This window comes from Lupinus angustifolius, chromosome LG11 (genome assembly GCF_001865875.1).
Source record: "Lupinus angustifolius cultivar Tanjil chromosome LG11, LupAngTanjil_v1.0, whole genome shotgun sequence".
Lineage (NCBI taxonomy): Eukaryota > Viridiplantae > Streptophyta > Magnoliopsida > Fabales > Fabaceae > Lupinus > Lupinus angustifolius.
In genome coordinates, this window is record NC_032019.1 from 1,994,421 (window position 1) to 2,126,983 (window position 132,563).

Below are 132,563 nucleotides of genomic sequence, written 5' to 3' on the forward strand. Positions count from 1 at the left end.
CATACTTCATCGGTTTACAACAACAACAATATGGGTTTTCAAATTATGATTCCCCATACAATTATTTCTCATCAAGTTCTCAAAACCCAATACCAACAATGTTTGCTACTAGTTCAACTACACCATTCTCGGCATATGATCCTCAACAATATTATCGTCCTACTATGCCGTCTACAAATATTTTTGGTATACAACATACTGATGATGAGGTTGTCGTTGAAGATGTTGATGAAGATGATTCAAACGAGGAGGAGCCACAATTGGTGACACGTGGAAGAGCAAGAATCTCACAGCGGAATGAACAACAATTAAGAGTTCAACCACCAAGAAGGAGAAAACCACCTCCATGTGGCACTTCATCACACAGACGTCATTAAATTTTTAAATTTTTATGGGATTAATAAATTCAAGTGTAATACATTTTTGTCTTAGTAAATTAAATTTCTACGTTATTAATTTTGATGGTTTGTGTTAGTTATAATTTTAAAATATTTTAAACAAATAAATATTATAAAAAAATAGAGTTTGGAAAACTCCTCCCCCATTGCCGAGTTAGGGGGAGGATAATTAAAAATTTAATCCTTTTGAAAAACTCCTCCCCCATTGCCGAGTTAGGAGAGAAAAATTAAAAAAAAATTATTACAAAACTCCCCCCATTGGCGATTTAGGGGGGAGATTTAAAAAAAAATTATTGAAAAACTCCTCCCCCATTGTCGAGTTAGGGGAGGAGGTTAAAAAACAAATTATTTGACAAAAACTCCTCCCCCATTGCCGATTTAGGGGGAGGAGAATAAAAAAATAATAAATTTGCTAAAAACTCCCCCCATTGCCGAGTTAGGGGTTAGGGGGGAGTACATTAAAAAAATATTTATTTTCTGTAAATCGGCAATGGGGTTGCCGATTTACCCTAAAACTACACTACTTTGGTAATTTTTTCAAAAGGTGCACCAAGACCGTAATTTTTCGGTCAAGGTGCACCAACAAAGTAAATTTTCCTGATCAAGATAGTAAATATACGTGGAAAGGTTGTCAGAAAAATCAATGATTAAGGTATCATCTCTGTATAGAGTTTGTTTCTAAGTCAGTAATGTATCTTTATTTTTTATACTAGATTTTAGTTGAAGCTAAACAATTCAGGTTATTAATTAGATTTGATGAATATAATTTACATATATGCATATAAGTGGGAGGATATTGGAAAATTTAAGTGGGTAGTGTAGTTTGACTACATTATCCCATCTTTGGTGTAGGTTTTGAATTAATTATGGGAATGATATAGTTTTTATGGATCTCGTGTATGGCGTCCACAATTTCATCAAAGTCGTAGATGTGAAATGCAATTTCCCATCAATCTCGTGGACCTGAGCCACGACTTTCTTACACCGTATCAGCCTTCATATAAGTCGTGCACCTGGGACACGACTTTCATGGCAATGTCGTGGACCAGGTACACGAGTTTCATGCAATTCTCTTGGACCTAGGATACGAGATCCAAGTTGTATCTTGGATCCATGATATCCAAACAACATATATACATCCCACGCTCTGACTCAAACCACACTGAAGGAAGAAAACGTATGAGAAATATTTAGGGCAATTCATAATTGAAGAAGTGTGATTATTAAAGGTAACTAAAACTACTTTATATTTTTCAGTTCATTTACTTGTATTAATTTTATTTAATGTTATTGTATGTTTATATGTAAATACTGTATGTTTATATGTATATATATGACAATTATTAGAGATATTGTTAATGATTTTAGTGACGAGGAGGACATTGCCATGAAAGTCGTGTCCCATGTGCACGACTTATATGAAGGCTGATACGGTGTAAGAAAGTCGTGGCTCAGGTCCACGAGATTGGTAAGAAATCGCATTTCTCATCCACGACTTTGGTGAAATCGCATTTTCCATCTACGACTTTGGTGAAATCGTGGACCCTATCCACGAGATCTATAAAAACTATAATATTTTTATAACTAATTCAAAATCTACACCAAATGTGAGATAGTGTAGTCAAACTATACTATCCACGTAAATTTTCCGGAGGATATTCTAGTAATTTTGTTCTTTTTATTTATGGAAGATAAAATTTTCTTTGCTTCATCACTTTATAATGAAAAGTGATATAACTGTTGGTGCATCGCATGCAGGGAGGATTGAAGCACTAGGCTTATTTGTAATTGTAATATATGGGCTTGGAGTCATTGACTTTTAACACCAGTATCCCAGATTCTTAGCTGCAAATATATGAGCTTGGGAACTATAGCTTTGGGAGAATAGCCCAGCACAGATAAAAGTGCAATTATCTTTTGCTAACCAAAGTTCATTTTTTGGGGTCCAAAATTGGTTTTTCAACTCACCCTAAACAAAATTGAGAGTTCCTACTATGTGACATTCAATGTGGAATAGTCATCCAAACATTTTCACAAGCTTGTGATTTCTAAATGGCCCATTTACCCAATCCCTTAAAATTAAGGTGATCAAAGAGGTTGAAGACTTGAAGTGTTACATTTGACACTACTGATTGTCCTTTTGCCTTGTTAGGAGCAGAGAAAATATTAACGATAAAAGCGAAGCAATCTTTTTATATTGACATTTTTTACTAATCTATAGTTGAGTGAAGATTATCTCATTTGCCCTTTCTCATCAATAATACGTTCCAGTGTTCCATACATTTGCAACTCTACATTAGTCATGGAAAAAAGGGGAGGGACCTAGTTAGATGACGTTATGGGTGACATTATCTAATGTAATTTTCAACCAAGTTTTCACATCCTATTAACAAGACTGTTAAGATTTGTTAATTCTAGTAGCTTTTAACTTTTATACAAAAATACCATTACTTGATAATGAAACTTAATTACATTGAAATGGAACATACTATATATAAAGTGAAATACAACTACAAAGAGTTACATTACTTTAATTTAACAAATCTTTAGCCATTCTTTTGACAGCGCCAAAATACTCTTTCTGGAAAAAAAAGCTTTGGCCTTATGCAAAGTCATTCGTTAGGGGGGAGTACATTAAAAAAATATTTATTTTCTGTAAATCGGCAATGGGGTTGCCGATTTACCCTAAAACTACACTACTTTGGTAATTTTTTCAAAAGGTGCACCAAGACCGTAATTTTTCGGTCAAGGTGCACCAACAAAGTAAATTTTCCTGATCAAGATAGTAAATATACGTGGAAAGGTTGTCAGAAAAATCAATGATTAAGGTATCATCTCTGTATAGAGTTTGTTTCTAAGTCAGTAATGTATCTTTATTTTTTATACTAGATTTTAGTTGAAGCTAAACAATTCAGGTTATTAATTAGATTTGATGAATATAATTTACATATATGCATATAAGTGGGAGGATATTGGAAAATTTAAGTGGGTAGTGTAGTTTGACTACATTATCCCATCTTTGGTGTAGGTTTTGAATTAATTATGGGAATGATATAGTTTTTATGGATCTCGTGTATGGCGTCCACAATTTCATCAAAGTCGTAGATGTGAAATGCAATTTCCCATCAATCTCGTGGACCTGAGCCACGACTTTCTTACACCGTATCAGCCTTCATATAAGTCGTGCACCTGGGACACGACTTTCATGGCAATGTCGTGGACCAGGTACACGAGTTTCATGCAATTCTCTTGGACCTAGGATACGAGATCCAAGTTGTATCTTGGATCCATGATATCCAAACAACATATATACATCCCACGCTCTGACTCAAACCACACTGAAGGAAGAAAACGTATGAGAAATATTTAGGGCAATTCATAATTGAAGAAGTGTGATTATTAAAGGTAACTAAAACTACTTTATATTTTTCAGTTCATTTACTTGTATTAATTTTATTTAATGTTATTGTATGTTTATATGTAAATACTGTATGTTTATATGTATATATATGACAATTATTAGAGATATTGTTAATGATTTTAGTGACGAGGAGGACATTGCCATGAAAGTCGTGTCCCATGTGCACGACTTATATGAAGGCTGATACGGTGTAAGAAAGTCGTGGCTCAGGTCCACGAGATTGGTAAGAAATCGCATTTCTCATCCACGACTTTGGTGAAATCGCATTTTCCATCTACGACTTTGGTGAAATCGTGGACCCTATCCACGAGATCTATAAAAACTATAATATTTTTATAACTAATTCAAAATCTACACCAAATGTGAGATAGTGTAGTCAAACTATACTATCCACGTAAATTTTCCGGAGGATATTCTAGTAATTTTGTTCTTTTTATTTATGGAAGATAAAATTTTCTTTGCTTCATCACTTTATAATGAAAAGTGATATAACTGTTGGTGCATCGCATGCAGGGAGGATTGAAGCACTAGGCTTATTTGTAATTGTAATATATGGGCTTGGAGTCATTGACTTTTAACACCAGTATCCCAGATTCTTAGCTGCAAATATATGAGCTTGGGAACTATAGCTTTGGGAGAATAGCCCAGCACAGATAAAAGTGCAATTATCTTTTGCTAACCAAAGTTCATTTTTTGGGGTCCAAAATTGGTTTTTCAACTCACCCTAAACAAAATTGAGAGTTCCTACTATGTGACATTCAATGTGGAATAGTCATCCAAACATTTTCACAAGCTTGTGATTTCTAAATGGCCCATTTACCCAATCCCTTAAAATTAAGGTGATCAAAGAGGTTGAAGACTTGAAGTGTTACATTTGACACTACTGATTGTCCTTTTGCCTTGTTAGGAGCAGAGAAAATATTAACGATAAAAGCGAAGCAATCTTTTTATATTGACATTTTTTACTAATCTATAGTTGAGTGAAGATTATCTCATTTGCCCTTTCTCATCAATAATACGTTCCAGTGTTCCATACATTTGCAACTCTACATTAGTCATGGAAAAAAGGGGAGGGACCTAGTTAGATGACGTTATGGGTGACATTATCTAATGTAATTTTCAACCAAGTTTTCACATCCTATTAACAAGACTGTTAAGATTTGTTAATTCTAGTAGCTTTTAACTTTTATACAAAAATACCATTACTTGATAATGAAACTTAATTACATTGAAATGGAACATACTATATATAAAGTGAAATACAACTACAAAGAGTTACATTACTTTAATTTAACAAATCTTTAGCCATTCTTTTGACAGCGCCAAAATACTCTTTCTGGAAAAAAAAGCTTTGGCCTTATGCAAAGTCATTCAAAATGTTTGAAATTTTATTGAAGGCAAGCTTAAATTGCACGTATAATTGATTGCCAAATAGATTAAGTTTCTTGACGCTACAGCACATGTTTTTATTTTATTTTATGAAAATGATGAATAGATGGTTACAGACCAAAACATAATGTCTGGCTCTCATATTCTATGACTCAAAATGGCACACATTGGCACGTCTTAGAACAATGTAGAAGCCATAGGTGGCTACAGAAGATAAGGTTTTCTGAAATTTGGAAATGAATGGATCATTATGCCACTTCCATGAAAGAACCGAATCCGCATAAAAGCTTAGAATAATGCTCATCATTATAATCACTATCATGATCATTAGATGATGTCATAAAAATAAATGGAATATTATTAGATATAAATAAATTTTGAGAAAGCTCCTCCCAAAAATAATGCGACTCTAAGTTTATTTTTATTCCCCATTGTGGGTTTAATAGAATATTGCCCTCTAAACAATTCTTACCTTTTGCTTTAGTTTTTGTTGTGTTGGAAAGCAGCCTTCTCAGCCAGAAAATTGAAACAGTAATCATGAACTTAGATATTGAACCCTAAATCTCATATTTAAGTGACCTAAAATGAAAAAATGATACTTTTATGCAAATACTAATTAAGCAACTCAACATCGTCTAGCTTGTAAAGTATGATATATTCCATTATTCATAAATTTTCCTACCTCCTCATTAAGAACATGGAACTCCATTTGTTTATAAGTCATTTAACAAAATAAAATTCTAAAGTTTCTTCTAAGATTCATTAGATTGAAAAAGAAAGGTACTAAAACATTTTTCCATTCGAAATTATAAGGCAAACACATTGTTTATTTGTTGCGTCAAGGTAGTGTATTGCTGAAGTCATTCTAGTATATGTTGCACTTGCAGAAGTAAATAATCTAGTTAATATGGTTAGCCATGCTAGTGCCATGGGTGAATGGCAAAAGCATTAGGAATTCCCATGCTACGTGTCAAACTAACATAAATCAATTTTAAGCTAAAATAAAAGCATAAAGGGTAATCATAAAAGGAACATACCATACTAGTATATTTCAGTGAATTTTTATCTTCTTTCATCTTTACTATAGTAAAAACATTACTGTATATATAATTAAAGAATACAAATCTTCTCAGAAGTCTTAAAGCATAAAATCTGACATGTGAAGATGCACTCATTAGAACATGGATTCATTTGAATCATTATGAAAAGCATGCAGGTAGAGAGAACAATGTTATAATACCTTAGAAGTTAGGAGGCTGAAACAAAGACTTTGGAGAGGTATATATGGGCCCCAATATCCACCAATGGAATTCATGCGCGTTTGGGTCGACCGTCCTATTCATTTTGGGAGACCATACCTCACCGCCCCATCTGTTTGTGCACTTTTTGTGCCACAGTGCCCCCATCTCACAACCCATTATCCTAAAAGGTGTAAAGCTACGGGTTATAATATTTTCATGTTCTTAAAGTACTTACTAATATAGGATGATTAAAATATATGTGTTTTTTTTGTTCTACCAATGTATCTCTTAACTTTTTGAATAATGAATTAATCTCTTTTGAGGTTCGTGATTACTTTCTCAATAAGTATTACTCTCAGGAATCGAACATTCGACCTTAGAATCTCGGTAGGATTTTATACCACTGGAACAACTCTTGTTGGTAAAATATTTAAGTTACTCAAGCATTTATGTATAATTTATTTTATGTTTGTACATTTTTAACAATTTACCAATAAGCCTCATTTAGGGAATGCACTACACTTTATGAATAATAACTTTTAAGGTTTTATCTCAAAATTAATTAAAAATGAGATAATTAGCTATTTAAGTGATTTTCTACAAAAACAATGAAGTAGATGATATGAAATTTATTTCCTAGCAATTATTTTTTTATAGAAATGTTTATATTTACATTCCCTCACTAAAAAACAAGCTCAAGAAAAAGTGACCCACTAAATTGGCAATTACCAATCATCTTTATCCCCTGATCTCCTTATCGGAGGATTAAACAAACATATTCACTACCAACTTCATTTCTTGAGTGCACCTTTTTCTTCTTAATAAAACATATCTACTTCCCTTGTTTCCCCAACACATCATTGTTTTTAAGTCCCACGCCTCTTTATCTTTCTATTTGTTCAAAACTGTTTGTATAAACAGGATTACATGAAAACCATGGTCCATCACTTTCTCACGCCTCTTTATATATTTGTTTTGCGTGACCTCATGTATGACATAACAATTGCGTTGACTCAAGGTTAGACACATTGTGGAGAAGTTGTAATGTTGGCATTTACTTAAATGTATGAGTCAGTTCTCTCTCTTTTCTCGACCGGTATATATATATACACATGATTTTGGGTGTGGTCCATATATAGTTATATACACATGGGTCGCAAATATTCCTCTATACAAATAAGAATAGACACCATGGCTGAGGAAAGGCAAATTCTAATCCACTTTCTTTTAAAAAAACCCAATTCACCAAGTCTTATGCTTCATCAAAATTCTCTTCGAAAAGAAGACGTTCAGCAAGAGTCAATAATTTTTCATTAATAACTTCAATTAGTTCAACATTGTATTATTTAAAATTTAGGATAAAAAAAGTAATTTTAAAATCTAAGTCGTTGAACTTGTTAAACTTATTTTTTAAGAATGGTCAACAATTGAGTGAACAACTTATTTGTTGGGAGATTTTCATCCATTGACTCTAACATTCTTTTGTGGGCTATGTAAAAGAAGTGTGAATTTGACACCGCATCTTGATTTAGAAACCTTAAAACATAAGTTTATATGTTCATTCACTTATATACTTTTTAAGTCATCTATTTTTTATACAATATGAAACTTTTTGATTTACACTTGAAATACCCAATGTTATTTTCACTAACTAAAAATGATAGCATATGGAGTATGATCATATCAATTGTTACCGAACCAATGATTTTTATTTCGAGTGCCAATTATATGAAAAGACACCAATGACTAACTATTTTATGACTTTTAGGAATGAAAGTTTTTAGTTGATTGTTTGGATGTGAAATGAATCCTAGAAAATGTGCATGATGGTACTATTATTCAAGACTTAACGTATTATTATTCAATAAGGCAAAAAGTAGAATAAGTTTATTTAATTAAGAATTAAACAGGAAACATCCCTTCCATTTGGAATTACATATCAATTGCAATAAACCCACCTATATATAAGTTTTGCTGAAGTGAGTGAAGCAATATTTTAGAAATAGATTAACATCAACCGCATGAAGTACAATTTTATTAAAAAGAACTTGAAACAACCAAAATAATAAAGATGCAAAAATTCTAAAACAAATAGAAAGGAACAAAATATTTATTACTTTTTATAGTTGGTGGGGCTCTAATTTGATAAACGAACTGAGAAGTTGACACTGAATTTAGAACTAGCAAATAGCTAAACAGCTGAGATTAGATGAATGTATATTTTTTTGCGAATAAGAATAAAATAGGAATTTAAATGTGGAAAAAAATTAAAATATAGCTGCACACAAATTTATGAGTTAAGCATCTACAACATTCAATATTTCTTCCATGCAATCAAGAAATAAAAAAATAAATGACAATAACTTTGCACCAATATTTCTTCTTCAAAATTTATTTAATGAATAGTATTTTTAAAAACTCAAATTGCAGACATCAAGTTGAAGTTAAAATAACTCTATCCACTACTTAATTCACACATTTGTTGATTATAAAGGGAATAAATATGACCTTAATAATTTTGTCCATAAATGACTTCAACAAAATAAAATACAACATATTTCCATTGACATAAATATGATTTTTCTTCCTAATTAACGATTTAGTGCTTTTGCTTTTTCTTGTTGTAAAAACTAACAAGCAAATTACAAGTAAGCAAGAAGGAGAGGTAAGAAACTTAAAATCAAAACAACCCAAATGCCCAAGATTCTGATTCCATGACCGTTTTCTGGTACTGACAATGAGAACCATCGGTTGCATCGAACACTTGTTTTTCATCATCACCAACATCATTAATCAGCATATTCAAACTGCTAATAAAATCATCATCATCCCATAAATCCATATTTTTGTTATCATTGGCATCACTATTATTGTAATTACAAGACCACTCAAAATCTGGAAGCTGAAGGTCTTCAAGGAAATTGGTTGAATTTGAAGAAGATGATATGGAGTTTGATGAAGAGGAAGGAATACATGGAACTAGAATCTCATGAGGTTCAATTATTGGAACTTCATCAGTGCAAAACCCATTCATTACATCATCCATTGTGTCAAATAGTGGTGTTATAATGTTGTCTTCTTCTTTAGCTTTAGTGATGGTTGATGAATCAATTGAAGTCTCTTGTATCTCTGGCTCCTTATTTTGTTCAATTTCAGGTTCAAATATGGGGTCAAAGTCAACTTGGAATGGTTCTTCTAGTGGCTGGTTTAGTTGTTGTTTAGTTTGATCAGTTGCACTATTAGAGAGTGGTTTGTGAGTGACAGGATCAATGCCAATTTTCTTGAGCTTTTTCTTTATATGTGTATTCCAATGGTTTTTGATCTCATTATCAGTTCTTCCAGGTAGATGAGAAGCAATCTTAGACCATCTGGATAAGAAAGAAAAGGAAGAGGACAAAAATAGCATTAACTAATCACTTTATGATAGTAATAAAAAAAATGAGAAAATAAGAAGAAGATTCCATCATAACAAAGGTCCATTACTCCATCCTATAATGTCATGCAAGTTATGAAATGGGAAAAATGCAACAAGACAAATATTGCCTCTAGTTACTTTTACTTCTCCATATTTAAGAAATGTCTGTATTGGAGTCAACTATAACTGCAAAGAAGTTCCTTTTCATTTTTTTTCCTGAAAAAAGTGAAGCAAACAGAAAGTAATAATAGAGACAAGACTAGGTTTTCAATTTACATACGTCTCCTTCTCTTAGCAGGTGAACCATGAGGGTCATTTTAGAAATAGCAATCAATTTAGTGGTCCAACCTAAATTAAAGTATCTTTTACTTTGGTTTAAATCATTTACTGAGATAAACATAATTTAATATGCCAAAAGTGAACTTAGACCAATGACATAATTTAACCATTATAAAAATTCAAGAAAGAGAACAAGAAATTAAACATGCAGAACAGGGGAAACAGGGGAAATAGTTGGTTGAGAAAGAACCTGTTTCCAAGTTTAGCATGGAGATCAATGACCATTTTCTCTTCATATTCTGATAGTAGCCCTCTCTTTAAGTCTGGCCTCAGATAATTTATCCACCTGAGTCTGCAACTCTTCCCACACCTTAACAAACCTGCACGGGTTCACACCCAAATTGTTAAACTCAAATTCACTGAGGTGATAATTTCTTCAGAGCATTTCAATTCAAAAATTCCAATGAACATGAGATCTACTCAGTGGGAATATAATGTAAAACAAATTACTAGGACAGAAAACCAAACATTAGGAAAAAAGACCAAAACTCATTGACCATTATGCAAATTTTTTATAAAACCATTAAAACATTTTGATAGCCAAATTGCAAAAGAAACATAAACTATAAACTATGTCCCTTCCAATGTTTAAGAAATGTTATAACAATAGGATCAATGAAAGCAAAACCTGCTAGCTTAGGAACAGCTCTCCAGCAACATTGGCCATTGGTAAGAATGAAGTTGATGAGCTTCTTGTCCTCATCTGCAGTCCATGGACCCTTCTTCAACCCAACTTTGTCACAACAAGGTTGCCTTCCCATTTTTTTGGATCAAAACATAAATGTCACAAAGGTTAGTTAGATGTGATCCTCAACACTAGAGGGTTCAAATTGATATTAAGAGAGAGAAAGGGGGATAGAGTTTAAGGGTGTTAAGAGTATTTCCTTTGAGAATATGTTCATAACAAGGTAGGATAGATAGAACACTACCACCTACTTATTTATACACATTATATAAATCAACCAGATAAGCCCTCTAAACTCCAAAGTTGCCAAAAACCCCACCACCTCAATTTATCACCTTTTTTGTCTTTGTTTTATTCATCACATTATTTGTTTTGCAAATCTCTTATTGTAAGCATAACATCTAATTTACTAGTTGACTTTTGAAGGAGAATGAAGAGAAATAAAAAGTTTTCATAGTTATTTCATTTGAATTTTTTATTTTTCTCCTCTAAAACCCAATTCACTTATTCATTTATGAGATATATTCTCATTTTACTGGATTACCCATGCAATTCATATACAAGTCATTTAAGATAACATTACACAATGTTATGCAAAGAGTAAAAGGGTTAAAAGTGCCCAATAAAATGTATCTTAATTTCATTAAACATAATATTTATTATTTTCCGTTGATCCAAACTTCCAGTGATGAGTTCGATATTCTTTAAGCAATATCTTAATTTGAATCCGGCTAATAATAAAAATCGGGCTCAATAGTTTTTTTACCTCTTTAAAGAAGTCGTTCAGAGTAAATTTGCATTCTCAAACTAATGAAGTTATATGATTAAAATTCTATTGGATTACAGGAGGTTATGGTTTAGGAGTCAGGAGTCCTCTCCATTACTACAGAGGCAAGTTAGTGAAAAATACATGAAAAACTTAAAAGATAATAACACTTTTATTTTCTTAATTTAATTGTTATTATATTTTTATCTTTAAAAATACACTGAAAAATCTAACTATCATCTTCAGAGAAGTATGACTCGTGGTTTAGTTTAGGAAAAAAAACAATGCACTTTATGTCAAAGTTGCACACGTGACATATCTTCGTCAGAAAGTGCCACCTCATCCACTAGGCTTGCTTGAGTTTGAAGTGAGATATTCCACTCTCTCACTCAAAACCTATGAGGATGTAAAATTGAAATAATACAATTAAATGTAAAATAAAATAGTTGGCCTAATAAAGTCGATGCAGTAGTATTAGGATTTATGTATATGAAGAAAATTTAATTCAAGAGAATTTATTAGGCAGAAATGAATGACTTTAAGTATATATTGAGTTTCTTGAATTACAAAAATGTGAGATTCAAGTGTTGATGTTCTGAAATTTACTATATTAATACTGACATGATGTTAGTGTTTCTTCTAATTCTCCATATATTCTATAAAAAGTATGTCAGCAGCAATCATGTTATTAGTGTGAACATGTAATTGGTAGGACTAGATTGTAAGTAGGTATACTTTTTAATGAAATTATTATATTCTATAAAATAAAAAATATTTTATACTAACATATGATAATTTTTTTATGTAATTTATCTAAACTTTAAATCACATACAAATGTTGAGTAAATAGGATAATCAAGTATGCAAATTAATTGGAAAAATTATTAAAAAAACATAAGCCTATGCCCAGCTATATATAGTCAAATAAGTATTTCCAAAAGCTCATTATTTGAGCAGCAACATATTAAGAGGACTTAAATCTAATTATGCAACTAATTATTCTCATAAAAAACTCATACATTATTTTCTTTTTCTGTAATCACGTTTAAACTGTGTTTAATGCTTCTTTACTTATTACTTCAACTTAAATCTAAGGGGCAGCACCTCTTGCTTTTAGCGAGCCCAACTCCTTTCCAGTACCGGACAGTCTAGTACTGAATTTTAAAGGGAAACAAAAATTATAATTTATCTTATTAAAAAATGAGTTAAAATTGGGATTGTTGGATTTTTATTTTTGTCACGTGTCATAATCTCAAACATGATAATGAAGAGGATCCAAATTTGTTTTTAGCGGGTTTTGGCCTGCTCCATTTATTTATTTATTTTCAAACACATTTGTTATTTCTTAAACATGTTTCCCTTATAAAATGAAAGTTTACATGGCTAGCCCCGCCACTGTCATCATATATATTATTCTCAAGATGAAATAACTGAAAGAGGTGTATGAAATGATTATAACAACACCTTTTCTGTGATACTAGAACTTATGCATCTTTTCTTCTCAACTTGTAGATGTTGCTTTATTTTGTGGACAATCATACTAAAATCTAAAGTTGAGGCAGTAAAGGTATAAAATAGATAGATTTTAGAGCCTAAGGCATTAATGAAAAGAAGGGAAATTTTGGTGCATAAGGCAATTATCATAAGAAGGGAATGTTAATAAGTATCATGATGTTTAAGGTAGAGAAAATAAATTCAATTCCAGATGCAATTGTGTGTATAAAATTATGTTTGTGGATAATTATGTATAATGTACAATTGCATCCGTAGTTGTATCTAATTAAATTAAAATTAGTAATACAAAAAACACTTTAAGTAGAACCACATTTATAACTAAGCAACAACAAGGACTTTTTCTGACTGTGAAGGATTAATGTAAGCTTAATTTCAATCGGAGAGAAATTGAAAGATTATTAAAAAAATGACTAATAAATTATTAAAATCACTTAAGATTTTTTGAAAAGATTCTTAAAGCTAGCTGTAAGATAATACAAATTCCCTTCAATTTTTATTCACGCAACAACTCTAATAACATATTGTATAAGGCAAAAATAACAAACTATTTAAAAAGCTACGAATACTAATTCTAATGCGAATCTAAAGCTAATCCTTTGTTTTGATTCAATAGACATAGAAATCAATCTCATAAAATTATAACATTATCAAAGTCATATATCTAACAAAAAGGAGTGTTGCTAGGGTGAACAAAAAGGAGCTGCATATATGCCTTAGATCCTGTAAAAAAAAAGGGTAAGCAATAAATACACATCATAATGGATGTGAGGTCATGCTATGAAGGCATGAACTACTCAAGCCCGATTATGAGGTGAGAAAACGAAAGAGCAACACCCGGCAACAATGTTTTTTTTGTTTCTTACATGTATTCTCGCACTAGAGATAATCTTATCCAAGTCAGGAACATTCACAAACATGTGGGGCTAACTCTCCCAGCGAATATTTTTTCATCCACAAGACTCAAACCTGAGACTTTGCTTAAGGAGAATCAAACATGTACCACTTAAATTAATATTAGTTCGTAACCTAAATGATGACAAAAACACATATGTATATCCCATTTTTTATTTTGATTGGTGTGTCACGATCATGAATCATGACAAAAACCGTTATAATATATAGTGATGGTGATCAGTGGACTCAGCTGTGTTGTTTTCACTCGCGAAAATAACTAATGTACCATAGTAAAACAATCAATAATCTTTGACTTATAACTACCAACAATTGACTTGCTTGCGTAGTAGCTATACTTCCAAAGAAATTTAACCAAGCAAAAGTGCAACTTATAAGTCATATATAGTACTAACTTTGGAATTTGAAGGCCATTTTTATATTCTTACATTTGATGTCATTCTAACGTATGGCTGGTGTATGCAAGCACTGAGATGTATTTTCTTTCTTTTTTTCCATTTCATTTGTCATGTGATGAAAAATAATAGTCGGATACAGTTGATGAGAGGGTAATGATGTCTGTGTTAGTACGTTAAAAGTATTAAAATCTTATTTCAATTAGGTGCAAGGTCTTTAGGTATATTGATTTTCAAAATCATCCATGATCCAACAAAGTAAATAATAAACTTATGACTAAAGCAAGAATTTTGAGGAATCGTGAAACGAGTTAGGTTTCTATATATGTTATACTTGGATTTTATTATGTGTAATGGGATGGAATATTAAAATTAAAGAATCATGCACGAAAATTAAAGAACATGATAAAATTTCCTTAGTTATTCCTCTCAATCAGTTAACACCTTTAGACCCCAAAAAAAACAAGTGCATATATAGGGCTCCAAACAAATGAAAAATCTGGATCATGATCCGCACAATTATTAGGTCGATTAACATATATATAATATGCATATTATCCTTCATTTATACAATTTAATTGCTCTCTACACGACTATTCGTGCTTTCAACATTGAGAAAGTGTCTGAGATGTGAAATTAAAATGTGGCCTAATAGTCAAAAAGTTTTCACAAAGGAAGGGATTTTTTCCTTCCTCCTCCTACCTTCCCACATCAACATCTGTTTTCATATTTCATCCTTTCACACTTCAGTTTTCATGTTGGACTGGTGTGTCTTATTAGGTCCTAGCCCAACATCTTATACATGGTCCACCACCTAAGACCCCAGTCCCCAAGGGTCTGCCCCTATATAAACACTCACTAAGATGTACCTCTCACTTTCTTTGCCTTTATCACTCTTTTCTCCTTTTGGGACATAAACATGATAATATATTTCTACTTTTATGATTTTTTTATTTAATTTAATGACACATCTTTATTCGTCTAAATATTGCGAAAATATTGCAAAATCGTAAAATGAATATTATGATAAATTCTCATTGAATTTGAATAATATAAGAGTGTTATTTATATACAATGTCTTGTAAAGCAAGCAATGTAACTAACCTAACTAACTCTCTAACAAGCTAATAAACACATGTTCTAAACAATTCAACATGTATTGAATGTGTAAAATAAGTAAAATGTGGTAGCTTTGTTCTCCAATACTAAAACACAGAGATATCTTAAGACCACCAACTCATGGGAAAGGAACGAGAATCAGCTGTCCCACTTTTTTGTCTCATTGTATCCCAATCTAATGAAAATTTGACACATACTTGAAAAAATAATTAAGAAAAATATAAAATAACATTTTTATGTGATTTGGTGGGACATCATTCGCTTGAGACATGGGGACGAAAAATTTTTGGGACAGAGGATCCTCGTTCATGGGAAGGACGGAACACATTGGGTTTTATAAAAGCATAGCCAATAGTTGACTTGACTTGACATTAGAATGGAAAATCTTAAAGTAGTTACAATTTCCATGTGTGAACACCCATTTTTGTCTGGCCCAAGAAAAAACCCAAGTCATTTAAAAAAAGTATAAGTGTTCCATTTCAAGAAAATCCAAATAAAGTCTAAGCCTTAAAAAAATAATTTTTCAAAAAATGTTGTTTGGGCCATCGAAGCATGTCATCTTCCAAAACAAAAAGGATAAAAAATAATAAAAAAATGTTTTTTTGTTCTTTTATTTCAAAATGGCTTTCCAAAAATAGAAGATGGTGAAAGATATTTTAAAAATATTTTTCAGAATTTTTAGCAATTAAATAAAATATCATACTTAAAATCATAATGGGATAAAAAAAATTATTATTATTATTTTTTGAATTTCAAAAAAATAAAAAAATAATTATCTTTCTCCTAAATATTTATTTTCGGATAAAACAAAAAAATAATAAAAAAATAAATAAAAGATTTTCTCAAAAAAAAAAAATTTAACTTCGAAATAATAAAGAATAATTTTTCAATTTTTTTAAAAAAAATTAAATTCGAAATTCAAAATTCAGATTTGAAATTCAAATTTCAGATTTGAAATTCAAATTTCAAATCAATTTTTAATAAGGAATCAGATCAGGCTGATTGAAATTATTAATTGTAATATTTGATTTGTAAAAAATTTAATTAGGCAGATTCGTGACATTTTTAGTGTGGAATTTTTTTTCCTATAAATAAAGGTTTAGGGAGAACAAGAGGGGACACTGAAACATTGCCAAAACAACCCCAAAATACTGCCCAACGTGTTCTGTGAGAGAAAAAATAATTTCTGCGAGAACCAATCTTGTGTGGGTGGATTCATTGTACATCCTTGCGTCCTTGATCCACAGCCGTCGGATCTGCATACCTTTTTTGCATCTGGGTTGACCGGGGAAGCCAACCAATCCGTGCACAAAACGTGGCACGCCCCTGGTGCACCTCACCGCACCGAATCACTGCCCCAGAAGAAGACAGGATCTAGTGTAGGCACGCGCATCACGCACCCTACACCTTCGCTCATCCAACGCTTCATAGTGCGCCACGTGGACTGGTCCCCTTCACGTCCAGATCCATCAATCACGGGACGAAACGCGTCCCGGACTCACTATACCTCGCCACACCAGATCCCACCCTAGAAGAACACGGAGTCCATGCACGCGTGTTCATTGTTCAAGCCGTGAGCTCACCCTCCCATCCAATCTTATCACGCCACGTGGCTGGACGTATCCAGGCGTCTAGATCCAGCACGGGTGTGTGCACGGTGCAACCGGTGCACCCTCTCTCTCCCCCAACTAGGCCCTGACACGTGTCCAAGCGCTGGGAAGTAAAAGAATTCCCCCCAATCTCTTCCTGCCACGTGGATTTCTTTGTTTTTGCTGGATTTTATTCCTTTGCATATCAAGTTTGCATTTTCTTGTCCCTTATTTGCACTGATATCATCATATTACATACGATAAATAACTATATCATAGAAATTGGAAATTATAATTATCATAAATAATTTAATTATGTGTATACAATTAGAACTTCATGAATATGATCTGTGATTATAAAAATTAACCGGACTTGTCAGTGGGATGAGATTCCATTGCTGTTTTATTTCGCTATTTTTACACCTGAACTTTAATTTTGATATTCAAAGGAGTATGAATGATAAATAAAATAATCCAATTCTATTATATGAAAAAATGTATTTCTTGGTGTACCACTTAATTAATTCCATTATGATGCTAATAAAATAAGTATTAAAAATAGAACCTGTTATTTCGATGTTATGTTACTTAGCATTTGTTTTTTTATTCTATTCATGTTAATGAATGTCCAAATTTTAAGATATGGTATATCGGATGAAGCCAAAGATAAAATATAATGTGTAAGTTTTTAAAAACTGTGGAATAAATCACATTTCTATTAGCATGTTATACCATTTTGAATGCTTATCAATGTCCCTAAAATAATTACTACATTTTTTATGATAACGTCATTATTAATTCTAAGACGACAATCACTCTAATTTTAAGATATGACGCGGTGTTGGACGTATGGGCTGCACTTCATCAATTTAATGATCACCATGACTAATTCACCAACGACTCAAAAAATCTTTTGTCCATAAACATGTTAGGATCTTAACTAACCTTTAGTACAAAATGCGGTATCGGACGTATGGGCTGTACTTCATTTGTATTAGTAAGATTGTTACTCGAGATCTAACACTTATATTTTCTAAAATCAATCCAACCAACAAACTTTTTTCTACTTAAAGAACTACATAAGCTTTGATTCTCTTAATAGGGATACGTAGGACCGGGGTCATTCTTGTCAGGCACAATAAAAAAAACAATTTTTTTCTTCATAAAAATTAATTAATTAACCACACAATTGCATAAAACAATAATAACAACAAATAAAAAAAATATAGTAATCCATGTAGTTTAGTATAGGGTACCGCTTAAGGCAGGCGGGTGGGGTGCTAATACTTTTCCTACCCTGTAACCGACTTCCGAACCTGAATATCAAAAATCCAAAAAGCCCAAGGTAATTGGGCTAAAAGAGATTTTTCTACATTTTTGACAGTAAAAAATGTAGTGGCGACTCGAGAGGTCGCGTAGCCGAAAATCGGGGCGCGACACCATGCATCTTGGAGAAGTAACTTTATTAGAGGATGCATGTGTGGTATAAAATCTGTATATTCATTAAGGTCCTAGAACTTCCCAAATCCCACATGTCTCCATATGATAAGCTAAATTTATATGTAAATAAATAAACTTGATGATTTATATGATTATGATAGAAGCCAAGATCACGAATAATGTACATACAACATTAGCAGAATAATCTAGATATGAAGTGCAACAACCAGGATGTAAATTTTCACCTGCTAGGGTTAATTTGAATTTGATGAAAAAACAGATAGAGGAGAATGTGAAGGAGTAGGACAAAGTAAAGAATAATATGCCAATCAAAACGTATCTCAATAGACTATTCTTTCCTCAGATTGGAGCAATCTAAATTCTAAAAAATTCATCCATTACAATTACTTATTCTAATCCCAAATCTGGCAATTGCAAACAATGGTATCACTTGATACCAAGAAACAATCTTATGAGGTGTCTATGCATTTTTGCTCGTGTGCTCATATATGCAAGGTCATTGAATGCTGATTGAAGCATCGCTTTGACTCAAGTTACGTTCTAAAATGTCTCAATCACAACGTTAAATAATGTGACAACTTCTTATTCAGATTTCGATGTGTCTGCATATGTTAATTAGTAGTTAGCCATGTCCCATGTTTGCTGAACTAATTAATTATACGAATTACTCAACAATCAAAAGTTAGAAGCAGATTATGGCTTAGAAATAATTTTTTTAGTGCGTGTTTGGGAACACATTAAAATAAACTAACACTAGTTGAGACTCTGTAAAAGTACTTTTGTATTTTTTTTTCATGTTAGACATCCTCAAAAGTTTGAAGGATGTAATTGAGTTTGAGTTTCAAACCACGGTTTAAATTAATTTTGGAGGTTTTGTTTAAGTGTGATTGAATAGATATATGTCAAGTTAGGATTCAATATATCTAACTATATATTATCCACTAGGTTAATAGGTATTTACCAATATAAAAAATAAGACCAAATTTTATTAAAATTTAAAATCTGAGATTGATATATATTTTCATAAAATCAAAGACTAAAATCACATTCCAAAACAATTTTTACAAATAATTTTTCTCTAAAGACCATATAAAAAGAGTATAGGAAAAAACAAGAAAGAAAGAAAATGTACATAAACATTCATAATTGATATCCTAGCCTAAACCTAACTATCATTTCACTTACAACACTCCCAACCTGTAAAAAATTTATATGATTCAATTAAGAGTAAATACTTTGTACCAATTTATTTTTTGAAAAGATAAAAATCCAGATCAATATTCAAAGAATCACATATGTCGAACTAGTCCATATATAGATAAAAAATGTAAACATAGTTCAGATTTTATATTTTATGGGAATATTTTAGGATTTTTAGATTAAATTGATACATACAAAAAAACTAGAGATAAAAATAGATTTTACTCATTAATCAAAGAGTGAATACCACTTTATTCCTTATAAATTTTATTATATACTATTTGATAAAAAATAAAAAAACCAAAATACTATTCAGAAATTACAAATGTGAATCAGAAATCAGAAAGAATGATAAAAGTAACCAATTTAATACACATTTGATATTTTTTGAATTATTTTAAACATTTTAAATTTTTAGGAACAAAATAAACTTTAAAGAATCAAAGTAATTAAATAAAAAAACTAAAGTTCTCTATTTGTTGCTTTGTTTAATTCCATCCAACTTATCCCAAACAATTTCTAGGAGCTGACCCCGAATCGGGGAACCCTAGATTTTCTTCAAATTAAATTAAATTAAATTTCCAAAAATAAAAAAAAAACACATGTGGCGACGATGAGACATCGGTTATAAGAGAAGGTGGGACAAGTATATATGTCGTATCGGCGGCATCAAGGTTTTAGATTCTCAATCCTTTCTTCACATTCCATTTTCCCTTTCCCTCTTTCGATATCTCATATTTTCTCTCTTCTCTGCTATTCTATTATTACTATCTATCTCTTTCTCCTCTCATAATATAGGACTCTGGGATTCCCTTCTAAACTGGCTTCGCAGGTAACCCCTCTTTTCATAACTGCTACAATAGTATAATAATAAGACCCTTCAATTATTCTGATTTCTTTCTATGTGTTTTTTCTGCCAGCTTGTTTTTTAAACAGGAGATGGAACTTTCTCTTGTAGGTCTTCAGAATGCTGGGAAGACCTCTATTGCCTTTTTGTTTTGGATGACATGTTGCATGTACTTAGACTAAGTTATTGCTTTTAGATACTTCATCATGTCGACTCTTTTATACAATTACAATTATTTTGACTTAAAATTGAGATTATCTATTTTATCTTATATATAATGTAAACATGTGCATTATACAATGTTATTGTTGACTTCTAAATAGAATGACTTCACCATTTTCTTTGTTAGGGTGTTTTTTGTTTATTTACTGGTTCCTTGGAGAAATCTATAAAGAATCAGCAATGCAAATGATGCCTTGCTTTCAGTAAGATATTTTATGTAGAAAAGTAAAAGTGAAGCTTACATTTATAATGGTCACCTATGATAAGATCCAACTACCCTTAGAGTTTAAGCTATTAAGAGAAGTCCTAGAAATGGTTGAGTTACATATCTAATATGCACCCTCATCCTAATAGGCTTCGCTGCTTCCGACTTTAAGTGCGGACAAAATATGTCCAGTACAGCATGTGCTGAAACATAATTTGAATTATTTGATATGAGAATGGGGTGCTGTAAGAACTGAATTCCTGACCAGTTCATGGAGAGGCTCTAATAATACCATGTGAAGTTTCAATTATCCTTGAAGTGTAGTCCATTAAGAAAGGCAAAGGAGTGGTTTTCAATTACATGTATGAGATCTCTAACAACCTACAATACATAGGACTGGCCTCATACTTCATTTTGTATATTGTTGTCTTCTTTCCCATTTAAGTATTAATGTTTTAGACATGAAGAACCAAAAATTAAATGCTTGTTTTTTTTAAATATCTCTGTTTTTTATTATCAAAAGCAAAGTTTGTCATGCACATTCTTCTCGCAGTGTGTATTAGCCTTTCCAATTATTTAGAGGGGCACTTCTCCATTGTTTTACAGTTTTGTTTGCGTTCATTGATGGATGCAAACACAGCTATGTTGTAGATGCTGCTGATAGAGACATCGTTCCAATATCACCAACTGAGTTACAAGAGCTCTTAACGAAACCTTCTTTGAATGGAATTCCCTTGCTTGTTATGGGAAACAAAATTGACAAGTCAGAAGCTCTTTCCAAGCAATCATTGGTAGATCAGCTGTGAGTTCAGAGAATTTAAGACAGTGTTTCAGAAATCAATAGTATCATTTTTTATTGAAATTTGTCTCAATGCATTGTTTAACTAATTAAACCTTTTGATTTTTCACCTTGGATGATTTCAGAGAACTTGAGTCAATTAAAGACAGAGAGGTCTACTGCTATATGATTTCATGCAAGGATTCTGTAAACATAAATGTGGTCATTGACTGGCTTATCAAACACTCAAAAACATCAAATTGATCCTTGGTTGGCCAATATTTTAGTTTTGGCCATAAATGCAAGGTGTTGAGGAAATTCCTCCCCAGTGGAATACATTTCCCTTAATTTTAATAGTGGTTAGTAAGTCTGTTCATACAGTAATAAAACTATGTTAAGCCATCCACAGAATGTTCTCCCATATTCTGTAAATTGGTTACTTGGTCCTGTCTTAATTCTTTTGTTGTTTCAATTTGTAGTATTATGATACAATTTCAGAAACTTTATTTGTTTAAAAATATTTCACACTTGGAGTTTGCAAATCTATAGGGTAGGTCAACCGTGATTTTTATGTGGGATTGAACTTATTAACTCAATTATTCAAATGATTCATAGCAATCAAATTATTTAACCTAGCATAGCTTGAAATACTTTTCCTACCATGAGTGACCACTGTTCTAGCGCTCAGATCAGTTAACTAGTTTACATACCTATTTTCTAAATTAGCTTCTCATTATTCAAGCTCAGAATCAAGTAGGAAGATTAATGTCACGATAATAAGAAAACTATTTTCAAAATAAGGGAAATCAATTATATGATTCAAATAACGATTCTATATTTTATTATAATGTAGTACACAAACGAGAATAGAAACCCCCCAAACAAGACTCAAAGGGAATAGCAGGACTGATGGGAGGGATGAGAAGACAAAGGATCATAAACATGCACTGTCACTCTAAATAATGGCTCAATGAATTAACAAACAACACTATAGTATGAATGCCAAAAACAGGGCAATGATGGAATAATGTAGGTGTCTGTTTAATTCAATAACTCAAGCTTGCAGTGCATCCAAGTCTACAGAATAGTACTGTTGGGAAACTCCCTCTTTTTCAATGCTGGAATTACAAATTTCCTCAATCCTTCTTGCCACCACATCCATGGAAGGTCTCTTGTCAGGATATTGAGCAGTACATTCAAGTGCAAGCTGCAAGACCTTCAGCATTTCCTCCTCAAAATTCTGGTATCTAAGAAGCTCCGCGTCGAATATTTCATTTTTCCATTCCTCCTCAACCACAGATTGTATCCATCTTGGGAGGTCTACCTCTTTTTCATTAAGTGGAGAATAATTAGGAGCCTTCCTGGTAAGTATCTCCAAAAGCATTACTCCAAAGCTATAGACGTCTGCTTTTTGGGAGATTTTGTTAGCATCAGTGACCTCAGGGGCATGGTAACCAGAGACATGGTTAGGTGTAGAGGTTGGGAGTGCAAGATAAGCAAGGCCGAAGTCGGAGACATGAGCTTCGCAAGATTCGGTGAGAAGTATATTTGATGACTTGATATTTCCATGGGCGAATGCCGGGCCATGTGAATGTAGGTATGCAATCCCACGAGCTGCACCAAGGGCAATGGCAGACCTTGTTTCCCAATTCAGGGGAATCCTGCCAGCTCCACTATTTGCTATAACACCACAATTGAAATATGTATAAGCAAACATGTCCAATAAGGTTTTGACTGTCTAGCATCCAAATTACAATCCTTTTTTTTTTGCATCCCCGAAAGGGATTAGTTTTTTACCCAAAAAGTTTAGGGGATACCCTTACTAGTACCAAAAAAATAATATTCAAATCAATTGCATGTTCATTCACCTAAGCAAGAATTTCAACAAATACAAGGCAGATAATCATGATGTAATTCTGCACATATGCAATTGCCTCCAAACAAAAATATAATGTCAATTTTGTCACTAAATACAAGCCTTTGATTCAGAGACATAAAGGTAACAGGTTGTTAGCCATAGTTGACACAAGAACAGCCACAACCATTAATTTGAGTTATAAACAAAACTAGTGTCACTCATGATACCTAGAAAAAAAGAGGAAACTAGGGTGAGGCTATGACCTAGTGGAGAATAAAAAGGGTAAATATATGCATTCTTATCCTTATACATAAAATGGTTATTTCTATATTTGAACTCATGATCTCCATGTCAAAGACAAACAACTTTATTATTGTCTCAAGGCTGATCCTCTAAAAGAGAGGAATACATCAGTCCAAAAATGACAACCAAACAAAAAGTATTAAAAAAATGCATACCATGTAAGAGGGTAAATAAGCTTCCCATTGGCATGTAATCATACACAAAAAGCTTTTCATCCCAGCTAAAATAATAACCCTTGAGTGGGACCAAGTTCTCATGAGCCATCTTACCCACTTGCTCAATTTTCTCTTTGAATTCATTTTCTGGTGCAGTAACATCTCTCAACCTCTTCACCACCACATTCATCCCTGTATCTACAGTAGCCTTATAAGTGGTTCCAAAAGTCCCCTTCCCTAACATTTCAGCTGAAGCCCTCAGCAATTCTTCTAGATCAAAGGGTTTACTCATGTTCCCATAAAACACCAAACTCTTACCATCAACTTTTGTTGCTGCAACAGCTAAGTTACTATCACTAGCATCATTCTCACTATCATTACCACTCTTCTCTAGCGGCGCCACAACTTCAACCGGCTTGGTAGGCGCAACATCATTGGAATCACTTATACCTCTCTTTTTTCTACATAATAACAACAAAATCAGCAGAACCAACAACACACCAAACAAAGAACCAATCACAATTCCCGCAATTGCGCCACCAGATAATTTCTTTTTTCCACCCTCAGTTCCAGGGCAAGGTTGCAAGGGCTTTCCACAAAGTGAATTCCTAGAAAAAGCACTTTTATCCAAACGTGAAAACCTCTCAGGAATAGACCCATTTAAGAGATTATTTGAAACATTGAAGTGCTGAAGAGGTGGAACATTAATGTCAGGAATTGACCCAATGAAATGATTATTCTCCAAAAAGAGCATACTCAAACGAGTGAGGTTATTGAACTTTGGTGATATCTCACCACTGAAATTGTTACTGCCCAAATTCAACGTCATCAAATTCTTCAAATTGAACACAAAATCAGGAATTTCACCGGAGAAGAAGTTATCATGAAGATAAAGGTTCCTCAAGTTAACAAGGTTGGCGAAATCCGAGGGGATTGTCCCATTTAGTGCGTTGAACCGGAGAGAGAGGGTTTTCAACTGAGTAAGGTTCCCTAAACCCAAAGGAAGGGTCCCAGAGAAACCCACACCTGGAAACCGCAACATTGTGACCCGGTTTCCCTTACAGAAGACACCGCTCCATGAACAAGGTGTTGTGTGGGTGAGGTTCCAGAGGAGTGAACGACCACCTACGGCGGAGCGTAGGGCTAATAGAGCGACTCTGTCGGAAGCTATATCTTCGCCGGCGGCAATGGCGAATAGGAAGAAAAGGAGAGAGAGAAAAGAGTTCATGTTAAGGAAGACAATGAGAGAGAAAAGAGAGAGAGATAGAGAGAGAGAAGAGTTAACGTTAAGGAAGAAAGGGTGAGTGATTTGAAGGGAAGAAGTGGAATGCTATATCTTGTGCTGTTTGTTTGATCGCTCAGAAAAATAAGAGAAGGTGGTGGTTGTCACGTAATTTAGTTAGCTTGACATAAAACTGAACAAACCGACACAACTAATAACTTTATAGAGTTCAATTTTTTTTAAATCTTCGAGAGAGATCAACATTGATATATGAGGGGGGAATATAATAACATTCATTTTTTACCTTTAAAAATAAATAAAAAATTCTTACCCAATTCAATTGAGTTTAAGTTTTTTTAAATTATAAATATTAGAATTTTAAATGAAGATATATTTTTTAAAGTCTTTTATCATTAATTATTGTTATATTAAATTAATAGTTTATCACAAAACTCTCAAATAAATTCAAATGCTTTAATTTAGTTAGTTTTAATAAAAAAATTAATTAAATATAGTTGCATTGGCTTTAGTTATTCTATTTAATAAATAAATAGTTACTTTTTAATTCCTTTTTTCCCGAGCTAAATGATTTAATGCTTGTTTGTCACGTAATATGTACATAGAAAATATTAAAACTTTGTTTTCTTCAATTTCGTTTTCAAATACCAATATTTATATAATATCATCAAATAATTATTAACTATATTATGCTATTTTATAATTTGTTTACTATTTCTTATAAGGATTCTTTTTGAAGGTGCAATTACACTTCGAAATATATTAGATAGAACGAAGATACATTAATGAGAGTTGAAACGATAACTAGGAAGGTGATTCCTATTACGTAAATATTCATGAACAATGAAATTAGGTGTAATGCTCCAAATAGAGCTAACTTTGGAGTTAATCCCATAATTTGCCAATTTATCCGCGCAAGAGTTGCATTCTCTATAGATATGGAAGACTCTAAAATCCATTTCGGCCATTGCTCTTTTGCATTTAATCCATTTGTTTAGGAGCTTCCAAGGAGGATTATGATGCCCTTTGAAAATATCAACAACCAATGTAGAATCACATTCAAGCCAAAGAGACATCCAACCCTTAGATTTAGCAAAACGGATTGTTGATAAAGCAGCATTGAATTCAGCATATAAAGCATCATGTATGTCGTAGTAATCCGCCAAGCAGTTAAGACACTGACCACTATGGTCTCTGAAAATTGCTCCTCCCAGCATGGCCAGAATATCCTCTAGCTGCACCATCTGTGTTCACCTTGATTGTATGTCTCGTAGGGGGGTGCCAAATAACTTCCAATATCGAGGGAGCCTTTGGATAGTTAGTAAGAGCCTTGAAAGCTTTTAGGATGCCAAGCTCAATTAATGAAGGCTTGCCTGTAGCTTTAGAATAGAAACCTGATAGAGAGGTTGCCATTTTGATTCTGTTGATGGCAGAGCCAAGGTTAAAACCTTTGTTTTCAAATCTCCACTGGTTCCTGCACCACCAAATGGTGCTGATTGTATGGATAATGCAAGCCGTGAATAGGTGTTTTACCTGATCACACCAATCCGAATTGCTGGCCAAGAGGATTAATTTGATGGAAGAAGTGTCCAGATGGATATGGAAGATACCATTAATCCAGTTCCATAGGTGAGAAGCCAGGGGGCAGGTGAAAAAAAGATGGGAGGAGGTCTCAGAATGAGCACTGCATAGGCTGCACATAGAAACCATGTTGTAACCTCTCCTTTGCAAGTTATCATCACAAGGCATTTTGTTGTTGAGCAGCCTCCAAGTCACAAATGATTGAGAAGGAGGAATGACACTTGACCAAATCTTGATGAACCAGTTTATAGGAATGGAAACCTGATCAAAATAGTTGTAGGCCTCTTTTAAGGTGAGCCTACCATCAGAAGAATTTTTCCAACAGAGCAAATCCTGCCCTCCAGAGAATTCAGTTTTGGCAATTTTATCCTTGAGAAAGGGGAAGTGATCAGTCAAGCCTTTTGGAATGTGCCAAGCAGATTTTTGAATGAAGTCTGAGATTTTAGCCTTTAATTGACCCTGCCAGATTTGAGGAATGTTTAGAAGGTCAACTAAAGGTGTTCCAATCCAATTGTCCTTCCAGAAGCTTATGTTGTCCCCCTTGCCTATCACCCAAATAGAATTATCAAATGCAGCATGCCAATTCATCCTGATACCTGGCCATATGGAGGATTTGTAGTATCTAGGAGAGGGGTTGGTTTGAAGACCAAATCTGATTCTGCAGAGGATTGCCCAATCTTTCCTAGAGTGTCTCAACTCCCAAGCTAGCTTAGTGAGAGCAGCCTTGTTAAGCTTAGAAAGGGATCTAATGCCCAGGCGACCAACCTTGGTAGGTGAGCAAACTTGAGACCAAGCAACAGTGACCATTTTCCTAGTGCATATGTCCCCTGACCAGATGAAGTTTCTGATACAAGAATCCAGATTCTTTATCAATTGACTAGGCCAAGAGTAAACATGGAAACTGAACACAAGCATGCTAAGAATAACTGATTTGACTAGCTCCACCCTGCCCATGATAGACAAAGATTGACCCTTCCACTTAGCAAGCTTGCCAAGAATTCTGTTAGGATTTTTAGGAATGACCAAAAATATATTTTAGACATATTATTAACTATATTAAGCTATTTCATGCTTGACATTTTTAAAATTTCATGAGTTACAATTGACTTCATGTTCCCAAAAAAATTTGAGAAAGAAAAAATATATTGCTATTTTTGTTTAACGATAACTATTTTGATTTTCAAATATTAATATGTATATAATAATGTCAAATAATTACTAAGGCTACTCTCCTATAACCTATTTTGTATATTGTTACTAATAATATATTATTATTCTTCACCACTTCAATAAAATTATAGAGGTGAAGATTTAAAATATATTTGATTTATTTTCCATTTTCATTTGGAAATTTAATTTTTGAGGATTAAAATAGTAATAATTTTTAATCAGAATATATTTTGTTTTAATTTTCCTCATTGAAAATGATATTATGCTTAGGAATAATCAATAAAATATTTTGAGATTCTAACAAAATTTCGTTCAGCCTTATTCATCATATTTGACATTTTCAAACTTCCATAGATTAAACTTGATTTTAAGTTCTAAAAAATATTTTGAGAAAGAACAAAAAATTAGGTATTTTTTATTATTTTATTTTTCAAATACTACTATTAATACCATCAAATAATTATTCATCCACTTTCCTATGAAATACTTTATTCACTAATATTAATAAAACATTATTATTTTTCATCAAATATAAATAATAGAGGTGCGAATTCTAATTATCTGGTTTATTTTCCTTTTTCATTTACAAATTACAATTTTAGGTATTAAAATAGTAGTAATTTTAAATAAAAAACAATTGGTGCCAATTTTCTTCATTGACAATGATAATATACTTAACAATTGTTAAAAGTATATTTTGAGAGAAAAAGTAAGTGGATCTTCACCTATGTTTTATTTATTTAATTAAAGAAGAAAGTTAAGAAAAAAAGAGCCCTCCCAATTGGACATTAAGCCATTAATTCACAAATGTACCAAAAACAAAAGGAATAGAATGGGCCGCTAAGTGGTAATACCACAGGACCGGGGGAACACAAATCAGACAACTTCTTGTATTTTAAGGTTTTATTTAGTTGCACAATAGAAAATAAGAAGTGAGAAAGAGAAAGAGGAAAAATATAGTGAATTTTAGTGATGTTTAGTATAAGAGAAGAATGAGAGAAAATGAATAGAGAGATATTTTAGTCACTTTCTCTTTTGTTTGGTTGGATAGAAAATGAGAAGATAGATAATGTTATGATTCAAATGACAAAAATATCCCTAATAATATTTAAAACTAAAAAGTAGAGAAAAATTGAAGGGTATTTATGTCATTGCATGCAAAAATTTCATCTCTTCTCACTTTCTTACCAAAGGAGGTGAGAAAGTTTTTTGAATGGGACTCACATACTTTTTAGTTTTTCTTCTCAAATTTGCATTTTCTCTTCAATCTCTCTCCCACCCTTTTCTCTCTACTCTAACTCTCCCCATATATACAAAAACAAGAGGGATACGAAATATCTAAGAGATTGGGTTACACATGCTTGTACAAGCTCTCGAGAAATCTCAAACTCATTATAACAACAATGACAATATGAGATCACACGAAGAATAGTTAAGAATTTATTCCGTTCAGCTTATCTTTATAATGTTGAACATTCAATGCAATAAACACAAATAGGAAAAATATAAGGCAAAAACACTAACATTTTTCAGAATTGTGCATTTGCATACCAAAAAAAGGTTTCAGAATTGTGCAATAAACAGAAAAAGCAAGCTAGGCTCCCTCGTATTTTATTCAATGATAATTATTTTTACAGAAATGATACTGTCAGCAATATCACTTTTCTTGTATAGTTCGAAGATATATATATAAGCTAATTTTGTAGGAATATATGTCATCATTAACTACCAAAATTACTGAGATTTGGACACTTACAAAAGTATCTTAACAATAATGTTATCTGCCCAAGAAACGTTGTCACCTGTTTCAGGAAAGAAAAAGGGAAATAATTGGACATCTATGTTTTTTTCTCTAAAAAGAATGTGTACATATAGTATTATCTTAATCATAGAAAAATAATTTTAGACTTAGCTTTGCTACCACCAACGGGTAATATTACTAGATATGCATGATTATCAATTCTTTAATTTAGTGCTTTGTAACTTTACAACTTATTTAATTTGGGGGATATAATAATATTTTAGGCTTTTCTCACACTTTAATTATTGTATCATGCTAATGGTTTTTTTGTGCAGGTTTCGTGATTCCTTAATCCCTAAGCTTCATTTGAATATACGGAATCCACATTGAGGGCAATCAATATACTGATTAATATCAACTAGTGTTGATTCAAGTGGTACATGTTTGATTTCTTTTAAACAAAGTTTTGGGTTCGAGTCCAGTAGATAAAAAAGAATACAAGTTGGGAGAGTTAGCCTTACATACTTATGAATGTTTCCAGCTCGGACAAAATTGTCTCAAGTGCGATAATACAAACCCAAAAAATATTCTGATTAATGATGAAATAACGTGATAGTTAGTAGTATGTATGTGAGTGATGTCATAAGGGTATGAAGAAGAAAACTTCACTAGTATGTCCATTTTTATTCGTATTCTGTTTATTCTTGACTTTAGCTCAATGTGATAAAAAATATATTAGGTCAATAGGATAGACCAACCAAAAAGCTCATATTAAATTGTTAACTCACAAAATTCTAGACAGACAAACTATTTCATCATGTATATCTTATTATGTCTATCAAACTAATCCATAAATTTCATCAAAATGTGTTTCTACTAAAAGAAGGAGAAAAAGTGTGTAATGAACCATTGTTTGGTTGTCCTTTAATTTATCTTTCCTTTTGTGTGTACCATTTTCCTTTATCTTTATATGATATTGAAATGATTAGTTTGATTAGAATTTCTTCTTTAACCACGTTATCATGTTGGATGGTATATACAAAGTGCATCTTAGCCGCTGAACATTGAAGTTTTTAGTTAGAGCGTAAATAAAAGTATAAAAGTTATACATTTGGTTCATTATTTGGTATGCTAATCCCGTGGGAGATTTGGTTAACTCAAGCAATGAAGAGGAGATTCTTATCAATATCAACATGAGAGCATGGTCACTCATTAAGGCATAATTAGGGTTAAGGAGTTTCACATCTCCCGAGTGCATCAATTTTTAAATAACTTGCATTCATATAAAAGTTCATGGCGCATATACCTATAATAAACAAAGCAAACATGTAATGCAACTTTACAGAAACAAAAGAATAATATAACTGCTTTTCCTGAAGCATAAGACATGAGATAACACAACTTTGTGAAGTGGGGAGGAAAGTAGAATCCCTAAGATATGTACTTAAATTCAAACATGATTGCTCCACTCATATGCATTGCCTTCTTCTTTTCCATATGGTCTCATCCTCAAAGGTTCAAACTCCTCTTTTGAATTGAATTGAATTTTAAATTGGAAATAAAAAGTGGTATGATATACCATTAAAGATAGAGAAAAAGGTAGCAAAGGAAGCACAAAGCAAACCAAATGGAGAGAGGGTGAGAATTGATCAGTGCCAATGCCACTTCTGAGTGTGGCAAAATTTAATTTATTTCCCTGCATTGGAATAGATAGAATAAAAAAAGGAATCCTGTTAATATATGACCAAATTAATCTGTAGTTTTCTTTCATTTTCAATATAAGAAATTAGTTTAAAATAAAGTACTAGAAAAACTGTGTATCCATTCACCTTGTCTTAGACAAATCTTGCTTAAGAAAGCTAGGAAAACAATAAGTATAGCTGCTCCTGCTAATAAACCAATAATTATCGCAAAAGTCTTTGCTCCTCTATTATTTGATTTACCTGCAAAAACATGAACCATTAATAAGTCAGGCAATAATAAAATTATTTATTGAATTTTTTTCTAACAGTTCCTTTTCTCTAAAACTTTGAAAGTGACTCAAACAGCATTAATTAATATTTTATCAGCAAAACAAACATACTTACTGAAATAAAGAATAAAGGGAGAACAAGTGGTACGTTCTAACATTAATTGTTTAAAAAAGGAACCTTACAAACTTCAAATTTTGCTGTAAGAGAAATTTAAACTTATTACTAACTAAGGTCCAAGATTTTAAGAAAACCATTTTCATCACTTTAGCAATCACTTCAAATACCATATCCAAATAAAAGAACCTTACACTAATTTGCATCAAAAGAAACACTGAAAATTTTGCTTCTTACATTTTGAAAAGAAAAAAAAAGAAGAGAAAACAAATTTTTATTCTTGACAATTTTACAATTTTGACCTCCAATCCAACTTAAGCCACCACCCCAGGTTTATTGCTCCCTCTTACAGGTTCTGTAGTTCAAAACTTATAAAGCACAAAGAGGAATGGAAGAAGAAAAGGCACCACCACACTAGTAATGAGAGAAGCACCATATGATGATCCTTACCGTGGGCCTTGGAGGTATCATGGGCCCCACCGGTAGAGTACCTAGCATAGCACTTTCCCAAGAACATGTCACCATAATCCGCCGTGCCACAATCGCTCTTCAACCGTGATATTGCTTCAGACAAACAATCCTGACACTCCCCAAAGCTCAGGTCTCCGGTACACTGTGCTATGCCACGTACTCCACCGGACCCTCCCTCACGGAAAGGCCCGCTGGAGCCCACAAGCCCGGCTAGCACAGCATCCCGGCTACCCATGGCCTCTGGGTTGTACCCCACAGAGGGTCCACATTTCTTCAGCACCACCGTCTTGTCTTCTACTCCTAAGAAAGTGGCATTGTCATACTTCACAAAACAGCCATCAAGCTGCATGGCGCCGCCACACGTCTGTCGGCATAAGTCCCCAGTGCGTGTGACGGCGCTCGCAACGCAAGTAGCACAATCCGGCATGGAGAGGTCACCGCGACATTGGTAGAGGCCGTATACCGCGTCCTGTTGGGTGGAACCTAGGATTGTGAAGTTGTTGTAGGAAGAGTATGTGGCTGAGTTGACCAGGGAGGTGAGGAGCGAGTCGAGGTTGGACTCATAGGGTGAGTTTGGAGTGTAACTTTGCTGAGTGCACCCACCATAGAGGTAAGTCTTTGTGTGTGATGATGACAGTGATTGGAAAGGGAAGAAGGCAAGAGAAAGAAGAAAGGTTATGAAGAATGATAGGGAGAGGAATTTCCTAGTTTTGGCCATGTTACTGATGGAGGGTTAGGGTTAATTGGACTATGAAACTTTGATTATTGAGAACGTATGCATGTGTTGGAGATATCAGGGTTATATGGTATTATAGTTGCTTGAAATGATAAGTTTGAATTATGGAGAAAGATCTGTGAGCATATGGAGTAGCTTTAAATAAGTAAATCATTAAGGCATTGCTGCATATCAGTCTGGTTCATTTGCTTTACAACTATGTGCTTGGTTTCCTTTACTTTTTGGACAAAATAATTTAAAGAAAATACTGACTCTTGATGCACTTTATGATTATGAATACATTTTGATTCATTCATTATGATAGGGTCAATTTTACTTTTTTGAAGAGTTTATTTATCTTATGAGAAAATGTTCTCATTTAATAAAGTGTTCTTATCTAAAAAAAATTATATTATATAAATAAACCCACGTTATTAATGGACTATTATCCCAGATCTAGATGTGGGAAGATACTTTATAAAAGCATTACATTGTTATATTATATATGTACACTCAGGAGTAACAGTTTTAAAGCTTAAATTATAGATATTTTGTGTTGAATATCACTCTCTTGTAAAAGTCGATAACTTTGTAATATAATATTGGTGATCTTATGGTATTCGCTACCTTTGTAATTAAGTAAGAAGTATAGTACTTGAATATCCCATGATTTCTGCATAATATATGGATTAGTCGCGAAGTAAAGCTCAAATGTACTATCTTATGAATTAAAGTAAAAGGCTTCTACACTTTCCCTGTCACACAGACAACACAAACATCATATTATATTAAAAGGATTTACATTTTTCCATGACCTAATCTCCACCCAGCCCAAACTTTTTTCTAAGCAAAATAATATATATATATATATATATATTATATAAATAGAAGACAAGAGGTGTTCAATCTGCCAATACAAAAAGATGGACTCAAAGAAGAGGAAAAAGGGAGATTATAACGTAATCCTTATACAACACTAATGATTATAACACCATTGAGAGATCTCATAATTAGAAGCCCATAATCTAATCAAAATCTACATTCAGGACCTTACATAAATTAATTCCGTAACCTATATAAAGTTATAAGGTCTACCACTAAAAACCTAAAGCCAGAAAAGAGAGAAAGGCTACTCGTCAAACAAGTCCCAATGGCAAAGACCGAGTATGTAAGTGTGCTACACAAGGAACCATGCGTCTTTTAAAATGAATTGATAGATAAATATTCTTTGGAAGGAAGAGATTTTACGTTGCAACAACATCCAAGTCAAATAATGAAACCAAATGAAGTAGCTTGAAAATGAGAAATAGCCATGTGAAGTAGCTTCAAAAGCTATCCAATAACCACTTTCAAACTATATGAATTCCTTCTCACTTCCTTCCCCTCATTCTCTCAACCTGAAGACTGTAGTAGCAACAATATACTCCCCCTAAAAAATTCAAAAGATCCTTAAAAAAAACCTGTGTCCTTGTCCTAAACCAGCTGAAATCTCTGCAAACTTACCTCACTTTATCCACAATAATCATAGCGAATGAACATTCCAATTCTCATTTGCTTGGAATAGAAGTTATAATTGGTAATTTGGTATATATACACTTGCATTCAGTTACATAGCTGCCAAATTACCTCAGAAACAATCTAAGTAACTCTATGTGCTGATATGAGCTTACATCAGAAAGAATCTACACACTGAACTGTACTTAGATAAACTTCTAATCAATTATATCCATCGCCAACAACTACTTACAGCCACGTCTTGAAGCTACTGCCAGCTCGCAATATCTCAATATATAACCAAATAATCTTCATCTCCAAGAAGGTTCTTCAACACACTCACATTTTGAAGCTACCTTCAGTGTGACTTTTGTGCTGCACAAAACCGTTGCCTAACGGGTAAGAGGATTGTTGTTGAGGTACATCTTTTGTTGTTTTGACAGAAGTAGCTTGCACAAATCAGTGCTTTCGCTGACAGCGCCCATTGATACTTCCAAACAGAGACAGAGAAAGTAGACAAGGGAAGATGCGTGATTTTAGGTTCAGCAAAGAGGAATTTGAATCTAATGAAAAATTGTTGTTTAATCATATTCTTTCTTTCTCCCTTAGCATCTTTCTGAGGGTCTGCCTCTAGGTCAAATCCCCCATTTGTGAATTTTGCTTTTTGCACTATGTATGTGAAATTATGGATATACTAGAATAGCTTCCAAAAGTCATCAATGTGAAGCCCTTACATGCCATCTACAAAACTTTATAAGTACGTTTAGTAACTTCAATATTTATTTTTTTATTTTATTATGGTCAGTTTGGGAATTGAATTTTGGAGGGGAATGGTTACAAGTGTATTTCATAGCTTTCACGCCTTTTTTTCCCCTTATTTTCACTCCAAAATTCAACTATCAAACTAACTCTTAAAAATTAAAATCAGTAGGACAATTCACTATCATTGTTTTTCATCTGAACTAAATTTTTAATGTTACAATTATTTTTTCATCCATCTAATGATATATAAACTAAGAGATTGTCTCAGGAAAACAAAATACACCATTTAATTGACTCAAACACGCCTTATTAGTAGCTACCATTGGCTGGTTGCTCGTGCAAGAATTTATCTTTTAGCAGTTTTGCCTTCCCCTCAATCACAAGTTACCAAAGTCTTAGTTGAAAACAAAAGCAACTTATTGTTTGTTTAACAATGAATTTCCAAGAGTCACACTTGCTAGACATGATTCAGTGAATTCACACACATGCTTTTCATATTTGTAATATAGGTGTGGGACATGAAATATGAGTCTGGAGTTCATATCCACTAAAGAACACTCTCTCCCTCCCCTTAAAAGAAAAGAATAGCTTATGATAGTTGTGCCCAATTATACATATAATTTTTTTCTAAGATAGGGTAATGTGTTAAGATTTCATCTCAAAACCATTTAGCAATAAGAAGAATAGTCCAACATGTATTTAAACCATTCTCCAAATAACGAGGTAGACGATGTAGGATTTACTTTCCAACAAAATATCAACACATATGTGATATACTAAGTTACTAACTATTATTTATCTTCAAACTCTACTACCAATTCCATCACATGTTAGGATTAATATACTATTCCTGAGTTCATGCCGTCCAAGAAAAAGCTAATTGAAAGATGAGTCCAATTTTCCCTGTCAATTTTCCATCATAGAAAGTGTCGTAGGTTTTGCTCTTGAAGCTCCACTTACCCAATTTTCCCTGTACCCAATAGAAGAAGAAAAACAACATTTAATATCCATTTGCTAATTGCTAACTATATTACAATAATTGGATCTAACTTTATTCCAAAAGTTAGTCCATCACATATTAGTCCATAAGGTTATCCAAGTTAATATATATGGTTTTATTCATCACATATTAAACTAATGTATTACTAAACAGAATCCTCAAATCGATAAATGAACATCGGGGAGTTGTCTATTATCATTATCTGCTATGACACTATAGTAGAATAATGAGAATAAAATAATATGTAACAAATTATTAAGAGTGTGAAATCTACATAATATAGTTTGTATAAAGATTTATACACACTCAATATATAATTTATCATTTGTTTATAGTATTTGTTGAAGAGAGTCAACAATGATTAAATATAAATAATAGATAATGTAATGACAGTGTATAAATCTATATACATTTTTTCTCGATTATTAATTATGCCTTATAATATGTTTGATGATCAAGTCCATTGAAATCACCTCAACAATGCCTCGCACACCTGCTTCCTCAATGGTTTCTCGCACAGCTGCCTCCTTTTTTGATTTTATCAAATACACAATAAAAATGTTCCCATTTTTTAATTTGTTTTCTGGATCGGAAGAACAACAAAATTCCTTAACTATTTTCTTCTATTAGCAATGCTGCACATTTTGGGCAAGACAAATACATATTTTCCTAATAACTTAATTCTCCTAATTAAATACTTGAACTTTTCGTTATTGCACTTAAATTTTGATGCTGTCTCTGATAGTCAAATACGTATTTTCATGTTTAGGTACTCTTTGTGGTCTTCATTTTGCTACTCTGTGGCTGGTGTGAAATTCAAATTTGTGTAACATGGGGTAAATTTGTGTAACTCTTTATTCTTGCCTCTTATCCATGATGATAAGAAAGCCCTTTATTATATAGGTGTGATTATGAGATTACTGATTCTGAAGGATTTGGATAATTTACAATTAGTGTATTAAATTATTCTCCTCCTTTATATTCCACTATGTGAGTTTTTTATTCGAGTGCGTGAGACATCCTGATGTATTATATGTGGGTGTGATATTAAACTCTGATAAACTATACAACTGAATCATTTTTACCAAATAATACAATGATCCCAACACATAAATGTAGCGAGACAAAACACACTGATTTATCTTAATTCTTGTGTTTTTTATTTTGTAAGTATTTAGTGTATTTATTTTAATATTTTTCATTCAAATTAATGATAGTGACAAAATTAGTGCCATCTCAAGTAAAGCGACTAAATATTTAAAAAAAAAGGTTAAATCAGCACAACACAAAACGCAAAAATATATTTAAGCAATTTCAGTAATGATGGGTCGTAGCAAATGGGCCACGTAACAAATATGAGTTGTATCAACTGAGATGCCCTGGCCTATAACGCTTTATGATGATCAGTCACAGTCATTCTCACTAATATGTTTTATTAGCAGGAACAACCACATCTTTGTTCCAAAATTAAAGCCTTCCTTTGTTAGTAGGTTGGCATCAGAATCGAGGAACTCTTGTACAAGGTTAAACATGTGTCATGTACTGAATTTTGCCCTTCTCATTACCTCTAATATTTGGAATCTTACAAAGCTGATAAGAACACATTAAACCAATTTTGTGTTTTTCAATAAATTTTAGCTACAAGACACCTACCGAAGCTTGAGTTACAACTGGCATGCAATATGATTCGGTCATCCCAGTACTTTGTATCTCAATCTGAAAATTTCTTTTTCATCAACAAATATTTCATCCACTTTTTCATATTTCATTGTGTCCCAACCTGAAATTGTCATCAATTTAAAAGAAAAAATCATAAAAATATAAAGCAATATTTTATGTTATTTAATGTGATCTGATTGACTTAGTATATAGACAGAATTTTTTTAAGGACATAAGATCCTCCTTCCAAGATCTCCTATGTGGAAGAGGAGAGTACATAAAAATAAAAAATAAAAAAAATAGTAGGATGTAACATTTTTATTTTTTAAATATCTGGATACTTTGGTCATTAAATACAAAAGTAAAGGCAATAAATTGCTTACTTTGGCCATTAAATACAAAAGTAAAGGTAACATCTTTGGCCATTAAAAGTATATTGTACCAAAAAAAGTATAGTGGTTTTTTAAAAGTGTGAAGTTCCAATATCTTAAATACGTACTTCACTAGCTCACTATAAAAACGAGAAAAGCTCAACAACTTATCTATGAAAGAAAGAAAAGAAACTCACTCTGGAGATTCTGTGTATTGAAGATGTCAATGCTCTCAGATTTAATCAACCTTGACTTCTACGACACTACTGAGAAGATCATTGCCGAGTACATATGGTTAGTCTCTTCTTTCTTTCTTTCTTTCTTTCTTTCTTCTCAAACTCTCATAAGCCATGACATTACAATATGGCAATGCATGGCGATATGTTCGAATATGCATCAACTTAATTTGAAGCAGCTCTTTTATGGAATGGTTCCCATAATGGGTTTTATTTATTTTTGTTCATCTCTCATTTCATCCATCACCTTTTCACTCTAGCTATCTTTTTGCTCAGGATCACTCTGATTCCCCGTTTTTGTTTTTATTTTGTTCCTTTTTATTCAGATAAACGTGTTCGCGGTGTCATTTAATAAACCTTCTTAATTCTGCTTGTTTGACCATAAATCTGACAACATTTGATCATGCTAGATTTTTAGTATTTTAATTTTCACGTCCTTGACTTGTTTTTCTGCTCTGCTTTTTCATTTAACTTAACTCTCGTGTTTACCTAAGTATCAATCTTTCTTTTCAGTAAAGAAATTCTAATAACATGATCTAAAGAGATTGTGCCAAAGATCATATAATAATTTTTTCTTCATGGTAGGGTCGGTGGATCTGGTGTGGACATGAGGAGCAAAGCAAGGGTAACTAGTTTTATCATTTTTAACCAAATTTTTATATTAAAAATATCATTTTTCAGACCTATACTTTTAAGAACTCTTTAACAGGGCCCATATTTTATAAGGTTTCTCAATTAAGTCAAAACCATGGAAACTAAGGATATTTTTAATGTTTTTCTTGCTTCTTTTTTATATTCGGCTTGAAAATAAAGCAAAATGTAAATGATTTTGGATATAGACTCTGTCAGGACCGGTTAATGAACCTTCAAAACTTCCCAAGTGGAGCTATGATGGCTCCAGTACTGGTCAGGCTTCAGGAAAAGATAGTGAAGTGATTTTATAGTAAGGCCCTTTTTCATTCCCACTTATCATTTCTTAGTGTAAACTTTTAAATGTGTTTTCATTTGCTAGTAAATTTAGATTGTTACATATTTACTATTTAGTGTTGATTCCATTTGTGTAGTTTTCTTATTAATGTTATGTATCTTCATCAAATGCAAACAGCCCACAAGCAATTTTCAAGGATCCTTTCAGGAAGGGTAACAACATCCTGGTATATTTCTTCATATGAATCATGTCTACAATGTTTTGTTATCTATATTCACTTATTCAGTAGAATCAGTACATGTTTGTTTCTTAAGTTGATGCAGTTAAAGTTAAACTTGTTTCATGATGTAAAACTCTCTTCTTTTTCAATTATAATTGATTGTAGGTTATGTGTGATGCTTACACTCCTGATGGAGAACCCATTCCCACAAACAAGAGACATGCTGCTGCAAAAATATTCAGCCATCCTAATGTTGCTGCTGAAGAACCCTGGTACTTATTGTTGCTTCTTTGATTGAAATTGTTATGAACATTTGCTATGATTTTCTTTTTTGTTACTTGACTAAACATTGCTGTATGATCTTCAAATAGGTTTGGTATTGAGCAGGAATACACCTTGTTGCAGAAAGATATACATTGGCCTATTGGATGGCCTCTTGGTGGTTTTCCTGGACCTCAGGTTAAAAATGACTTTCTTTAATCCTGTGTTTGGGACCTTAATAAAGAAATTATTGATATCATAGCAAATTTTATAGCTTGAAATTTGTTATGAAAGTCATTCATTTATTTATTCAGTATCTGTTCATGATTTGTAAGCATCTTGACAACATAACTTAGCAATGCTAACTAATAATCACATTCGAATATGTGATGAATGACATGACCACATGGCATGAGAAATGTGCAACAAACATTTTTCTATTAAGCTTGTACTCTTATTTGGCTTACATGTCAGTTTTTTTAAGGGGGAGTTATGTTCATTCACTTCTGTTTTGTTTTGTTTTGTTTTGCTATTGGTTTATTCACTACATGTTGTATTCTAATGTTTCCTTCCTCAACAGGGACCATACTATTGTGGTGCTGGTGCTGAAAAGACTTTTGGGCGTGATATTGTGGACTCACACTACAAAGCATGCCTTTATGCTGGCATTAACATTAGTGGCATTAATGCAGAAGTGATGCCCGGCCAGGTAAATTGAAATATTTCTGCTTCTAATATTAGTATTCATCATTCTTTACCCTTATCTTTATAATAAAAATATAACCATTAATTGTTGTCTTTCTTTTTCAATTCCTTGTGATTCAATCCATTATTCATGGTGTATGTAGTGGGAATTTCAAGTTGGTCCATCCGTTGGCATCTCTGCTAGCGATGAGTTGTGGATTGCTCGTTACATTTTGGAGGTAAGCAACATCACATGAGTACTCTTATTGTGTCACCTTACTTATTAGAGAGAAAGATTGTGCATTTTACTCTAAATGCTACAGCTAACATATCTGATCATGTGTTCCTAGAGGGTTACTGAGATTGCTGGAGTGGTACTTTCCCTTGACCCCAAACCAATTCCGGTAAATAATCCCATCCTTATCCAGTTTCAACTTATTTTGTCTTTGTACCATACTTGCACTCCCATGCAAAATTTGAGGCCATTTTTACTGTTAATTTGTTATTGAATTTGGTGTAATATTGATTCCTGCCATTTGGGTTGTGTTTTAATAATTATAACAAGGGTGATTGGAATGGTGCTGGTGCTCACACAAATTACAGGTAATCACGGTTACTTGAAAAAGCTTATTATCTTAGTGTGACAATTTTAAAGTGCTTGATAATGTCACAGTACCAAGTCCATGAGAAGTGATGGTGGCTATGAAGTAATAAAAAGATCAATTGAGAAGTTGGGGAAGAGACACAATGAGCACATTGCTGCATATGGTGAAGGTAACGAACGACGTTTGTCAGGAAGACATGAAACAGCTGACATTAGTACTTTCTTATGGGTAAGCTACAAAGTGGCCTAACTATCTCTTCAATTGTGAGGTTATTTTCATTGAGTAATTATCATTTGTGACACTAGTATGGAAGGGTAAGAAAGGGAAACATCAGGTTGCATGGCTCCCGAGTTTTTCACTTCCCCGATTACCTTTCAAAAACCAATTCGTGACCATATGGTTAGACTCTTAATTTAGTCTCTATGTCTGAGACAAGTTTCTTAGTTTTGTTATTGATTTAACAGGGTGTTGGAAACCGTGGAGCTTCTGTTAGGGTGGGTAGGGACACTGAGAAAGAAGGGAAGGGATATTTTGAGGACAGAAGGCCTGCTTCTAACATGGACCCATATGTGGTCACTTCTATGATTGCAGAGACAACCCTACTCTGGAAACCATGAGCATATTTGGCCACCCAAAAATATCTTATAACCCTTGAAGAATCATTGTTAGTACTTGTGTTTTTTTGTTAGGATTCACCATTTGTTTAGCTTTGCATCCTAGCTATCTCATGTATAAGGTCTTCTTTGTTGGTGGTGCTAACTGCCAAGTATCAAGGCTAGTTTATTGCTTCCTTCGCTACTAAAAAATGTGATGATCCTAAAGTAACTGATTATAAGTATAAGTTTAATTATGAGTATAAGTTTAAGGCTATTTCACACATCTACTAATTATGATTTTAAGTTTAACTTAATGACACTAACAAAACGTTGGTACAACGATGCAAAATTTTGTTAGATGTCTAGACTAAAATATCAAATGTTTGATTCCTGGGAAAAATATTTTATTGGGAAAGACAATCATATATCCCGAAGGAGATTGGTTCCTTATTAATAGATGAAAATATAGGATTGGTAATACGAAAAAAGTTTAATTTAATAATTTTGTAAAATCCTATAATCCAAAAGAAAAATGATATCAATTATAGTTGGATTTGAGTTTGAAGGTTAAAATTCTCCATTTCTTCAACAACATAAAAAGTTGGAATAATTACTATAATAGAATAATTAGATAACCTTAATTGAAGTACACAGCATTTTTATGCTCCGGTGAAGACCTTGAAAGAGAAAAACTGAGAAGAAGGGAAACATAAAAAAAGGGTTTAGGCAAAAAATTAGAAGACACGAGTGGTGAGAGTGTTATGGCCACCACCACCCTGAAACCAAAGCTCTGTTCTCAGCTTCTCCGTTCATCATCTAAGATTATTACCTTCTCCTTCTCCTCATGGTTCAAACCACCACCACCTTCACCTTCACCTTCTTCATCCCATAAACACAAACATAAAAACAAAGATTATGACATTCTCTATACAATCTCTGAAGCTATAATAAATTCTTCTCTCGATTCCTCTCTTAAACGTATTCTCCCATCTCTCACTCCCAATGACGTTATCAACCTTATCAATCTCAACCCACTTTCTCTCTCTCCTTCCTCTCTCTTCTCTTTCTTCAACTGGCTTTCTTCTCATCCTCCTTTTCGCCATTCTCTTCTCTCTTACTCCGCCATGGTCCACCACCTCGCCACTCACCAAATGCTACCTCAAGTTCATTCCTTATTCCTTTTCCTTATCTCTCGAAAAGGTCACAACTCTGCTTCTGATTTATTCTCTTCCATTCTCCAAACTATGCCTACCCAATACCCCATTCACCACTCAAGTCTCCTTTTTGATGCTTTGATTACCGCTTATGCTGATTCTGGGTTTATTTCTGATGCTGTTCATTGTTTTCGATTGGTTAAGAAGCACAATTTCTGTGTCTCGCTTCATGCTTGTTGGTATCTGTTTGATCACATGATGAAGCATAAATCCATTGAGGATTGCTGGGAGTTTTATTTGGAGATTTTGAATTCTGGGTATCCTCCAAAAGTTTATAATTTTAATGTTTTGATGCATAGGTTTTGTAAAGAAGGTGATGTTAAGAATGCACAGTGGGTGTTTGATGAAATTCCCAAGAGGGGTTTGCGTCCTACTGTTGTTAGTTTTAATACTTTGATTAATGGGTACTGTAAATCAGGGAGTTTGGAGGAGGGTTTTAGGTTGAAGAGTGTTATGGAGAGTGTAAGAGTTTTTCCTGATGTTTTCACTTTTAGTACTTTGATCAATGGGTTGTGTAAGGAGGGTAGGGTGGACGAGGCGGATCTTTTGTTCAATGAAATGTGCAACAGAGGCTTGGTCCCCAATGGTGTTACTTTCACCACTCTGATTGATGGGCAGTTGAAAAATGGGAAATTTGATTTAGCCTTGAGGAATTTTCAGATAATGGTGGCTAAAGGCATTAAACCTGACTTGGTTTTGTACAATGCTCTAATTAATGGCCTTTGCAAGGTTGGAAAGTTGAAGGAGGCTAGGAAAGTTATAGATGAGATGTATGCAGGTGGTTTAAAGCCTGACAAGATAACGTTCACTACGCTAATTGATGGGTTTTGCAAGGATGGAAATGTAGAATCAGCGATGGAGATAAAAAAGGGAATGATTGAAAAGGGGATTGAACTTGATGATGTAGCTTTCACTGCGCTTATCTCTGGGCTTTGTAAAGATGGAAGAGTTCATGATGCAGAAAGAATGTTGAGAGATATGTTGAATGCTGGCTTCATACCTGATGATCCAACATATAACATGGTTATTGATGGCTTTTGTAAGAGCGGCGATGTTAAGATGGGATTCAAGTTACTCAAGATGATGCAAAGCGATGGGCATGTACCAGGAGTTGTCACTTACAATGTGCTAATGAATGGGCTATGCAAACAAGGTCAGATGAAAAATGCTAAAATGTTGCTAAATGCAATGCTTAATTTGGGGGTGGTTCCTGATGATATTACATTTAATATTTTACTAGATGGTCATTGCAAGCATGGAAGCTCTGATGATTTTAACATATTTAATAGTGAGAAAGGACTAGTTACAGATTATGCTTCTTATACAGCGCTTGTTAATGAATCAAATAAAGCTTTGAAAGATAGGCTAAAGAGATGATTCGTGCTACAAGTCTTTTCAGCTGAACTGCTATATAACTATATTTGGTGGACTTGGCTTACAGTTAAAAAGCCTGCAGATTCAATCAAAAGCAATGTAATTGCTTTAAGCTAAATCGGTATTCAGCAGAGCTTGACAGACAAAATATGCTCTAGAAGGCTTGAGACAAAAATTAGAGAATGAATGATACTTTCGACCAAAAAATGTCATTACTCTGTATACATTTGAATAGAAATACATACAAGCATGCATGATGAGTGAGTGACTATGTAACGGAACATGTCGGGTCATACTTGGTCCCTACTCGACTCTAAATATTGAACGAGTATAATTTTTGAAACTGAAATCGGTCCTAGCCTCGGTGAAACCTAATCCTATTCGAACCTGATCATGATCGGGTCATATCGAGTGAATGAGTCGGGTTTTGCTCACCTCTACTTGTAGTAAAAGGGTCCAGGTAGAATTGCACATTGATTATGTTGTGATGACTAATTGACTAAACAAGCATAGAATGGGAATTGCCAAAGGCAATATATTGGTGGAGTGTAATAGTGTATATAGGGATGGCGCGGATAATAGTGTGGGCACAATTTCTAGTGTGAATATGGGATGTTCTCATAATCCAGATCTAGTTATTCTTGATAATCCTCCTCTATTTCCCACCCTCTCACCCTGCCTCATGCAATGTCCACGTTAGTTGTGACTTGTCACTTAACTCGATCTCTATTCTTGTTCCATGGCCCCACGTGATTTTATCTTTTTAATATCATTATTTACTCATCAACTTTTCTCAACTACTTTTACACAATTCTCGGTATACAAATTTTTAAAGGATGGTAACTTTTAAGGAGTTGATTCTCTATATGTTTAGTGTATAGAAAATTTTCTATGACAAAAGCAAAACTTATTGTAGCTATATCTAGATTAGGTTCACACTTTATGGAGAGAAAAAAAATCATAATATTCGTTTCATGTTTATGGAAAATAGTTCTCGGGTATCCTAGATAAATGGCAAAAAAATTTCTTTTTATCTTCTTATTGTGATAAATTTAAGCATAACCATCCACTACTTTGTTATGAGAACTAGTCTTTGAACGATTCTCTACTCTATACTTTCTCTTTGTTAATACTTGTATGTGCGTTTGCAGCGCACAAAGAAAAAGCTTTAGTCTCAACTATCCACCCTAAAATGTCGACATCTGATTCCTAATATGAATGAGATATTTCTTTACACTTAAAAGCAAAAAACAACAACTCTATAATTGAGAAAATAACATAAAAGAACATCGACGTAGCAAGCCTTAAAAGCTACTAAAAGAAAGAAAAAAGAGTGTAAAATGTGGAATTTATTTGCCTTTAATAATAAGAATGTAATATTTATGTATTGTGTACGAATTATATAAAAGAAACTAAGTACACTGTTCACCGTTCATTTCTATTATTATTTAAAGTTAACATTAACTAAATATAAATGATAGATAATGTAATGACAATATAAAAATATTTTATACCGAATTAATAATGATGTGAATTGTATGATTGTCGGGAATTATGTGGAAGTGGTTCGTGTCTTCTTCGGCGGTCTCAAAAATGCTGAGCTGTCCTTCTGTCTGAAGCTGGTCCATTTTGAGTGGTCCCACTTCATATCCTAGTAAAATCTATTTGCCACGAGTCTAATTATAACCACCGCTTCTGTTGACTTTGTTCCTACTTCAACTACAATAAAGCAATGTCTTCTGTCCATTCTTGGTAACAATTTTTCTTTTCTTTTCTTCATATATTTTGCATGACGAGGGCGTTGTGGTGAAGCTTTGTTTATAAGTCTATTCTGTTAAAGCTAAGTGAACCCTTTAATCATATCACTCTTATTCAACCCATCAACTATAGACTTCAACATTACTACTCTACAGCTTGGTTTAGTATCTGTCTTGATAAAGATACTTCTTCAAAGTTCCAATTCGTGTGCACTAATAAATAGTAGTAGCTACTTGTCACGATTCAATGCATCTGAAACATATATTATTAAATATATAAATATTGATTATTTATTATGACCCATGAGAATTGTAACCTAAACACTAAACAATCAAGTGGTTCACGGCATATTTTAGTTCCCAGCTACATCAAATTGTTTAGACCCAAGACTTCCAAAATAACAAGCACCAATGAGTATATGTTTACCCGAATGATAAGATTGATAGAAATGTTCTCTCACCATTAAGAATGATTGAAAATTTCAGAATGAAAGAAAGACACTATATCACGCCATATGTATTTATTTCATTTCAAGCTTATCTGAATTGCCATCATAAATAAATTACATAACAATCATAAGATAATAGTATATATACTTCCACTGTTACACAGATTATACACATCACACAAATAGGACATTGGTTGACATGTAATTTTCAAAGAAGCCAGTGGTTCACGACATTCAAAGAAAGAAGGAAAAAAAAAGAGTTTGCATAGTATTATTATTATTATTGTATTGTTGGTGATTGATATTCTCTAATCCTAATATGTACATCAATCTCACTAGGATTATAATATTATACATAACTTAATTATGAGCTTTGACCCATTGTCTTTTGCTAGAACACAAAACACAAACGAAGCCCCACATCAGCGTCGGTCCAAAACGATTGACGTTTACTCTATTCACATAATGGACCTCTTTTTTCTTCATCAATCGTGGACCGTACGATTATAATTTCATCACCTTTCTCATGATTCCCCATATATATATTTTCATCATTTGTACAGTAACAGTAACCACACATCGTAGCTAAATAAACGGGATCTGTCTACACATGATAGTTACATGCACCAGCACCCAGACAATCATTCCTTCCACTCTCTACTAACCTAATCTGCTACACTCAGCTTCACCGAAACCCACTCTATGATTGGCCAAATCAAACTCCACCCACAGATTCTGCTGGTGGAAGTTCCCTATAATGTTACCTGCCGCACCCAATCTTTCAGACCTCCCAATCCCCAAACAGTGGACCCCACCTTCCACGTCAGCAATCATCCTTTCCTTAGGAATCACTATCTCCACGCCTTTCTCGAATTCAAATACCATGTCCCCTAACAACCGTCCGATTTCAATCACATCACCATCAAAACACATATCAGCAACATCACCGTACACGTAATCCTTCTTCAATTTGGGTCCCACCAATCTTACTACCTCCTCCCGCACTCTATCATAAGCCTCATCAACTAGGAAAGTGAATTCGGATCCGGAATCAACCATGGTTTGACCCGACCCACCAGCGTTGGGTTTGAAAACATAGGGTGGGATGTTCAGCTTCTTTCCACCGATTCTTATACCTTGCATTGGAACAGTGTACGCTAATGGGTCTAGGTTAGGCATGCGTTGACTTTGAGTGAAGGTCAACATGTTTACATAACGGAACCGATTTGAAACCGGGTTATTTCCAAGGTAGAATGAACCGGTAGCTGAACCGGGTCGGGGTTGTCGAACCGGGACACAGTATGAGAATTTAGTGATTTTAGCTTGGGAAGGGAAAGACAAGCGACCAAGATTCATTCCCAAAATGCCCCTTGAGTCGCTGGACTCTGTAGCGCAACCGAGGGTGAGGGGAGGGGTAGTTTGGGAAGGGGAGAAGGTTAGTTTTTCTCTGACGAGATTGCCCTCAGCGTAGGTTCCGTCAGCGTAGAAGTAAGAGTAGTGGCAGAGGCGGTTCTGGTCGCAGGTGGTGGGAAGGGTAAAATCGGGAACGCGGGGTTTGCAGAGTGGGTGAGTGCATGGGATGATGGAGAAAGAAGAAGAGAGAGAAGGGTCAAACGACGTCGTAGGAGGTGTTTTTTTAGGAGCTTTGTTATGGCACTGAATCCAAGAGAGTTGGCTTCCTGTGTCCAAAACCATTTGTTGAATTTGTGGAGGAGTCCCAATGGGAAGAGAAACGATAAGAGCCATTGAATACTTGAAACTGGATTTCAGGTTGAAAGAAGATAATGATGTTGATGATAACAAGGTTTTGAGTTTTGGGTTGGTTTTGGAATTTGAAAGTGTTGTTGTTGAGAGAGGGAAAGAGAGTGAGAATGAGTTATTCTTATGGTTGATTGTAGCAGAGAAAGAGACATAGCAGGAATTGAATAAGAAGAAAAAGAAGAGAGCCATGCAGAGTGAAACAGAGGAAAACAGAGCCATTGCAAATAGTGTGTGAGTGAGTGAGTGAGTGAGTGAATGAGTGTTAAGGTATATTTATATAGAGCACAGAAGAAAGGGTGGATTTAAAAAAGGAATGGTGAAATCAAAGGTGAAGTGCAAAAAGAGGACGCGTTAACGTTTGTTGAGTAGGTGCATCTTATAATTTGTTTAGCAAAAACAGACTAGTCTTGCTTCATACCCAATTAAATTTGGACTAATCTATAATTCGCTTTCTCCTTCTCTGGCCAACCCTTTTTGAATATGGGAGATATGTTCATTCACTCAATTCACAATGCGTAATGAATTGAATTTTCTTTCATTTATGTGATGGGTGTTTGTCCAATATCTGTGACTAAGATAGTTCTTTGTTACACTATTACACTTGTTAATCAATGATATATTGACATGACTTGTAAACTCTTATTTTTGTATAGTCCAAAAAAACTCAAAATATTTTTCAAAAAATAAATAAATAAATAATATTAAATAGGAAAGTCAAATCAATGATGCTAAAGTTCCTAAGTCTAAGTGAAAATTCAAAAATAATAAAAATAAACATGTCATGTTAAGGTTCTTACATCTAAGTGATTACGTTAATCAAAATTTAAATCTAAAGTGATTTTATTTTATTTATTTTAGTATTTTCGAAATTATGATATTAAATTAATAAAAAATAATTAAAACTATTTTTATGGCTTTTTATAATTATTTTCGAATTTATTAAAATACATAAATAAAATATGCTTTAGAACCTTACATTTTATTTTCAGAAAAACAAAAATAAAAATAAAGTCAAGTAGTCGAATCTGCTACATGAGATTAAACTCCTAAAAGTGTGTTGAATTTGAAATTAAAGATGAAATGATTAACTTAATCGTATGGTTTAGTTTAATAATATTACTAAAAAAGATCCAAGAAAGTAATTCCAAAAAAAGATATACTGAATACACTAGAAACACTCCAAAAACGCAGAAGAAGATCTAGTGTGGGTGAGAGTACCATTGCATCGTACTCCCGTTTTGTGATTCAATGTTTACTTTCTTCATCTCCATGTTGACTTTAGATGAACCAATCAAACAACGAAACATGGTCTGGTTTTATTGTACCCTGCCACACCTAATCACTGCTCCAATGTAAGTGTGAGGTCACGTAAGAACGAGAGCATGGTTGAACCCATGCAGCCTTTCCTTTAGCGAACCATACTGCACTACATGTCCAGGTTCTTCAAGTCTTCAAGTGCTCACCCAACCGTGTTCTGCCATATTTCAAACAGCAACACAGGAACTCCAACTCTAATAGTGCAATTTCTACATCAAAGTGCAATCAAATATCACTTTTTTAATTCTTTTAGTTTTCCTTTTATTATTTTAACAATAATACATGTGTAATAAATAAAAGTCATTATTTTTTGTAATAATTTCATTAGTCATGTTTTACACTAATTAATATTAATAGTAACCAATTAATATTATAATGATTTATGGAATAAGTAACTAACAATAATTAAGACAACCTCTTTAGCATAACTAATAATCAACAATTTCTTTGAATTTTTAGCAATTAATTGGGTTTCTTTATTTTCTGTAATTAATTAAAAATTATCAATAATAAAAATAATCAGAACATTTTACTATGACAAAAATAATTACTAAAATTACATGAAGATTTTTATAATGAAATTATTTTGGAAATTAATCAAAGATGGAGAGACGGTCTCCTTGGAGACTTCTTTCTTCTCAACTCATCTTCGAAATGTGACGTTACGCCGTTTCTTTTCACTCGATTAATTCCCAAAATCAATAAAAATATATATCATTTTTAATTAAATTAACAATTAATTAAAACATTTTTGATAAATACACAAAAAATAAACATTTCATTAATAAAATTTGTCAACCACATAAATGATGGAGGGATGATCGCCCTGTGGGTCTCTTTCCTCTCAACTCATCCTTCACATAGTCACGCTACATCATTTTTGTCTTTAATTAAAATACTCAACCAACAAATGTTTTTTTACTAAAGAACTATGTAGCCTTGATTCTCTATTTAAAAGAGGTATACGTAGGATCAAAATTCATCTTGTCAGACACAAAAATAAAAATAAATAAATTTGCTCATTTTAATAATTAATTAAATAACCAAATTAAATTTGAAAAATATTAAAGACATATAATTTAATGAAGGGTAGGGTGTTAATACCTTCCCTACCATGTAATCATTTCTCGAATATGGATATAAAAATTCCAAAGCCTAATGTATTTGGATTTACAAAAATTTATATTTTCAACCATAAAATATAGTGGTAAATCTAATAAAGTTGTGCGCTTGAAATATGGAGGTGCACCAACAAAATAACCCAAAAATGATTGAATGCTTGTGTAATGATGATATGGTGAAGAAACTTTGACTAACACAGTAAAATTCAAAACCATGTCAAAAATGATGGGACAGAGTCATAGAACCATGAAATTACTCACTTTATATGCATGACAAGTTACTACGTCTCTAATTTGATTGGAAGATGCTATACAAATCTAAGATTCCTTGTTTTCCATTTTTGCCTTCTCAATCATTAACTATTGACCTAAGAGTAATCATTTTTAAAAAAAACTAATATAATGTTCACGAGACAAAAATCACATTATTTTAGATATTATCAAATTATTTGGTAAAGTTTCTTACATGTACAATTAATAATAAAAAAAACTAACAATTTTCTTGTCATAAGATAAAGTATTAAACATTATTTGGAAGTATATAAACCCGACCAATTAAGGGCATCCCTTGCATGGCTGGATTATATGAAATAAATATATGAAGATAACGATATCATGCCTTAAAAAGAAACATTTAAAATCATCTTTCTAATATTTTACTTTATATATGTTTTGAACATAACTTCAAACTCATTTTTATTTTGTCCTGTTAGCTAACCTAATGGAGTTTATGTGGAGAAGGTAGTGACCGATACTAAAATAATGATCAAAGTTGTAACTTTATAAGCTTAATAAGAGTAGAGATATTTTGTCTCATATGAATGATATTAAACAAAAGAATAATATTGACAAATGTTTAAAATTTTAATTAATATAATAATAACATATTTTTATTAATACGAGATAACGTATAAGATATAATCTAGATGTAGGTACTACTTGGTTTGGAGCAGTGAGATGTTGTAGTCATTGGTCAACCACTCAACCCCAGCTGGTTCCCAGTTCGTAAGTAGGAGCAGACTGCCACCATCTACTACTATATTTTGGTAACTGATTTTGATATTCATAACTCTATTCACACTTCAATTAAATCCGAACAAATTTCGTTTGTTTCTACATGATTTTTGTGGATAATAATATTTACTAAAACTGCATATTTTCTCTGTTTATAGCTACTTAAATATTGTCAAATTACTTAGCGTTTAACCATGTATAGGATTAATACTTTTTCTTTTAACGATATATATTAATACTTATGTAAATATAATTTCACGGTGATGCATAAATAAACTACCTACATCTAATTTAATTAAAACTAATATGTAAACTCAAATTATTTTAGAACAATAATACTTGCCCTCTAATGGAAAGCTACTTCTCTAGTTGTCTTCAACTAAGATAAGGATGACGTAAGTTGGTTGTACCAGCAATGATATCTATAACCCATTTCAATATTTAAGTTAAAGCTTAACTTATAGACTAATATAAAGGAATTAGATGCGTACTTGAATGAAGCTTAACCCAAATTTTTACCACGGGGTTGCGGTTTGGAAGGGAAGAGATCAGCTGTTTCAAACGTATCTCAAAGTCTGTCTCAAACCAATTATAGTAAAACAAAAATAAATAAAATTATAAATATTTAAATTGGTTTGAGACAGACTTTGGGACATGATGACAACATATCCTTATCAATTTGGAAGATGCTGACCGTGCTCAACCATTGGTTGGTCATATATGGAGGTTTGATCAAAATAATGACAACTTTAAGGTAAGAATATAAATAAAAACAAGTACTTTATTATAAATTATAAAAAAAAGTTAATTATAATAGCAAGTCAATTACAGTAAACATATCCATGCTCAGTAGTTGACTAGAGTAAGCATGTTAATGTAAAGAAACCAAGCATTCTTATGCAATTCATTGGATTCGGTTTTATCTAGAGAAATTCTATCTTTGAAATAATAATGAGTATAAAATAAAAGTCTCACAACAAGTTGACGCAGTGGTGACTGGTGAGACACTCTCAAGTCTCAAGTTTAGGGTACAATCAAAGTTTCATCCCCAGAGAAAACACTACTTGGCAGAGGAGGCCCAACTATGTCCAAAGAATTAGTCTTTTACTGTAATAATAAGATAAGAAGCGTGAGATACCTGGTAAAGAAATTTTAAGTTGCCATTTAGTTTTTTAAAAGAATTTTTAATATGTGTAGATATAAAAACTAATAGACCAACGTACATTGGTTTAAGTGGTACATACTTGATTCTCCTCAAGTAAGGTTTCAGGTTCGAGTCTTGTGGATAAAAAAATATCTACTGGGAGAGTTAGTTCCACATACATGTGGATGTTTCCGGATCAAATATGATTACATCCAAGTCCGAGAATAACTGGGGAAAAAAACTAATAGATATAGAAATAACTTTATCTGTTATGTGAGAAGAAGTAGTTTTAAGGTTCACATTATAATGATATAACCTTATCTATCTAAATTTAGTACATAAAATATAATTAATATAAAAATAAATATGTTACGAAATTTAAAATATTTGTATAATAAAGTAATATTTGCATTTAATTGGTATTTGACAACAGTTGAAGCATGAATGAAATAATATTTTCACCTGTTGAATTATTAGTTCGTTTTTCTGAACCTGGCAAGTCACATACTCACACTACAAGATTAAACAATCACGTATAACATTGTCTTGTTAGAGACAGGAAGAAACCATAACACTGAGAAAATCCATTTAAAGAATTACATGAAGAACCATATAATATAAATAGATTTAGCATTATAAAAATTTCAACGCCTTGTCTCATATACTTGAATTTGTTGCAAGAACACCAACTCTTTCGGCGAATTAAATTTATTCCTTCAATCAAGTTTTTTTTATTGAATTGTGTAAAGTGCACTGAACAGACACTGGATATTGTGTATTGTTTCTAGGGGGAATGTTTGTCATCATACATATTACATATGTATTTGTTTTATACTTATATATATATATATATATATATATCTTATATATATATATATATATCACAAACATCACAAACGGAATAAACAGAATATCAGACAACTTATGTTGGATCTCTCATCCGCAACAATCTAAATAAATAAGAAAAATCACGGGTCACATAACTCATTAAGTTTATGAGGAATTAGATCAAACAAAATATTGATAACCATGTTATATATATTACACACATGATACATTTCAGCATGAATTGGTATGGACAAATAATTATTGTCCTGTATTAAAGAAGGCAACATATTAAATGATAGTATAATGTCATTTCTACACAGTAGTTTTGTTTGGACTTTTCATTCATTTCCCTCTCTTATCTTTTTTTTTGCACAGCTCATTTCCCTCTCTTATCTAATAAGACTTTCAATCATGTATCCACACTTTTTATTGAACAATCATCATTTTACATGAAATGTGAATAGAGAAATAGAAATGATGATAACCTTACTCTTGCTTCAATTCCAAAAAAACTTGAATGAAATATGTTTGCATACCATCTTTCATAGAGTAGAAGGAACCATATAAATTTTATAAGAGTAATTTGTTGCATGTGAATTTTTTTTTAAACAAGGAAGAGACTCAATAATTCTCAAGTTATTTCAAAGAATGATTAAAATACTCTCTATATTCTCTTTTATAAATAAATTTAATTAACATTATACATATTAAGATAAAATTAGTTAAAATACAAATTAATTTTTTTGATTTAATAAAAATGTACAAATAATTTTAATTATCATTCAAAACATCTGACATTTGAAAAATTATTTCAATTATAAGTGGTATTAGAAACTGTGATGTTAATCAAGTTTACTTATATTTAAAACCAAAACATTTTTGATATTTTTTCTTATAAGTAATACCATATTATATTAACTTTAGGGTCACTTTGAGAGTTGAATTTTGAAGGGGAAGGAAGATAAATAAAAAACTTGAGAATCATAAAATACGCTTATGAGATTACTTCCAAACCTTCTATTTCTCTCCAAATTCAACTCACAAACAAAGTCTTAGGGTCCTTACTCATTATTGGTTAAATATAACCTTAAGGAAGATGTAACAACTCCCCCTTCCATTAAATTCACGTGTAAAAAAAAGAAAGAAAAGCAACCTATAAGAAATCCAACTCTGCACCAGGGAAAAGGTTCTCTAGTAATACTACTTATACAAACCAAAGTCAAGTTCAGCTTCTTTTAACACAGCAGTTACTCTACTGTTAAACTCTGGTTCCTTTTCCTTTATATCAACTTGTGGACTCATGCTCATCCACCTTAGTAAAAAGAAAGGACTAGCTGATGTTTTTTTATAGAAAAATAACTATTTCACCAAAAATTAGTGTCCTAATATACGAGACTCCTAATTAGAGAGATTTGAGAATAATATATATACAATTTTACCTCTGCAAATGAAGATAATGTTTATAGGATTTGAATTCTAACCTACAAGTCAATAAGTGACAAACATTTAGGCTCACCCTCTAAAAGGGTTGTATCATTATTATCTCACAAAGTAAAATTATCTACTTAAATAGTTTGTGGTAGTGGAGCCTAAAAAAGTCCAACATCATCTAAATGAATTTTATGTTCAAGGGAAGGATACTCATTCAATGATCATATGACAGTTAAATGTATATATCACATTACAGAACATACTGATTTCAAGAGAGTGATGATCAACCCTTAGCCAATATTTACTTTGACCGGGAGCCTCCAACCACGAGGGAGTTCCATCGTTACGTAGGTATGAAAAGAGTGAAGAGTCACAAGTAAGACACTTGAACCAAAACCTTAAGGCATTAATTCTATGGGCCTTTCCTTCTTATAAACTCTTTCACCCCTCCCCGCATATCCAATATGGGACTTCACACTTGAATAAACCCAACATTTTTTTGATAACAACCTCTTATGGTTGACAACAATTACAAATTTACAACATGTTGATTTTGAGAAGTATTATTGAAAAGAGTAAAAAGCATGGACTTTATGTTTATCAAAATGCAATCTTTTAAGCTATCACAACATAGGAGGCCATGGGTAGTCAAAATATCAGCATATATTCCCAACACATCATCCTATTAAAATACATGTTTATGTAAATAAACTAAAAACCTATAGGCTAACATAATTAATCCATAGGCTTATACGTTTAGTTGAAGGCTGATAAACTAAGTTATTGAATTTAATTTTTTTTGACAAGATTAACAAATAAGTGTAAAATTACATAAGTTGATAGCCCATAAGTTATATCAAGTTGTTTATCAAAACTATGTATAGTTACTAGCTAGTAGTTGGGTGGAAACTATTAACTCCATCATGTGTTGAATGTCTCAAGATTTGAGATTTTAAACATGATGAAAAATGAAAAACATGTTATAAAATCACAAGTTTTATTGAATTTTTTTAATGACATGTGATATTGTTATCGTTATTAGTATGTATTTTTAGTTCAATAAATTTATTCTTATAAGTTAATACAAACATAAATAAAGCTTACATACATATGAAATAAGAAATTTTAAAATAGAATATATAAACTTTATTATCGGTGATAATAATAGATTAATTTTAGAAATATCATTTAAGGTGAAAATATAAATTATTAATAGAGATAAAATATGGCAAGGCAAAATTATGATGTCTAATTATTAATCCTTTTATTATAATAGTAAGCATTGATATATTTATTTTTGAATTGGATATATTTTTTGGTTTCCCACAAGTATTCTTACACTAGAGATAATCATGTCCGAATTGAGAATATCCACCGGTATGTGGGGCTAACTCTCTCATTACTATTTTTTTTATTTACAAGACTCGATTTTGAATTGGATATATGATATTATTATTTACTCTTGAATCAGTGAACTCCAACATTAGTTGATTTGATAAGGGATGGAAGGTAGGAGTAGGGTGAGCAAAACCCGGTCCGATTGTAGATTCGTCTTAACCCGATGACTTAGGGATGAGTCTGAACCGTCCAAATAAATAAAAAAAAGCATACCCGATTAAAATTGACAGACCCGTCCTATGTCTGGGTCATCCAATCTGTCCTTTATAGTTATATATCAAGAATAGTTGTACATATCAATACCCATTATATTCAACACACATAACTCAAATACTTATAAGTTCACACAATATATTCACACCACTTATCATATGATCATTATTTCTTACCATTTTTTTCATTGTTTAACTCAAATATTTATTGCCTCTAATTGCCAATGCCCAGTAGCCTTTAATATATTCTATAATTTTCAGTCACTTGATTGTGATAGTTTTTAGTTTGAAGGACGCAATTTACGGTTTGTAATTTATATACTAATCTATGCGAGATGCATGTTTTAGACGAGTTTATATGTAGATTGTGATAATTTTGTTTGTGCATACTTAAATATTTGAGCAAAAATCTATGTTTGTTATTTGTCCTTTTCCAACCTGGACCAGTCTCTATCTTGATTCATCTTATTTTGGAACATCCCATCCTAATTAGGAACATGTTTAACTTTAAAAATTAATCCGATCAATACTTAAGAACAGGTGGGGGACATATTTAACGCGTATCAATCCGTCATATTTCCCTCTAGGTGGGACACTCATTGTTCTCTCTACAACTTTCTATTTTCTAAGTCAATTATACTTGACAAATAAATCATCAACAATGATGCTTATAATTTAAACAAAGCAATACACTAATAATTGACAACCAATTTGATTTGAGTATAATGCAATAAGTGTATCATTATATTAATTGTGTTTAAAAGTCAATGATGTTTAAAAAAATTATTACACCATCATATATATATATATATATATAATTTTTCTTCTTCTTATTATTATTTTATTTTGCCCTAATGGTTATTTTTTAGGACCCAATCGAATTTAACCAATGTTTTTCTTAAGTTCAATTGGTATTTGGGTTTTCCTTCCCGGGTCTGATTCTTCTTTGATTGTGTTACGGTCTGGGTCCATAACTATCGACTCGGGTTGGTTGCAATTCACGAACCCCTTTCGTTTTCCACACACACTATAGATCAATTCAACAAATTTTCTGGGTATCATTATTAACTCTACAATTTCCTCTTTCCCTCTATTGTTTCACTTAACGCTACCCTTTTCTCCCGAAGAAGAACGTGAAAATGGACGCTCAAGCTAAGAAAAAGGCGTTTCGTGCTAAATTGAATGCCCAGAAGAAGGAAAAACGCATTGAATCTCCCCTTGTTAGGTTCGTTCTCTTCAATTTGCTTAGCCCCTTTCAATTTTGCATACAGAGCTGTTAATTTCATACCCATTATTTTGATTACTTTTCGTTTTATGCATATTTCGCAACTATGTTTGAGTTTGTAACAGTGATAAATACCCACTGTTATGATTTGCATCCCATTATAATTTATTGTTTCTTACTTGGGTCGGAAAAAAATTATACCTTTTCAATATGATTTGTTTGTATATTGTTATTATTATTATCTTTAAATGTAAATGCTGGCAACTATGTTTGAGTTTTCAACAATGTAAATAATCACATCTACTCCTGTTACATTTTGCTTCTCGTTATAGCTACTTATATCCTTGTTTGTATAACCCCATTTCCTGAGTCAACTGAAAAGCTTTCTTTTTCAAGATGATTTGTTTGCATGTTTTTTCATTTTTTATTTGATCTTTCTGTCATTTTGTGCATACACGTATACAGGTACAATGAAGTTGATCAGCCTGTTTGCCGGGTTTGCGATGTTGTTCTTAAGTCTGAGTCTCTGTGGGATGCACACCAAGTTTCTCGTAAGCATCGTGAGGTGATGATTATAATCATGTTCATCTTATACATGTGTGGTTTACACATTTAAACATCTGTTGATGGTCTTTTTGTATTTTTTTCCTAGACTCTCTTTGCTTGTGTTTAGACTTTGAGATTTGAATAGTCTTATATTTTGGGAGCACAGAGGAGGATGCCTTATAATGGTTTCTTAAACAGCCCCATTTCTCCCACCCCAAGATGAGCTTAATGGAATTGGTCTGATAGGGTGGTTGTTTTGTGCAGGCAATAAGTAATCTTAAAGCTAATGCAGCTGGATTAACTCAGGATAGCAAGGCTAAGCCTGTTACTGATGCTAACTTTCCCAAGGTTAAACCTGGACAGCCCGCAGAATCAAGGTCCAAAAAGCCCGAAATTTCACAAGAAATGCCTAGACCTCAGTCTTCATCGGTGCTTCCACCAAATTTTTTTGATAACAATGACACGAGAAAGACAACATCTGGTGAGTATTTTGTTTCGAAAAATGAAGTTTACATTTATATACTCTCAGCCTTGCACATTCAAACATTCAAAGTTGGACCTCACAAGAATAGATAGTGTAATCTGTTCACAAGTTTTAGGTTTGTAGGTTATATAGGGCTTTTCTATGATATGTGTGTTATGTGTGGAGTTTGGTGCTGCTTATTCAACAGTGGCCACCGGTACTTACATTGTTTTTGCTGCTATTCCTTTATAGAATTCATTGTTAGGCCATTTCGGCGAATGCTGGGTAGTGGGTATGCCCTAGGTCCTTGTTTTAATTTCCAGCTTAAGTGGTTTTACTAGTTTACAGACTAAATTTGTATGGCATTGTGGAATTAGTGCTACTATTTGGTGCACTTGGCTTAACAACTGCGATTATATTAGTGAATGCTGATTAGTTTCTATTTGGTGTGAAACACACGGTGTTCTTATAAGAGGGTTTCCTTGGGGCCTGTTTGCTAGGTTTTTGAAGGGCGAAAGGAAAGGCTTGAGAGCCATGAAATACACTTATTAGATGGCTCTCAAACTTCCCTCGGCCTTCTTGACCCTAAAAAAATCAACGCGCAAACAAACCTATCATTGACGAAGAAGGATTGGACAGCTTTGTCAATTAATATTTTCTCATTTTCCTTGTATTATTTCCTCCTTTTTCACTATAGAGGATCCTCTTATCCTTCAGTTCAATTTAATTTTCTTCTCTTTATCGTAACGAATTTGTTCCTTCGTATGCAAATAATAATTGTTATTGTTAAGAGCAAGACATCTGTTTGGAATTCAAGAAGACTTTGATGTCTTAGTCATTAATCCAAGACAATTGTAGTATTATACACTAAATTTGGTAATATCCTGCTTGGAAATGGGTGCGACAACTTTGGATGCTTTCCTTTGTTGTGCCAAATTTTTATTTTGATAGATTACTAAAATAATCATCAGCTTCATAGTAGTAGATAAACCACGTACTTGGGTCTAGGAAGTGGTTTGGTGGGTTACATGTCAGTGGGAGGAGCATGCTTTTGTGTGTAATTTACTTTTTGTTTCCTTAACATATTTGCTCCCAGGAAAGGATTCTTCCAATTCAGTGGATTTAGGTAGAAAAGTGGGTACTTCTGCTCAAAGTCAGGTGGCGAACTTGGAAAATGAGAAAGGTCGTTCTCATGGCAATAATGTTGCCGGGTCAAAGCTTAGCCAAGCCACATCAGAGACTAGGCAGACATCACCCAAGACTACTGATGCAGAGATTAACCAAGCAAAAGGGGCTCTGCCCGAAGGCTTTTTTGATAATAAGGAAGCTGATTTGCGTGCACGTGGCATAAAGCTTGTTAAGCCAGATGTCAAGTAAGTTCCCACTTTATTTTCTCTGTACTTCTGTATCAACAGTTCAACGCCAGTACATCTAGCAGTCATGAATTTGGTTTGAATGGAAGTAAAGACAACATAAATATCAAACTGTTTTGTGCCAAAAAATATTAACCACGATGAATAAAAAGGTTGTCATTGAAATTCTCATTAGTTTTTTTTCATATCATTTTATCAAACCAGAGTTAGAGTTTTGAGTACTTTAAAAGAGAATGGAGAGAAAACTAATTCATAAAATCAGATGATATTTTTATCAATCTTGTTTCAAAATCACATTTAGTCTTGCTGTTATAACCACATTCTATAAATGGCCTTCCTCGGTTTCTTCTTATTCTTTTTAGTAAGATGAATAAAGGTATTATGGAAGGGTTCATCTTATTGCAGGTTATTTAGATTGTTAGTGCATTATTGTGAACTCCCTTGTATGGTTCTGTGAGAACCTTTGTTGTGTTCATTTCTATGGAAAAAATTCAGTATTCATTAAATAGATTGAAACATGGAATGATATTGATTTCCTTTAAATCCTCTATTAGAGACGAGTACAAAGAATTCGAGAAGTTGATTCAAGAAGACTTGAAGGAGGTGGATAACCGGTTGGAAGAAGATGAGGTGATTATCATTATTCCATTCTGCTATATGCACTACAAACTTGAGATATGATCTAATGTTTATCTTAATGAGCAGATTGATGCTGCTGAAATGATTGAAGAAGCTGAATCTGTAGAGCAAAAGTATGTTCAACTGTCTTATACTTCAATGATTTTTTCTCGTCGATTCTTTTATCACGCCTTTGCTAAAACTACTTATGCAACCACTTCTTGGTGTCTGTTTTATGCCTCTACAGGATCTTAAGGGAGAAAGTGGAAATGTTGAAGAGAAAGAGATTGGAGCTTAAGGCTGCTAGAGCTGCAAAGCGTAGTAAATCTTCTCCAGAGGAGGTTGTAACCAAGGCCTCTGGGCATGAAGACTCATCGAGTGATGATGAAAGTGGTGAGAATTTTGCTGTGGATTGGAGAGCACAACACTTGTGAATGCTTGCTTAATGTTGCTATACCTTGAATTCCAAAACCTGGAATATATTATGTACATTGATACTCATTTTGTATGTGCAACAGTTTTGTTTGTCGTCTTGTCTTATTATGGCCATAAAAAATGGAATCAAAAACCAAAAAAACAAATTTACTTAAGGAGAGATGAATCCAATTAGTTGAACACTTTCATTGGAAGCCATGTCTAAAGGAGGTTAAACCATAGCACTCGCTCAACTTGAACTTTGGGTCATCATCAAATCAAATTTGGTCAAGTTCTTTTACGAGTGTAAAGATTTATACACATGTATTTCATCATTGACCATTCATTTGAATTAATTTTTTTTTTGAAAAATCAACAATAATTAATCAACAAATACTTTTTTTAATTTGAATTATTTTTTGATAATTTTTTATCCCAAGTGTGTTAATCCTCAACCTGATTTGAGACTAATAATTGTTTTAAATTATGACTTTATGTTTTAACTTTAATATCAAAGCTTATGTTGTCAATTTATATCTTATAGTTTTTCCCTTTTCGGGTTACATTTTAATGATTTTGGCGAACTTGACTAAAATGTGATAGAAGTTTTAATTTGCAAAACATGAAAGAAAAAATTCTCAGGCTACCCATTGAGCCATCCAAACCAATCCGTTAGTGTTTGGATTGGTTTGGTTTAAACTTGAACCATTCTAAGTCAACCTATTTTGACAGTTTCATACAAAATTTTCCACATGCAATAACTGAACTTGATTACACACGTAGCAATCCTTTATCCTAGGATTATCCTTGTACAACATACTCTGAGTAATAATCTATCTACAAGGTTGTTACTTAGAAATAAAATAAAGGGAAATAGCAAGAATCGGAATTGGTCGACATGCCAATGTTTACAACTTTTCATTACTACTACATCATCATCCCTTCATCTTTATCTGTCCCAAAACCCATCATTTCAGAAACATACTCTCAAATCAATGATTATGTGATGTGCACGTTTAGGGTACTGCAATGCATTAAATAAAGTCTTCTATGAAATGATTATTTATAAATCTCGACTTGTTTTTTTATTTATTATTTCTTTTAGTTGAGACGTAAAAGAACTTTGCTCTACTAAAATATCTTCTTCTAATCAAATGTTTTATTTTATTTATTGTTTTTGTATATGTATTAGTGTTGTGGATAGCGACTAGTGGGTAGAATTTTACCCCATTCCCTCACCTAATTTGTCCTTTTCTTAAATGAATGCATATATAATCGAGTTTCATCATATCTAGGTTTTAGTTTAAAAATTAGATTCTACTTATATTTAAAGTAGGATAAGAGTTTCCAGCCCAACTTTTGTTTATCATTGATTTCTTCTTTTATATGTGCATTAATGATCTTTGTCCATAGTAATTTGATTTCAACAATTTATCTACTTGTATAATATCATATGTTGATAATATTTTAAAATTGTTTTTACGGGTAATTTAGGACATTTTGTATAAATGATTTATCATCACATTATCTATTTCATGTGATGACTTTAACATCCCAATTAATATCTGATATTGGTAAAGTTTTTCATGGATACAGTCTATTTTCTTTATTATCAACCTCTCTTATTACACTACGAAAACGTTAGTAACTATAACAAAACTAAAGCTTTCTTAATTTTGTGTGACATGAGAAAACTGATCTATATCCTTGTCATATTGTAACTAAAGTATTGAACTCCGAACTTTAATATACTAACCTACGAATATTTATATATTGACTACATCATTATCATTTTTTATCGGACCATACCATTAGTACTAGGAGATTATTAATTATGTGACCGATTATTTATGGTTAACTTTTTTCATGTAACTGCTGAGAATGATAAACAAAAGTGTGAAGGAAATCCGAAAATTAAGTAATAATTGGAGTAAAGAAGAAACGAGAGAACACTGTTGCCAGAACATACGTGACAGCAGAGATTCACTGATTCACCCACATTCCAAAACATACGAAAATGAACGTTGTTTGATATGAGAATATTTTTTGGGGAACAATATAGGAGAATATTAAAATTAGTTTATATGGAAACGTCTCTTTCTGGTAACAGTTATGTGTCATTGCCAAGTCACCCACTGTTTCTGCTATTATTTTTAATCAATGACCATATTGAGTGCCTAAAGTATTGGTGACTAATGAACAACTTATTCATCAGAGTTTTATGCCTTTTGAGTTTTGATTCTTGAATGGTGTATATATTTTAATCTTTCTATAAATGGTTAAGATGAGAATATATATGTATGTATGTGTGCGCAAATTGGTTTTGGTATATGTCTAATGGCCACAAACCAATAGTTGCATTTTAAATAGGATATGCTACTTTTTGTTTAAATGGGTTGCATTTTGTTTTGTACTAGGCTGGTCGGAATGTAAGATGTTATTTGTTACATTTTCCTTTCATAATAATGCTACTATTTGAATTATTCGAAAACACACACATATCTGTGTGTGAGAATGGATATATTTACCCATGAGTGAGCTTATATATTTTACTAAAAATATATTCATATAATTTAAGGAAGTCAATCTTTTTAAATAGATAAAAAATTTATAATAAAATTATGAATTATACAATGTAAACTTGTCAACATGAAATTGGTTTAGTAGTGGGTAAAGTTAGACAAATGTATTATTTAAGGTTAAAGACTGATGTTGGAATCCTAAAATCAACATTTATCAAAATGGTAGTTACAGTACATAAAAGAGGATTAAAAAATAAATATAAATCATTCCCATTAGTGTGTGTGAATTATTTGTTAAGTAGATCAATGTTATATAAACCAAACTAAAACGTTGTCCATGATAAGCATAAGCAACTTCACCATGATTTGATCGTAATAATTTAATTTCGTATGCTCATTGATTAACGTGATTATACAACCTCAATTTTATAAATTTAATGTTTATATGTGAATAGTGTAACAACTTTTTTTACAGCATATTATCCATTATTTATAGATTAATATTATTGATTTTAAAACAAAAATAATATAATTAAACAATAGATGTGACCACATGTCAGAAGTCAAATTATTATTCCAATTGATGAAGCGGCACGTAAATTAGAGAAAAAGATTATTTGTCCTAAAATAAAAACTTTGCTCTTTCATGTAGTTTTAGTTTTTCGTGTTTTAAAATAACTCAGTACTCATTTATAGTTTATTTTCAGCTATATTTTTTATTTATCACTTTTCCTTTTACTTTATTTCCATTTCTTTTTAATATAGTTTAAAATATGTATTAAATAAGGTTTTAGTCTAATTAAATTAATTTATTATATCATTTAATTATTTTTAAACTACATACATAACCTACTTATAAAAAGTATAATATAAAATGAGAGAATAATTTAATAAAGGACAAGCCGCACCCTACTAGAATAATTACAACTTTCAATTGTTAATTGTAAATCACAAACGCTAAATACTCTCATTTAAAAAGCTACAAACTCTCTATAGTTTTTTTTGTTAATCTCAATAGTAATATATTTATTAAATTAAAAAGTTATATAGTACCTAAATTAGGACAAGGATCCTATGTCCAAAAAAACTTTGTCTCTTTATCTCTAACCAATCATATTTCCTAAAATAATATAAAATATTAATTTATGTTTTTTATAAAAACAAATTCCAATAAAATAACTTATTTTGATTGATTTGGTACATTATTAGGAACACCAATAGGTACAGCTGATCCTCGTTCCCTAAATTAAAGCTTGCAGTATCTTGTGATAATATATTGTGGGCTATTAGCAGCCAAGAGAAACCTAATTGTGCAGTGGGGAAGGCACTAAGATAATGTAACTCTCTATAAACAACTCAAAGCAGTGATGGTGGTGGAAATGGTGGATGCCATAAACCCTCTTCCACGGCTATTAAACAGAAATGTGAAGGTGGTGGATGTACCTAAATTTCCTTATAATTAATGCAATTATCATTTATATTACTTTATTAGTTGGGTTCTGAACTAGTGGTTCTAACCTTCTTATGTTATTGATCAGTTATGAGTTAGTTTAATGTACTAGTTGTGTTTAGCAAAAGTGGATTGATTTGAATTATTTTTGCATCTCAGATGTGAAACACGATAGTAAATGAAATAAATCATTTACTTATTGCTTTTGGTGATAGACTATTACACGTGTAAATTTTAACATAATTATGATAAAAATTAATAGTAATATTTTAGCATTTCTTGTTCAATATATTGCTGATTTAGAAACAAAAGACTTAATTATTTTTTTAACTATGCTCTTATTTATTGCATTCAAACTTCTCATATTATATTATTCTTTCTAGCTCTCATAATTATAAGAAATAAATAACGATTAAATGAACATATTTTAGTCACAAAAAAAATATATTATTTAATCATTTCTTAATATATGGATAACTTTAAGAACAATCAACTATTTATTATAAATTGAATGAGGTGATGTTATTATAAAAATAGACATTTTCAAATTTTAACCCTGATCTAAAAGAATGAATTTGTGTAATATTTAGAGCTTACCACTCAATAGGTAACCCAAGAAAAACTATATGCATCCTTGTCACTTCTCATATTCTTCTCAAAAGTAAATTTATACACTCTCTTTCTCATTCTCTTTACACTATCTTTACTATTGAATGAGAAAATCAAATTCATTTCCTTTTTTCTCTAAATGTCATTATTTTTTAATCATCAATTGATTAAACTCACACATATTTTCTGTTCCATTAAGCATATATATGATTTTTCTTTCAAACTTAAATGATGTCTATTTTATTATTTATTTATTTGAAAAAATATAGGTTCAGCTTCATCTTTGTTCTTTTATGATTTTAGCTCAAGTCATATCTATTTTATTTTTATCTTAATTTTATATTTTATTTTTATCTTAATTTTATATTTTATTTAAAAATATTATTTCTCTTTATACTTTTATATGTTTTATGCAAATATTAAAAAATGAAATCTCTTTAATTCAAAATGGAATTATCTGCACAACTATTATTAAAAGAGAGTAAATTACACTGACGTCCTCTGAGTTTTAGTGAAATTACACAAACTACCCCTCACTTTTTTACACCTACACAAACCTCCCATAATTTTTATACTTTCATTATACTGACCACCCCTTCATAAGAAATAAGTGTAATCTTTTAAACAAAAAATGTGATAAATGCAATTAAGTTAAACAAAACATGATATATTGTGAAGACAAGTCCAAATAATATATGAGTCAATATTTCTTTATTATTTTTGGTTCGTTTTTATTATTTTTGGTTCGTTACACTACATTATAAGAGTGATTTTAGAATTGTTGATGCATTTTGAAACCAAAAATAATAAAGATACATTGATTTGTATATTATTTAGACTTGTCTACACAATATATCATATTTTGTTTAACTTAATTGCATTTATCACATTTTTTGTTTAAAAAATTACACTTATTTCTTATGAATGAGTGGTCAACATAATGAAAGTATGAAAATTAGGGGAGGTTTGTGTAGATATAGAAAAGTGAGGAGTGATTTGTGTATTTTCACAAAAGCTTAGGAGGTGTCAGTGTAATTTACTCTTACCAATTGTGTCTCCGAGAAACATTTCAATTAACTAATTCGCTAGATAAATGGTATGAATATAAACCCTAAAAATAATGAGTATTCTATGAGATAGAAAATAATTAGGCAATCATATACTCAAATAATAATAATAATATTATGTATTTTAAAACTAATATTATTTTATAATCAAATAATAATGAGTTATATCATTATTGTTAATAAAATTATCATTTCATTGGAATAAAAAATTGAGTGAAGTAATCATTTTATTTTGTAATCACCACTAATAAACATATTTTATTTTGTTACGAGCTATAACAACGTAAATTCAACAACTATAATTGTTTGAATTTGATGTTTATTTTAAATTCTCAATTGTATCTATTCAATTCTCAATTGTTTGTGTTAAAAGTAATTTTAGAATCAAATAATAACAATGATGTTTATTTTAAAATTGATCTTATTTTAAAGTCAAATAATAATGAGCTATAAATTGATAAAGTACATTAAAAATGGGAAGAAATATTTAATAATAGATATTTCATACATTGTGTTTTGTTTTTATTTTTCTTCCAATATTTGTAATTCTTTTAGCTATTTTAACATGATTTTATTATTAATATCTTTTATTTATTATTTCTTGTGATGGAGTTATAAGGTAGTCTGATGATGAAAAGGGAGGATGTAAAGAATGAAGTGTAGAAGATTGTGAGTTCGAATCCCATCATTAATAAAAAATGAGTTATAAGGTAGTTTGATAATGAAGATGAAGGAAGTTGAGGGTGAAATCTCACTCACAACAAAAATATTAACGTACTAACAACTAACAATTGCCTATAAAAAAAATATTGATGTGATTGATAAAGTAATAATAGTAGAAAAGAAAGTGATTCACGTAAAGGTTTTAACACTCAATCATATAAATTGATAACCTTTTTAAAATAATTTGTTACGTACATTTAGCAAATTTAATAATTAATACATATTTAATTTAACATTTTAAAATATTTTCTCAAAGTTTTGTAACTAATCTAATAAAATGTCTCAACCGGAAAACATTAAAAAATACATCATTAAATTATTAGTTATTTATACCATTACTCTAACTTTGATTTTTTGCATAATTAGTTCAAGGATTATTCACACTTTAATTTTGTATAGTTAAAATTTTCAGCATCTTACGTATAAGACCTTTTTAACATTTACAAGATACTTCAAATTCAACAAATCAATTTTACCATTAATAATGAGATTTAACATAAAAATGTTGATTATGTCATTCAAGTTTATTTAAAATTGTTTGATTTGAATTATTTTATGCATTTATATGTACTAATTAGAGTACGACCTAAGAAATATAAAGCATACTACTAGTACACAAGGAACATAATGAGTAATATATTATTTAATGGTATGATAATATATGATATCTGAATAACTTTTGTTAAAAAATATGTATATGATTTTTAGCAAATATATAATAGTTCTTCGCCTTATCTTACATGTTTATTGTAGCCTTCTTGTGGTATTTGTTTTAAGCACACTATATGTACTTCTTGGGTCGAGCACTTGTGTCTTATATCACAAAAGTTAACAATTTCATAAAATATATTTAATTATTAAAATTTGAACATCAATATATTTTTCTATTAATTCAGTGAAAAAGGTCTTAACATAAAATCTATTTCAGTCAACAACTTTTAGCAAAAAAAGACAGAGTAAAACGTGGTGTTTTCCCAGCCATTAAATCATTATTAATAATATCATACTTTTTTTATTTTAACTGATCTGGTATATTTCTGATGTCATTTCAGTGTGCAAGTGGAAGTATATGTCAAGCAAAGCCACACAGCTTTTCACTTTATACATGGCAAAAGCACTTTATAACTTTTTACTTTGTACTCTTTACTATATTTGAAAAAACAAGTACTAGTAATATACTATTAAAGTTTGAAGAAAAGGGTAGAAAATAGTTGCTGATGGCTTAGGATCTATTAGAGAATGCATTGAAGGAATCTCAGTTGAATGATTATTAGTTGTCTTGAAACCTATCTGTAAAATCCATCTGGATTTCGTATATTCACACGTGTTTATTATCACCGGCTTTCTTTGATAACCCGTCACCAAGTATATACTAAGTATAATAACATTAGATAAAACTAATTCTCTTATATAAAAAATTTCAATTTTACAATTTTCAAATTCATCTTAGTACTCACTAATGAGGAAAAAGAAACCAACACATTCTATGAGATACTCTTGTCACAAAATCTCCTTGTTTTTTATTTAGGTGTTAGTTCAATTAAAAAATATTATTTAATTAAAAAAATTATTACAATAAAAAATATATGATTTTTTTGGAAAGAGATCTATATTGTAAACCAAGATTCTCTATATCAAAAGTTTTATATACCTTTATATTAATATAATAAGATTTTGTTTAATAAAAATTAACATATCTTAATTAAATTTTTATTAATTATCATATTAATACATTTATATAATTCACAAAACATCATTAAATTAATATAGAAATATAGAAAACTTTTGTAATTTATTCTACTTCACTTCATGTGATGATGTTGTCATCATAAGATTAGGATAGGGCCCACTTTGGTCTTTTATAAAAGGGGAAATCCCCGCGATTAACGAGACCAGGATTCAACAATTGGCCCTTTTTTACAAACAAATCTTTTATTGCGCTTTCTCTTTCCTCATCCATGTTTGTGTCTTTTTTGTAAACCTTCATTTTTGCTTTCTTCATTTCCATTGTTCATAAACCCAACCCCAACCCTCCAGAATCCCCTATTCATTATTATAATTGTCACTATTCCAACATAGACTTTACACATTTATAGAAATCGAATCAAGAGAGAATTAACTAGTTTAAGTAAATGAGGGAAAGGAATAGGGAGGAGGAAGAGGAGGGTGAAGGGAAGCAAAAAACGACGCCGTCAACGAAATCCGGTGACCCTTCATCTTCTTCAACACCGTCGTCGTCTTCTTCTTCTTCCGATGAGAAAGAATACGAGGTTGAAGAACTGAGGGATCGGATAAAATCATCAAGAGGAAGCAGGTTCAATTTGATAGAGAAGGAGTTGAGTTGGCGAAGGAAGTTCAGTCGCGAATCCCTTATTGCTGGTTTCAAAGACTTCGTTATTCTTCCTCATAACTGGTTCGTTTCTCTCTTCTTCTTCTTCTATTCTTCTTTTTTGTTTTCCTTTAACTAATTAATTAAATATTATTATAATGGATTAGTTACTGAGTTAGATAAATTGAACGTGTTATAGTTGCGTAATTAGAGTCATATAGAATAATTAAAAATAGATAGTGGCTCCACAAAAACAGGGTTAGTGGTTGAAAATGGCGGTAAGTTTGAAACGGAGGACGTTACTGCATCCATATATATCATTACACGTAACATGTTTTCTCCTCTTAGCTGGCCTCACACATATAATGCATGCGAATCTCTAACACGTTCATTTGCTCCTTTCAACTGTCACGCTATCACTCTTAAATATTTCTCCTCCAATCGGATCAAACCACCATTTACTTGTTCTTCTTAACTTGTTCTAAGCCTAATATTATTCTTTTTGTTCAACCTATTTTTATTTTTGGAGAAAATTAATGTTATTTTCTAAGACCATTTTCTTGGCCGAAAAGTGAGGCAGTTGCTTTACGTATGATTAGGGTTTGGAGGAGAGAATAAATGATAATAGATTCTGGACTTAAATAAGGGTAGGAAGGAGGATGATTAAATAATTGATATATTTTTATGAGAAAATGTGATAAACATTTTCGGACACTGTATAAATTGCAGTTAATTATGTGATGATAAATGCTTTATTTGAAGTTTAAAACAATGGAAGAATATATTGTTTGATGTGATAGTGGTGATAACTTCAGGTGGTATCGGGTATGGTCACAATTCATCTTGTTATGGGCAGTGTACTCATCATTCTTCACTCCAATGGAGTTTGGATTTTTTCGTGGACTGCCTGAGAATCTCTTTGTACTGGATTTCATTGGACAAATATTCTTTCTTGTAGACATTGTTTTGCAGTTCTTTGTTGCTTATAGAGACAGTCAGACATATCGTATGGTCTACAAGCGTACCCCTATTGCTCTCAGGTAAATTTCTACTTCTTTTTGCATATTCTACTTCTAGCTAGCCATCATTAATTATGCTTATTTGGTGCCAAATTTTGGAGATTAATTAGGTGAGATTTTTTATGTTTTTTTGGAGGGCTAAATTGACTATTAATTTAAAAGTTAAAAAAATTAGGCCCAAATATTTTTTAGCTTTAAAAGTTTAACTAATTTTAATTTTAGTTTAGTCCCTAAAAAGATGATTGTATCTCGCCCAATATGAATTCTTGAGAGATTTAATGAGCTAATTGTATTTTCGTTTTACAATGGCTTGTCTCTATATATCATATTATATTATATAGCTTTTACTTTATTTCACAACGATGATGATGAAACTAGAAAAGAAAACGGATTCTTAAAATATATTCTATCTTTCAAATGAAATGTTAAGAAGTTTTTATGTTTATCTATATGGATGTATCCAGTTGTTTTATTTATAAAATAATGGTCAATTTATATCCTCGTCAAACTATATAGGCTTATATCACAGTGTTATGAAACCCGAGCCGGACGTCAAACCGGCAGAGGTCCCGTATTAAGTTTAAACGGTTAAACCGTCTGGTCTGACCGGGTGATTTTGTACATAATTAATAATTTTTATTTATAAATATACATTTATATATAAATGTAAAACTTTATATAATTAATAATTATGTATAATATATTGAAATAATACCTTTTTTATCTTTTTCTGGACCTAGTAAAACAAAATATTAGAACATTGTCCCATTTTTTTTATTTTTAAGTGAGCCGTCCGGTTTACTTCCCGGGTTAATCCGGTTTAACCGGGTTTAACATGGTCGGACCGGATTTTTTCCGGTTCAAAGCGGTCCAACTCTCATTCGGTTAAGACGGCAAACCAGAGCCGTTTTCAAGTCCGGTCAGCGGTCGGACCGGTCGGACCGTCCGGTTCCAACAACACTGCTTATATGTCTATTATAAGGCACTACATAACAAACAACACTACATCACTCCATAATTACCCACAACTAATTGAGCTGATATCTTAATCATCAGTTTTGGCTCACCAAGGTCTAGTATATACAGATGTAAATAAAGATTAGTCAATTACTAGAAAAGTCAAGATATGTACATAATTTGTCATCTTATTATTTTGTTATCAATCCAGTCATCCAACCAACAAGGTGTTGGTTTAGGAATAGAGATTATACGTCTTCAATGATGTCTTATTCATCAGACTATTATTTTTTGTTTTTTAAATTTTCTTCTTATAAATGTGGCAATATCTTACTGGCCAAGGACAATGAATGAGAATCGTTGAGGACATGTGATCTCTGTCCGTTGGTTTAGTAGTCTAATGCCTCATTATATCCTCAAATATATGAAAATGTCAAAATTTTGATTTATGTGAACAATTTGATAGGTGGAGACAATCACACATGATTAGTTTCTTATCCATGGAATGAGAGAGTTCTTTTGGTTAAATAAAAAAACTAGGTCATACAAAAATTACAATATCACTTAGTACTTCAATGAAATTTGTTGTTATATAAGTCTAACAAAGATTAAGTTTTCATTAAGTTAGCCTTTATGTTAAGAACATCTTAATTAAAGGACTAAGTCAATGACAAATTTAATTTTTAGGGACTAATGTGTTATCAAATTTGTAGGTGTCACTTCTATATTTGAAAGACAAAATTGACTACTATCTTTACTTAGTAACATTCAGTATACTTTTGTTTTAAGATATCATTATTGTAATTACACTCATAAGAGGGAGGTGAATGTAGGTTTTGAATGCATAGATAAATGCACCAAGTCCTTGTCTAGTTAAGTTATATTCCAACGTTGGTCAATGTAATTTTCCCTTTTTAGGATGCAGTCTCGCATGACTATGTTTTTCCTATTTGGGTAAAGTCTGTGGTTGGTTTTGGTTACCTTACAAATATATGTTTCTGTGCTGAATTGGCTTGGTATGTAGCATTGTAGCTTATATCGGGTGTCGATATTTTTATTTGTTTAAAATTGATTTAAGGCTTACTTGTTTCTGTTCTTGCAGGTATCTAAGATCTAGCTTTGTCCTTGATTTTCTTGGATGTATGCCTTGGGATATCATCTACAAGGTTCTACCCCCTCCAGATAAACCTAAAACTCTTCAATACCTATATTGCTTACCTTGAAGAATTAAATTTAACTAGTGATTAAACCCAAAAATATATACATGGATAAAAGCTTAAGTCAAAATTCTTACTTGAATATTTGATCCAAAAGTCTATTATGCAACTTCATATGAGGGTTGAATGCTGGTCATCATATTTACATTATCCTTTTATTTATCTAATCAGAATGCAAGTCAATTACATTGATAAAAGAGTGCAATATATATCTATAATATATATATATAGTGTAAAAATTTATAACTCAGTAGACTATCGACCATTCATTATCGTGATGACTTGATAGAATGCTTCTTGGTTTACAAGTTTTGAAACTTTAGTGTATTATTAACAAAGTATGTTTAAAGCACTTCATTCACAACAATTTTTTAAGCCTGTTATTAAATGCCAGAAATTTGTTCTTGTGACTCACTGCAATTAATTTAACTAGAGGATTTAAGTCTTGATGTGGCCGGCCTGTGGTTTTTAGATGTAATACTAAGTAATAACTTGTCATCAGCTTTTGTTATGATATGTGGTTTTGTAGCAGTTTCCTTATTATAAAGGTTTTCACTTCATGGCTCTTGGTCTAATCACTAGGATAACCTTTTCTGAACAGGCTTGTGGACGAAAAGAGGAAGTGAGATACCTTCTGTGGATCAGACTATATCGAGCGCGGAAAGTACATGAATTTTTATACAATTTGGAGAAGGATATACGTATCAATTACATTATTACTCGGATTGTGAAACTTCTAGTAGTTGAGCTCTACTGCACACATACAGCAGCCTGCATTTTCTACTATTTGGCTACTACACTACCTGCATCCCAAGAAGGGTACACATGGATAGGAAGTTTAAAAATGGGTGACTTTAGTTACTCAAATTTCAGAGAAATTGATCTTTGGAAGCGCTACACAACATCTTTGTATTTTGCTATAGTTACTATGAGTACTGTCGGTAAGTTATCATGTTTAATTCACTGAGCAAAATTATTTTCATTATGATGGTCATTAGTAACTGTTACTCTGCCTAAGTTGTGGTTTGTTGCCAATATTGACATAGCTGGTAACTGTTATGTGAGCTATTTGGTAGCTAATGTAAAAGTTTGACAAATCTTCAATGTATGGATCTATGGTTCTCCCTCTACCCCTTTAATCCAACAAAAGTGGAATTTTGTTTGATTAAAAGGATTGGATGACTGATTAAGAAAATTGTTGGAGAAACCATTAACAGCAGATCTTACTCTGAATGGATTTAGTGAAAATTTGGTTTGTGTTAGAGCTCAATGGGATGATTTAATCCGTGTAGCATCACACCTAGAAGGGTGAGACTTCATTGTGGTTGTTGATAATGATAATCATACAATTCTACTGATAAACTTGTCATATAGTAGCATGGGGTTCAATTCTTCCAAAAATAAAGCAAACGAGCCTTAGCTTCTTTTTTCTTTACAGGCCCAATCTAAAAAACACCAGAAGTTATCTCAAAAGCACTAGAAGTTATGACCGATGTTTTAAAAATAGAACCAATTTAGCAGTTGGACTATGGACCTGCCATGTTCTCGGTTATAATGTTATCTGATTCAACCACAAATTTAACTATTTGAACCATGACCCAAAGGTCTTGCCATTTCAATCTGTTTTTTAAATCATTGGTTATAATATCACTGACCTTATGAGGCATATGAACACAGGTTCAAATATAAATTATATGGACCTTAGTTTTCATGTGGCACTATTGTTTCTTTCTTTGTGGGCATTTGCTTTTTGTAGCATAGTATAGGATTTTGATAAACTGATAGTTATCAGAACCTCATCTATAGTCTTCTGGATACTGATTACACTTTCTAGAGACTAGTCCACAAAATTATTGCAAAATTTTAGATTGTTTTCCTAATTGTGTACCATCTGATCTCTCTTGAAAGTTCTTTTGAATGAACCATGTTTGTGATTTTCTTTTTTTTCTTCCACAGGCTATGGAGATATACATGCAGTAAATATGAGAGAGATGATATTCATAATGATATATGTATCATTCGACATGGTTATTGGTGCTTATTTGATTGGTAACATGACAGCTTTGATAGTCAAGGGATCAAAGACTGAAAAGTTCAGGGACAAGATGACAGATCTTGTGAAATATATGAACAGAAATAGACTTGGAAGGGATATCCGTGAACAAATAAAAGGCCATTTCCGCTTACAGTACGAGAGCAGCTACACTAACGCTGCTGTCATTCAGGAAATCCCCATTTCTATTCGATCTAAGGTAACAAGAAAAAGAAGAGAACTTTTAAGCCCATTTATGGTCAATTACATAAGTCACCATTGTGATTATTCCTTTTTGTGGTTTCCCATCTTCTTCTAAACTCTTTCTGTCATTTCATAATTGTTTTGCACTTAGTAGGTATTTGTGATCTGGAACCGTTTTTATTGGTTTTAAATTTTTGATCATGATCATGGAGTTCTTTTTTATATGTTTACATTATTGCAGTCAAATTAGTGAAAATTTGCCCAACTATAAAGGGTGGATAATTTGTAAGGAGAGTATACAATACATTTGCAAGGAATGACACTAGTTGAAAATGTCCGTAGAGTTTGCTAAAGTATCTAATGATAAAAGGAAATGCTAGTTTAATGTCAAAACGGATTATCACTTCATTAAGTTTCTACTGATGCATATTAGAAAATCTCCATACGATGTGATCATTGTATAAGTTAAAAGTTTCCCAATCCTATCATAGTGTTGGACATATTCAATTTCCCAGTTGCTCTATTTTTTAATCTACTCCTTCCTTTACGGTTTTTTGGTAGCATTTTTTTCTCATTTCATTGGCCACTTCTTATTAACATCTTCCATGTTATGTTTTTTAATAATTTTTTATGCTTTTGGTGATCATTGTGTCTTGTGGTTTAAGGAATACCATCTCGAACAGTTCCGTTTTCATTCTATTCTGATCATTTTCGGAATCACTATATGCTTATATAAAGAGATTACTCTGATTCTGTAAAATAATAATGCAGTTAGTTCAAACATCTTTATGTCTTCAGAGATGGACATATTTTATAGTTCCCAGCATTTTGGTTGTGAATGATGTGGTGATCATATTCCTTTTTGCAGATATCTCAAACATTATATTTGCCATACATCGAAAAAGTTCCACTTTTTAGGGGCTGCTCTTCAGAATTCATCTGTCAGATTGTAAGTAATCATTTTCCCATCACCTAGAAAGTAAAACGCATGTCAATATGAAATGGTTTTCCGATTATCTGTATTTTTTATTGTACAAAGCTCTATAAGAAAAACAATCTAAAAATTACTACTAACTTAGATCTTTCCGATTTGGCAAGCAATTTTGTTGTTGCAAACTTTAACAAGCGAGCATGTATATTTCATTCCATTGCTCAATTTAGTAAACCAGAAACGATTATCAGTGTTTTTTCCCACCCATTTCTATTTTCTATTTATTGTTTCCCACGCACCTTATGTGCTCAACAACAATTTCCTCATGGAAGACTTGAAGGGACAAATGATACAATATGGATCAAAACCTGTCCTTTTTCTACATGTGTACCCATTCACTGAAATCACCACCTTTGTCTAATGAGAATTTTTATACATCTTCCCTTACCCTTACCTGCACGAGGGATGTCAAATAATAATCATTTATTTGCCTTTGATCTCAGATTACTAGGCTCCATGAGGAATTCTTTCTTCCTGGGGAAGTTATCATGGAACAAGGAAATGTTGTCGATCAACTATATTTTGTCTGTCATGGTGTTCTGGTATGATTTTATATTTCCACATCCACTTATGAAATTGTTCAATTTCTTTCTTTTTCTTCTTCTAGGTTTCAGATATTTTTAGTTATAGCTTCTGAATAATTTGGCTTGTAGACATACTGGTATGCATACATTTTTAGGCACGTGTCTTCAGTCAGTTATCATATAGACTAGCAGGTTAAACTTTTGTAATATGAATTGCATAACTTCTACATCTAGAAATCGTTCACACAAGACGGATTTCAAGGTATGTTTATTGAATGCCAGATGCTCTTTCTATGCAGGAGGAAGTAGGCACAGCTGAGGACGGATCTGAAGAAACTGTTTCATTTCTTCGACCCAACAGCTCATTCGGAGAAATATCTATTCTTTGCAACATTCCTCAGCCATATACTGTTCGTGTTTGTGAACTGTGCAGACTTGTGCGGCTTGATAAACAATCATTTACAGATGTCCTTGATATATACTTTTATGATGGAAGGAAAGTACTAAACAACCTTCTAGAGGTAATAATGTTATATTCTCTTAGTTACCACATTATTATCCCTTCTAGTCCTACTTTATAACCGAGTACATGCCATGAATTAAAAATGTACCATGCTACTATCTAGTAGAAAACTTGGATTGGATGTACTAAATTACACATTTAGGATTATATACCTAATTATTATTTTATGATCTCGATATAGCTAAATGTTTCATATTTTATAGGGAAAAGAGACTTTTCGGGGTAAGCAGTTGGAGTCAGACATCACATTTCATATTGGAAAGCAAGAAGCTGAACTTGCTTTGAAGGTAAACAGTGCAGCTTTTCATGGGGATATGTATCAGCTAAAAGGTTTGATTCGAGCTGGAGCTGACCCAAACAAGACAGATTATGATGGAAGGTCACCTTTGGTGAGGAGCTTGCAATCTTAACATGTCTTCTAATGAATCAGTTGCTTTCTCTTCATTAATGAATTGTAATATTACTTGTAATTAACAAATGCATAGTTTAAGAATACTGCTATAAAAATGTTTGGCTGATACATTTTTTTCTGTTTTCCCTATAGCATCTTGCAGCATGTAGAGGACATGAGGATATCACACTTTTCCTTATTCAAGAAGGTGTAGACATCAATCTTAGAGGTATGTCTAAGTTAATAAAAATTCATTACAGTGGAGCATACTTCAATTCTAGCTGACACAAACATCATTGATGTGATAATTTTATAGATAACTTTGGAAACACACCCTTAATTGAAGCAGTTAAGAATGGACATGATCGAGTTGCTTCTTTACTTGTTAGAGAAGGGGCCTCTATGAAGATAGAAAATGCTGGCAGCTTTTTATGTACAGCAGTTTTAAGGGGAGATTCAGATTACGTTAAAAGGCTTTTATCTAATGGCATGGATCCTAACTTGAAAGATTATGATTACCGAAGCCCTCTTCACATTGCTGCAGCTGAAGGTATCTACTTCATGGCAAAGTTGCTATTAGAAGCTGGAGCTAGTGTTTTTACCAAAGACAGGTACCATTTAGTACTCCTTTTGCATGTTCACGCTAACATGGCTAGTGTTTGTGAGAAAGGAACTTTTTCATACATGTTTTAACTTGAAAAATTAAAAAGGATGGTGCATATTCTCTAGTGTATCAGGCTTTAGGTTTTGATACCACTGCAGTGTACATGCATCTAATTGTGTGTGTATATCAGGCTTTAGCTGTATCATTTACCGTGACTTATTTCCACAGTCACTCTCTCAGTCAGTTCCCATGAACTTCTCCATTCTTCTTTGTTCTGAATGGTTTGTTTTCCCTTTCTTTGTTCAATCAACCTGGCTATGTAGTCATCATGGCCTACAAAAGTCCTATTTTGTCAACTGATCACTTGTGTGATGCTGCCCTGCTTAGACTAGCGCATTCAGAAGTCTTAACTGAACTCTTGAGAATATGATTTCTGGTTATTGTCTCTTTGTTTTCATTTGATTACACTAAAAGGAACAAGAAATTTTGTTTCTTATGTTGCTGCAAACAGATGGGGAAATACCCCACTTGATGAAGCCCGAATTTGTGGAAATAAGAACCTGATCAAGCTACTGGAAGAAGCAAAATCTGCTCAGTTGTCAGAATTCCCATGTCGTTCTCAAGAATTTACAGGTACTGAAATATATTACCCTTCTGTTCTAAGAGATGTAGGAAGTGTAGTAGTATGGGATATGTAGGAATTTAGAGTGATTAACTCGTCCATTCATAAAGTGAAAGCCCCTAAGAATTTCATGATTAACTCCTCGATGAACAAGTTTTCAAATTTATATACATTTATATGCCATTGATGTAATGTCCTATAATTTGATGAGCAACTGTGTTGTGGGTTTGTGTTAGTGTCTAGATCATCACTATAACTGTATACTCAAATCTTAAATTCATCTACCATTTTCAGATAAAATGCACCCAAAGAAGTGCACAGTGTTCCCCTTCCACCCTTGGGATCCAAAAGAACATAGAAAACATGGAATTGTGTTATGGATTCCACACACCATTGAAGAGCTAATCAAAACAGCAGCAGAGCATATAGACTTTCCTAGCGATTCTTTTATTTTATCAGAAGATGCTGGTAAAATTATTGATGTGGACATGATTAAAGATGGTCAGAAGCTGTATTTGGTCCATGAAACATCATAGACATTCATATCATGTCCCTTGTATAACCATAATGTAACTTTAGTAATGTTTTGTTGTCTCTAAAAATTAGCTTATCATTTTATCTTAATTACCATGCAAGTGAATTAAGATCAAACGATGTGCTTATGGTGTGCATATTTATTATTGTGCCAAAGAATACTGCACAAATTTATTCTGCCACTCCCAGCATCTATCGTAGAGTCACCAAAGAAAGCTCATAGGCTCTGCAGAAGCCCCTGCTGCCTTTGAAGTTTTACAGAAATAGCTTTAACAGAAGAAGCTGATGCTAAGCAACTTAAATTTGGGATTTTGGGCTATAGTGGTGAGGGATTTTTGTTGTTTGCGTGATGTCATTGATTTTAACATTGGTGTAACCATTGTACCCAAAAAAGAAGATGTAAATATTTAAAGGACATGTTTAGTAATTAATTTCCCAAAAAAGAAGTAAATATTTAAAGGACATGTTTAGTAAATAATTTCACTTCCATTTTGCGTAAGTAAGATCATGTACAAATATATATTGCAATGGACTAAGATTGAAATTGCTAATGAAAAATTAACTCAGTTCTGCATCTCTTTAATAGAAAACTTCACTACTAGCTTTCTTCAAAGCAATGAGACTGCGAAAATTTTCAAAAATAGGAAAAAGGAGGCGCCTAGACTTTCTTTCACTTTGATTAATTAGTCAAATTTTGTATACACATGATGATAATAAAGATTGGGCAAATAAACAGAAACTTAACTCTTAACATGATAAAAAGTCTAAATTTTTTACTAGGACATTTGTATCGATTATTACTCAAGTAAAACACATCCAATCAGCAAGGAGTACACGTTTGTTGTCTCACAGTTTGTGTCAATTTATGTGCCATGAGCGTTTGTGATTGGTCACTTATGGCACATGAAGTAACACAAATTGTATGACAACAAATGTGCTCTTATCAGCGAGTGCCAATTTTTTTTTTTAATAAATTGGGTAGCCCAAACTTGACGACGGTTAAAACCCGTTTGTAACATGGGCTCTTTCCGACTGGGCTAAAAGGCATTATTTAAGCCTTATTTTGCGGGCTTTTCAGATTGGCCCTACGGCCTATTTTGACAGCGTGAATTTCGAACTGTGCAATAACATTATTCCTCTCCATGAAATGACAACTATACCCTCAAGAGCAATTCAAGCTTCATGAACGCGCTAAAACACATAACAGAATCAGTTAAGCAAAATTGAATTGAAACACACACTCTGTTGAGTTGAGTGAATGAAATGAAAGTGTGTGAGATTATTCTTGAGCCAATAAGAAGAGCAAAGATGGAATCTTTATGATCTTTCTCTCTCACCATGTCTTTCTCTCTCACAGAAACTTGTAAGAAACGAAAACGAAACCCAAAAGTTTTCAGGTTCAACTCTTTTGGTGACCCTGGTTCTCCTATCACTCCCTCTGGTCCTTTTCGCCAAAACGTTCGATTCTTTATTCAAGAATGTGGAGAGCTTGAAGAATACAACGTTCTTGGTAACCCCTTATGGTGCACCCTTCTCGTTCACAACAAGACTAACCTCATGGCTCCTCTTTACACTCTTGAAGAAGATGTGTATCAGTCTTCTCACCCTTTCTGTGATTATTGCCGCTCTGCTGGTTTGTTTTCATGATTCTTTTTCTTAGTTTACTACTTGGGGTTGGTTTTATTGGTGATTCTTGAAATGGGTTGGTTCTATTTTGCGAGAATTTTATTTCTTTTGTCGTTTTATGAAATGGATATGAATGAATCTTGAGGGGTTCTTTGTAGTTTTAATTTCTGTCATGCACGACTCAGACTTAATTTCATTACTGATTCTTGAACTGGGTTGGTTTTTATTTTTGAAGAATTTTGATATTGCATGTCATTAATGCCTGTTAATGTGTTTCTTTGCAACTTTTGCGCTTTCTGTGGTGTCCTTTTGTAGTTTTGGGTTGTTTGATGATTTTGAAATTTGAATTATTCTATCATGCATGGGATACAGCTAATAACTATAGTGTCTTGAAGAGGGTCAGATTAGTTTTATAGGAATCTTGATTTATTGTTTCTGTCTTCTTTTTTGCTTAAATGAAAAGGATTGGTGGAAAGCTTGATGATTTCTTTCATTTATGTGTTAGTTTTTCTTTTCATTTTGGGTCTAGAAGCTGAAAAGGGTTGTTTTTTATATTCGATAATGATTCTGATGTGGTTCTTTGTTAAGTTTATGATGTTAGAACTAAATTGAGTATCATATATGATGCACAGGTTGGAGTGGACATTTTGTAACAAAGAGAAGATACCATTTCATAATCCCAATGGACAGTGGGTGGCATAAACACTTAGATGATGGTGCTTTTGATAATCAGAGTCATCTCTTGCATGGAGTGATTCACTGCAATGGCTGTGGCCATTTGATTTGCATTAATGGCTATGAAGGGGGATCGAAAGTCCTCAGTGGTAGAGAAATCATGGATCTATGGGACAGAATCTGCACGAACCTTAAAGCAAGGTATTTAAAAGGATAAATAACTTATCTTACTGATTCTAGTTAGATCCATTTATTGAGCATTCAAGAAGGGTTAAAGTTTAATTTGGTACTATTTTCTTTGTATTTATGTAGGAGAATTTCAGTGGAGGATGTTTCAAGGAAGAGGTGTATGGATCTTCGCCTTCTTCACGGAGTTGCTTATGGCCACTCTTGGTTTGGTAGGTGGGGTTATAGATTCTGTCGTGGAAGCTTTGGGGTTACAGAGAAAAACTACTATGAAGCAATAGAATCTCTTGGTTCTTTGGAGCTTGATGAGATTGTCAGAGATTTGAGTAAAACAAAGTGCCATAAGGAGATTAAACAAATGGTTCGGTGCTATAGAGATATGAGTGAAACTAAGATTGCCACTATCAGGGATCTTCTCAGGTTCATGCTTACTGTTAAGCCTCGTGCTCCTGTGACTAAGACAAGTTCTTTTCCTTCTTCAGGTTTCAATTCAAGAAATTCAACCAGACATGCACTCTCAAACAGAACAAATATAATGAAGGAGAAATTTGTGAGGTACAAGAAGTTCAGCACTATAGTGGCTAACATGGATATCAGGTGGCCTAAAAGGAGATTAGAATTTGCAGCACAAGTGATTGTAGATGCATTGAATGAGCACAGGGGTGTGAAATCAGGTTCTGGTGGAATGACAAGGCAAGATGTTAGAGATGCAGCTAGGCTTCACATTGGTGACACAGGCTTACTTGATTATGTGCTGAAATCACTCAACAATGTGATTGTTGGAGATTATGTGGTTCGTCGCATGGTGAATTCTAAGACTAGGATCCTTGAATATACCATTCATGAGCATGACAATTGGATCAAAGAACCTGAAATGGAGCCCGAGGCAATGGTTCATGTAGATCCCAAAGAAGAGTCATCTAGGATGCCTGGTAACGATGTTAATAGGGATGTACTTTATGTGTACAAGAATGTGATATTAGGGTATCCAGATTCAGAACAAATGGAGTTGGGAGTTCAGACAATTCTTGACAGCAGGCACTTTGTGAAGGAGTTTGAACTAACGGATGAAATGGAGCAGGTATTGACATTCATATGCAAGTTGAAACCAAGTGTTGATGAGGCTAAATATGAGTTGAGAGATCCAGGTTGTGGTGTGATCGTTACGGTTCCATTGCATGCAACTATTGGAGACTTGAAGAAAGCTTCTGAGGATGCACTTAGAGACACTTACTGCATAGCAGAAAGGCTTATAGTGATAGGTTTTGCAGAATTGATGGGAGTGAGTGATGAGGAAGTGCTTTTTGGGCTAATCCAATCAGGTGTTGAACTTTGTGTGAGTGGAATTGCTATTGATTTGTGCACCCCATTGAAGTATCAGGGTGGGACAGATAATTGGAAGGTGAGGTGTGAATGTGGAGCTCAAGATGATGATGGGGAGAGAATGGTGGCTTGTGACATTTGTGAGGTGTGGCAGCATACAAGATGCTGCGGCATTGACGACTCTGAGACAGTGCCACCACTGTTTGTGTGCACTGGATGTTGTGATTCACTTGCACCTGCAAGAATTGAATCTGCATTTGATATGGATTATGTTGATACTTATCTGATTTCTTCAGAGCCAACACCCTTACTGGAGTATGAATATGGCTACTGAATGCTTGTTTACCACTGTAACACTTGTTTTTTGTGAAGATTACATTCTCATGTACAGAGTGCCTGATTACCACCATTTACCTAATGATTGATCACCACAGCAACACTTTTTGAAACATTGCTGGTAGCTTAAAACTTGTTTCATTTGTTCCTTTCATTTTTCTTATTAGTTGTACATTTTGAAAGGTTCATTCTTTTATGTTGATTTGAAGGGAAAAAAGCTAACTTTCTTGTTAGTGTACTTTTTGAAAGGTTTATTGTTTTTTCATTGTTGTGCTATAATAGTAGAGATCCATTTACACCAAGCCAGTCTTAAAAACTTGGATTGTTTAATAATTACATGATTTGGACATTATGGGCAAACAAAATGATCTGAAAGCAAAGCAACATTGGCTTCTTCATTACAAAGAAAACTTAACAGTTACCAATATAGTTGCTTTGATTCCACCAAACAGGGAAGCAAAACATATTTCTATATTTCGCATTACCACAATAAAATACATCCAAGAGTATCTGATATTTACCATTACCATCTTCTGTCTCACAAGTTGAATAGCTCCATGTGCTGCCACAAAAATGTGATTGGTTGAAAAAAGTAAAATATCTATTAAATATTCACCAGGAGTGGCACAACTTGAGTGAAGGAGAATGTTAGCACATTAAAATGCAATATATTCACCAACAGTTACAGACAAATTTTCCAATTCAAAAGACCCTGCATTTCCAGTAAAATATCAACCATTTAATTAGCAACAGCAAAGCTAAAACTAAAGTCCTAGTCATACCCAACATTAATGGAAGTTTGCACCTAATGTTAGTTCTTTTTATCATTCTTGTTGTTGCAAAGCATTCAGTAATCATCTACCTTTTTTGTCAATAATCAATCTAATTTTCAAGTTGGTTTGACAGAGATAAAGACGAATGTAAACTACCATGTTGAACATATATTGAAGAAAAAGTAATAAATAGAAAAAGGTTAAAAAACTAAATATATTACATAAAACTGTAGGATTTAAGTTATTCAGAGTTAAGAATTTTTCAAACTTGATCACAAACACAACAAACAGATTCAGTCTTCATTAGATAACCCATCTTGCATATTCAAACTATATGGTAATACATAACCCACTTGAGTCTTGAGGCACTTAGAAGAAGGGAGCTCTGTGTGGTGTTCCCTTTCTTCTTCTTTTCCGCAGTGATTGTGGTTTAGAAGTTTCCTCATTTTGTTGTTCAGTGGCTTCCTCCATTTGAGGTTCAGAAGTTTCCTCTTGTGTCTCATGGGAAGGACTCTGGATGGAAATGAAGGGAGGGAATGAATCATTAGGTTTCTCTAAAACAGCTTTCACCTGAAAGTTCAGGTTAAAAGAAGTCAGAAAACACTAACTATATTGTTCATCTTAATGGCTAAGGGAGCGTGGAAAAAGGAGGAAACATATGATTGCGATTTTCAAATAATTGCCATTATCACCTTGCATGAGATCGAACAGTAGCTATATTTATGAGGTTCAGTCAATTTTCTACTGCAGATGCTGCATGACGCCTCATAATTTACTGCTGAACCATTGTGTGGCAAAGGATTCAGAGAAATAACCCATTTGCTGTTACATTTGTAGGGCTGCAACCAAACAGGAATCAAATTCAGAAACATGGTAAATAATTGAGTTCAGGAGGTTCACTTATCTAAATCCATTATTTAAACTTTTTAGTCAGGCACACAATTGTTGTAAAGATTTTTAGGTGTATTGGAGACAAGCATATCACCAATTAGGTAAACGAGTCATCCTATATGAACATTTATATGTGATTTGAACATTTATTTTGTGATTATCACCAATTAAACTGGTTTTTCTAGCTGATATTCCATGGTAGAAAACAGGACAATGACGAATTATGAGGTTGGGAATGATCACCACAATAGAATATTGGGTAGAAGTTCTAGCATACAATTAACAAGCATTTAGTCATCATACAACACTGTTATAATCATTCATCTAAAACTTTCCAAGGTCAAACAACCTATAGGAATGAAATAGCTTATGAAGCACTAACAATAGTCACCTGAGCTCAAGCTAGTTACAGAAAACCACCCAACATCAAAACTAAAAAGGAAAATGAACAAGGCATTTAAATCAATATTCAGTATAGCTGTAACAAGTTTTCTTATTTCATTCCACAACATAGACAATCAAGACTATCAAAGACATAATGATCTCCTATAATCTCTCCATGTGAATTTAAGCAAGTAATATCATATGCACTGAGTCACATAAGTTTTGAATGTTAAACCTATAATGTTTAGTCAAAACTTTCGAGTCAAGGAAATATATCATCATACCTGAATTCCTGAGCAGTCAATAAACTTTTTCATATCACTGAGGTAGACAGCATCTCTGTAAACATATCTATAGATTTGAAGTATCTGGTGATGGTCATGGGGACCTGATGATACACAAAATCGACAAGCTGGTTGATTGCAATTTATGCAGTATTGATTTAACTCGTTCCTGCGAAATGGGTGAGCTTCACAAGAGTCGAAAAAAGTTTCTCCCAGCAAAGCATCAAGCCACCTTGGCTTGTTGACTTTACATTGGGCCACCTGCTCATTCTACAAAGTAAACCATAAAAGTTAAGTTTATATTGGAAGTTACAAAAGAAACTAATATCCAGGACATTTTTTTATCCCACTAACTCTTTCAAGTTTTTATTCTTAATTTTTTTTATATTTTCATTTTCTCCCAAAAAGGCAGCCACCCTTCATATTTGTTGGCCACCCTTCATTACATTTTGATGCATCAATATGTTCAAACCGGACACTTTTCAGTGTTACTTTAACCGTTAAAGCAGCAAAAAACCATTACATATGAACCAATCACAAATAAAAGGAAATCTATTACTTCTAAATTCTAGGCCAACACAAAACCAAGAAGCAAATCTCCAGTATTGTGGTCACTCAAAAGTGCTTCTTTGACTAATAATTAATATAATTTCTCTTAAAAATACAAAAAATGGGATTCATATTGTTCTGCTTTATGGTCTACCAAGTGTTTTATACACTATTCATGAGAACAACTAACCGTTAGTGAATTTAAGTAGAGGGTGACAGAGCCTATCATTCGCAAAATAACAAATTGACTAATCGCAAGACAACACTTACAGAAAAGGGGGATTTGAAAACAAGGACTAAGATCAGAGAAAAGAAAATTCGCTAAATACTGCTTAAATTAACATGTGGCCAATAGTAAATATACGGGAAAAACTTCTCTCAACACACACCTTTTTCACTTTTCTAGAGGAAGAAGCACTCATCATCTCCTTCTTGCAGATTGAAACCAAAAACTAGGTTTACAAATTCCAGACTCAATTGGATGAATTTGACTAATGGACAAGAAGCAAATGAAAAGGGAAGAAAGGGTTATCCTAGTAACCGACCATTCCAATACATGTCTGCTATCTGATCTAGAATGAGGTCACGCTTCACATATTCAGTAGAAAGACAAATAAATACAATGAAGACTACACCAATGAAATCTGTGAGGCATTACTGCAAGACAATTTTCCCTTATTTTCTGATTGTAGGGCAGGTGTTTGTTTCATAGTTACATAATGATTACAATTACCGTAAGTACGGAATTCACCATACTGCGTACCACGTAACGGCCTCATCATAAAAATATCTCATAAAATTAATGTAAAAAAATGATGAACCATACCCAAGTGAGCCACGTAAGACGTAACTAGGGTTTGTTTGTCAGTGGTATTAGTCTGCCCCATCACACAACACAAATCAGTTTCTTCTTTTTATGAGCACAATTACTTTCCTTCCTAATAAAGATGGTACAAAATTCGGAAAGATATTTATGTTAATTTTATCAGCAATGTTCAATCTTATCAAAGGAGACCCTTTATTCTATATTTATATCTATCTATGTAGCTAGCCTGAATATGTTTACACATACATATGTATATACATGCACACACACACATATACTATATACTGAATTTCAGTTTTTATCAGTTATAAGTCTATGATAGTGAGGAAGCGTTACTGAAAATTTTGACAAACACCAAAAGAAACAAAATTTATGATACAATATGGGTTGGAAAAACTTACAAGTGAGAAAAAGAGAGTGCATTTTGATGAGAAACACTATTATATTTAAGAATCAATATTGCAGCAAGGTTGTGCATAGCAGATGTATATACACTTAGCTTCAATGAAGGACACCGAAGAAAACAATGTATAGGGAAAACAGAAATGCTTGATTGGGGAAAAAGATAATGCTTATGATACAAAGAGATAGAGGTTTTGTGAAGATGTGAGTTGAAGTTCTCAATTTTAGTTAAGGCAGAGGGAAACAAAACGAAGTTCAACATTGTCGTTTTGATGAGTATTTTTAGCCCATGATATTCTAATTAAAATAAATGAACAATAAAAGGGCCCAAAATAAAAGAGCAAACCCGTTTTCAATCCATCCCTAAAAAGGAAATAGATATTCATTTTGTGTTGATTGTGAAAGGTTAATGAAACAATAAATTATTGGAAATAACAGTTATATAAATCGAAAGAGATTAATTCATTACTTTGTCTTTTAACTCTTTATCTCTCCTTCAAAAATATCTTCACCTTTTCTTTTTGTTGCTTTGAAGTTATTATTTATCATTTTTATCATTGCCATTGTCAAATTTATCCTTCCAACTATCTATCATTATCAAAAATAACTTCGACAATTTTGCCTAAAAGAAATGAAAATAAACAAAAGGAAGAGAAAGGTGTAACATTTAAAAAAACTGAGAGAAAGGTGTGAGTGTTGTTCATTGTTTTCAGACAGGAAATTAAATGGAAATAAAAGTGTCATATTTTTTTTTATCTTTCATCATATATATACCAAAATTCAAACCCTTGACATGTCTATAAAGTTTAATGGTATATCATCTAAATAATAAATGAATTACCAAACTCAATTATACTAAAATTGACATGCAGCATAAAATCATTTTTTTATAAAATCCATTTTATTTTAATAATGCAGTTTCAGAACAACTATAGAGATTTTGTAGATTCTAAACTTAATAAGACCAAAATTATGAATTTTAGTTGAGAATTCAGTAAATTATAAGGAAAAACCTATCTGTATGACCAAATGAAACAAACAAACAAAATTATGGGAGCAAATAGAAAGCAATAAATGTCTTAGAAAGACCAAATGATAGAAAGGATTGACAAAAATAGGCTCTTTATATGTCATGATAGCTACAATACAACAACCAAACCTTTATTCCATTATGTCTACGCCAAAATTGGAATATGCTTTCATTTCATGTTTGCTGAAATCAGAGCTACCTTATAGAGTTAAGTGTTTGAAGTGCATGAATTGTTAAACTATAGTGATGCTGTAATCTGGAGTGTCAACAATGCACAACATGCATCTCCGGTTTTAAGCATCAAATACTCCAAAAAAACTACCAATAACAATAAATAACAACAAAGTTTAATGTCATAAAAACATCATGATGTAGTGAAACATGATATTAAGTATACACCACAAAAGACCAGAATTCAGTATATTTCAAAGCTTCATCACAGCATGACTAATAGATTCACTCTCATTATGTAAATAACCTTGATCAAGTAATTTCTTCCAATCCTGTATATTCAAACTATATTATGGATACGTGAAACACTTGAGGAACTTAGAAGAAAGGAGCTCTATGGGGTGTTCCCTTTCTCTTTCTTTTACGAAATGACACAGGGTTACCGTTTTCTTTCTGCATCTCCTCCATCGGCTTTCGGGGTTCAAAAGTTGCCCCCTTCCTTATCTTTACCCGACTCTCTAGATAAGGACGGGCAAGACCAGAATCATCAGGATTTCTTAAGACTGATTTGACCTGAAAGTTCAGATTCAAATGTCAAAAAATACTAACTATGAAGTTCATCTTAAAGACATGCTGCGCGCACGGAAGGGGAAAAATATATGGTTGACTTGAGATTGTCAAATTACTATCATCATTACCTTACAAGAAATGGAGCAATAGGAATATAAATTGGGTTCAGTCAACTTCCAACTGCAACTTTTGCATGATGCCTCAACATTTGGTGCTACACCATAGGATGGCAGAGGATATAGAGAAATAACCACTCGCTTATTGCATTTATAACGCTGCATCCAAATACAAACCAATTTCAGAAACGCAGTAAAGAACTTGGTAACAAAAATATTTAAACCCACAATTTAAATTTAGGCAATAAAAACTTCAGTATGGATTTTTGAGGTGTATTGGAGATGTACATGTCACTTAGAGTTAATACTACATTGTCTAATCAACAGCAAGCAATGCAAAATTATGTAATAGTTATTACATCGGAATATTTATATATGTAGTTACAAACTTATTTGTGACTATAAACCAACTGAAAATGGTTTTCTTTAAGCAAATATGCCATGAGAGAAAACAGAAAAATAACAATCATGAAGTTCTAGCATATGATTCGCAAAAGATCAGTGATTATTTGGTGCTGTATTTTTTCAACATTATAAATTTTCATGACAAAGGGTGAGCTTGGTGCAATGGTAAGGTTGTTGCTTAGTGACCACGAGGTCATGAGTTCAAATCATGGAAATATCTTTCTTCACTTGCAGGTAAAGCCACATACATCTACTATTCCCAGACTCCCAATAAGTGGGACCCTCGTGCATTGGGCCCACCCTTTTTATAAATTTTCATGACACAACTATATCGATAAAATTTACTTACAATCATTTATCTCAATTATTTCCGGGCTCAAATAAAACTACAGAATGAAATATAAGCAATAAATCAATTTCTACTACACCAGCAACCTGTTTGATTGTTGCATTTTCACAAGATTGTCTAGACTTACATAAGAGATAATGATCTCCTACAACTTCTCCATGGGGATTTAAGGAACTATTATTAGACAAATGAACAAATGAACAAAAACTTAAGAATTTGCAGAGTCACAAGTTTTTTATGTCAAACCTAAAATATATACTCAGAACTTTTAAGTTAAAGAAAGAAACAATATTGTACCTGAATTTCTGAGCAGTCAATATGCTTTTCCATAGCACGTAGGGAGACAACTACTTTGTGAATATGTCTATAGACTTTCAGAATATTGTGATGGCGATGAGAACCAGACGAAATACAGTACTCGCAAGCTGATACATCGCAATTTATGCAGTACTTATTTAGCTCATTCCTACGAAATGGATGAGTTGCACAGGAACCAAAGAAAGTTTCCCCCAAAAAAACATCAAGCCACCTTTTCTCTTGGGCTTTGCAATTGTCAACCTGCTCAGCCTACAAAGTAAACCATGTCGGTAAAGTTTATACAGAAGGTTACCTAAAGGAACCAATGTTCATCTCATCAATATTTTATTCACTCTTTATTTTGTTTTCATTTTCCTTTCCAGCCCAAAGCAGTCATCCAACATAAAGGTTGGCATATTCTAGTTGGAAAAGTAATTTACTACATTTTGATGCACCAATGTGTTCAAACCCAGTGCTGCCTTTAACCATTAAGGAAACAAAAAGTAGTACATATGAATAAATCACAAATTAAAACTAACTTTTTACTCTAAATTATAGGCCAACCAAAAACGATATTGACATTTACTATTGCTACTTGCTTCAGTTAATACATGTCCATATGATCATAGGTGATATTAAATGCGAGAGCTCCAAGTGGCTTAATGCAAAACAAGATAGGAACTATAACCAAAGTATTCAGTATGCTAAACAGGATGAGATTGGAAATAAGTTAACTCAACTAGTAGCTTATATTTCTGGCTTCAAACAAATTTGGCTATTAGAAGATATTATTGCAAGAAGACCATTATCTTTAAAAGTTTCAAGACCAATATATTTAAAAGATATGATGAAATAGCTTATTCCATAGAACAAATGTTCCATGTAAAAATATATAAAGATGAGTAAAATGTGTGTAAAACTTCAAGCAAGACCAACATTATGAAAAGCTGTAAGACTTTCAAAGATACAGTAAGATAAGAACGCAATAGATTATTCCAAGGAACAAATGCTTTATGTAAGAATATGTAAAGATGAGTAAAAATAGTGTAAAGCAACCTAGAAGAAAGAGGTCAAGTTTAACATGATCTATATGCTTAATTGCAATTATTGTTTCGGTTATGCTTGAGATTGATCCTGATGCAAATGCAATAAAAGATAAACCAAAATTAAAAAAGTAACAGCTAGCAAGAATTTTTTGGTATTACATTTCAACCGAGTGTATGAATATTTGAATCGACTCACTCATGAAGCAATCTTCAAGTTTCTTATCTCTAACCAGAACCAAATCTTGAGCATATTGGTCCTCCAAAGCTGATTTTTTTACTAATAATTAATCAAATTTCATTTAAAAATACTAAAAGTAAGATTGTTCTCATTTTATAGTTAACCGTACACTATGAACAAATTGTGCTTTTAAAATTCTCAATGAGATGAAGTAAGATGAAAGGGCTTCTTATCCTTCTCAAAATAACAATTCGACTTATCACGACCCCATTTGCAAAAAAAAAGTTTATGCAAAGACAAATGTAAAAAGAATGACAAAGATACCTAAGAGAAAGGAGTATTTGAAAAATTGTGCTCATTTTAAAATACAGGAACTATATAAGGGGAAATTCTAGACACGTACCTTGTTCTCATTGGTGGACGAAGAAGCACTCATCGTTTCCTTCTTTCAAATTGAAATGGAAAATTGGATTTCTGAATGAAAAGATGTTAAAGGTGAAACTCTAGATTCAATTGGACGAATCTGATTAATAGACATGAAGCACAAGAAAAGAGGAAAATTTATTCTACAAAGTAACTATTCCAATATAACGTTTGATTTCATATACTCGAAGACGACAAAAAATCAGCAAAAACTACTCAAGTGAAATCGAGGCAGAGAGGAAAAGGTTAATCTAGAAAGTGTTACAATACTTTCTTTCTGATTCAGAATGAGTAAATATACTCAGTCACAACAAATAAATTAAGCAAAAGCTACTCGAACAAAATCAAGGAAAATAGGAAAAAGATACCCTAGAAAGTAATCACTATTATAAAGCATGCTTTCTGATCTAGATTGAGTTAATATATTCAATGATGACAAATAAATTCATCAAAACTAATTGTGAGAAATCAAGGCAAAGAGGAAAAGCTTACCCTAGAGAGTAACCTTTCTAATGCGGCGCAAAGTTGTACTTGATATACTCAGTGAATACAAATAAATTCAGTGCGAGGCATTCTACTAAACTTTTTTATTTCTTATTTGCTAATTGTTGGACCGGTATTTATTTGGGAATGGCATTAGCCTGTCCCGTGACTCGACAAAATTATCATTTGCAGAAGTTCGTTGAATATGTATGACCGCAATTACTATCCTTCCTTAGAAAGACAGTATAAGATGCAACAATTTATTAAGATAAGAGGAAAAGGTAACATGTCTTCAAGTAACCAAATCTGACTATTATGGATACACTTCCAGATTTTTGTTTGATGAGGACAATATAAAGACTATTCTTCATTCAAACACACGCGCACGCACACAATTATATGCCCTGAATTCTTGGGCTTATCAATTAAGCATCTAGCAAAATAGGCTTCTAATTCGGCTAACCATCACCAACGATTACAGATAAATTTTCCAAGTACTAAATTCAAGTACACCCTGAATTTCCAATAAAATATCATCATGTAATTAGCAACTGCAACATTGAGCTCCCTTCTATAACCACCATCCACGGATGTTTGCAGCCGATATTATTAGTTTATATAGCGATTCTGAAAACGTTTTACTTCACTTATTGTTACTTTCTTTGTCCTTTTCTTATAATTGAACATCCATATGCTAATCTATTTCATGGAAATTACATATCTATCACTTACTACTACCCATGTCCATGGTATGCATTCAACTAACAAAATTGTAACAAAGATATAAACTTTATGATGCAATATGGCTTGGAAACACTTACAAGTGAGAAAAGTGGAATGCATTTTGATGGGACACACCATTATATGGAAGAACCAATAGTGCAGCAATTCCATGCATAGAAAGTTCTGTGTAATTTTTCTTACTAAGAGACATTGAAGAAACTATGGAGGGGGAGAATAAATGTTGAAATGAAGAAAAAGATGATGAGAGAAAGGGACAAGGGTTTTATTTTGAGCACAAATGCAAAGTTGATGTTTTCAGCTAGAGGAAGGGGGAATCAAAAACGCAGTTGAAGGTTGTCGTTTTTGGTAAGAAACTTATACGGTATGTCACGATGGGCCTGTCAAATTTAGCCCACAAAATTGTTTTTCTTTTTGAAATGTCATCAATCATTCTTCTTACATCTCATCTATCGAAATTTAAATATTGGAAATCCACTTATTCACGAGTTAGGATCATCTACGTTAATGGAGAGGTAAGTGATCATTTTTATACTTATACATAAGGGTGAAAATGTCATATTAATATATTTTAAAGATAAAAGTGTCAAATCATATTACATGATTTCTCTTATTTTGAGTGTACTTGTCTCTCCATTAATGGAGAAGATCTCAACTTTTGATTCACTTGATCAATTCAGATTATGGTATTTAAAATGCAAGAACAATCTAACTATAGTTTAGCAATTAGGTTGAGAGTTTAAGAACCCTGCTTCTAATAAATTCATTCATCTCTTTTTTTATTTATTTTCTCTTCTCTACATGTGTTCATTTTATTTATTTTCTTTAGTTTTTGAAATTCTCTTCTTATATTAATTGAGTGGTCTTTTGATCAATTGAGTCCTTTTAGCCACTATCAATGGTATACCAAAATTTTCCAATGTTTTTTTTAATGTATTTTATGGAAATGTATGTGCATACAATTGAGATAAAAAAAAGAAATAAATGTGCATGGTGATAAACAAAATTTGTTATTCAAACATAGAGAATAATTGAGTGCCTTGTATTGTGATTGAGAAAGAATAGAAAAACAGAAGATGAAAATGACCATTGTGATTCACAGTTGAATTACCATACATGATAATAAGAAAAGAAAAAGACATCTAAAAAGTAATAAAATGAATCACCAAGAATTGTTGAGTGGCTTCTCCATCAAAGCAGAGAGATACATTTCCTTAAGGTTAGGTCTATCAAGTTTCCTCCCAACAATCCATTTCACTTTCTTAAACCCAACACTCTCAATCATAGGTCCATACACATCTTCCAATTGATCCCCAACACAGAAAAAATGATCCAACCAAAACAACCCACCTGGCCTCAAAACCCTATATACATCAAACAACAAGAAATGAAGCAACTTCTCAGGAATCCAGTTACTCAAAACATGCATAGAATGCACAATATCCAACGTGTTATCAAAAAATGGAAGCCTCTGTGATATGCTAAGGTATAAAGGTATAACCCCTCTTGATGCTATGAACGTGTTAAAAGGACCATTCAAGTTCAACGTCGTCGTTAATATTGTTACATTTCTTTCCCTCATTCTAATTGCAAACGTTGCAACCCCGCCACCTATGTCCAAACCGATCCGAACCGAACCGCGAACACGGGTTGCGAGAACATCATCGATACTGAAATCGAGTCCACCGGATTCTTTGCGTGTCCAACGATGTTTCTCGCGCCCGTTTAGGTCAAAGCAGTCTTTGCAGTCGTCGAAGTTGGGAGAGTGCGAGCGGTTGATGAGGCACGCGTAGGACTTGCATGAATATGAGGTCCACACGACGGAGTCGTCGGAGGGGGTGGTCCACAGACTTGAAGGGAAGGGGAGCGGAGGAGGGAAGTTTGGTGGGGAGGCTGGGCGGCAGCGGCGGCGCGGGAGGGGCTCGCAGCCTTTGAGGAGGAGTTTTTGAGAGAGGACCTCGTCGTCTGGACAGGAACCGTTGACGGTGTAGGTCATGTAGCGGCGGAGCAAGTCGGGGAAGACGATGCACGCGTCCGGGAGCGGAGGGTGGATGGTGTCGGAGTCGAAGTTGCGGTTGAAGCCGAGGGGGAGCCGCTGGGGTGACGTGGCAGCCCGGAATTCGGGAGGTAAGTCATTGTCATTCTTAACATCATCATTATTGTTATTTTTGTCATTATCATTGTTGTTGTCATTATCATCATTAGTGGTGGTAGTAGTGGTGGTAGCGGCGGTCGTAATAACTGGGGTGATAGTTGAAGTGGTAGGGATTGGGGTGGTAACTGAGCTAGTAGCATAGAAAGTGGGAGTGCATGTTGAAGAATAAAAGGTGGAAGAAAAGAATAATGTGAGGAGATTTGTGAATAGAAGGAGGGAAATGAAGAGAAGATTGTTGGTAAGGGTCTTTGGATTAGAGTTAGTAGAGGAATCCATTCTCATAGTTGGGTGTTTAGTAGGTTATGATATTTTTGATTTGAAGCAAACCATTTTAATTTATATGCATATCATTGTCAAATGTCAAGGATTCTTTATTTTCCTTTGCTATTGTATAGTGAGAAGAGGCATAGAGGCAGATCATGGGGAGTTATTTGACTTGGAATATTTATGTGTATAATTAAATGTTGTGACTTTGTGAGCAATAGTGGGTTTTTAAGCATGTTAGAGAAGAATATTGGCAAGTGTTCTTTTTCTTTTTGCAATGTGATTTTTTCAAACCTCAATCTATGACAAATTAAAAGCATTTTCAAACTAGGAATTGCACACAGGACATGCACTGGAGAACCCCATATATGACCAAATGAAGGAAAAACTCCCCATCAAGACCAGGCACCCACATGCATGATGCAAATCATTGACTTAAATGGGCAAGTAGCCATTATCTATCTCTTCAATTCAGGGTATAGAATATAGAAAACCGGACATATCCTTTTTTTTTATATTTTCATGATTTTTATCAGGATATGACCAGTGGTGTACTTTATTATTTAAATAAGAGCTATGTTCACATAATTAATATGCAATTGGGGTGATTGGGAGAAGAGTTAGTATTCTTCATGGGAAGCACGAAAATGGACACTTCATCCAAAGTTTTGATCTTTCAGGAAAGACAGGAAAACAGAAATGTTGAAAGATACCTTTTTTCTTGGGGGAACATAAAATGAGTTATTGATTTAAAAAAAACTCATTTTTATTGTTGTTTTCTTCTTTGGTAGATGGTGATGATTGACGTGGAAGAAAAAAATGAGTACAATAAAAATGTAAATTGATTGAGAGAAAAATTAATAGTATATTTATAAGCGTTTTGTTTAGTACTGAGTGTAACATTTTCCACTTTATAATTGTTACTATTAATTAAAAAAAAAAATATTCAAGAGTTTTTAGAACTACAAATCTACAATACAACACGAGAAAATAGAAACACGGTCTTGATTATATAGGCTTGATATTCAAATTATGTAAGAAATTAAGGATGTGACCCCTCCTTGAGGCACTTAGAAAAAGGCGCTGGTGGGTGTTCCCTTTCTTTTTCTTCGTAGCCATTGAGGTTTGACAGATTCCTCAGGTGGGGGTGCAGAAGTTTCCTCTGGGTGTGATTTAAAAGTTTCTTTTTGTGTTTCTTAAGAAGGATTCTGAATGAAGATGAAGGGAGGAACAGAATCATTGGCCTTAATTGAATAGTTTCCATCTGAAGTTCAGATTAAAAAGTTATAGAACACTAGCTATGGAGTTCATTTTAATGGTTAAGTGACTCTGAAGAAGGAGGAACACTAGCTATGCCTTCAACATTGGACTTTAGCATCAGGTCCTCTGTAACTGAATGCTTCCCTTTGCTATTTGCAGGTGCCAACTAATTTACATGCTCTTCTGATGTAAACCAAGGGGACAACATATGATTTCTGGAGGACAATCTTACAAGTAGGCAATCCATTTGAAATTTACATTTTTGGAAGGAAATTATAATAGTTTTTAGTTATTATTTTAATAAATTGAGATTTTATTCTCATGAGTAGTCTTAGGATTTATTTTAATCTTACAAGTATTTTAAATTATTGTTAAGTATTTTATTTAATTCATATAATATGAGAGCTACATGTAATTCAAGGTACTCGAGACAAAGTTCATTCAAGAAAGGCAAGTCATTACGGCTCATCTAAGTAGGTGTCTGAATCTCCATTATTTCAAATCAGATTTGAAAAGACAATGTCATTATTTCATTCAACTAATCTCACAACCAAGGCATAGAAAATCAAGAATTAATTCACAAATTAAAGACTTTCCTTATTCAAGATCTTCGAGGACTCTATCCACATTCAAACTCAACCAAACAAGGAACAAATAAGCACATGAATATTCAATGGGATTTTGACCAACTCATGTCAAAACAAATCAGTCATTAAACTCCCCTTAAAGGCCATTTAATTACATGTTTAATTAGGATTTTAAAATTCAAATTAGGATTTGGTCAATTTCAGAATTCCTATTTATGTATTCCTTTTCAGCATGAATGAATCAAGTTGAATTTTGTTTGGATCAATTCCTCTTTAGTTGAGCATTACTCCTAATTTAGAACTTATCAAGACTAGTTCTCGTGGCATTCATAGGCTTATCACCATTGGTGTGACGCCTTAACCTTGTTCTTATCAAGGATCATTCGTTATGGCAAACATTTTTGGCTTATCAAGCTACTTTGCTTGTGGCGCCTCCATCTTCATTATTTTCCATTTTCTTTTATCCAACGCAAACACATAAAAATTCATAAACCAAAAGTAAACACCAATTCAGCCCAAAGACTAATTTCATACACAATTCACCTATACTGATATAAAAAACGTAAAAACGTGGACATTCATATAAAAGTGTTATTCCGTGAGTCAAATTAATTTTCAGGCAAGAACAATCGGCCAAAACGCAAACCAACTCTCGAGGTTCGCATCATCTTAACAAACTCTAGTTTAGAGTATTTATTGTAAATCTGCTACCATAAAATATGTATTTGATTTTGGATGAAATTTCTTATATTGATATTTTTTAGGTGCTTTAAGAGTTCTTTGATCAACAAAAACATTAGGATCCCTGGGTTGCAAAATCCTGAATGGGTGAATTATAAGCATAAAAATGGAAGACAAGGTTGTAGTATCTCTATATTTCTCAAATTGAATATCAAAACTTGAATTGAATTTTAAGAGATACAAATTGTATCAAAAGTATATGATTGTGTGTATCTTTGTACATCAGTGTATTCTGTTCCTACCAGTAATTAAGTATGTTATGACCTATACAAAAAAAGGGAAATTGAATCTCAAGGTCATGAATCAATTAGAAGGGCTTCTTAAGGTTCTTGAAATCCAATGATGAAGAATCAACACACTCAGCTTTGCTCCTATAACCATTCAAAAATTTCAACAACTCAGTAGTCTTCTCCTTTGTGCTCTCACCACAACCTACCTGCAGCAGAACCAGTAGTTTCTGAAACACTCCAACTTGAAGTGCCTCAATCAACAACCCTTCCTCTGTCTTGTCACAAAGCTTCCAAACAATAGAAACTGCAAAACTAGAACTCAACTCAGACACCCTCAGAAGCTTCTTAATCACAAGAGGCAAAGTCAAAGCATTTGCCTTAGCCATCTCTTTTCCTTGTTTGAAATCACAAATGCAATCAAGCACCCCCAAGGCCAACTCACATGTCCCTCTTTCAGCATCAACAAGGGCCTCCAACAAAATTGAAATCAAACCCAATTCCAAAAATCTTTGTGCTATTAACTCTCTATTCTTAGATGAAGAAACCATTTTGAAAATTATTGACAAGCATGCTTTTGTAGCAGCAGCATGCCCAACAGGCTCTTCAATCATCTTAACCAAACCTTCAAAAACTCCTTCAGTTTTTTCCAAAGCCTCAAGGGGCACTTCTTTGAGCAACAAAGCAGCATTCTGTCTTGAAGAAAGGTCTTTACCATTTAGGAACCAAACCAAGCAACTCATAGAACTCAATGACCCTAAAATTGATTTACCTTCTTGTGAAAGAGGGCGCATCCATGTCAACACACCCAAAATCTCTTCCATGACACTAAAGTTGTTGTTCTCAATGGATCCACCACGTGATGAGAAAAACTCAAAGACCTTAACAATAACAAGAGAAGCACCAGTTGTCACTATGCACCTCTTGTTCCTCTCACTCTCTTTCCCCCATGCTTTGATCTTCCTCACCAATTCCAAACACTTGTTTACATCACCATGTTGTGCACAAGACATGATCCTAGTACTCGTGCTTTCAACCTCGTACGGTGTCACGGGTATACGAGGAGTTGGGATCCTTTCAATCCCGAAAGAACGATGTTCTACACACCAATCTTGAATCATCTTCCTTAATGCATGATTTGGAATCATGTCAAAGGTTGTGAGGACTCTCTTTGTTACCGGGCACGTCTTGTTCCCTTCTTCGAACCACTTTTCAATGCTATCGCGATCGTAGGTTATCCCCGTGGACAGTGTCACAGGGTCCTTCATCATGTCTAGTGTAACCGGACATCGAAAATGAGTTGGTATAGCAATCTCCACCTCCAAATCACCAACAGAATTTAACTCTTTCCCTTTACGGGAACGGCGAAAAACTCTTCCTTTAGTCCAAGACAAAACCATTTTTTATGTTTTTGGTATAAGGTAACAACAAAAACTGCAATATTTATGGTTGTTTGTAATGTTGTTTTGGGTTAGATAGATGTGTAGATGAAAGTGATGAGGGAAATAGGTTGTGTGGGATGGTTATATAAGGATAGAGGTGCTTGTGTGGTACACGGGTCAAAGATAGGTAAGATGAATGGTTGATATAAAGAGAATGTTTCAAAGGAAATAAATGAGAAAGAGAAAGTGTTATGTTATTTGTGTGTATGCTAGGTTATTGTTTGAACGTTGAACGTTGAAAGTTTGAAAGAGTTGAAAATATAATAAGAGAGAGGATTATGAGGATATTGTATAGTAACATATAATGTGTATGTTGTATGATTGAAGAATAATTAAGTGAAATTTGGGGTTGTAGTAGTTGTGTGGCTGTAGTGCTGTACTTTGAAAAGCGTGGATGAGGAGACTGAGTCAGCAAGCTAGCTGGTCGGTGTTCAGTCTGCGTGTGCACCACCGTGTTGAAGTCTTTGCTAAATCAGCGCAGGGAACAAGCTCGGTCTTCTTATTTTTTATCTTTTTAAATTTTATCACACTCAATCAAGTTGGATTGCATTAATTCCAATTTGTCATATTACAAGTAAAATTATAACATATATAGTCGTGTAAATATCACTACTTTATTATTCTTTTAACTTATTGGATCAACATTCAATACTCTAATAGGACAGGATTAACTCCTTTAATAATATTACTTACTAACTTACTATCTTACTAAAAAGAATGAGATGTGGTTTACTTCAATCAATATTTTAGTCCCACTTTATGTATATTTAATTTTCATCTATCTCAAACCTTATTCACTTATTAAATCATATTTATAATTATTGATGTATATTTTTTCACAAATGATATTTCTATCCATGAATGGAGAGGTGAACATTAATATTGTTTCTATTGAGGAAGTTTAATCTTTATCAACACAGTCTTTGTTATAAGTGACAAAGGCCTAAAAATTTAGTTATCTTCTAAAATGTTTTCTTAGTAAAAGTAGATCATACTTGAATAATTGGATCGTGGATCTTAATCAAATTCTTAATAATGTATAGGGAGTTTAGATTTAAACCTCGGATACATATTTTGAATGAATATGTGTGTAAAAAAATACATTGGCGAGCAAGGTTATGAGTATAATGTTTTAGAAAAACACATAAGTAACCTTGTCCACATGGTTAAGTATATGTTATGGGGTTCAAAAGGTGCATTCTGGAGTTTAAATCTAATCTCTAGTGTATATATACCTACCCCATTAATAATCTGAATGAATGAACTCCAATATCCTTTGTTCACATGGATATCTCACCCTCTTAGGAATCTATATATTTCTTGCTTTATAGTATTTGTTTATAATTGATTGTTCATTGAGTAGTACCTTATTAAAATGTAAGTGAAGGTGAGATGTGAATGTTGCCATACACATATGAGGATGTTATATTCTATATGAATTTTGAGTTTTTGACTTATACCAAACTTACCATAAAGTCACATGCGTGAGAGGTTTAGGTGAACTTTAACAACTACACACTCACCCCCACTTCAAATCTCTCTTGTATCTACCCTACCATTCTTATATATTTATTTTGGAACAGTGAACCAAATAGGAACACGTTCAAAAAATGTGAAAAATACATTGAATTGTGTACAAGGTTGAACAAGGGCAGAATCAAGTTGAAAACAAAAACAGAACCACAATTTCAAGAGAGAGTGAGGGATTAAGGAATGAATTTGAGGCAATGAAGGGATTGAGGAAGATTAGGCAAGAGTGAAAGAATTTGAGGCTGAATGTGAAGAAGTTTAACATAATGGGCTGGCTTAGATTGGGCTTATCAGAATGCCTGAAATTAGGCTTAGTGGGATGACTTTTATAGGTGGAGTTGAATGAAGGAAAATGAAAGATTTGGGAGTTATCAAATACACTGTTGAGATTTCAAATATTTCAGTTCTTTTAATCCCCTTCAAAATTTAACTCCCAAATAATTATTAATCATTTTTTGTCTTGTTTTTAAATTTAGTTATTTTTTAGTAATTTTTTAATTATACATTTTAATGAAAAATATGAAATTGGAGTGAGTTGTAGAGTAAATATAAGAATAACTAGTAAAATTATATCTTTACAAAATTTGACTCTTATTTCAGAGAGGTAAAAAAATTTGATAGAAAAATTATACAACTGTCAATATTTAAATTCATATGTTCTCATTTTATGTCTCATCAATTGAGTTATACTTCTTCCCTTTTTCCTTTTAACTTCTCTCTCATTTCCCTTTTCACCATCATCCTCATCATTCAAGAGTTCAAATTGAATCCAAATACATCCAACCATTGTCTTGAGGTGAGAAAATGCAAATTTGGATGCTAAAGAGGAATCTATGATGAAATTGGCATATTTAGATGTAAATATGATTAACAATGTAATGATGAAAATGTAAAATTGACAAACATTAGAAAGATAGATACTACATTAATGCTTTATTTTGTTATATGAACAAATTAAAGCCTAAAAGGGATATAAAGTAAAAAAAAACAATATTTTTAGCCTTCTAAAATCTATTCAACCCCATCTATTTTTTATTGTAAATTTATATTAATTTTAAGTCAACTTCAAAGGTTAAAGATGACCTCAAATTGTTGATACTTCCCTTTTTTAATGTTTAAAAGACACCAAATCATAAAGGTAGTTAGAAAGGATTATGAATTGTTGGGCATAACTTGCACTTGCATTTTGCCACTCTGTCCAATTTACACAACAAGGCAACTAGCATCAAATAATATTTGATGCTTTCTTTATCTACTTTCATACCTGTCTATTTTGTCCATTTCACATTTTCATGTTCATCCAAAACTCTATGTTACACGCCAGATTCCTTGCAACATGGGAGTGATAACTACCTTGCGGCTTGTAGTAGTAATATAAGATGTCATTCTCAGAATTTTCAAGCATCTCTTAATACACAATGAAACTAATTCAAGTTGTTAAGTCTTGAAATTATGGCTGTTGTTGTATATTGGTCCCCATTTGCAATTTTTCAACCTTCAAGTTGGTCTAACAAAGTTATCATGAAAATGATGTAATTTAACTACTAAGGAGAAGTTCAATAATCATTCAACTACTAAGGAGAAGTTTGATATTTGATTTATATATTGGATATTAACTTAAAAGAGAAACTAATGAACCTGATATGAAAAATAAATACTCCCTAGAATCTCATCTCAGTTTTTCAGAAAAGCTCTTTAAGCAAGTGCTAAAATAGTGTAAGATTAGTTGTGGAAGAGAGTACACCATGAAAATTGAAAAGAGATAATCAAGTTCACATGGAAAAGCCAAAAATAAAAAAGAGTATGGAAATACACACTACAAAACCACCTCACAATTATTTACAGCCAAGCATGATCATCCACCATCTTCTGATGTGAAAGAATAGGCAAATCCATATGGGCACGTAGGCGTTCTTGTTTGTGTTTTATCCAAGCTTGGAAGAAGTGAACATGAAGAAGAGTCTAAAATAGATAAACAAGTTCACATGGAAAAGCCAAAAAAAGGAGTATGAAAATACACACTACAAACAACCTCAATTATTTACAGCCAAGCATGATCATCTACCATCTACTGATGTGAAAGAATCGGCAAATCCATATGGGCGCGTAGGTATACTTGTTTGTGTGTTATCCAAGCTTGGAAGAAGTGAAGATGAAGACTCCATATGACTTCCACCTTCATAAGACTGCCATTTCTTAAGTGCTTGCGGTAACGACATGTCCAGGTCAATACCATATATATCTTCAGAACTATGATCAGATGGTTTCCAAAGTTCTACAAGTGAAGAAAGCACATTAACAGCATGACCCATGTCAGGCCTTTGATATGGTTCCCTGGCACAACAGTGGCCAGCTAACTCAGCTACGGTGTGAACGCTAGCAAGTGTTTCCTCGTTGAGCTCGAGTGTGGGATCAATGGCCTTGCGGAATGAATCTTTGTTTATGTACATTCGACGGAACCATGTTACAAGGTGCATGCTATCCTCTGGTTGGGTCTCATCAAGTGCTTTTCTTCCTGTTATCACTTCCATCAGTATTACACCAAAGCTGAACACATCAACTTTAGTTGTCACACGACCGGTAACTGCAATCATATAGCCATATGAATGACAGTGTTAGAGGCATTTGCCCAAAAACAATGGACATCCAAGAAAGAATAAAACACTACCATTAAAAAATTATATTGAAAAAAGGGCGGACCAGTGCACTAGGCTCCCAAAAGGATACAACACAACATCTAAACACAAGACCAGTTCAAGGGAAAGTTTATATTTTGAAAGTTCACTTAGCTATTAATGCCTCAAAAGTGATATGCATACTTGTGGCTATTTATCTTTATTGCACACCAATAACTTGGGTTCATGAGTAACATTCTTGACTTTCTACTAACATAATAAATGTGTAATGAAAAATTTACTTAACTATGATAGCTAGTCAATATAAACCAGTGTCATCATTATGGTAACAGGAAATAGCTCTTCACTCAATTTCATAACATAAAACTGACTACACAGTCCATGCAGGAGAAAAGTGTCTCATAACCTTCATACAGGAAATGAATATCTTCTCCAATAACTTTTAAAGCATTATGGACTCAAATTGTCATAAATATGTTTATCAAACTAGATTTTATGGTATACTCTTCCCTGCAATAGCAAGGTAGGGGCCTCTAACACAGGGTCGCCGTTTTACTCTTCCCTGAGATACTAAGGCACTAAAACATTGACTTAAAATACATGACTAATATTCAAACCAAACCAATATATTGATCCTGAGCTAACTATCTCTACTTGTTTCTTCAGGAAAAACTAATTCAAAACAACCTATATCACAAATAACTATTCGGGGGCATAAAAGGAGTTTAAAGATACCTGCATATTCTGGTGCCAAATATCCAAAAGTTCCTGCAATCCTTGTTTCTATAGAAGCTTTGCCTTCTGGAGCAAGGCGCACCAGACCAAAATCTGCAACTTTTGCCCTCATATCATCTCCAAGGAGAATGTTTGAAGGTTTCAAGTCTCTGTGTATGAAGCTTTGATGGGCCAAGCCATGGAGGTACTCAACACCCCTTGCTACATCCAAGGCAATGGTCAATCTTCTAGTCCATCCCAATGGTTTCAGCCCTTCTTCTGACCAGTTAAAAAGATGGCTGCTTAGTGTTCCTTGAGGCATGTACTCATACACAAGAAGCTTCTCATTCCCATCCAAGCAATAGCCAAGAAGAGCAACAAGATGTCGGTGGCGAACCTTCGTCAAAACAGCTATTTCAGACTTAAATTCTGTTGCACCTTTGCCAGTTATTATGCCACACTCCATTCTTTTGACTGCAATTCTTGTACCATCATGCAGTTCACCTTTATAAACAGTTCCAAAACCTCCTTGTCCCAATATATTCTTCTCACTGAAATTGTCAGTGACATTCCTCAGGACTTGTATGGAAATGACCATATTTCCAGCTTCAACCATTTGCATATCTCCTGCCTCACTGCCACCCATGGTTTGAGCCTCACTGACACCACCAACACTCACACTTGAACCTGCAACCGTAATCTTCACACTTTCATTATCTGAACCAGAATGAAGAGGGTGAATGACTAGTGTATTTGGGCTTTGGACCCTGCGTAACCGCTTCTGCTTCACCCTAAGCAAGCAGAAAACTAACAAACCAATCAAGGCAACCACAAATACAGCCCCGACCACAGCAAACACAATCACTCCAACATGTGAAGAAGACTTTTTGCCACCATTTTCAGAACTCGTGCCATTTTCTCCCCTCGCACTAGGAACTTCTGAAGACATGGGACCTTGAGGGGTCAAACTGCTTTTATCCTTCCCTATATCCTTGTTACCATTAGTGTCAACAATCACATTACTCCTAAAACTTGGCTTTTTCCCGAAAAGCTGATTGTTTGCGACATTCAATTGAGTAAGCACGGGCAAAGTAGTAAGTTCCTCCGGAATTGAACCAGTGATATTGTTATCAGCAAGTACAAGTCTTTGCAATGATTTGAGCTTGGCAAACTCCGGCGATATCATACCAGTAAGCCCCATCTTCTCAAAATTAACAACAGTAACATTCCCATCACTGCAAGTAATCCCAATCCAATCATTACAAGGATCATTCCCCTTCCAATTCTCAGCAAATCTTTGAGGATAACCAAAAAGTCCAACAACAGAAAGCAAAACTTGAACCCTGGGATCACATTCACCAGGACCAGGCAGGCAAAAGCTATTTGAATCCTTTCTCATATCAACCTCTACATCAGGACCAAACACTGGCATTGGACCCTGGAGAAAGTTATTAGTCAAGTTAACAACTTTCAAAGACTTAAGACTCAACAGTGAACTCGGAACCGGACCAGTGAAACTATTATCCCTCAAGCTCAAAACTTGCAAGCTTTTCAACCCTGAAAAATCTGGTAAAGGACCAGTGAAACCATTTGATTGCAACCAAACCTCACTCAAAAAGGTCATGTTCTTCAAAACCTCAACAGTGCCACCAAGTTTAGCATCACCAACACCCTTTTGGCCATTCAACCAAAGGGTCTCAATCTGTGACCCAGAAAAGCTTAAAGGAAGAGTTCCTTCAATTTTGTTAAATGCTAAATGCAAATGGGTCAAACCTGGAAAAACATCAGAGCCAAAGAAATCAGGTAACTTGCCTCTAACATTAGCAGAGTTAGCTGAAAAGTTCTGAAGTGAAGAAGCGTTCTGAAGACTCAGAGGTATCTCCCATTCTTCAAAAGGGTTGTTATCAATTTCCACAGCTTGAAGCTGAGACAAGCCGTTGAAGAAAGAGGTTGGGATTGAAGTGAAGCGGTTGTTACTACCCATGAAAACTTGGAGCGAAGTTAACCCATTTAAGTCGGGTATGGGACCCGAAAAGTTATTGTATTGGAGCTCCAAGTGCTGCAACTGGGTCAGATTCTGAAGGGTGAAGGGGAGAGTGCCTTGGAGGTTCATGTGCCCGATTTGGATCCGAGTTACACGTTTCTCATCGGAGCAAGTGACATGGACCCAGTTGCATGGGTTCGGGTCGGACCAACCGAGAGATTCGGGTGGGTTCAGAGCCTTTTTGAGAGATAGCATTACAGAAGCGTCGTCGTTTTGGGAGTTAACTAAGAAAGCGGTTATGGAGAGAAACCCAGATAGGAAAATGAAAAAAGATTCGAACTTGAACTTGTTCATGATGTGGGTGTTGTTTGTTTTTCAAAATCTTGTGAGAGAGAGAGAGAGTAATGAGAATGGTGATAAGGGTGATGCATAGCAGCGAGTAAAATGGTGAAAATGGAAGGGAAGGAAACGCACATGCAAGTGGGACCCACGTATCTGAAAGAACGGGTTGTCATGTCCATGGCTCATGCATGAGCATGACACATAAAGAGGTTGTACTCACATAAGTGGCTGTGTTTCTGGTTTCAGAAAAGCCATCTTCCAATTATTTTTCCATTTTATTATTATTATTTTGAGGTAGAAAATATTCTAACTTCAGATTTTTAATATTAAATTAGCTACGTCTTCTATTTTGTTTTGTAAGCTTTATGTACGTGTCGATATTACTGTGGTTCGTAAAATATTAGTTTAACCAATAAATGCTCTGGCAGCACTTGTAGAATTTAAGGTTCATTATAAAGTTAGTTGTAATGATTGTTCCATAAAAAAAGTGTTAATGATTGTTATTCGTATGATTGTTGTTTTTACATTGAAGCATAGCATAATCTTATCTGTAATATACAGCGGTGTAGTTTATTATGCCCTGTCATGCTCTTTCTAAATTTAAGATGATAATATTGCAACTCAAATCTATTTTCTAAATACATCTTATTTTATTTATTTCTAATTCCTAGAGTATTGATATTTGTAGGAATTATAATGCCATGATTTATGCATGGAGATGATTCCATGATCCTCCTTAGAGAGAAATCATGGATTGGTGTAGGTAAATTTGGAGGACCGGGTTTGGAAATGGCATTGAATATCATGGTCTTCTAACTTAATAAGATGGGTCATTAATATAATATCATTAGTCATAATTAAGGAAATGCAGTTCTAAATATGTGCAGAAGGTAGCCCACAACTTCTGGATCTGTGTTCTTTTCCTATGAAAACCAAATTATTCTAGCTCGTAGTGTTTTCTAGCCCAACACAACCTTTGTGGTTGAAGAAAAAGAGGTCCATGGGCTTCATACATGAAAGTGACCTAGATATATGTTTTTAAAAACAAGGATTGAATAGGTATTTTCCCAATTTTTTACATTTTCAACTCATTATTTATCATTTATTTGGATTGCATCTATTTATGAGTGTTAATATATGAATAATGTATGGCATATTGAACAATGTAAATTTCTTTACATTGTAAGTAATAGCATCTAGTTCAACTAGTCCATTAAAATACTAATGTTCATAGCAACTCTAGTGATTTTTTTTGGGGTACATAACTCTAGTGATTATTACACACTTTATTAATATCTCCCTAAAATTGTTGCATCGGGAGTTCTCTCTCTACTTGTTAAGTTTGGGTTCTCGATCTTATAGAAGTTGATATGTTAAAGTATTGGTGGTTGTTAAAACTGTATTACGACCATAACTATGGGCACATCATTCCCAATTGTTTATAAATGTCCGGTTTGGAGAATTTCCGACAGCAACAGATATTTAAAATATTGATGGTGGGTGTGTATGGATTATTTTTTCAACGTTTAATTTACCTCTCGTTAGATATCTATTCGTTTTGCTTTTCCTCTTAAGTTGGTGATTTATACACATACACTTCATTATCCACCATTCATTTGGATTATATTTTTTAAATATTTAATAATAATTAGAAATCAATGGTGGATGATACAATAAAGTGTAAAAAACTTATACACTGTTAGTGTGAACATATTTTACTCAATTATGAATATTACACGTGATGATATTATAATACACTACGTGCTTATATTTTGCTAATTTTCTGAATCCATGTAGTTTTTTTGGTATTTGGTTTTACTTTATTATTAAGAGTACTCCGATTGAAGATATATTACTCTTATTATACTCATTATAAAAGGTTTTGCCTGTTTATTATTTTGTATTTCAACTTGGTTCTACTTTATATAGTATAGTTGAGTTATAAGCATTTTAAATCAAACATGGCATGATGTTTTAATGTTTGAGTGCAGCAAAACCTATTGGAGTATTTTCTTAAAATAGATGAGTAATTCAATAATGGATGGTCTTCTTTACGTAGCAATTTTTTTATATCTGATGTGAATTTTTACATGGCTTTAATGCGTTCATGTGTGAACAAATTATATATAGTATTTTATTTAATTATTAATATTATATTAAATCAAGAAATATAAGTTAGAGTTGAAGCTATTTATAATAATCGTCCTACACAATAATTCTATCACGCACGGATAACAATATGCTAATAATAAAGAACTAAAAATTCTGGCCAACTAACTCTACAATGCACTAGTTAAAGAAGTTTCATAAACTTCATTAAATGTTTTTAATTACTTTTAATAATATAAAGCAATACATGCTTCTTAATTTCTTAAATAATAATCCCTTACATTACTCATAAAAGTCTTCCTTTTTTTTTAAAAGGAATAAAAAAAAATTTGATAACAAATGTTCAATATAGCAATATGCATATAATGGACAATGCTATGTTATGCACTTATTCGGCAACAAACTTTGTAGGTGTAATAGTTTCACAATTTTTTTTGCTGTTATCTAACCACATCTACCATTAGTGTTTTTATTATAAATATTTCTGATGTAGTGTTTGCTTGCCAATGAACTCAATTTCGTGTTTTTTAAATAAATTAAGTTGTATTTTTAATAATTTTGTTTTCATTATATGTTGCTATATTTTAATGGTTAATAAAAACTGGGGTAGGTTATGGGGTTATTTAAGGCCATCTACTACTAGTGTTGCATTAATTAGGAAATATAAATAAAGATAAAAAACATTACTTAAAGATTAAATTAGAGTTCATTATTAAGGATGTTCTAATTAATATGTTGTAGTTGACAAATATTAATTTTATATCTAAAAGTTAAACTTGATAGTGTAATGGAATTGAAAGTCATAAGATAAAGGTGAATCAATTATAACAAAATACTTAACATGTTAACATTTATGAATGCAAAAAAGATAATGAAGTGGGGTTGTTTGACAATATTAGTTAAAGATTATGGAAACTTACTAGGCAAGTTTTCCAATTAATTGGAATCATAAAGATGTGTTTGACCTAGTTTGAATATAGGAAAAGTGACAGCTCCAGATACTCATCTTTTTTGAAGGGTGTGAATACTCATCAAAATTGAGTATACATGACTAATCCTTGTTTATGGTGGGCTCTAACTAATCAGCACTAACTACATGTTTATGGTAAACAATTGTAAAGTAGTGAAGCATGAGAATAATATAAAAAAGCCACCACACCAACCAAGTGGAAGAATTTGCTTTATAATATGTCAGTTGAGAGTGTAATTATCACTAGAGTTATTATGTATATCTTCTAGACTACAATACTAATACTATATATAATGCTGATTATACTATGCATTTAAACTTTATAATAACATATATGAACCTGTTTTGTGGTGGGGGACCAGTTTTGATCTGGCTATGGAGCCTAAGGTGTTAGAGAAGCTCTTGGGAACTTCACTAAACTATGACTACCTTGACTTATCTCTAATTGTCATGACCAGAAGGTAGTGTCACTTGGTCAAGTGCTATTTGTGTGGTAATGTAAAAGCATGCAAAATAGATTAGACTTAAACATATAAATGAGTATTTTTTAAATCAATCTGTGTTAAAAGATCACCCACTCCTACTTTCTCTATCTTTTGGGGTGTTAAAAGATTAATCCACTTTCAACATGTACTTAAGCTTCTAATGCCCATTAAATTTTAGTTTGTATTTTTGGTTTTTGTGGTAATTTTTAAATGCGTGTATATACAGATAACTAAAAAAACAAGTAAGAAATACATATAATTTTACTTATATATATCCGCAGATTCAGGACTTGAGGACATGATATGCAAGTTACATTAAATGGTTGAAAAATTATTAGAATAAGACTGACATGAATGTAATTGTATATATAACCTGAGTGGATCACAAACTATAAGTGTAATATATACAAATAAAATGCTACTGAAAATTTGTCAATTTTGAGTAGTTGAAATAAAACTACGTACTCCTAAAATATTGTGTTTAACTTTGGCTGGTTGAACACCAAAAGCATGATGCTTGCAGGATATATTTATGATGAGAAGATATATTCTTCAAAAAGCACTTTTTTAAGATATGTATAATGGTTCTTTATAAACCCTGTCTTGTCAGCGCTTTAGCCAAGTGGTTCTCTAATATTCTTTTTCCATTCATAATATTGCTGAGTTTCCTTCCAAGTACATTGGTTGTTGCTTAGATCAGAATGAAGCATAATCTTGATATTAATTAAATTTAGTGATACAAAGGCCATAGTTAGGTTGAAGTTTCCTTTATCTGAAGCTTCAGCATCAACTTCAGATGGGATCCTATGAAGCATTTAGGGTTAAGAATGTCACTGATGACAACTTCTAGGGGCTGCCTTTGATTTAATGATCATTTTAGCTTGATCTTAGGCTTTGTGAATGTGTGAATTCGGTTTTGTGAAATTAGGGCAATTTTAGGGTGGATTTGGCTTCGGTTTGGGGTTTTATAATTAGGCTAGGTTTTGTGTATGGTTTGTGGGTTTATGGCCTCGGTCTGGTAAGGTAATTTTAGGGTTGGAAGGGTTTGAATCAAGGGTTTTGGCTTATTGTTGTAGATGATAATTTGTGGCTGTTTAGGGTAAGGTGATGTTTATGGGTTCGGATCAATGGGAGATGAGGTGATTTAGGGATGGTTGGGCTCGGTTGTGGTGTATATATTTAGGGTTGTCTTTTGATTTAGGCATGGCGAGGTGTAGGGTAGATTGTGATGGTTTGATAAGGAAGAAGGTGGAAAAAGAAATGAGATGGAAGACACCACAAGCATGGAAGCTTGATAAGTCAAGTGTTGTTTGCCACAAGCTTAAGAAGCTTGATAAAAGCTCATCAATGGCCACGACCAAAGGGATAGAGTGAAGGAGAAGTGCTCTTAACTAAAACAAATCAGATTTAATCAAAATTCAACTTAACTTTATTAATGACAATTCAATTACATAAATAGGCAATATAAATGTTTTGGGCTGAAATAAAAGACTAAGTCCTAATTAACTTAAATAATAAAAGATCCTAATTAAAACTTAGGCTAAAAATAAATATGACATAATAATGTAAACCCTAATTTAATTCTGAAATATTCAGGTCTTGAGATTTTGGAGTGATTTCGGCTTTGCTTGCTAGGGCTGGCCGAAATTCAAGTGTTGGGATTTTGTTGACGACTTTATCTTCTTGGTGGATGATTTGTAGGTGTGGTTGATTACTTTGATTAGGTCAATCTTTTCTTTGATTTATTAACATTGCCTTGAGTCTTCTTTTGAGTCGTGTGATGATGGATCAAGGGCTTGGTCTCTACTCCCTCTTGTTCGGCCGAATTCTTTAGATGATGATCAAATTGATTTTGCCAAATATGATCTTTGCTTATCTCCTTGTTTATAGTCGTGTAACAAACTAATCCAACCTCTCCTTGATATCTTCTTTGTAGCCGTGAGGGGCTTGACATGAGTAAAATCTTCAACATTATTTTTAAGAGAATAGAGATTATCTCTTCCTAAATTCTAGCCGCCTTGTCTTAAGCTCCTTGAATCTAATGTCTTAATCATGACATCTTCCCTACTTGACCACGGTTGGATAAATAAAAATCCAATCCCATATTTCATGAATTAAAATACTTAAATAATCTAAATAATTCCTAAGATAGAAATAAATCCTAAAACTATATGAGAATACAATCTCATTTATTTGATTCAATGGAAATAAGATAAATCTAAGTAGAAAGTGACCTAAGGACATAAATGTCCTTCTCACATACCCTCTCCTGGGTCAATTGTGTCCTTTGAGACCTTAAGAACCCCTGTTTTGGCCTTGGCCCTAGTTGTAGGACCATCATGGCTTCCTTTACCCTTGAGATCAAAGATTGCCCTAGAAGGGTTTACATCAATCATATTAAAGTATTCTTGCTTTGATGAATATCACAAGAGGCAATGAAGATTACTAACAATGCTCGTTATACCAAACTAGAATTGTACCATTGTATAACCTAATGTAACGTATTACTAACAAGTTTTAATAAGATCCCTTCTGAAAATAAATTAATAGAATCTCGGATAAGTAAAACTTAAATGAGGGAATAAGCTAAAGTGTGCAAAAACTATTTTGCTAAAAAAAAAGTATACAAAATATTGTGATGAGAGCCTTTTATGAAAGATGTAAATAATTATGCATGATTTATATTGTTAGATAGCTCGCCAATGATGGATTTGTGAGACCCATATGTTCCTGCTCGTGCTCTAAAGCTATGGAATGACAATATATTCGCGTGGCTGAAGTTAAAGGTTTAACGATGAAAAGGAGCGTAGTTGAAAAGAGGAAATATTAAAGATCCAAATCTATGGCCATGATGCTTCTATAATTTCGTGCATGGACCGTCCCATTATCTTCTAAAAATGATGGAGATTGAAGGCTAAGGATACCCTAAAAACTCTTTCATTTGATAGGTTTATTGTATTTACTTCGCTTAATATATGCTATGGAGATCTTAAAGAATAGAATGTAGGAGATTATGGATTTGAATCTCACTATCAACAAAAAACTGGAATTATAAAGTGTTTGAATATCCAAAAAAAAATGTTTAACTTTGTTTTTAATTTGAGTTGAGTCCCAGCTTCTTAAAATATTGTGCAAAACAAGAGCAGTAGTCAATATACTAAAATTGCTGATATATTTACAATTGAAAGTCACTTAGTTGAATTCAAACTAAAAACACTTATTTTTGGTAGAAAACCTTTTATAACACCATTTTTTATTCTCACAATTTCAACTAAGAGTCTACGACCATCAAATATGTATTTTAAATGATGAGAATTTGTTTTACCTTAATCAGATGTCTTATACTTAACTTCATATAATATAATTGTGTTTATCTCAAAAGAAGTAACTCACCTGGTAGAGTTATGAGACATAAATTTAAGCATATGAATTCAAACCTTAACAATTTTAAAATTTTCTCACTAACGTCCATATAAAAAACTTTATCTATAAAAATGTAATTATATTTAACAAGAAGATATTTGCCGCTTATAGTAATTCTATATGGCTCTAGTATAGTCTCCCTTTAATTAATGAAGGATAACTAGCAAATTTAACTAAGAGAATTCTCACTAGGAATGGATTTAGGACTTTACCATTCATACTAACATGCATATGTAACAACATATGTGTGTATTTGAAATGCAATGACCCACTAAAATGTTAGTCCACATAGCATAATAATGCTTTATACCCCTGGATGGTAGGGATACATAACATATATTATTAGTTTTATTAACCAGTTTTAAGGATATTATTTTAAAATGAAAAAAAGAAGCTAAAACTTCATTTTTTTAATATTGCCCTCAAAACTAGTTAACACAAGTCTTATAAAATTAGTGAATCAAATATTCATGCATGGAATAATATTATAATTTTCCAAAAGAAGATAAATAAAATAAAGTAGGTCCTTACATATCCAAACAGCTCCTTTTCCTCTTCTGACTTCTCTGTTCCCAAACACTCCAATCTTTTGTTTACCTTTGCTTTCCCATAATTACTCAAACATCTATTACCTACCATCTCTCTATCTCTCTGTCTTTCTCCATTTACCCATCCTTTTAACTTTCATTCATATTTCTTCATAGAAAAACATCTAACCTCTCATCTTACCATATACTAGTGTTTCAGAAACATTAAAAACCACAGGATCTGCTTTGTGTACTCATAACTCATAAGTCATAACAGCTACAGCAAGAAAAGCAACACTGGAAAATTGATGTCTGCAATTCCAAAGCAGTTTATTTTGTAGTTTCATAAGCATGCCACTTTCACTTGATCTTGAAACTTGAGATAAGAGGGTATGTATACTCTATAATTCTCATCTCTCTACTCAACTGCTTGTTTTCTTCTTGTTTTAGTTTGTCCACTTTACTTGCCTTAAGTCTTTCTTGGTTTTTAGGTTAGTTCATAAGCACCAAAAAAAAAATGAAGTTAGAATCACTTGATATGGATGCCAATTCTAATTGGAAATACAGTTGAGGAACTTCAAAAATACCAACAAACCAGTTTTCCTATTGTATTTTCAGTTTTTCCTAACTGATGCTGAAGTAGGACTGGAATCTACTGAATTTGTGAAAATCTAACTGATATAAATTCGGTAACAAAGTATAATGGTCAAATATTTTATTTAACCATTCTCAAAATTAAATGCAACAATACAATACTAGGTTTTTGATCCACGTGGGGATTGTTAATATATCATAAATGAAGTACACCACCAGTAGTTTTCACTATGGGGTTGTTGGTATCATCAATAACGTTTATTTTACTTAGCTTGCCGACAATTAAAATTACCCCACTATTTAGTGCTTGTCTCTTATACATCTGGGGAAGTCAAACATGTAAAACAATCAAGTACCAAGTAGGAATGAGTTTTCAACAGTGAAAATCCATTTTCAACGCACTTAAATCACATGACATGGAACAAGACATATATACCAGGACTACTTAGCTTCCCAGGAAGAAGACATATATCATAGGTTGTTTGTGTGTAGTAATCTTTCACAGTATCAAACACCAATTTAACTGATTGGCCAAAGAATTTCTTGTTTACATGCTTGCTAAATATGAACTGATGGGTTTTCATTGGATACCATATTGCAGGATAAAATAAATCTTCCACTGCAAGCTCTAAGACATATCATTTTTATATAGGCAAAGTTTTGATGGTGAAATTGTTTAGCTTCCCAGATGCTCACCCTTTATATCCCTCAACTCTAAAACATATCTTAATCTCATTATTTTGGTGATTGATTGCTGCACCTATTTTGTAAATTAGCTTCCAACTTGAGCACGCTAAATCATGAAACCGGAGTTTGATCTTGAACTGGAGGCTTCTGCAGAATATGAATCTGAAGCTAGCAGCCAGGTTGCTTCCAATGTATCCATTCAAGAAAGATCTGCAGGTCCTTTTAGTGACAACCTCACTAACTCTACCAATGTCACAATAGGGACTCATCCTAATTCAGATGCTATTTCGCTTGACTTAACTCTTCACTTCAAGAACAATGAATTAGGGGCAAGAGATTCAATAGGATTCTCATTCTCAAGCACTAGTGAGAGCAGCAATGAACCCGCATCTCAAACTACGGCAGCAAACATGCCACGAGTTTACTCTTGCAACTACTGTCAGCGCCAGTTTTTAAGCTCTCAGGCTCTTGGTGGACACCAGAATGCACACAAGAGAGAAAGAACACAAGCAAAAAGGGCTATGAGAATGGGTTTTTATTCTGAGAGGTATGCTAGTCTAGCATCTCTCCCTCTGCATGGTTCTTTCAGGTCCTTGGGGATAAAGGCACACTCTTCAATGCACTATGGTTTGTCACCAACAATAAGGCCTAATGCTGAGGTAAAAAACAATGTAAGATTTGAACAAGGATATGCTGGTCTTCCAATATTCTTGGAGGATGATGAGCCAAAACTGTTGTGGCCTGGTAGTTTCCGTCCAGTTGGAGAAGTACGCAATACTCATCAGAATTTCATACCAACTGGAAGTTCAGATTTTAGTTTTACTGAGGCGAATCCACCAGTAGAGATACAGAACAAAACACCAGATTTGACATTGAAACTTTGAAGGGAATTAATCGATATTGATCTAGCCTTGAGTTGCCTGATTTGTTAATATTCTTGTACAGTAAGACATGCATGTGAAGAGTCATGATTGGTAGATTAATTACTGTTTTGGATTTCCATATGCTGTTTTCTCTGAGGAGTCCTTGCTTTGGTATTTTGCCTTGTATGTTTCTCATTGTAAAAGAGCTCTGTGGACCATTTTGGAGCTGCTATGCTTGCCATAAATTATGTATTATGTTTTCGTTTAGTGTACTTATTGAAGTTCCAGTGTGCTTTCTGTATCTCATGTTTCTATTCTGGAACATATCGTAGAATAAAATAATTAAGATTTACTATGTATAAACTAATAGTGTAAATGTTTTGTACACTGTCAGCAAATCTCCACCACTCATATACTAACTATCATTGACTTTCAAACAAAAATATTACAAATCAAATGATGGATAATGGACTGACAATATAAAAATCTTTACACTATTAATGCATAGATTTTAAACTCAAATAATGGAAATTATTAAAAGCTAAAGTAACCACGGAATCACGGATATCTTAAAGCTAACATTGGGATTGGTCAATAACTTTTTAATTTCCTTCTCTCAATTTCTTTTGTCCATTTTACCTCCTCTAACATTCAAATTTAATTCAGTATTTTATCATATAGATAAGTTATTTACAACAGATATCCTAAAACAATTGAGTTAAATATCCTAAAAGATTTATATAGATAAGTTACTTACAACAAAATTTAATTCAGTGATAATGTATCAAACTTGTAAATATATTTTTTTCTCAACCAAGAAAGATGAAAAACAACACATATAAAATAGAAAGTATTATGCTGTTACTGAATACTGCAAAAGCAAAACATAAGGTCATCATAATAAAATGCATTAGTGCATTCAGTAAAGGATTAAAAAGAAACTTAACACACATAAAACAAACAAAACCAGGATACCATGAACCTTCAAATCAGAACAGAAGAAGGCTCTGTTCACTCAGCCATGCTATCATCGTCACTTCCAGCCTCACTCAAATCAAGATCAGCTAGCAATTCATCCAATGGAACAGAAGGTACCTCCTCACCGTCAGTGACTGATGCCATCTCAGATGGCTGGTATTCTCTATTTCGGTACAATGATATGTTGAATCTCAGTTCAGGGTTCTCTTCCAGATCTTTCAAGAATTGTTCATATTCCGAGTTCATCTTCTCTTCATCAACTTTAACCTTATCATCAACCTCCATATTAAGAGATTTGAGCTTCCAAGAACGAGGCTTCCCACGTTTCTTCTGGCGTTTCTCTTCAAAGCTTTTCTTTATTAAAATTGCCTCAGGAATGACAAGTCCTCTGTACTTCTCTAGTTCATCATCATTATTGTTAGCCCCATATAGATCATAACCAAGAGCATAATCACCAGGATTTAAAAGATGGCCCAAATGAGTCCTGATGGAAAACATTGTGTCATTCTTTCCAAAATCTGACACACGAGCAACTTGTGCATCTGCTAAAACATATTTTGTTCCCCCAATGTTAACTTCAGAAGAAACCGCCTCTATATCTAGCACAATGTACTCCACTAGCTGCCTGCTAGTAAGGAGGGACCTGAAGGATGTCCTCCAGTACTGCTCAGCATCTAAGAAGCAGTGCCTCAAAGTAAACGGATCAAGCAAAGCAATGCTGTTGGTAACTTTAGTACAAATCACAAGAGGACCCAGATTTCCCAAACTAACCGCAACTTTGGGAGGCAGGCATATTAAATCCTCACGGCAAATTGGGCAGATTTCAACGGAAAATGTAAATTTGTAGTTGTAGTTATTACTCTTCGTATCATGGGAAACAAGTTGCTTATCATTGCGGCTCCTTACTGGAGTAACTTTCCCTACAAAATCCACAAATTTAATTCCATGACTTCTATTAGAGAAAAAGAAGTCAATACCTTGATCCATCTGTGTTATTCTTATAGCACTTGCAGCAGCACCATGCTTCAGAATCAGCTGCTCCAAATAAAAGAAAGTACGCCTATGTGAAACATGTTGCCTGAGTTGCACAGCAGCAACCCACTGATCAGGGTTAGCCTGAACCCTAGAACAAGACTCACACATATGGTCCTGTTGAACATACTCGATGGGATAAGTCTGCTCAAGAATTGCTCCATTCATGACCTCCTTCTGAACTTTGACCTTGACTTTGATCCTCTTGGAATGGGGCTCAGTCCAAATAAATTCAGCATGTATCATCCTTACTTTATTGGAGTTTAAATTCTTCTGAAGCTTTTTCAAGCAAAATGTTAGGAGCTCCTTCGATTCCAATTGTAGCTTGATCCAAGTTCTAGGTGGCTGCAAGTAGCTTTCACACTCAGGGCAATGCACTATCATTAGACGCTTCAGTAGACCTTCAGTGATGTCAACTTCTGACCGCAAACACTTCACACACATATTGGCAGCATTTGGTTGCATTGGAATTCCACATTTGCAACACAACACACTGCCAATAGTTTGCTGAACCATGAACATTCCAGATTCTCCTGCCATGTCTAATGGACTTAACTACCTAACAGTATTATATTCTCCTGGAGAAAAAAGGAAAAATAAACATATGTGAGTATGAAACAGGGAAAGGAAACTTCAGTTTACAAAAGGTAGGATTTTTTATAAATAATAGAGTAGAAGACGAGGGAGAAGGGACTGGGCAATAAATAGCTCGAGAAATGATACGAAGTACACTATTCTTGTAATAACCAATACACAGTGATTAATCAAAAAGCCAAATATTAAACATACAGTACACATGTGGTATGAGCAAAAAATTATGAGCATGGGATTCTCTTTCAATTGTAAAGGAGAGAGAGAACTTGTCATGGCAAATGCGGAATCAAAGGATGAAATGGAAAATGGGTCAGCTACCGAGCACTAAAAAAGAGCCAAGTCATGAAGGACACAGGTAATATAAAAAGAACTACAACAAGGGAATCGATCATAAAAGAGGCACAATATACTCAAAGGATAATATTCTACTTAATAGTTTCTCTCTGCACACTTATTCTCTTCTTCTCTCTGATCTTAGTAATCTGTAACTCCCTTGTATTCTGCCATGTAACTGAGTAACATATTTCAAACTCTGTAAACATTCTACTTAGTAATTGATCCCTTGAGGTGTTTTCTGTCATTCACTGTTACATTTTATCATTATGAAGCTCCTCTTACATATCACAAATAGGAATCATCCCAGAAAAATTATATATATATGCACACAAAAATAGAGTAATTAAAAATACCCCTCCTAACCAAAATTATCAGAATATGCGGAATTTCAGATGCTGTTAAACAAGCTATATTAATTTTCAATGGTTATACACACATGAGACGAGACAAAAGATAATACAAACACAGATTACGACTAATTGATGTAAAACAAGCAGATACAAAATTGTGAAACCTAAAAAAACAAAAGCGAAGTTACGAAAAACAAAATAACAAAACATAAAAACTATATAGATGTTCGCAAATAGGGAGGAGGTAGAAATCAAAGAATGATTGAAAAAAGTGAGTGACGGAAATACGAAAGGAAATGAAGAGAGAAGAAATTACCGCAGAGAGAGAGATTAGAGAAAAGTTGGCGCAGCTTAGGGGAAGGGAGTGAAATGGCCATTGAGTAAATGGGTATAAGATACTTGTTAGACATTTCATGGGTTGGGCCGCATTAGTGAAGCCCATCACGCTTGACACAAATTTCAACCCTGCAACCTACCACTTCCAAAAATATAATTATTATTTGTTATTACCAACCCAAATATATGGAAACCCATTTCAAATTAGCTCAAAATTAATGGAGAAATTCAGGTTTGACTTAATTTATGTTTTGAGTTTTCGCCAATTTTAATTATTAGGTTCCAGTTCAGAGTACGTTATATTTAAGTATCTATAATGAGTACATGCAATAATAGTTTATGAGTGTGGATGAATTTTATAATATTTAGGTATCCACATATTTATAATTTATTTTTTAATTAAATATTTATATATAATATATTTTATTATTCTTATTTTATAATTATTTCTTATCTACTTAATTGTTATTTGATAATAAATTGTTGTGATTTAAGTATAAACATCTTGTTATTCATGTAAGGAGTGATCCGTTCACATACTATTTAAGTTACACTAATTATATTTAATCTCAACCATTCATTTTCTTAAATCTAATGAGCCAAATGTTGAGTGAAATAAATGATGAGAAAGAAAAATAGAATTCTTAAATAACTTTTAAGTTCTACTCATTCGATCTGTTAGATTTAAGAAAATAAATGATTCAGATGGAAGATGAAGTATAATTAGTGTAACTTGAATTGTGTATAAATGAATTCTCCTTCTATTCATATGTGATAATTATTTTTATATATTGATAATTACAAAATGTATAATAAAATTTCAAAACTCGTTATTTACTCATAAATAATGCACGTTTGAGAACGAGAAAGCACTAATTATGTCTACCCGACCCCATTGCTATTCCTAGTTATAATTGACATAAACCTGATTAATATAATAAATGTCAAATTATAGCACTATTATATTATGAGTGATGATCCACTTACTCCAAGAGTAAGTTTTTAAAACTTATTCTTCATCATAACCATCAATTCTATGAAAATTCAATGGTTTTAATTAGTGAGTAGATCTAAACTATTAGATGTTCATAGAATTGATGGTTTGGAGTAAGTGAATCTCCCCTCTTATCTTATATTTATATATATATATATATATAAAGGACATTTAAATGATATGGACATATTTTGGGAGGGTTTGATACTAATTTGGATTATTCAAAATCTCACGAGGGCAAAAATGATAATCCTTTTTTTAATCTTATTGTGTTAGAGGTTTGATAAACACAAATTAGACAATATCCAAATTTTCAAAATTCCATAGACATGCAAATAAAAAAAAAGATGCTATAACTCCTAGCCAGACATAATTTTAATTTACCCTTACCATCCCTAGTTAAGCACTAAAAAACCCATAAGTGTAATTTATATCTTTAGTTTTCCAATGCAATATACTATTTTTAAGTTTTTAAACCCAACCCTACAAAATCCTTAATTATTTACTAATCATCAATGAAAATAGTTAATGTTGTTAGATAAAACCTGACTGAATACTATAAATTTCACCGATGGTCATAATTGCAAGGTGCTTTGATTTACCTCATTATGTAAAAAAACAATAACAAAAACAACCTGTATAAATATCTTTATCCTTCTTCTATTTTCCCCATCTTAAACGTGTCACACACACCACATGTAAGCATACACGTCGATGTGTGAGTAGATACCGGCTTGTTACATGGTCAACAATAGAGTTACTAAATCTATACACCTTTTTTCTTCTTATGAACTTTTCTCCACTCTCATTCTGATTCCATCTTCAACTATTACTCACTCAAACTCGATATGGCTGAGAAACTAATCGGAGAAGAAGAACAACACAAACATGCAACCCTCCAGAAGAACACAACAAAAGAGATCCATTTGTTGCAACTCCTTCAATTTTTCATTCTATCCATTCTGTTCCCCAAACCGGGTAACACTGTACCCTTGCTGCACCGGATCAAAACCTCCCTCGCTCGCGATGTTCCTCTCATTCCCGAAGCTTCTAGAAACACCGCTCACTACATTCTTCTCTGGACTCGTGCTGGAACTCCTCTCCGTTCTCTCCTTGTTATCTCAGTTAGTATCTATCCCCTTTCGATCTTTCAATTTTAACATCATTTTTTTTTTCATTTTCTAATTAAGTAACAATTTAAGCACTTCAGTGTAAATAACTCATGAATAATGTTATTGACACGGTTAATTTCGTTGTTTCTTCTTTAATTGAATTGATTTTTATGTATTGGACAATATGTGTGAAGTAATTTTCCAAAGGCAAAAGTTGGTTTTGTTTTTCTTCCACTATTTTATTAATCTAGTGTTTTCTTACTGTTATGAAGGTTCTTGCAGCATTTCTAAATTGGATATCAATTGTAATAAATACACCTATTGTCCATGTTGGATTCTTGGTTTTAACAGCCATGTTGGATTTGCTGCAATTGTGGTCATAATACAGCCGTGGAAAATGTAAAATCGCAATGTTGCGGCATCAATTGCGAATGCATGCCACAATTCAAAATCATGATTACCATATCTCATTACAAATGTTGGTGTCTCTTATAATAGCCACTTAAAAGCCACTCACAGCATAGGATGATGATCTATGATCAGTTGACAGTATAAAAGTGTATCAAACTTAAACCAATAAAAAGAAGAAACTAATTCTGATTTGGAACATAAAACCTTTGTCGATCCTATATCTTAACCTGCTGGCAGTGGTTGAAGGAGTTTAAGTTTGATGCTAGCATAGTTGAGAGTCCTGAATGGTCCAGTTTTATGAATGTTTCATCTTCTTTGTTCTCTTCCGTTTTGTCATTTTTAAAGGAAATATAGGCCATTGTAATTTACATCCCTATTATGACTCTGCAACTTCAATCATCTCTTGTCTTACCCTATTCCTTGTAATCATAAAGCCAAGTGATAATTTTGTGAGATTCCCACAACATTGTTCTCTGTTGTTTCTAAGTTCAATTGCTCACTTCACCTAATAATTCAATAGTTCAATGCTTTCACTTCAATCCTGCAATTATAACCCTCTGAATCTCATCTCAAACCGTCTCTTACAAGTTTCGTACCTTGAAAACCATCACCTGATCTGTGACGAGAACATATTAATTTGTCTATATTACTTTTGTTTCTGACAGTCAGTGAAATTTGTTTAGAATATAAATGCATATTTAAATTTAAAATTCCGAGTACCGGAATCATCTGTATTGCTATCTGAACCACAAAGAGCACTGATTATTATATGGGTGTCATACTTTTAATGTACTGATGGAGACTATCAGTAGATTAGGTACTTGGTAGGTATGTATGATAAATTATCCACTAACTCTTTCACTTGGTCTGTGTTAAAAAGAGTAACATATTTGCTTGAGTGTTAATTATGGTGTCCTGCGATCTTTTACTTCTGTAATTATATTAGTTATCAAGAACCATCTTTACCTATCCAAGACCAAAAGGAGATTGTTAGGCAGTACAGTTTTCTATCTCTTATATAAATCATCATTGTGTCTTGAAAATGGAGCATTGTATTTTATCTTTTAATTTGGATGTTGATGATTTGTCTTCCAAATTGCTGCAGGTTGGAACAATTACTCTTGTTTCATTGACTGGACTTCTGGTCTTTATGCTTTTTGTACTGGCTGCTACTATAAATGCCGTCGTCATCTCACTTCTCATTTCTTTAGCAGCAGCTGGAGGATTCTTGGCTCTGTTCTTTGCTTTTGTGACAGCTATCTATATTGGAGCATTATCGGTAGCCATATTTGCTATTTCCACAGCTGTGTTTTGGACAACTGTAGCTATTCTGATAACTACAGGTAACAATCTGTTTTACCACCCCATTGTTCTCTCTACTTGCTATCCATCGTATTTCAGGTTATTCTTACGTGCTATTTGTTGTAATACGGTGGGTGCAAAGGCAAAAAAACACAGCAAAATATATTTTGGAAGTGTAAAGAACAAATGGCCTAAACATGGTCCAGGATGGTTTTTTTTATAATGTTGCTTTTTTATTCTCTCTTTTCTGTTGGCTAACTCTGACGTTACCTGAACATGAAATTTATCTGAGCCAGGATGGGTTGCATTCTTTTATACTGTGTGGTTGGCGACTAGTAAGAGCCTTGGGTTTGCAAAACACTCGTTGAGCGCAACTGGGTCTGCAATTACTACTTACTCTGCTTCTTGGGGCACCCGCAACCTTCCACAAAAAGATTGAGATTAGGTGTTGATCATTGATCACATATAGATGCTTAAACCCAAATCCTAAGTTACATGATGCATGGAATGGCACAAGCTTTTTCTGTTGGCTGGTAAGATGTCTTATTTCCAGTATTTACAGTTTGGTTTTGATGCCTATCATTCTGTTTTGTATCTATGAGCAGACAGTAGTGCTTATAAAATTTCCTGAGTGTATAATATGAATTGTGTTTCAAGTTTTAAGTTGGAGAAACAGAGGCTTTGCTTTGTTAGCCTAAGTTATGTAATTATCGAATAAGGTTCGTCAATCGTAATTGATGACTCTGGTAATTTATGTAATTATGGAAAAAAAGGTTTGTAATTGATGCATCCGTGTGAAGAAGGATACATATGCGAAGCTACTTCAGTTGCCCATCACACAATAGTAAATTAATAAGGTTGTATCCTACCAAGAACCAAAATTTCAACAATGAAGATGAAATGGATGAAGAAGAAAGCTGAAAGCTCTATATATTGATTTATTTAAATAGTGTCTGCCATCACATATATTCAAGATGTAAAATATACTACATATACGTAACAATTGTTGTGCAGATAGATAGAAAGATAATAGAAAACTAAATTTAACTGAAGGGTTGATATTTTTTTCATTAATACTGTATATACTGAAGGGGAAAAGAAAATGATAACTTGGGGAATTTGAGTAATATGAAGAGTTTACTAACATTCATAGTAGATTATTTGCACTTTTTTCTGTTATTTTTCCCTGTTGGAGGTATTCTTGTTTTATAAGGTTTATGGTCATTTTGAATCAACCATTATTCCTCCAGGCTCATCTAAGCCTTGTTTATATGTTCGAGGCTTAATGTCTCACTACAACTCTAACTAGTAACAGTTAGCTTGAAATCACGTCTTTGCCACTGTTAGTGTTGGTCTTGGTGTGCTTGATCATTTATTTTCAACTGAGGAAAGTGTTAGCTTAAATTTGTTATCCAAATGATGCACAACGGCAACAACTATATAAGACTTATTAGCACCTGTCATGCCAATTTTAGCTCTTTAAGCAATATAACGAATGATATCATTTGGACGCAGTTAACATTGTCTTAAATGCACAAGTTATCACTTCTGTTCAAAAAAGACTTAGGTATCTGTCTTATAATTCTGGATCTATATATACACACCTATTACTCTGACCCGTATTACCACTTTTCATATTACTGTTTCAATGTTCCAAAATGTCGGCCATGTTCAGCATCAATAATGAACTGCCATTATCCTTATTCAAGGTCCACGTGATGTGTATCCTATTTTTATTTTCAAGTATTTATATGTGGGTCATGCTTATGGGGTATCTGTTAATGAATTCAAGCATAACTTTTTATTTGAAAATACAATGTTTTGAATTTTCAAAATGCAACACTCTTTAGGTTAAAACTTTCATTTTTGTATTTTAACATTTCCGTTTATACAGTAACATATTATGTATGTTGGAAGTTGGAACTATAACCATAGCAGGGATAGGCAGTTTCAAATAAAACTAAGATGCATGAAGTTTTAGGGACCTGATCATTATGCTTCTTATTGAGTTTGGATGATTGGATTATGGAAAAGTAATTAGTTTCCAATTGAGGTAATTTCAATACCGCGGTTAAAAGTGAAGTCAAAATATTCAATTCCTGAAAGCAATACTTGTTGATAGAAATAATTATATATTCTAATAGATATTAATTTTTAACCCATAGGCTAAGAGATACCTACTAAAAAAAATGGAGGCCACATGGGTCAGGTTTGTGATATTTTGGACTTGTTATATTCATCTAAGTGTATCTTGGTCTTTTTTCATCCATATTATCCTTACCGGCACAGGTAGGTATTATTCCTGAATTCTTTGAAATTGACTTTATAAATATCAGATCAGGATTACTTCCTTAATTACATAAACAAACTCAAAATTTAAGATAGAGTGAATTATTTAAATAATTCAAGCTTAAACTTAATATATCTAATAGCTTGTACATATGATTACTACAGTGATATTTATACATTTATTTCAATTTTGTATCCGACATATACTTGTATTATTAGAATCGGGTTGTGCGCTTCATGTATGGAATATTTTATTTTTATTTCATGTTTTGGAAATTGATTCTGAAAAAAACTTGATAAGGAAAAGATAATTAAGCTTTGAATGAACTAAGTGAGTTAAATTAACCTCATATTTTTTTAATCAAGTCAAAGTCAAACTAAATATATATTAAAACCAGTTAAGATTAAATAGTTTTTTCACAAGCCAAAGCTTAGGATTTAAGTGTTTGGTTTAACTCATTTACACCCTTGTGGCCAAACAACCCATAGATTTGGTGGTATATTTTTTGGTGGGAATTGAGCCAAATGTGATTCACACAAATATGTAATGAAGTCATCAATATTTCCTTAATTATTATTTATCTTGAGCTTTTATAACTAGCAAGGATGAAAATAGGCTAAAATAGTTTAGATGGTGAAACTTGCTAAAATCTTAAAATATGGCAATAAAAATATGATTTTAAGATATTATAATAAAATATACTGTAATATCATATTATTTATATTTACTTAAAGAAGCCAACTTGGTAGTTTTAAACGATTTTTTTGGATAACATCAAAACTAACCTTATAATTTAAATAAGTTTTTTTTAAAGCCTTTCTTTAATTTACTTAGTTAGTTGGCTTGACGTGGCCTAATATGCAATCCAACCTGTTTTTTTAAACCAAATTGGTTTGTCTGGCATTGATTAGCTAAATCTGGAAACTTTGTTTTGATTAAAAGTGAGATTTTAAATGAATGACAACAACGGTTCATCTAGTTGTTAAGCATTTGATTCATATTCTACAAAGGAATGAGTTTGAATCTCCTTCCATTACTAGATAATTTGAAAATGTTTTTATATATGACATTTAAGTCATGAAACTTGTCGTATGAACCTCTAATAATCAACTACTCTTAAAAATTTTACAATTATAAAAAAATATATTCTAACATAATTAATACAGTGTAATGGGAAGAAAAAAAATCAGATTCAAATGAAGATTGGAGGATATGAGAATTAGTTGGCCAATACAAAAAATTCAATATTTCTTAGTCTCTAGTTCTACCCCATCCTTTCTTCACATTGTTTCCCTTCTCCTCAACACTAAATCAAGAAATTGAAAATAAAATATAAACAAAATTGTTCATGCATGAACTCATTAAAACATTTCTAAAAAGAACTAACCTATTTATGTAGGGCTTTTTCTCTTGATCTCCTAGGAACCAATTCACATATATCTAACACCACATCTCCATTTCATGAAAGATGATAAAGTTGCCACCATGGGTTATAAACAAAATGCAAAAATAAAAACACAATAAAGGAACCAATATAATCAACATTAGGCTTTTTGTTTGCCATTCCAATCTGGTCTTCCTAATGTGAACTCCAAGCTTGGTTTAATCTTGCACTCCAAATTAGAACTTGGCAAACTGCTTCTGATTTTGGTTGAATCACACTCCTGTTGGTTTATTTGTTATTATTGTGCTAATTAACATCATTTGTATAAGGAAACAATTTCTTGTAATTAAATGAGAAATAAAGTAACAAATATTATCCATGAGTAGTTGAGTAGATATACATACATACCTGAACTTGGAGCCCTTCGGTACCATCTATGTCGTTAGAATTAGTTTGCATCCATGGTCCTCTACTGTAAGACCATACAAAAAAATGCATTAGTTCCATCACTTTCTATACTTAGCAAATTATCATGTATTTGTTTATATAGTACTTGTTGCAAAAATGAAATATTTGTCTGTAGCACTGCATTGATACATAGGTGTATTGAAATTAAAAATGGACTTAAGCTTGAAATTTGCACAACTAAACATTGGTGACTTTGATATAGTATTAAAATTGAGCATGGAAGATTCTCCAGAACATTCTAAGGGATAGTACTTTTTAAGGTCAGTAGTCATTACCATTCAAATAATAGTGGAGCATCAGTAGTTAAAACTTAAAATCGCCATTCTTGGATTTCAATGACTCTATGCTTTTTGGTTCTGTCCACCCTCCAACATGTTGAGTGAAAATGTGAAATTGAGAACGCTTTTTTTATTCAATATTGAGTTTGAAAAGATAGATATCTTCAATATCTTTCAGATAGAAATAATGTGTTGACTATAGTTTAGCAGCTGCTATCAGCCATTGATTATATTAGTTTTTTGGTATACTAGTCTAACCACTACTATAATTCAGTTTTTATATTATTATTTTATATAAGTTTAAAAGGGGATACTATATATATATACATGTGTTTTTTTTATTATTATTTGTCATTTTAACTTATTTTATAAAAGAAAGAAAATTGATTGATGACACGACATTACTAATTCAGACTAGCATATATACCACAGTGTTTGGACATAGCAATAGGCTATATATGCCATTTTGGTTTTCTAGCCTTGAAAAGTGCAAAAACAATTTATTCAAAGTTTCAAACCTTTACTAGGATTAGGCAAGCTATTAGGTCATGACTTGGATGGCACCATGCTATGGCCCACTAGTTGAATACCATTATATATATATATATATATATACTTGAAAAGGAATGTCTAGCTTTTACATATGTTGACTATAGTATGCAACCAATCTATGCAAATATAGGCCCTGGTAGGGTAATGTTCACACAAATTTAGAGATGGATCAATCACTAAATAAGCCTAGAGCCCTGGAACTGAGTCGACGACTTTGGTTGTATATTTTGAGCTTTTATGTGAAGATGTGATCACAGGCACAACATAAAGTCACATGCCATATGCTGCACTTGTTATTCATTAAACCTAAATCTTGAATGTATACATCTAGTAATGTATATTTTATATTAATATGTATCTTTATGCACTTTTTTTATTTTGTTATTATGAATGGACTATTCAAGCTTAATCTGAAAAAAGCACTGCAGAATTACACTTCTTTACTCTAATATGATAACAAGAACGCAAAACTTGGAAGATTCTTGTGGAAAACCCTGCATAAATAATTATAAAGAGAATATTTGAAGGAAGATATAGCACTAGATATTCCATAACAATGACTTGTTTATGTGGTTTTTGTGCAATATAATGGAGTAGAGAATAAGAACCATATTTTATTTTATAAAATTCACAATTAGGTATCACCAATAAGAGCATTAAATTAGAAAGTATAATAGAGCATGTTAAGCATATATCAATACATATATGCATATAATCCTAAAGAGAAAAGAAAAAAGTGGATGCAGCTAAGGGTGCTTTGCATTTACCCTAAACTCCTAATTAACGTTTAACTGTGCCTCATAGCTTTCCTTTATCTGTGAGGTACAAAAGATATATAAAAGAAAGAAACACCCAAACACAAGTAAAGCAAAAGCTGACACAGGAACCCTTTTTATTCTCCATGGAAAAAAAATGTTAGACGTGAGTTAAGTTGATTTCAAAGAAATACGGTGCAAAAGAAAAAATAAATAATCAAGCATTGCAATATCCCACAATAATCACAAACATGCGCATTTATAGATATAAGCTGCAGACACATAAAACACCTTAATTAGATTATAGTCTCAAATGCATCATCAACAATTTCTATGTGTACGAGAGAAGACCATACAATAAGAGAAAGCGGAATTGATAGTGTACCTTGAGGAATTACTCCATAGAGTAGCAATGGTGGAAGTGTAGTCCATATCTTGTTGAACTGGCTGATCTGGCCACCCTCTTTGGTCGGTAAATTGACTTAGTCCGTCGCGGTCAACGCTGCTGCCAATTGGAGACATGTCATCCTCTCCGGATCCATTTGAATGGCCTAGCCAAAATCCACGAGTTCAATATGAAATTTCATGTATATATGCATTTACTTTCAAATGTCATATTATATGTATGCATATAATTTGTTTTGGAATTGTAATGTGGAGTAGTTTGGGTATATATGTGTAGCCTTTAAAAGGGTTTGCGGTTTTGTAAAGGTTACAGTCGAAAGAAAGGAATTGTTGAGGTAAAATTAAAAGAGTCTGAAAAGAACAAGCTAATAAGTGGCACCTTTTATATATATATATATTTATTGTGTGTGCTTAAGAAAAAAGATAAGTCTTAGAAGAAAGGAGAAAATGTTTGAGGACTTTAGCCTGTTTGATATAAATTGTTTTTGCTTACATTGGATTTACAAGTTTTTTTATAAACTGTACTTGTTTCGATAACAAACTTAGTTTATAAAAGAAGAGATTAAAAGGAAGAAAGAATAGGTAAGCCTATAAACAAAGAAAATAAAAATTTCACCTCTTTATTTCAATGATTTTTTTTTTTTTCAATTTGCATTCTCACATATTATAATAATAAATAGTCATAATTTAAAAACATTATATATACCACATATAAGCAATAGTATGGGTTACCTAAAGAAACAGCAGGCTTGTCAGTGGTCTTAACAGTTCGATACATCTGGGAACAAGTTAGGGAACAAGTTAAATATAAAATTAGACAAATTTTATAAAGTTTTTCTATGCTTGGAAGAAAACTGTTAGCGTATTAGTATATATAAACCAAACTTGTATAACAAATTAAAACAATATAAAACCAATTCCCATCTAGACCCATTTTCACTGTCTCTCATTCATTCTATTATATTTATTGTGTTGGATTGTGGGATTGTCTAGGTGACCTCATTAATCACGAGGTTGAAGTTTGATAAGGTGTTGTAATGAGAGATGAATTATTGGGAAATGATGACTACATTTGTCTGTTCTCTCCCTTTTGAAGCAGAAGTTGTTTGTGTCTGAATAGTCTCAGACCTTTAAAGGCTATCCCCTACTTAGATCACTTACTACAGTCTTTAAATTTATGCCACTCCCTCATTCACTGCTTTCTTCATCAGTTACTGTGCCACTAGGATAGAATCATAGACCCAACCAACACATCCCTTCATCAGCATATAGAACACAAAAAGGAGTATTCAGATTAACCAAAACAATACCTGCAAATGGCTTTTCACATGAGCTAATGTGAGATCCTTCACATCCATGAGCTCAAGAACT

At 32.8% G+C, this 132,563-nt stretch overlaps 18 protein-coding genes and 1 long non-coding RNA gene across 26 annotated transcripts; 8 read left to right on the forward strand and 11 right to left on the reverse strand.

Annotated features, from left to right (window-relative positions):
- LOC109359202 (protein ODORANT1-like) lies at positions 9,072 to 11,148 on the reverse strand. Its single transcript, XM_019603774.1, has 3 exons — positions 10,832 to 11,148; positions 10,394 to 10,523; positions 9,072 to 9,817 (listed from the first exon to the last, which is right to left on the reverse strand). Exons 1-3 carry the CDS (start codon positions 10,962 to 10,964, stop codon positions 9,130 to 9,132), a joined length of 951 nt encoding a protein of 316 aa, XP_019459319.1. The 5' UTR covers positions 10,965 to 11,148; the 3' UTR covers positions 9,072 to 9,129.
- Positions 20,581 to 22,424, forward strand: LOC109359250. The gene is made up of 3 exons (XR_002109053.1): positions 20,581 to 20,677; positions 20,766 to 21,921; positions 22,044 to 22,424. It is a non-coding gene; the product is annotated as an uncharacterized LOC109359250 (long non-coding RNA).
- LOC109359307 (probable inactive receptor kinase RLK902) lies at positions 22,781 to 25,632 on the reverse strand. Of its 2 annotated transcripts, XM_019603922.1 has the most exons (3): positions 24,214 to 25,632; positions 23,359 to 23,577; positions 22,781 to 23,133 (listed from the first exon to the last, which is right to left on the reverse strand). In XM_019603922.1, the coding sequence occupies exons 1-3, from the start codon at positions 25,439 to 25,441 to the stop codon at positions 22,952 to 22,954; spliced, it is 1,629 nt and encodes a 542-aa protein (XP_019459467.1). In that variant the 5' UTR covers positions 25,442 to 25,632; the 3' UTR covers positions 22,781 to 22,951. The 2 variants fall into 2 exon arrangements, with proteins under 2 accessions (XP_019459467.1, XP_019459466.1); XM_019603921.1 differs by having other exon boundaries at positions 22,782 to 23,577; positions 24,214 to 25,631.
- LOC109359217 (cysteine-rich repeat secretory protein 60-like) lies at positions 31,228 to 33,471 on the reverse strand. 2 transcript variants are annotated; one of them, XR_002109044.1, is made up of 5 exons: positions 32,483 to 33,471; positions 31,775 to 31,888; positions 31,583 to 31,641; positions 31,522 to 31,534; positions 31,228 to 31,482 (listed from the first exon to the last, which is right to left on the reverse strand). XR_002109044.1 is itself a non-coding variant. In XM_019603796.1 (3 exons), exons 1-3 carry the CDS (start codon positions 33,219 to 33,221, stop codon positions 31,634 to 31,636), a joined length of 861 nt encoding a protein of 286 aa, XP_019459341.1. In that variant the 5' UTR covers positions 33,222 to 33,471; the 3' UTR covers positions 31,228 to 31,633. The 2 variants fall into 2 exon arrangements, 1 of the variants encoding a protein (XP_019459341.1); XM_019603796.1 differs by having other exon boundaries at positions 31,228 to 31,641.
- LOC109359153 (glutamine synthetase nodule isozyme-like) lies at positions 38,659 to 42,211 on the forward strand. Its single transcript, XM_019603710.1, has 12 exons — positions 38,659 to 38,798; positions 39,326 to 39,365; positions 39,580 to 39,683; positions 39,846 to 39,894; positions 40,054 to 40,160; positions 40,260 to 40,347; positions 40,730 to 40,858; positions 40,998 to 41,072; positions 41,184 to 41,237; positions 41,399 to 41,436; positions 41,507 to 41,666; positions 41,903 to 42,211. Exons 1-12 carry the CDS (start codon positions 38,725 to 38,727, stop codon positions 42,053 to 42,055), a joined length of 1,071 nt encoding a protein of 356 aa, XP_019459255.1. The 5' UTR covers positions 38,659 to 38,724; the 3' UTR covers positions 42,056 to 42,211.
- On the forward strand, positions 42,709 to 44,807 carry LOC109359257 (putative pentatricopeptide repeat-containing protein At1g09680). Its single transcript, XM_019603851.1, has one exon. The coding sequence runs from the start codon at positions 42,796 to 42,798 to the stop codon at positions 44,623 to 44,625; it is 1,830 nt and encodes a 609-aa protein (XP_019459396.1). The 5' UTR covers positions 42,709 to 42,795; the 3' UTR covers positions 44,626 to 44,807.
- Positions 47,008 to 48,850, reverse strand: LOC109361104 (aspartic proteinase PCS1-like). Its single transcript, XM_019606424.1, has one exon. It carries the CDS (start codon positions 48,806 to 48,808, stop codon positions 47,489 to 47,491), a length of 1,320 nt encoding a protein of 439 aa, XP_019461969.1. The 5' UTR covers positions 48,809 to 48,850; the 3' UTR covers positions 47,008 to 47,488.
- Positions 57,982 to 61,860, forward strand: LOC109361299 (zinc finger protein 830). 3 transcript variants are annotated; one of them, XM_019606731.1, is made up of 8 exons: positions 57,982 to 58,040; positions 58,182 to 58,279; positions 58,745 to 58,844; positions 59,090 to 59,306; positions 60,385 to 60,661; positions 61,216 to 61,291; positions 61,367 to 61,413; positions 61,527 to 61,860. In XM_019606731.1, the coding sequence occupies exons 2-8, from the start codon at positions 58,194 to 58,196 to the stop codon at positions 61,711 to 61,713; spliced, it is 990 nt and encodes a 329-aa protein (XP_019462276.1). In that variant the 5' UTR covers positions 57,982 to 58,040; positions 58,182 to 58,193; the 3' UTR covers positions 61,714 to 61,860. The 3 variants fall into 3 exon arrangements, with proteins under 3 accessions (XP_019462276.1, XP_019462275.1, XP_019462278.1); XM_019606730.1 differs by having other exon boundaries at positions 58,001 to 58,109; XM_019606733.1 differs by lacking the exon at positions 57,982 to 58,040 and having other exon boundaries at positions 58,121 to 58,279; positions 60,385 to 60,442; positions 60,479 to 60,661.
- Positions 69,985 to 80,316, forward strand: LOC109360892 (potassium channel SKOR). Of its 2 annotated transcripts, XM_019606090.1 has the most exons (13): positions 69,985 to 70,477; positions 71,209 to 71,433; positions 73,472 to 73,535; positions 74,188 to 74,527; positions 75,543 to 75,838; positions 76,691 to 76,771; positions 77,257 to 77,355; positions 77,637 to 77,858; positions 78,064 to 78,249; positions 78,405 to 78,480; positions 78,568 to 78,862; positions 79,367 to 79,488; positions 79,772 to 80,316. In XM_019606090.1, exons 1-13 carry the CDS (start codon positions 70,197 to 70,199, stop codon positions 80,011 to 80,013), a joined length of 2,529 nt encoding a protein of 842 aa, XP_019461635.1. In that variant the 5' UTR covers positions 69,985 to 70,196; the 3' UTR covers positions 80,014 to 80,316. The 2 variants fall into 2 exon arrangements, with proteins under 2 accessions (XP_019461635.1, XP_019461636.1); XM_019606091.1 differs by lacking the exons at positions 69,985 to 70,477; positions 71,209 to 71,433 and adding an exon at positions 73,199 to 73,323.
- LOC109360894 (PHD finger protein MALE MEIOCYTE DEATH 1-like) lies at positions 81,129 to 84,345 on the forward strand. Its single transcript, XM_019606092.1, has 3 exons — positions 81,129 to 81,644; positions 82,270 to 82,513; positions 82,625 to 84,345. The coding sequence occupies exons 1-3, from the start codon at positions 81,350 to 81,352 to the stop codon at positions 84,153 to 84,155; spliced, it is 2,070 nt and encodes a 689-aa protein (XP_019461637.1). The 5' UTR covers positions 81,129 to 81,349; the 3' UTR covers positions 84,156 to 84,345.
- On the reverse strand, positions 85,182 to 88,086 carry LOC109360895. Its single transcript, XM_019606093.1, has 4 exons — positions 87,428 to 88,086; positions 86,490 to 86,759; positions 85,623 to 85,769; positions 85,182 to 85,500 (listed from the first exon to the last, which is right to left on the reverse strand). Exons 1-4 carry the CDS (start codon positions 87,461 to 87,463, stop codon positions 85,300 to 85,302), a joined length of 654 nt encoding a protein of 217 aa, XP_019461638.1. The 5' UTR covers positions 87,464 to 88,086; the 3' UTR covers positions 85,182 to 85,299.
- On the reverse strand, positions 89,408 to 94,437 carry LOC109359469 (uncharacterized protein At3g50808-like). The gene is made up of 5 exons (XM_019604145.1): positions 94,156 to 94,437; positions 92,832 to 92,902; positions 91,205 to 91,474; positions 90,166 to 90,312; positions 89,408 to 90,040 (listed from the first exon to the last, which is right to left on the reverse strand). The coding sequence occupies exons 2-5, from the start codon at positions 92,862 to 92,864 to the stop codon at positions 89,846 to 89,848; spliced, it is 645 nt and encodes a 214-aa protein (XP_019459690.1). The 5' UTR covers positions 92,865 to 92,902; positions 94,156 to 94,437; the 3' UTR covers positions 89,408 to 89,845.
- LOC109359539 lies at positions 95,107 to 96,604 on the reverse strand. The gene has a single exon (XM_019604244.1). It carries the CDS (start codon positions 96,510 to 96,512, stop codon positions 95,238 to 95,240), a length of 1,275 nt encoding a protein of 424 aa, XP_019459789.1. The 5' UTR covers positions 96,513 to 96,604; the 3' UTR covers positions 95,107 to 95,237.
- LOC109361206 (U-box domain-containing protein 21-like) lies at positions 99,227 to 100,857 on the reverse strand. Its single transcript, XM_019606581.1, has one exon. It carries the CDS (start codon positions 100,707 to 100,709, stop codon positions 99,390 to 99,392), a length of 1,320 nt encoding a protein of 439 aa, XP_019462126.1. The 5' UTR covers positions 100,710 to 100,857; the 3' UTR covers positions 99,227 to 99,389.
- LOC109360749 (receptor protein kinase TMK1-like) lies at positions 103,921 to 108,186 on the reverse strand. The gene is made up of 3 exons (XM_019605833.1): positions 105,653 to 108,186; positions 104,332 to 104,865; positions 103,921 to 104,136 (listed from the first exon to the last, which is right to left on the reverse strand). The coding sequence occupies exons 1-2, from the start codon at positions 107,967 to 107,969 to the stop codon at positions 104,339 to 104,341; spliced, it is 2,844 nt and encodes a 947-aa protein (XP_019461378.1). The 5' UTR covers positions 107,970 to 108,186; the 3' UTR covers positions 103,921 to 104,136; positions 104,332 to 104,338.
- LOC109360447 (zinc finger protein 4-like) lies at positions 115,475 to 117,887 on the forward strand. The gene is made up of 2 exons (XM_019605357.1): positions 115,475 to 115,861; positions 116,667 to 117,887. The coding sequence occupies exon 2, from the start codon at positions 116,866 to 116,868 to the stop codon at positions 117,634 to 117,636; it is 771 nt and encodes a 256-aa protein (XP_019460902.1). The 5' UTR covers positions 115,475 to 115,861; positions 116,667 to 116,865; the 3' UTR covers positions 117,637 to 117,887.
- Positions 118,456 to 121,307, reverse strand: LOC109360446 (60S ribosomal export protein NMD3). 2 transcript variants are annotated; one of them, XM_019605356.1, is made up of 3 exons: positions 121,222 to 121,307; positions 118,897 to 120,203; positions 118,456 to 118,761 (listed from the first exon to the last, which is right to left on the reverse strand). In XM_019605356.1, exons 2-3 carry the CDS (start codon positions 120,163 to 120,165, stop codon positions 118,627 to 118,629), a joined length of 1,404 nt encoding a protein of 467 aa, XP_019460901.1. In that variant the 5' UTR covers positions 120,166 to 120,203; positions 121,222 to 121,307; the 3' UTR covers positions 118,456 to 118,626. The 2 variants fall into 2 exon arrangements, with proteins under 2 accessions (XP_019460901.1, XP_019460900.1); XM_019605355.1 differs by having other exon boundaries at positions 118,463 to 120,203.
- Positions 122,938 to 125,866, forward strand: LOC109360448. Its single transcript, XM_019605358.1, has 3 exons — positions 122,938 to 123,359; positions 124,864 to 125,101; positions 125,357 to 125,866. The coding sequence occupies exons 1-3, from the start codon at positions 123,084 to 123,086 to the stop codon at positions 125,497 to 125,499; spliced, it is 657 nt and encodes a 218-aa protein (XP_019460903.1). The 5' UTR covers positions 122,938 to 123,083; the 3' UTR covers positions 125,500 to 125,866.
- Positions 128,788 to 132,557, reverse strand: LOC109360449 (transcription repressor KAN1-like). Of its 2 annotated transcripts, none has more exons than XM_019605360.1 (5): positions 132,503 to 132,557; positions 131,925 to 131,970; positions 131,173 to 131,338; positions 129,143 to 129,203; positions 128,788 to 129,014 (listed from the first exon to the last, which is right to left on the reverse strand). In XM_019605360.1, exons 1-5 carry the CDS (start codon positions 132,548 to 132,550, stop codon positions 128,895 to 128,897), a joined length of 441 nt encoding a protein of 146 aa, XP_019460905.1. In that variant the 5' UTR covers positions 132,551 to 132,557; the 3' UTR covers positions 128,788 to 128,894. The 2 variants fall into 2 exon arrangements, with proteins under 2 accessions (XP_019460905.1, XP_019460904.1); XM_019605359.1 differs by having other exon boundaries at positions 129,143 to 129,206.

Bases quoted from the DNA above. Each gene is read 5' to 3' on its own strand.
- LOC109359202 (XM_019603774.1), bottom strand. From the start codon at position 10,964: ATGGGAAGGCAACCTTGTTGTGACAAAGTTGGGTTGAAGAAGGGTCCA. The intron at 10,524-10,831 runs GTTTTGCTTTCA...GAACCCGTGCAG, and splicing joins AGCTGTTCCTAAGCTAGCAG to GTTTGTTAAGGTGTGGGAAG. The intron at 9,818-10,393 runs GTTCTTTCTCAA...TTTCTTATCCAG, and splicing joins CATGCTAAACTTGGAAACAG to ATGGTCTAAGATTGCTTCTC.
- LOC109359307 (XM_019603921.1), bottom strand. From the start codon at position 25,441: ATGAACTCTTTTCTCTCTCTCCTTTTCTTCCTATTCGCCATTGCCGCC. The intron at 23,578-24,213 runs GTATGCATTTTT...GTGGTGTTATAG, and splicing joins CTTATTTACCCTCTTACATG to CAAATAGTGGAGCTGGCAGG.
- LOC109359217 (XM_019603796.1), bottom strand. From the start codon at position 33,221: ATGGCCAAAACTAGGAAATTCCTCTCCCTATCATTCTTCATAACCTTT. The intron at 31,889-32,482 runs GTAAGGATCATC...ATGTTTTTGCAG, and splicing joins TGATACCTCCAAGGCCCACG to GTAAATCAAATAATAGAGGA.
- LOC109359153 (XM_019603710.1), top strand. From the start codon at position 38,725: ATGTCAATGCTCTCAGATTTAATCAACCTTGACTTCTACGACACTACT. The intron at 39,366-39,579 runs GTAACTAGTTTT...TTTTGGATATAG, and splicing joins ACATGAGGAGCAAAGCAAGG to ACTCTGTCAGGACCGGTTAA. The intron at 41,667-41,902 runs GTAAGCTACAAA...TTGATTTAACAG, and splicing joins ACATTAGTACTTTCTTATGG to GGTGTTGGAAACCGTGGAGC.
- LOC109359257 (XM_019603851.1), top strand. From the start codon at position 42,796: ATGGCCACCACCACCCTGAAACCAAAGCTCTGTTCTCAGCTTCTCCGT.
- LOC109361104 (XM_019606424.1), bottom strand. From the start codon at position 48,808: ATGGCTCTGTTTTCCTCTGTTTCACTCTGCATGGCTCTCTTCTTTTTC.
- LOC109361299 (XM_019606731.1), top strand. From the start codon at position 58,194: ATGGACGCTCAAGCTAAGAAAAAGGCGTTTCGTGCTAAATTGAATGCC. The intron at 58,280-58,744 runs GTTCGTTCTCTT...ACACGTATACAG, and splicing joins ATTGAATCTCCCCTTGTTAG to GTACAATGAAGTTGATCAGC. The intron at 59,307-60,384 runs GTGAGTATTTTG...ATTTGCTCCCAG, and splicing joins CACGAGAAAGACAACATCTG to GAAAGGATTCTTCCAATTCA.
- LOC109360892 (XM_019606090.1), top strand. From the start codon at position 70,197: ATGAGGGAAAGGAATAGGGAGGAGGAAGAGGAGGGTGAAGGGAAGCAA. The intron at 71,434-73,471 runs GTAAATTTCTAC...CTGTTCTTGCAG, and splicing joins CGTACCCCTATTGCTCTCAG to GTATCTAAGATCTAGCTTTG. The intron at 77,859-78,063 runs GTAATAATGTTA...CATATTTTATAG, and splicing joins TACTAAACAACCTTCTAGAG to GGAAAAGAGACTTTTCGGGG.
- LOC109360894 (XM_019606092.1), top strand. From the start codon at position 81,350: ATGTCTTTCTCTCTCACAGAAACTTGTAAGAAACGAAAACGAAACCCA. The intron at 81,645-82,269 runs GTTTGTTTTCAT...TATGATGCACAG, and splicing joins TGATTATTGCCGCTCTGCTG to GTTGGAGTGGACATTTTGTA. The intron at 82,514-82,624 runs GTATTTAAAAGG...GTATTTATGTAG, and splicing joins TGCACGAACCTTAAAGCAAG to GAGAATTTCAGTGGAGGATG.
- LOC109360895 (XM_019606093.1), bottom strand. From the start codon at position 87,463: ATGATGAGTGCTTCTTCCTCTAGAAAAGTGAAAAAG. The intron at 86,760-87,427 runs GTGTGTGTTGAG...TTTACTTTGTAG, and splicing joins CCTCTAGAAAAGTGAAAAAG to AATGAGCAGGTGGCCCAATG. The intron at 85,501-85,622 runs GTGATAATGGCA...CTGAACTTTCAG, and splicing joins ACTGTTCGATCTCATGCAAG to GTGAAAGCTGTTTTAGAGAA.
- LOC109359469 (XM_019604145.1), bottom strand. From the start codon at position 92,864: ATGAGTGCTTCTTCGTCCACCAATGAGAACAAG. The intron at 91,475-92,831 runs GTACGTGTCTAG...TTTACTTTGTAG, and splicing joins CGTCCACCAATGAGAACAAG to GCTGAGCAGGTTGACAATTG. The intron at 90,313-91,204 runs GTACAATATTGT...ATTTGGATGCAG, and splicing joins TTGACTGCTCAGAAATTCAG to CGTTATAAATGCAATAAGCG.
- LOC109359539 (XM_019604244.1), bottom strand. From the start codon at position 96,512: ATGAGAATGGATTCCTCTACTAACTCTAATCCAAAGACCCTTACCAAC.
- LOC109361206 (XM_019606581.1), bottom strand. From the start codon at position 100,709: ATGGTTTTGTCTTGGACTAAAGGAAGAGTTTTTCGCCGTTCCCGTAAA.
- LOC109360749 (XM_019605833.1), bottom strand. From the start codon at position 107,969: ATGAACAAGTTCAAGTTCGAATCTTTTTTCATTTTCCTATCTGGGTTT. The intron at 104,866-105,652 runs GTATCTTTAAAC...ATATGATTGCAG, and splicing joins TTTGGCACCAGAATATGCAG to TTACCGGTCGTGTGACAACT.
- LOC109360447 (XM_019605357.1), top strand. From the start codon at position 116,866: ATGAAACCGGAGTTTGATCTTGAACTGGAGGCTTCTGCAGAATATGAA.
- LOC109360446 (XM_019605355.1), bottom strand. From the start codon at position 120,165: ATGGCAGGAGAATCTGGAATGTTCATGGTTCAGCAAACTATTGGCAGT.
- LOC109360448 (XM_019605358.1), top strand. From the start codon at position 123,084: ATGGCTGAGAAACTAATCGGAGAAGAAGAACAACACAAACATGCAACC. The intron at 123,360-124,863 runs GTTAGTATCTAT...AAATTGCTGCAG, and splicing joins GTTCTCTCCTTGTTATCTCA to GTTGGAACAATTACTCTTGT. The intron at 125,102-125,356 runs GTAACAATCTGT...TATCTGAGCCAG, and splicing joins AGCTATTCTGATAACTACAG to GATGGGTTGCATTCTTTTAT.
- LOC109360449 (XM_019605359.1), bottom strand. From the start codon at position 132,550: ATGGATGTGAAGGATCTCACATTAGCTCATGTGAAAAGCCATTTGCAG. The intron at 131,971-132,502 runs GTATTGTTTTGG...ACTTGTTCCCAG, and splicing joins ATGTGAAAAGCCATTTGCAG to ATGTATCGAACTGTTAAGAC. The intron at 129,015-129,142 runs GTATGTATGTAT...ATAAACCAACAG, and splicing joins CCGAAGGGCTCCAAGTTCAG to GAGTGTGATTCAACCAAAAT.